General features: G+C 40.5%; 1 protein-coding gene, 1 long non-coding RNA gene and 2 pseudogenes across 5 annotated transcripts; 1 reads left to right on the top strand and 3 right to left on the bottom strand.

The window, feature by feature from the left end:
• Positions 1-7,851: 7,851 nt before the first annotated feature.
• LOC307267454 (receptor activity-modifying protein 3) lies at positions 7,852-43,018 on the bottom strand (the record flags this gene model as incomplete). Of its 2 annotated transcripts, none has more annotated exons than XM_080049778.1 (4): positions 7,852-8,162; positions 16,265-16,430; positions 16,728-16,757; positions 42,914-43,018. In XM_080049778.1, the coding sequence occupies 4 exons, from the start codon at positions 42,963-42,965 to the stop codon at positions 7,907-7,909; spliced, it is 504 nt and encodes a 167-aa protein (XP_079905904.1). In that variant the 3' UTR covers positions 7,852-7,906. The 2 variants fall into 2 exon arrangements, with proteins under 2 accessions (XP_079905904.1, XP_079905905.1); XM_080049779.1 differs by having other exon boundaries at positions 16,265-16,424; positions 42,914-42,965.
• A 2,288-nt stretch (positions 43,019-45,306) lies between these two features.
• LOC307267861 lies at positions 45,307-60,058 on the top strand. The gene is made up of 5 exons (XR_013845419.1): positions 45,307-45,414; positions 49,862-49,977; positions 50,078-50,258; positions 53,225-53,270; positions 54,078-60,058. It is a non-coding gene; the product is annotated as an uncharacterized lncRNA (long non-coding RNA).
• A 2,332-nt stretch (positions 60,059-62,390) lies between these two features.
• Positions 62,391-73,104, bottom strand: LOC307267659 (myosin-7-like; annotated as a pseudogene). The gene is made up of 36 exons: positions 72,901-73,104; positions 72,621-72,764; positions 72,368-72,524; positions 72,249-72,276; positions 72,045-72,150; positions 71,846-71,938; positions 71,591-71,654; positions 71,401-71,499; positions 71,216-71,319; positions 70,971-71,109; positions 70,722-70,840; positions 70,473-70,622; positions 70,178-70,348; positions 69,763-70,072; positions 69,598-69,668; positions 69,311-69,516; positions 69,086-69,209; positions 68,403-68,539; positions 68,065-68,320; positions 67,738-67,980; positions 67,482-67,658; positions 67,248-67,393; positions 66,993-67,083; positions 66,507-66,896; positions 65,732-65,858; positions 65,293-65,411; positions 65,019-65,215; positions 64,663-64,846; positions 64,411-64,576; positions 64,191-64,315; positions 63,751-64,059; positions 63,454-63,657; positions 63,064-63,360; positions 62,845-62,949; positions 62,652-62,747; positions 62,391-62,551 (listed from the first exon to the last, which is right to left on the bottom strand). The product of its transcript is annotated as a myosin-7-like (transcript).
• Positions 73,105-91,794: 18,690 nt separating this feature from the next.
• Positions 91,795-106,937, bottom strand: LOC307267658 (myosin-7-like; annotated as a pseudogene). Its single transcript has 37 exons — positions 106,734-106,937; positions 106,352-106,495; positions 106,097-106,253; positions 105,977-106,004; positions 105,780-105,885; positions 105,582-105,674; positions 105,332-105,395; positions 105,142-105,240; positions 104,956-105,059; positions 104,717-104,855; positions 104,466-104,584; positions 104,174-104,323; positions 103,898-104,068; positions 103,488-103,797; positions 103,326-103,396; positions 103,039-103,244; positions 102,815-102,938; positions 102,601-102,737; positions 99,469-99,724; positions 99,145-99,387; positions 98,889-99,065; positions 98,655-98,800; positions 98,400-98,490; positions 97,914-98,303; positions 97,079-97,205; positions 96,797-96,915; positions 96,524-96,720; positions 96,187-96,370; positions 95,935-96,100; positions 95,720-95,844; positions 93,776-94,084; positions 93,483-93,686; positions 92,596-92,892; positions 92,377-92,481; positions 92,195-92,290; positions 91,940-92,096; positions 91,795-91,849 (listed from the first exon to the last, which is right to left on the bottom strand). The product of its transcript is annotated as a myosin-7-like (transcript).
• Positions 106,938-125,667: the final 18,730 nt, after the last annotated feature.

The following is a 125,667-nucleotide window of genomic DNA, read 5'->3' as shown; positions in this document are numbered from 1 at the left end:
TTACATAAGTATTTTAATGTAAACTATTTAGTTGGGGTCGGATTTTTGGCTCATGAGTTGCTATTTTCCTACCTCTGGTCTACATCCCCAATCCAATATTATACAGATGTATAAAACATGTCCGACAAGGAAACATGTCCGACTCTTTCTGGTTCCTGCCATTAAAGCATGTGTTTGTTTGAAAATACAATAATTTAGTTACTACCTTACAATGCTAGCAATAAATAACAATAATAAAATGCCAGAAGTTGACATCAACCTTTCTAAACCAAGTCACAGTGCATTTTGCCTTTCACCCGTCACAACAGTGCAACTCTACATGGAAGCATCACAAACTCGCACTTCCTGCACTGCTTTTGGTCAAAACTACTGGGTCAACCCACTTCCCTGTATTCTTCTGTCAACTCTGGGAAAAGGCTTTAATATCCTTCCTGCCTCCAAGACGATGGTAATGGAGGTGTTGTGAAAAGCCATCCTTGAGGGCAACTCTGCTGCGATGCGTCCCCCCCCACCGCAGACTGAACTATTGTCTCTACTGTTTGTGTCTCTTGACCCTGTTGTTTTGCCTCTCAGAAGAAACAAAAACTCTTGTGTCGTTTCCTGGACAGTTTCAGATGGAATAAATACTGCCTGATATCTTGCCATTTGTTTGTTTAGGTGGAGTCCGTAATGATACTGTGATTGTTTTGTGTTCATTGAGTTGGACTTTTCGGTATCAGCAGATGGCAATGTCAACATCATTGACAATAACCCACTGACAGGGATGACTGCATTGTTTGACTCTGAGTTTATTTACATGATGCAATGATAAGATGTGAAACTGCATGGCTTTCTTTGCATTGTTTCGAAGGTTTACACTGACACGTGTGAAAACTTTCGGGGATTCATCTGTCCAGCTGTTTGTGTAGGCCGAGATAATATTGTTGTCTGAATGGGCTCACTATCCTGTTTGCCTGAGTAAACTCTCCCAAGACCTCAGTGTTATGAGATATGACAATAGTTAACTCTGTTAACAATAGTTAACTCTGTTTCTGTTTAAAAAGTCTCAAGCTTAAGCTTTCAAAACATTTTGACAGTCGTTCTTAAAGCTTGGATGATGACATGAACACTGTTCACAAGTTGGCTGGCAAATATGATCATTCCTAGGCTATAGGGGGCTTATTTGTTTATCAACAAGGCGGATGCGCGCGCTGCATAGCTGCAGAAAGAAAAATTGTTTGGCTGGTTTCCATGGTTACCCGTTGGTTATATTGCAGTTGCGGTGTTTCTTTATAGATCCATGGTGTTAAATAGCGATGTTGTCAGCTTACTAAAACAGTTTATCAGCGAGTGATAACATTGGTTATGCGAAAACATTAACACTATTGAACGGGAAACGTCTTAATGACCCATATGCGTTGTGGGCAGTTGAGTGTTTGTTCTTGTAATCTTTTTTTATATGCAGATGACTCTGCGCTGGTAGTTTCTCACAAAGATAAGCATTTTATTGAAAGAACACTTTCTGCAGAACTTGTAACTGTTAGCAGGTGGATGTCTGACAACAAGTTATCACTTCACATGGGGAAAACTGAGTCCATATTGTTTGGATCAAAAATTAAACTGAAAAAAGTCTCGGATTTTAAGGTTTTAGCTGGAGTTTCTGAAATTACATCCAAGGAATCAGTCAGTTACCTTGGCTGTGTTTTAGATAGTAACTTATCTGGTGTAGGTCAGGCTCAAAAGGCAATCACCAAAATAAATCACAGAATCCGTTTTTTGTCCAGAATTTCAAAGTTTCTGGATCAAAGAACAACGTTAATTTTAGCAGGAGCTTTAATTCAGCCTTATTATGACTATGCGTGTGGCTCATGGTACAGTGGCGTCACGGTGCATTTGAAACATAGGCTTCAGACCTCGCAGAATAAGTTGGTTAGGCTTATTTTTGACCTCCCCATGAGAACTCATCTGGAATCTTCCCACTTTGAGAGGTTGGGTTGGTTGAAAGTTGTTGATCGGGTATCTCAGATTAAACTGTGTTTGGTACATAAGAATTTAAATGGGGATGTTCCCAAATATTTTAGAAACTATTTTAATTGTGTAAGTGAAGTTCACACACATGCCACTAGGGATAGCACCACTGATTTTTTACCACCAAGGGTGAGGACCAACATGGGAAAGGATTAATTTTTTTATACGGGTGCTGCACTGTGGAACAGGTTACCGGGAGCTCTCAAGGTGGTCGGGAGTTTGGGCAATTTTAAAAAGGCCCTAAAAAAATGGCTTAGGCATAATTAGGCTTGCCCTAGTGGGGGTCATTGTTGTGTGTGTGATTTTTATGTATGTGTATATTTTGTGTATGTTTTGTGTACAGGGACCACAATGGAAATAAGCCTTTGGGCTTTTTTGTGTCTATCCCTGGCTATTTTATGTATTTTAATGTGTGACAGAGTGCTGTTCATGTTTTTATATCAAAATGGTCAAAGAAAATCATTCATTCATTCATTATATATTGTATGTTTTTTAAATGGACCTTGAGTCTAATAATAAAGTTGATGATGATTCAGTGGATAAATGATGAGAAGAAATGGCCCGACGACTTCAGTGGCCGGTCTTTTTTTTGCAGATGCTGTTGGAGAGTGACAGTGTGCAGTGAGAAAGACCGGCAGAAAGATAGACAGAGAGAGGCAGAGATGCCTTTATTTCATAATTTAGCTTTTTGATTTAAAAGTGATCATAACTAGCCTATAGTGATCATCTGTTATCATGTTGTCCTGCTGTCGGGGCCGTTGGGCTCACGAGCCCGAAACTTATGGTGGAACAGTTAAACTTATTTTTTTATTTAAAAACCAAACCATAAAACAACATAGGCTATATAAAACAAATTAGTATTTAGGCTAAATTAAACTTGTTGTTGTAGGCCTAAATGTTTTGGGAGTTCTTCATCCACGGCTTATTTCAGACTGTGTGGAGTGGACATAGTGGTTTGTGTATGTGGGGTGGTTGCTATGGCGCTGCTGCAGCCTTCAGTCGCCCTTCGTAGCGAAAATTAAAGTGAAAATTAATGACAGCCGGCTGCCACTAACATTCATGGAGGTTTTGGTGCGCGCACAGGGTTATCTAAGACTTCTGCAAATGACAAGCTTTCTTTTCTGTTCTTTTTCCGCGTAGTCCCAGACTCACACACGGAAGACTAGTGAAGGTCGCACAGCTGAGCTAGGAAGTGCTAGGTTCCGGTTTCTGCTTCAAAATAAAAGTCAGAATTGACTGGACGTTTAGCCGTTTTGCCAGTTAATTTCACGCTTGCAAGGCACAATGCAGAATGGATTGATCAGAAATAGAATGTGTCAGCAACTTTGGCTATCAGGTGTTCTGTCATGCAGTCAGTTCTGCAGAAATCAGTGAAAAATAGTGAATGTGCAAAGCAAGCGCAGTTCAAGCTTTGATTTGAGTTAATTTCTTATCTAAAATAATAGTAAAACATTCAGCAAGCAGATCCTCAAAAAATAAAATGAACATGCCTAATCAGGAATCAATGCAAGCCGGCAATGATTGGATTTCCTTTTGACAGTTATGGATGTTTAGTCATACAGTATACTACACTCAACAAAAATATAAACGCAACACTTTTGTTTTTGCTCCCAATTTTCATGAGATGGACTTAAAGATCTAAAATTCATTCCAGATACACAATATTACCATTTCTCTCAAACATTGTTCACAAATCTGTCTAAATGTGTGATAGTGAGCACTTCTGCTTTGCTGAGATAATCCATCCCACCTCACAGGTGTGCCACATCAAGATGCTGATCTGACATCATGATTAGTGCACAGGTGTGCCTTAGACTGTCCACAATAAAAGGCCACCCTGAAATGTGCAGTTTTGTCTCACAGCAAAATGCCACAGATGCCACAAGCATTGAGGGAGCGTGCAATTGGCATGCTGACAGCAGGAATGTCAACCAGATCTGTTGCTCGTGCATTGAATGTTCATTTCTCCACCATAAGGCGTTTCAGAGAATATGGCAGTACATCCAACCAGCCTCACAACCGCAGACCACGTGTAACCACACCAGCCCAGGACCTCCACATCCAGCAGGTTCACCTCCAAGATTGTCTGAGACCAGCCACTGAGACAGCTGCTGAAACAATTGGTTTGCATGATCAAAAAATTTCCGCACAAACTGTCAGAAACCGTCTCAGGGAAGCTCAACTGCATGCTCGTCGTCCTCATCGGGGTCTTGACCTGACTCCAGCTCGTCGCCGTAACAGACTTGAGTGGGCAAATGCTCACATTCGATGGCGTCTGGCACGTTGGAGAGGTGTTCTCTTCACGGATGAATCTCGGTTTACATTGTTCAGGGCAGATGGCAGACAGCGTGTGTGGCGTCGTGTGGGTGAGCGCTTTGCTGATGTCAATGTTGTGGATCGAGTGGCCCATGGTGGTGGTGGGGTTATGGTATGGGCAGGCATCTGTTATGGACGAAGAACGCAGGTGCATTTTATTGATGGCATTTTGAATGCACAGAGATACCGTGATGAGATCCTGAGGCCCATTGTTGTGCCATACATCCATGAACATCATCTCACGTTTCAGCAAGATAATGCACGGCCCCATGTTGCAAGGATCTGTAGACAATTCTTGGAAGCTGAAAATGTCCCAGTTCTTGCATGGCCAGCATACTCACCGGACATGTCACCCATTGAGCATGTTTGGGATGTGCTTGACCGGCATATACGACAACGTGCACCACTTCCCACTAATATCCAGCAACTTCGCACAGCCATTGAAGAAGAGTGGACCAACATTCCACAGGCCACAATTGACAATCTGATAAACTCTATGCGAAGAAGATGTGTTGCACTGCATGAGGCAAATGGTGGTCACACCAGATACTGACTGGTTCTGAGTCCCCAGACCCCCAATAAAGCAAAACAATGCACATTTCAGAGTGGCCTTTTATTGTGGACAGTCTAAGGCACACCTGTGCACTAATCATGATGTCAGATCAGCATCTTGATGTGGCACACCTGTGAGGTGGGATGGATTATCTCAGCAAAGCAGAAGTGCTCACTATCACACATTTAGACAGATTTGTGAACAATGTTTGAGAGAAATGGTAATATTGTGTATCTGGAATGAATTTTAGATCTTTAAGTCCATCTCATGAAAAATGGGAGCAAAAACAAAAGTGTTGCGTTTATATTTTTGTTGAGTGTATACACACATTTACCTCCCCTTACTTATGTCTCAAGTGACAGATGCCATAAATTCAAAAGAGGAATTAGATAAGTAGGCAGGCTTTATTAGCAAGCAGGGGCCGCTCAGTTGGGTGGAGCAGCTTGTGGTCGTCTCCGGACCAGACAAAACTCATCGAGGAAACACCTGTACCCTGTGATGAATCATGATACTAAAGCATGTGAGTGTTTGTTCTTAATAGCTTGACAGTTTCAAAACATGCATGATACCCCGCCTAACCCCTATGGGGTTTCAATGCTGATGCTATAAAATACAATAAAACTCTAGGCTGAAAGGAGTCTTTAGTATGACGCTTAAGGCTATTTCTTTGATATCTTGAGCTGTGTTGTAATTAAACTACTCATGTGGCCTTTACATGATTCCAGGTCCAAAGTTTCCCCGTACATAGGAAGTCAGACCCAATCCAGCACAGGAATTGCGGACCCGCAACAAACACTTAAAACTACTAAAAAGAGAGGTAATTACCCAATATATACACATTAAATGGCTATTGCAAAAATAATTCTGATCATGTATCGTGTCAAAAATGGACTTTGATTGTCTGAAAAACATAAGTGTCATAACAATGATAGTATTCATCAGTACCTAAACTATTCTAATAAATACTATTAAGGTGAATGATTATTTAATCAGTTTTCTCTTAAAGTAGATCAGCAGTGTCATGTTTAAGTGTGCCATGACACAATTCGAAAAAAAATCCAGCTTAATTCTTTATCATTGGGGATTTTGAGAAGGTGAGATTTCTTACATAGTGAATGATATATTAGGCGAAGGCAACAGACAACAGATTCCTCTTGTTTCGCAAACCATTCATGAACATCAATGCCGCGATATAGGCTAAAAAATGTACTTAGAAAAGTGTCTGTTTTTTGTGTTTTTGCTTTGTTTATGTAATGAAGGAGGGCAACCAGGTATTTTAAGAGAAATTTAATCAAGGTACTTTTGCTGAGGATTTTTAGTTTCCATGAACAAAAGTGTGTAGGTTTGAGCTGACAAACAAAGACTGATGCCTTTCACTTTGGAAGAAAATAAAAAAGCAGTGCTTTGTTTAGTTTGCCTCGTGGCTGGTGAGGACTGCGGTTCAAAGAACCAATGAAGTGCATACATTTAATGAAGCTTCTCCCCAAGGAAATTTGTTTCAAAGCATCAGTGTATTTTTCCCTAGTGTGAGTAACACTGGAGAGGCTATGCAGATACAGTAGACAGCACAGACAGAGAGCAGAAATGTACAGTATGCGGTCTCAAAGTAAGTTCATGTGTTTTTGTTTTTCCATTGAGAGCCCCGCTTTGTGAGTATTAACATTATTATATTCAACAGTATCTGATAAGTTACACTGTAGTAAAACAGTCCATTGAGGCTCAGATAATAAAGATAAAGATATTCAAGTCCCAAAATGTAAGAATCATAGTGTTGCCTTGTCTTTGGGTTGCACTCCAGTGCTGAAAGTCGATCCTGTAACTCAAAAAGATGACACAACTTGCAGAAAGTCCAAATTAGGCTTCTTTTTGTATCCAAGCCAGCATACATCATGTGTTAAATATTTAACAAATGGATCCTCTGGGAGTCCCACCTCCCACAAGTATAGAGTTCAGTCACTGCCTTGGATGCTTGGTGAAAACTTTGGCCTTCAGCAACGATACAGTGCTCTGACAAGAATATCGGAGGTCAACTATCCTAATCCATGAGCTTTAAAGAATGCAATAAGACTTGGTTAATTATTCCGTGGTCAAATAACCCAATTGGCATCGTCAAGCGGCCAAAACCTTCTGTGCTTTAACGGAACAGTCACCAATAAGGGAAATATGCTTATGTGCTTACTTTTCCTATAAAAAATATTGATGCTCAATAAAACCTACTATCAGCAGCTGATTTGGTTAGCTTAGCTTATCTTGGTAACAAGAAGTAACAGCTGGTATGGCTCTGTCCAAAGGCAACAAATCCACATGCAAGAACCTCTTAATCTTCTTTATTATCAATTTTATCTTGTTTATTAATCATAACAAACACCAAAGTGTAGAATGAAATGCTTTAGTTTTACATGGGGTTTTATGCCTTACTATTTCTTGGTCATGTGCAGTATCTTACTGGAATCTCATCTAATTTCCTGGTAATGTCACTAAATCCAGGATAAACTGCACTCAAATACTAGTCTTTAAGTGTTTTAACACTGGATATAATGCATTCAATAAGGAGCTGTGTGACTGCTCATATTTTTGTTTTGTTTTTGTTTTATTTTACCTTTGGACATAGCTAAACCAGCTGTTTGCTTGTTTCCAGTCTTTTGCTAAGCTAAGCTAATCAGCTGCTGGATCCTGCTACATAATTGTTATACAAGAAAGCAAATAAACGGATTTCTTAATGTATTTCTAGAATTAGCACATCAGAGCTAAAAAGATAGAAGGGCAACATCAGAAATGTGAAATTTTACACTTACTATATTACAAATACAAAACAAAATGCTACTTTGTATAACCAGGCACTACTTTCCTCTTTTTGACAGGACGTTGAGGTGGTTTGCGGCACCACTTTAGGGGTCATTTGAACAACTTATATAATCTCCGAAAAGCTCTTTGCACTCCTTTGTACAGTATTGTTTTGGTGAAGAGTTCAGGACCTTGAAGTCAGTCTTTCTCCTGCTCTTCCCCCTCCTCTTCCACCTTTCGCTTATCCTAAGCCAGGATATCACTCCTCTTGCTGCACCAGACCACCAGGGCAATCATGGCTAATGTGAGGAAAACAGGGATGAGGATAAGGATGGTTAGCGTGTCGTCCGGCGGGTCCATCCACACCACCTGATCTAGGGTGCAGTTGGAGAAAAAGTGCTTATGTATGCGGATGATGTAGCTCTCTACCAGCGGATTGGGCCAGTAGCAGTGGACGAAGTGAGACTTTGTCTCCGTGCAGAGGGTGAAGAGGTGGTACTCACTGGTGAGAAAATGAGAGGAAGAGAAGAAAAGGTTTAGAAGAAAATCACCGCTGACTTGTGTTTTAGCAGAGTAATTCCTACATCCATTTTAGCTTTGTTTTTAAGAACATGTACACAGATTATGTTAGGAAATTACGGAAGTTCACTATTGTAGTGAAGGTGGGAAATTAACAACATATAAACGACCAAATGTATTATACCCCATGTTCTCTAAAGGGCATGCAGCTATTTAAAACCCTACTATGGTTTAATTGTATTATTCAAAGCATTCAAGGTTTCGTTTAGTAATCCATTTTTGGGACTGGGAATATACCCCCTTTTACTCTACTTCAACAGGCATTCAGGCCCCATTCATGGAGCTTTACAGGCTTAAAACTCTGCTTTGAAGAGTCCATTCAGCCAGCCCTAATCCTTCTTTCTCCATCCTGATTTATCAAACCTCTAGGACAAGATTCCTTTCCCTTGACATCCAAGGTTTTAGTAGTGTCTTCAGATAACTGTCTGCAGATTTGTATCACAACAACAAGCAATGAGAGGGTTTAGGGAAACCTAGCTGTGTAAAAAACATACATTATTTTGGAAAATTACTCTCTGGCATAAAAGATATCATCACTGTGTAAAATTGCTGTATTTATTCAGCACCCTACTCATAGAAAAGAGCAGTTATTTCCAGAGAAGGCACAACATGCCATTGTTGCATAAGTTTTTTTTCTGAGAAAAGCTGTCATATCGTAACTCAGCATTAGTACAGTATATTATTAAACAAGCGTAAACTCATATATTCATGTGAAAAAACTATTTCACCACTATTTCAATTAATGTTGAACAGTACACAAACACTTACAGGTTATTTAAGGTAGGTTTTATATGGTCTTAGTTAATGGTAAGTAAAATGAGGATTTAAAAAAATAGAAGAACAGATCAAAAATGTGGTTTATGCCACTGCCAAGAACTTGAGAACATGGCAGCAGAGTGAATATTTGGGGGCTGAATATAAATGAAAAGGACAGAGAGAGAAAGAAAAAATGTGTGTATCAGAGCGTTCAGGAAGACGTGCTTGAAATGCAGCACACATGACTGTAGGGAATAGCGGACTTTTGAAGTTATTTCCCAGATCACTCACAGTAGCTTTTTTTTAACTGGAGCCATGCAAAATCATGAACTTAAACCGGTTCACAGTCAATATACAGACTGAAGGAAGAAATCGATATTGAAAAGATTATATAACTGTCTGTATGGACCACACAAACACAAACACATACACAACACATGAAAACGATACAGTATATGTGTTCATGCATACACAAACATACATGTATGAAGGTTTCTACGTACTGTATATGCAGATACTGATAGTTTTGTTTTAAAGCTGCTGTAAGCTTATCTTTTGTGCTAAAGTTCAGTATCTCATTTGAACATGTTATATACAAAGCTATATTTCCCTCCGAATATTATTCCATAACGCCCCCGGAAACAGCTCCCCATGACACCCACACTGATGCAACTGTTTGAGGGAGTGTTGCTCTGAAAGCCAAGACAACCCATCTCTTCTGTTTAATAGTCGGAGACCTTTATGAGAATTGCACACTCATAGCCATGTTTTAAAATCATAATCATTATTCAGATGCGAAATCTTACTGTGTGTTCAGACATCATTTTGATGGGGAATTTCAAAGGTGGTGCGAGTGCAAACAAAGTCAATGCAAAGGCAGGCAGGATGAAACATGAATTTGTTCGCAAACTGATTCAAAGACATGTCCATGCCAGTTTAACAACATATATAGGAGAAAAACAGCTAATGGCTCTAATTATCCAGTGCTATTCACCCAGTCAACTCCCAAATGAAGGAAAATGATTCAGAAACATGGCGGAAGAATGGAACTTATGTTTGTTGCATGCCTCGATTATCATCTTGGCTATCTGTGAGACATTTTTGTCAAGATTTCCAAATTTCCTCTTAAGTCATTTTCATGCAAAGAAATTAAATCATGCATACAAACAGGGAAATTAATTGAGTCATAGGCTAAGCCACACAAGGAAACACTCACTGACACAGTTTTTTGCTTCCTTGCTTATAGCCAATGCACAGTTGGTACTTTGGCTGGTTGGCAAATTAACACAAACTCCTGCGGTCTGTCTGAATGCACCTTTAAAAACTTAGCTTGGACTTTAATTTTGTGATGTATGTTTTGTTACCCATTCAGCTCTCTGCAGTGGAGATGAACTGATTTAAATGTACTTTCCCTCTGTGGCTGACTGGCAGTTTTTTGTCACAGTATTTTGCCTGCGTGTGGCCCCCATAATCCGCTTAAAATGAAGCTAGTTTATCTAAATTGTCACTTAGTTGTCATCTGTGGCAGTACGAAAAAGCTCTGATGACTTTAGAGCAGCATCTGGTTCATACATACTCTGCCGCCCGCATCATCACCAGAACCCCCTCCATTAATCACATCACTCCTGTCCTTCAGCAGCTTCACTGGCTCCCTGTCAAAACCCGCATTGATTTCAAGATTCTGCTCCTCACCTTCAAGGCCCTCCACAACCTCGCCCCTCCATACATCTGTGAACTTCTGCACACCAACACACCCACCCGCACTCTCCGGTCCTCCTCTTCCATTCAACTAACTGTACCACCCGCCTGCCTGGTCACCATGGGGTCCAGGGCATTCAGACGATCTGCCCCCCACCTCTGGAACACCCTCCCATCTGACATCCGTAACTCTGACACTCTCTCCACTTTTAAGTCCCGTCTAAAACACATATTTTTAAACTGACATATTCAATCTAGTTCATTGTCTCCCACCCATTTCACTCCACTTGTGTAAATTGTTTCAATGTATCTTGTTCTTATTTTTTTTATGATTGTTGATTTTGTTTTTTAAACACTGCCCTGTAAGGTGACCTTGAGTGCTATGAAAGGCGCCCTCAAATAAAATGAATTTTTATTATTATTATTATACAGTTCCTAACTGAAAATATTAAAAGGTCAACATAGACAAACGCCATTGCTCTTCTGTTCCTGTGTGATCAACAACAAGACTGGCTGCTCTTGGAGTTGTAAACCTCCCAGGGCAGAAATCAATGTTTTCAAGGGTTGATGAAGTGTGTAAATGCATATACAGAGTTACACACGCACAGAGTCTTAGTGGTCTGTCTTTATCCTTTATAGTGTGTTCCAACTAGCTGCCTCATTTCAAACAATAACAATCATGTTGCCCGTGTGTTTTTCCAGCAGCTATCACTGCGCGAAGCTTGGCTCATTTGTCAAATAGAGGAAGCTTTGCAGGGGCCACTGCTTGTTTAAACACGAAGCCCCTAACTCCCCCAGCCAGATCCTTCTCACCACTCTCTGGGTCTTCTTGTTCCTTTGCTCTGCTCTCTCTTTCCCTTTCTCTATCTCTCTTTTGCATACTTAGCGCGGCTGTACAGGCTCCCAAGTAAACGGCTACTGAGAAAGTCTGTGTATCCTCCAAAGTCATTTAAATGAAGTACACAAAAATAGCATAGATAAATAATTTGGCTTAAAAAAAATGTGGACTCATGCAGGCAGAGTTCCTGGAAATGCAGGTCATGCTGTGTTTCCCATAACATGTTGGCTATGAGTCAGCTTGTTTATGTTATTTCATCTCTTAATGACATTTGATGTGTCAGCCTTCAATGATGGATCATATTATGATTAAAGGTTGGTTCTTTAAAATCCCTTATCCGTTTTGAGTTAGTACGCATGAATACGTACATACAGAGTATGAACAAAATGTGAAAAAACAGAGACCGGACATTACACCACCCATCCTGCACTTCAGGTTGACCAAAACAGCACTTGAAAGGATCCAAAGAGACTTAACTATTTATAGGCATGATTGAGAGTCTTGTGTTATACTTCTCAAAGGGAACGTCAGACAGTAGGCTACACAACAACAATAGCACCCCTGTTCAGAAACACACAATAAAACCTTTGGCCGACTGTAAAGAATCATTCTGGGCCATTTTTATCTTGAAATAACTGTGAGTATATTCTATTAAGGGATAGAACTGAGAGGGATGGCTGAAATTAGGATGAGTACTTGCACCGTCCACCTGCGTGAAAATGTACTAATAAGCAGTGATGCCGGTAACGCGTTACTTAGTAACGCGTTACCGGCATCGGACCTCTTTTTTCAGTAACGAGTAATCTAACGCGTTACTATCTCCAAACCAGTAATCAGATTAAAGTTACTCATCAAAGTCACTGTGCGTTACTTTTTCTGTCATTTTCCTTAGTGAAACATTTTACATAAATGCACAAATGACTGCGATTGCGATTTAATGTAAATAAATGTGCGCGCATGTGTCTCTAAACGCTCCAACTGCTCCAACCGCTCCTCTCGTCTTTTTGGTAGCGCCCCTCGTCTCTGACATGCAGCGTGTGTGTTTGCCTGTGTGTGTGTGTGTGTGTCTGTGTGTGTGCAGTAGCATTACGGCCGAGTCTAAGCTGAACTGTGGTGCAAAAAACAAACGTTCCCCCCCCCATGAAATATAGCGTCTGCTATGGGGATATTTAGGATTCGGGTACGGTGACGTTGAAGAGATAGAAGTGTTTAAAACTTGGAAACTTATAGTCACGTGGCGACCGGTGGCCGCACACACCCAACACATCTATCAACACATGAGACATCGTAGAGAAAAGTCAAATTAATGCATGAGAGTGAAGGGCCAATCACGTTAAGTTTAAAGACACTGCTACTGTCTTTGCACTTTGGAGGAATGCATTTATTTTCATGGGGGGGAAAAGTTTTTTTTTTATTACATTTTTCAAACCATAATTTTTATTATTTTGAAAACAGTATGCCTATAGGCTACTAGCCTAAAAGCTTTATTTTATATATTGTCAATGATTCTTAATATGTGCATGTTTTAAATTGAGATATATGGGTTTCAAAACCTGTAAAGTAACGTTTAAAGTAACTTGTAATCTAACTTAGTTACTTTTAACATCAAGTAATCAGTAAAGTAACTAAATTACTATTTCAAGGAGTAACTAGTAATCAGTAATCAGATTACTTTTTCAAAGTAACTGTGGCAACACTGCTAATAAGTAATTAGTGTTTCTGGGAAAACATACTGTGTTTTAGCTTACTTGTTTGTCTCCATCAATCTGTTTTTAGAAATACCTGACTCTTTAGGGATAGCTTAAATATTAAATGTTTTTAAGCTATCAATGGATGACTGGTAACTATGTTCACCAGTTATACATTGATAGCTTAACAATATATACTATAGCAGTTGTAAATTTGGTAGCTTCTGGTTTTTATTTTATTTTGATTTAACATCTGCTTACATCTACATAAATATACAGCTGCACTTTGTTTTGTTATTTGCAATCCAATTCTTTGTTGTCAGTCTAGCATTCATGACATACATTGATAATACTTTTGATTTTTAAAGTTTCATTTGTTAACTGGCCTCCCAGATGTTTACCCTGGCCATTACACCTTATGTCAACCATCTGGCTTCATGTGCTTTGTGTTTGGTTAACGTGTGTAAAACTGTATTTACAAATACTGTGTTGCAGGGGGGCGAAAGCATGAATCTCTCACATATTTACCAGGAAATAAACAATGGGGAAAATTAAAACATAGATTATTCTTCCCAGAATTTTAAGAGTATTTCCCACAAATCTGTGACTCAGATGATTACTTTGACCTTGATTTTAATTTCCCATGTGTATGCTGTTGTAAAGGAAACTAGTCCATTGGCTCTCTCCCACCCCTTCTGGCTCTGCGACTAAAGGGAAAAACGTGAGGCCAAAGGTGAGGGGAAGGAATGAGGTGAAAAGCTGGACAAAGATAGATACAGATGGGTGGTCGGGGCTTACATGCTCCTTAAAAACAGCTCAGATTTCCGGAAGCAAACCTCCTACTGTTATCTAACCAGCTGCATGAGAAGGATTCAAGTCTTTCTATCAATCTAAGCGATCTTTTGAAAGTGACACCATTTAGGATTGACAACCCCTTAAGTGAAACTACAAATATAGAGCTTCCAGAGTACTTGAGAGAACACGAGTGTTACAGATAAGAGTTTAAAAATATGTGTGGCATTTCGGCCTCCAGATGTATTTTATCTTGCCCAGCTTTCAAATGGTTGTTGTGCAAAAAATTACAAATTTGCTCTGTAATAACTTGTAAAAACTGCTTCCAGGGTAGTTTCCTGACATCACATTTTCTATTCCATAATTTTCAAAATAAAGCTGCACCAGGCAACTAATGTAAGGAGATAATGTAATCCTGGACTGTGTCATATCCTTTGTGTACTCAGCACTTTATTTTTGCCCTAACAGGTTGGATCTATGGTCACTCTCTCACTTTCTCTGTTTGTGCTGAAATCTACTTCAGAGGAAGGAGGATGAGTATATATTGCTGCTGATAATCCATTCTGGGAATATAGAAAATGAAGTACTGATACATTCCTCAAAAACACAATTCCAACTGAACTGATACTGTGTGTCTGTGTTGTCTTAATGAAATCCTCTTCTACACAAGGATGATACAGTAATACACTTTCTTTTTATAGCACAAAAACAAGCTCACAAAGTGCTTCACAGACCTTTAAAAAACTGAAAAGACAGTGCAATTACAAATTAGAATAAGTGAATTGAAGTAGATATGTAGTGTATATATTTTTTTAAGAATTAATTTATATGATCATAAAACAAAGGAAAAACTAATTAAAAGTAATTTCATGAAAAATACTTTCCAAAAGAGTACACTGAGGTAGCTTGTCTGATTCCCAATGGAAGGTTGTTCTAAAAACATGGAGCCCTTGCGGCAGATGCCCTTCTACCCTCTGTGTCAAGCCTAGCCCTGGGGACCGAGAGCAACAGCTGGTCTTTAGATCTGAGAGAGATGAGAAGGTCACCAATGAAAGAAAGGGCAAGGTTGCTCAGTGATTTAAAAAGCACGCAGAAACATTTTGAAATACATTTTGAAAACCATGGGTAACCAGTGCAATGATATGAGAATGGGGGAAATGTTGAATGTGGTTGATTGATTTCTGGGGCCGTCCAACAAATAGTGGGTTACATTAATCAGGAGGCAGTAGACAACACCATGAATAATAACTTTTGCTTATGTAAATGGAAAAAACTATCTATTCTTGGCAATACTCCTAAATTGACTGAGAGTTGATATGTTGACATTGTTCAAATGAAAGATTAGTCTCAGATTTCTGTCCTCATGGGTGGATTGCAAACTCAAGTCTTACTGTGACGAATAAGAATAACTGTGTGCTTTGTGTCCAAAAACACCCCTTCATTTTCTGTTGCTGTTCAATATAGCTGAGTGAGGTACTGTAAATGATGTGAGGTTTAATGTATGGACAAATAAGATTTGTGTATGTTCAGCGTAAAAATGGGAAGTAATATTGGAATTGCGGATAACTTGAAACAGTGGTAACATAGATACAAAACGGCAGTGGGCCAAAAGTAGACCCTTGAAGAACGCCAAATGTGCGTAGCTAGAGGAAACATTCCCAACTGATACAGGGACGGTTCTGTCACAAGTAAGACTTAAATCAGTCTAGTCCCAATTGGGCCTACCCACTTTTCTAGTTGATCAAATAAGTATTAATATGTCATGATTAAATGTATCAAATGCAGCAGAGAGGTCTATCAACAACAAAACAGCCAGCATCTAAATAATTCTTAATATAATTTAAAACGTTCAGAAGTATTGTTGCTGTTTATGTTGAATTTGAAAATCAAAGTTGAAACTTTTCAAAGAGTGAGTGGTCATTCATAAAGAAGCATACCAGTTTGTGCAGTGCAAGGTGTTATTTTTATCACATGATCCAACAGTAAACTTGACAAAAAAAAGGCTGAAAAAAGTATGGCCAAATGCAATACAGACTTACATTTTCTCTGTTAAATCCCTCTTCTCAATTCCACCAAAACCTGGCCCGCTCCTTCGGATCATTTACATTTACAAAGCAGTTTAAACTTCACTTAGTTTAAAAGTGCAGTAATCCTTTGATTAATTTAGTTAAACGGTTAAAATACTGTGTTATTTGTAAATGTGTTTGTAGCTACATACAGTATATGATGCTGAACTCCTATATAAGGTCTTACCTGATGAAATGTGTGAGGTTACACCAGTAATGTGGATCTATTTGACCCATGTCTTTCTTAAAGTCCTCTCCACAGATCTCCACCTCCCATTGCAGACGGGACTCATTGCAGGGTCTCCTTGGCCGGGGGGAAGTTGGTTCTATATTCAAGCTGTCAGTGGCTGTAACTACAGAAAGAAAAAGACAGCATGTTTTATTGACTTCATGTATATTTGGAAATTTTTAGTTTTTATCATTATGGTCTCATAAGACTGTAACTAATATTTTTCCATAATGTCCATGGGGACTTTGACTTTACCCATTACATTTTGGAACATAAGAATGTCAGTTTCAATATATCTATTTTCTTATTTTTCTTTGCTGTACTCTGTTGCTATTGTTCTGCTGTAATGACTCAGTTTACCCCAAAGACTGATACAGATTCAACTTATGTTATAGATGGATGGATGGATGGATATGCTTACCTGACAACCCTGACATCATGAAGTTATTAACTGTGAAGAAACATAAAAGGAAGTCAATCAGAGTGAACCAACAGCTTAACAACTTGTTAAATATGTAAGCAAACTGTTAAATTATATTACTTAAAGAGGACCTATTATACTACTTTTCTGGTCTTAATTTCTTGTTTTACACTGCTATAGAGCAACCTAACACGAATCACATCACAAAAAACTATGTCGATTTTTGGGAAGCTCTTTCTCTTATTTTGGCGATCCAGCACGTCCTGTCAACACTTGAGTGTGTGTGCATCGGCCATCTCCGCTCCCTCCGCCTGTGCTTCGGCAATCTCCGCTACCCTCCCCCCCCTCCTGCAAACCCCACTCCGTTGTGATTGGTTACCTTCCTTCCGGAACACTTTCAGTGGCGGGAAGCGCGAGCATGGACCTATAAGGGCGCGAGGCAGACGCGAACAGGGAAGTGACAGCATTACCATACATGGAAACATCCGCGTGGTGACTTCACAAAGTTACATGCGACGTCACAAAGTTACGAAGGGTAGACCGCTTTGAACACGTGACTTCTCGACTGGCTAGAATAGTGTTTAGTGCTCGGCACAGACACCCCAGACGGTCAGCAGGGAATACGTCGAAATGCATGTAAGTCATTATTTGATAATTTAGTATGGTTAAGTATGACTATGAATCATCATAACAACGTTTATAGGTCATAAAAGTCAAAAAGCATCATAGGTCCTCTTTAAAATTTTCGGAAACAAAATATAGATCTCTGTGGGCTAATATTTCTGAGTAGATCTTATACAGGTTATACTTGTACACACCCATCATTTCCCATGTTCTATAGATGTCTTCCTATGGGTTAGTAAGCCACTACAATCAGCTTTTAGGCTAGGAGAGCATGTGCACACATATCTGATAGTTTTGATTGGTTAGTAGTGACACATCAGGGGAAGGCAAGATATTCACAGCTTTGTATACCATTTGTGTGAACTTTATCCTGACTAAACATGTAAAAAAAGAAAAAAAAAATATGTATACGTATATATACTATATATATATATATATATATATATATATATATATAGTGCATTGATTTATCCAAAGCTATCCCGAAAAAACTCTGCAAAAGTGCATCCATAATAAGAATAACCTGTTCTCTGATCCAAGAAGTCCTTGCACTCGGCAGCTAATTTTTACTGAGGTAGAGTGTCACGGATGACCATAGCTAAACAGATTGCTGCACAGGAAGGTGGATCTCCGTTTGAAGTGCCACGCTAACAAAGCGGTGAATCCGTTTGCAAAGATGCCCCGCAGTACAAACACAGTCACCAAGTCAGTGAGCTAATTACTTCCCTGTTTGGTCATGTAAGGAAGTTTTCAGGTTGAGTGTTTCAGATGTGGTTAGTTGTTTATCTTTTAAATCATCAATTTAATGTTTGAGTTGATGCTGGTCTGGTTTTATTTTACTATGATTTGGTATTTATATTGCTTCATCCGAAGACTTCTACAGATCCTGCAAAGGAATATGTGTCCTGTCAGAGTTAGATGAGAAAATTGATATCACTCTTTTGTCTGGGGGCTCAATATGAAGCCGCAGTTAGTTCAGCATGAACACTGGCAACAAGGGTCAACAGCTAGCCTAGCCTGCTCATTCGAAACAAACGAGTACCTCTTAAGCTTACTCATTAGTACTTTACAGCTTGTTCTTTTAATTAGTACAACCACTTATTTCTAGTCGACATGCTGGCTGTAGCATTACCCTAGAGAGAGAGTTTTTGTTTTCTCTTGCAAGAAAGAAAATTAGCATGAATTGCAAAATATCAAACTATTGCTTTGATATTTGCACAAAACTTGGCAAGAGTAGCCTCTCATTGTGAAGTTACAGTATTAGCATTAAACAATTCCATGTTGGCAAAGCCAGATTTTACCAATAGTTTGGTGCTGGTGTGAAATGTAGAGAGTTTAAAATTTCTAATGAATATTGCTAGTATTAGGGTATAAAGTTTTTTATTTTTTGAATTACCTTTTCAAAGCACGGAACCATTGTAATGTAACATTTCAAATAGGCTGAAGATTAGCTGCACTAAGATCACCTGAATAATAATTAATTATTGCCGCCTTTCAGGAACCAAGATGCTGCCATTTCCGGGTCAAAATAGTGTTGAAAGGACAAACAGAACCTTCCTATTTGGACGAATGTCACCAACCTAGAAGCACTTTTTTCTTGATGATCCAAAGTCTGCAATGTTCAGTGTTGCTGTATTTTACTTCTTGGTGTCGTCAGTTTCCATCACTACCTTATCTATTTCTCCTCCATCTTGGTGTCTGAATAGCCTTGGAAAGCCTTTGGAAAACTGAACTGAATGTGGCTTTCAACAAAAAATTATAAAAGCTAGCAAAACCTTTTCTTTCAAAAGATGACACATACTTCTCTGACAAGCTATTTCGGAACAAAGGGCCCTCTCAAGGTGACAGCCGAGTATTCCTTGGCTTTATGAGACCAGATCAAAAGACAGCTGAGGGCATAAGAATCCCCCAGGCTATAGAGAGAGGTCACAAAGTCAAATCCATACGCTCATCTTTTTCTGTAGTGTTATCCCAAGAAATTTAATCCACTTCCTGCCCTCTCTACAAAAGTGAACACGATAACTATAAAGACGGACTCCCAGACGGAAAATCATTTCTCAAGATTTGATAGATTCTCTGAGCAGTCACAGGAGGAAAATATGTCCTTTGTGTGTAATACCAATCTATATGTCAAGTGGAATATGTCAAATTACAGAGCAATCTAAAAATTGCACTCATCTGAAGTTCTCATCTCTGACTTTAGTTTAGTTTAGTTTAGTTTTTATTTGATTAGGACAGTGCATATTAATCAACATGTCAGCAGAGCATCAATGTAAATATGCCGGAGTTAGCATAAATGCTAATTCGCATCCGTAGTCCTAAGGAAAGTCATAATACAATACATCAATATACAGCTACATGAAACAATTTTACACAGTTAATTCACAACTAGCTAAAATACAGTTTTACACTGACACCCAATCAGTATAGGCGGTTAGAAAAGACAAAAGAAACAAAACAACATCAGGAAGAAAAGAAGAGAAAGTTATGCATGAGAACAGGTCTGGCTTGCTACTAACCACTCTTTGAGGGTCTTTTTAAAGGTGGTGTAGGTGGTACAGTCTCTGACTTGAGCTGGTAATTCATTCCAGGACTGTGTTCCTCTGATGGACAGGACCATTTGGCCAAATTTGGTTCTGCGCCGTTGTATTTCACAGTCACCTCTAGTTATTGCCCTGGTGTTTACTCTAGGGGATTTTTTCTTTATGTGGTTCTGTAGTGGTGGAGGGGCTACACCGTTTAAAACCTTATAAATTAAACAAACATCCAAAAACTGTTGAAAACTATCAAGGTCCATGATTTTATGCTTAGTAACAATTTTACAATAGTGGTAGGATATGGGTTTTTTGACTAGTATTTTAAGTGTTCTTTTGAATAGAGATTTGATTGGTTTAAGGGTGGTCTCAGATGTGTGTGACCATGTTGTATAACAGTACGAGATATGGGCAAAAATCATTGCATGCATATAAGTCTTTGCCGTCTCCATGGTCAGGAGACTTCAATACTTGGCTTGCAGCCCTCTGGTTCCCACAAGTCTCCGTTTGCATTTCATTTCTCCTGATAATAAGCCTCACACAGCCGAGTCCAGAACATAACATCTCATGTATAACATCCTACATAAATACATCTTGACTTGACATAAGCTCCTGTACGGCAGGAATCAACAAAACTCACATCTCCCACATGCACTCAATGATAACAAACCATGTATGGCAGGCAGAGCTTCAACAGCATTTTCAAAGACATTTTACACGAGTGGGTGCAATACACTTAAAATGCAACTGGTTCATGTGAGAACTGAACAATAGGTATGAAGATAATACCAATATATATATGCTTTAACATTTAACTGAGGCCATTTGCACATCACAAGGTTATTCTTTATTTAATTGTATTATATCCAGATACACTGGATGGCTTGGAAAAGGTTCTAAATTAGTTTCTCTATTGAAAGCTCAAATATTAACAATCACAGTGATGAAATAATATGATTTAATCTCACGTGATTTGCAGTACAGGTAAGTGCTTTACATAAACAGTGTCGTTACGAATTTAAATGGGTGCGGCAGTCATTGATTAAATATAAAAAAATATTAAGATGAATAGGTTGTTTTAATTTAACATTATTGTACAAAAAGCATTAAGTACGAAAGGCATAACCCGATCAACAATCACTTAAATGTGCCCTGATGTGGTATTTCGGCTTATATCTTCTACACATTTTGCACAAATGATTCCGTAATCTGAACATTAAAAAGTAACCCCATTAAAATAACTCTGTGCAGCAGTAATAGACACATGTACCTTGTGTCAGACGAGGCTTTCTTTTAAGCAGGCAAGTACAGTTCAGCTACATACTGGGTTCCTCTTTTTCTGACACCACTTTAACAATCTTGCACAAGTTCATACAGCTCTTATTCTTGTTTGAATTTGATTCTCATATCCTGTTGACAGATAGACACGGCACAGACTCTTTGTCGAAGTTATTAATAAACACAAACAGGACGGCAAAACTGATTAAAATAACCTATGACAACAATCTAACAGCAGGATTCCCTTCAGCATGAGCTCCACATAACAGTGAGGGGGAAGATTGAAACTAATTTCAGCTTTAAGAACTGAGGGAGCTCGGAGAGATTTGGCATCAGCAGTGTGTGAGCGTGTACATGTGATTTGTCTCAGATATTCTGTGATTTATGCCATGGTATAAATTATAGCTGCTTGCGGCATCTCTCATCCTGCTGTGTGACAGTGTGCCAAATGAATAGCACCCTGGATTAAGATAGCAGATATCATATCAGACAGGTGACTTCAACCAACTTTTTAAAGCAGCATTAGCTGATTTGTGTCTGGCCGCTTGGAAGCATTGGATCATGCTGTCAACACATCACAGAAATGATCACCTTTTGTTAGAAACCAATTTTGTGCACATTTACCATTAAACATCGAATATATAGTTTGGTGCTGGGCAGGTAGTGTACAATAAGTTTTTCAGAGATTTTGAAAATAAAAAAAAAATAGCTTATAGACGCTAAAATGCTTCTGAAAGCTGTGGGAAACTGCAGAGTCCTTAATGATTAATCACAATGAATATTCATATTGTAGTGGATAATTTGACCTTTTGTTCATAAAAAATATAAATAATAACAGCTTTAACTTTTCCATACACAATGAATATCAGTGAAGTATCTTTTTTTAATGTATAGAAAATTACAGAGCTCCTCGTACTTCCGCGTAGCAGAACAGAGGGGGGGGGGGGGGGGACAATCAAGAACCAATGGCTGTAAACAGCCTTTGCAGCAGCATCTCTTACCATGCCTCTGCAGAGAGGATAAAAAGCATCAATCCAATGTATTTGTGAATGGCCCTCACTATCACAGATACTTGCAGGCTGCCAGTTGGAGATATCGGCAATGTCTTTTCAATTTAGTTGGAGTGTCTATTAGCAGTAGCTGTATATGAAAGCCGTTTCTGAATTGCACGACCTGAGCTGTGAAAAACGTATAACTGAGGATGTGTTTTCTTAATGTGGTATCTTCTGTGGCAAAAGTGATACAATTGACTTTAATTAAACTGTTTACAAAAGTATATCGTTTTCTTATGAAGAACTGCATTTAATCTTGGACTTCTATAGACAACTTGTTAAATATCTCATCAGTCACAGAGGACTGGTGGTTTTGGTATTTGTTCATTGATTCAGAGCTCACTTTTTTCTCACCATTCATCAGGCTATCAGTTTCCCCTCCTGGGGCTGTGACTGCTGTTACTGTCTAATGTCTCACCCTGTCCCTTCCCTTTTCTCCAGCCACATTTCAAAGTCTTCTTCATTGCCATATTCCACACATCCACCAGTTGTACGTTCCTGTCTGTCTGTCAGTCTATCTACCTGTGCCTGCCTGTAAACCTATCCAGTTCAATTAACCCCTTACATCACCCTGATGCCTCGACCGTCTGCATTTGGGTCCTTCCATAGCTGCCATTCAGAGACAATTAATCAGGTTGCACAGCAGAGACAGGTCAGACTCACAGCTGTAGTAATGAAGCCTTTCCTGGCCTCTGTGGGCAGCGCTGGACATTGATCAAGCCCAGCTCTTCATGATACAATCCAATCAATTATGATTGTGAAAAGGGAAACTGATTGCACGTCAGCATCAAAGTTTTAGTACAAGTGGGGTATCATGCTGGCAAATTAACAGTTTAATACCTTCGTCAAAGAGCTTGTCTCTGGCTTTGAATAAAATTGTGGATTAGTCTGGCCTTGTCAAGAATTTTTAATTTGAAAATAACCAAGCAATAACCGACTCTTGAAAAGACAGGCAGAAAAAACAGATTGAATGAAAATGGTATAATTAAGTCTCATTTTGTTCCTTCCCAAATCTAACGGAAAGGAATGAGCCATACTGCAAGATATTAAGAAGATTCTCTGCATGTGGGGGTTTATTATGAGCAAAACACTAACAGGCTGCAATTATCAGCTTACTTCAAGATTCCATATGAAATACACAAAAAAACTCAATCCAATTCAGCAGGATGCTTGTACCTATTAGCAGTAATCGTTAATTACTTGTAGAGAACGGCTGAACAAACAATATTTTGCAACTATCAATTGGAACTCAACTAGAACTGTGGAGTCAACTGAAATATTGACTACATTAAAACAGTATTAAACTTGTGAATTTTGCAGGCCAAGCCGAGCTATTTTAAATTTGGAGAGAACTGAATGAAGTTGTAGTACTGTAGGTGTTACAAACTGATTGACAGTGTGCCAGTCTAGTATCGGCTCAGTTGGCACGCTGTCACACTGTCGTCTCCTGCCAGTTGGTTTGGCAGGATAAATATAGATAAGAGGAAATAGAAAATGAAAGGAAGTAGACAACTTGCCAACTTGTAGAGCTTGTTCAACAACGGCTACCTTACTTTAGGTCTGTCATCATCATCATCATCAGGCCAGGAATGTGATGTTGGCCAGTGCAGAGGAGGGATTATATTTTCAACAAAATCAAACTTCAAACAAAAATATGTAAAAGGGACATAATAAATCAGGTGTCCTTTTGTCTCTTCTCTTTCTGCTGCACCATATTTCCTGTACACCATCTTTATCCACAGATAGGCAAGGCAAGTTTATTTCTAAAGCACATTTCGGACACAAGGCCATTCAAGGTGCTTTACAGATGCAAAAACAAAATACATCAAGAATAGAGCACACATTTTAAAAAAAGCGAATGAGAAACATGAATATAAATAAAACATAAAATAATTAAAATATTTAAAAATAATAAAAACAAATAAAAATTTAAAACTAGAACTGCAAGCAGTTGTGAACGGGGGCCAAGCCTCCCACGCGACTCGGGATCGGGCGTCGTCGCCCGCGGCGCCGGCCCCTCGCTTCACGGAATCCGGGGATGTAAAGTTTTTGAATGTGCGATGTTCGGTGTGGGAGTTATAGCCCCAAACGCGTTTTCTTTGCTTTTAGTGGTTTTGGCGCCCCCTATGGATGACATTCGCAAAACTTTGTTAGATAGAAAGATGCAGCTCAATGTACCGAACAAGTGGATGTCAAGTTTTTGAATGTGCAATGTTTGGTTGGGGAGTTATAGCAAAATCAAATTGTGAACCTCTCCATTGTAAAGACACTTTTTTGAATTTTCCCATTTTCCCGCCTAAAGACTTAGAAAATGGCGAAAACAGGCAAAAAAAATTAAAAACTCTTTTTTTTAATAAGTCCGGCCCACATAGGAATTTCTTGCCCATATTTTTGCCATAGGCTCAAGTATGCCCCATCATAGTCTCCCTTCAGTTTCAAGAAAATCCACCTTTTTTTTTTTTTTAAGGAATGTTCGCGAATCTTTAAAGCGCTACCGTTTGGTCTTCCGATGGTCGTAGAAAAACTATTTGACCAAATCTTGCTCGTGGGAGTCGGTAGAGAATAATGCTTTTGGTTTCGTCCAAATCGGGCGAAAACTGTAGGAGGAGTATGTTTTGGTGACTGACACAGTTTTTGCGATGTAGCGAAAAATGTATATATACGCAAATGGGCGTGGCCTATCTCAAAAGATGCAGCTGACTTGTGGGCATATGTGGATATAAAGTTTTTGACTGTCGGACTTTCGGTGTGGGAGTTATAATCCCAAACGTGTTTTTCGGCTGTTGTAGCGCCACCTAGTGGCCGGCATGTCTGAATTTTTTTGTCTGCGTACCAGGCACGGACCTGGATAAGCCATGCAAGTGGCATGTCCCAACCCTTTACGGTTTGGGCTGCAGCACCAGTTCTACGAGTGGAAGAATAATAATAAGAAAGAATAATCCCTACAAGAACAATAGGGTTCCCTGCCCCGCAGGGCTTGGGAACCGCGTTGCTCTGCAAAACGCGGTCCCAGCCCTACTCGGGCTTGGCCCCCTAATTACAGGTTAAAACGGAAACAGTAAAGTCTTCAGACCTGATTTAAAAGAGCCGAGTGTTGAAGCGGACCTCAAGTCCCCTGGAAGTTTATTCCAGAGCTTGGGTGCATTAAAACTGAAGGCTGACTCTCCCTGTCTAGTCCTTACTCTGGGGACTGTCAGTAGCCCAGTGTCAGACGATCTGAGAGCTCTGGGGCCGGTTTCCCAAAGCCTTCGTAGAGCCTTCTTAACGCTACGTCATTCGTATCCCCTACGTAGAGTTCCTACTTAACATTTCACCTGTTTCCCGAAACGTTCTTTGCTACGAATCTCTTTCGTACGTCCTACGTTGGTAAGGTTGGTCTGGAGCGCCCGCAGAGCCTTCTTAGCTCTACCGTAGGGATGTTTCAGCTCTCATTTGTGTCATTTAACTAATAAATCTGACTGTATTTCATATCAAACGGACACAGCGATGACTGTATTAAATAACAAACTGTTAAAAACGATAACTGTATATAGCGTACATATCACATTTAAAGTAAAGCTATATATTTTAGCAGAATACCATTCACTCTGATTCACAAAGTGTTCAAACTATAAGTAGCCTACATAGTCATCTAACTGACTTGACAATCAGCATTAACTGATTGGATGCGATGTCCGTCAATATAAAAATAGGCTACTTTATACGTGATACACTACAGCCTACAGTCGGATCGTTTTTATCAGTTTGATATTTAATACAGTCATCGCTGTGTCCCTTTGATATGAAATACAGTCAGATGTATAAGTTTAATGACAAGTGAAGTCCCTGCGATCGCTGTGGCATCGCCAGAGATAGGCTTGGCTACTACAGACCCCCACATTTCCTTCCGTAAGCACCATGCGTAAAACGGACACGAGTGACATCCCTGTTGCGCATGGAACTGCCACAAGTCATTCATGAAGAAAATAATTGCTGGAAACAATCTTATTCTCCTCCGCTGTTTCTATATTTTTCTATAGCCTAGGCTATACCTTTTTTAAATCAGTAGGCCTATAGGCTATGGTAATACGTTCGACCAAGGTTAACACTAGAACCATCGCACTGTGTTCCACACACTGCGGAGCTGTCAGCTGAGCCGGCTCAGCTGACAGCTCCGCAGTGTGCGTCGGATTCTCCGCCTCAAAACATGTAAACGTGTGAAAAAATTTATGAATAATCAATTAAAGCTTACCTTAAAATAAGTGTGCCATGTTACTGTTTATTGTATTTAGGATTTTAGCTCATTTGGACGCTGTTTGGGCCGTCTGTTTTTATTGATATAGGCCATTGGCGATATTCTACTTTCAGTTTCCTTACTGACCCACCACGAAACGTGAGGAAGGATTTCTAGTAATCTTTTATTCGCAAAGACTTGTCATGCAGCTTCGCATGAAATAAGCAGGAAATGGAAAATCGAACTCTGAGCAATCGATTTCAGCAGTGTACGTACGACGTATGGAGTGTTTCTCCTAAGAGACCGTTCGGGAACCACGACTACAGAGGTAAACAACTTTGGTAAGTCATGACGTAGGAGTCTTCGTAGCTCGCTAAGAGATGACGTTATCGGGAAACTGGCCCCTGACTGGTTTGTATGATGAACCCAAGTCACTGAAAATCAGCTGACGTTTCCGCAAGCAGTGGAGAGAGAAAAAGGAAAAATAAAGGGGAGAGATGCATAAGAGGGTGAGGAAGAGAGGAGAAGGGGAGAGATATACAGTACTTTGGCTCCCTGAACATCAGATAACATAAATAGAAAATCAATAGTTAATTTGTGATGTTTACTTGTTAATATTTTTTAATGTCATATAATGTTACTTATATTTTGTTTTGTAAAAATGCATTTAATGCTTTGGTCAACATACAGTTATTTTTAGTTATGAAAGTCGATCATTGATCATGAGCCCTACTTACAGCTCTTTTAAATCTCATTAAAAACCCTGACCTCCCTCTTTGAGCTTAGTTCTTGTGGCTTTCAAGCCATCAGCCCTCCCGTGTTCACCATCTGCACAAACAAACAACAACTAAATTGAGCTGAATCAATGAAAACACAGCCCTTTGATGGAAAGATTTGTTTTGTTTGCGCAGTAGACAACATCTAACCGGTGCAGAAGAGACTAAAGGAATAGAATGCATACCTTATTTTACAGTAAAATATACATTTGATTTCTGTGAGGCGAAACATAGCAGATGTGTGAGTCTTGCAGAAATCAAAAGCTGATTTAAGAAAAGAGGCTTTTTTGGGCTTGGAATAAAGATTTTTAAGTGACACAGAAAAACATTACATCAAGTATCATCTTATTACCCTTTATGTCACTCCTTTCTCCTTTATTCTACCTGCCCTCAGATCCAGCGGAATTTACATCTCCTTCACCAATGACTGACGTTAACTCACTAAGGCCTGAGGCAGACGGTTCAATGAAAATGTTCCATCTCGTACTAAATAAAAAAGCCATTTAACCACAGCAAGCAGAGTTAAAGTGAATGTCAGGGCTGAGTAGTGTGATGGGGGCATAAATGGAGCAATGACAGAAGCCGGTCTACTAGCCATTGTAACCGTTGCTAAATTAGTTGAGACATTTAAATCAATACTTCAATCAAATTCAGAATGATGAACAAGTCAAATGAGTGTCTCCCAAATTATTTCTGACACAGGAGAGGTTGCTGCCTATCTTCTTCCCTCCTCTGTGAGCCTGTGTATTTTCTCTATGGATAAGACGGATGCCAACGTGTATACAGGGATTATCTAACATTTTTCTTAAGCAGCATATTCACCCAAAGACTGCTTTATACTCTGATTTTACTTATTAATGAGATGCAAATCAAAAGCAATTTATTAACATTTAGTTATTGGTTAAAAATTATGAGTTTTAAATAATCCTAGGCAACAGACTCAGAAATCCTTAGGCAGGAGCTGTAGCACTGTTTCACAGGCTTTCTCAGCAGTTTTTTTTTTTTTTTTTTTTAACCTTTATTTATACAGGTATATCCCATTGAGACCGAAGATGGCCGAGTTTGACCTTAGAGCAATAATAACTCTTTGACAGAAAGTGATAGGCTGTCAGTCATCCCTGTTATCAGCAGAGCTCCCTGGCAGGAACATGGATGACCTTGTAGCAGAGAACTACCATAAGAGGCCACTGCTGCCTCCTTATCTATACAACAACAAGGAGAGGATGTTGCTGTGATAGAAACACTGACCAGACCGGGTCACGTTAGGTCACAGAGCATCACTAAACACTGATGTGGGTTATGATAGCAGATCTCTGCTGGTACAGGGTTAAAAAGAGAGGAGACAAGATTATTCTTGTTATTGTGATAAAACGGTAGCTAAGTTTTTCTAAATCTGAGGAACTGGTCAGTGTTTCAAGTTTAACTAAGTTATTGTTATCGTCATCTTTATTAGTGTGAATGCTGGATTATAAATTGTTATCCTAAACTTTATTTTTCTTCTATTTCCTATCTTCTATTTTTTTCTATTTCCTCTTCCGTACGTTTTTTGGCTTTCAGTAACTCATTCAAATCTTCAGCTATTTTAACCATTCAAATATCAAAATGTCTAGCTCCTTGAGCTCTTTCTTGGACTTATTTCACTTTCAGACTCCGTTTAACATTTAAACAAGACATTGTGTTATAATCTGGTTACTTTTCTTCCTGAAATCTTTTATTCATTTTGAATTGTGATAATTTAAGTTGTATGCTCTTTTCAGCGTCTTTTTGACTTTATAATGGGTGTTGCATTCCTTAGAGTGTGTGATGTCACCCCCCTCTGGGTTTCCTGTCGTTCTGCTTCTTCAAAATATTTTCACTAAATCCTTTTATCTTCTACTACACCTTTAACTTCTCATACAAAATGTTAACACCAAAACATAATTTATAATTAAATGATTAAATGTAATGACACTGTTAAATAGTTTATATTCTCACTATTGGTATCCAAAGATTGCAGTGTCTTTATCCCCCAAAATAAATTTTATTCTGAGGGTTGAAAAGCCTCCAAGGCAGCAGTAAGTCTAGCAGGGGAGACAAAACTCTTTACTGGCTGAGACTTGAGAAAACTTTTGAGGGTTAAATCATTTTTTTAACAGTTTTTTGTAGTCATGAAGGATCCTGTTTCCTACTAAAGGTCAATCCTAATATTATAAATTGATTGGAGTATTTACATGCAGTAATATTCTTGAGGCAGCATTAATTCATTAGATTTCTTTATTTATAAATGCCACTTGGGGGCAGGGAACAATGCTTCAAACAAAACTGTGCCATATTATCAGCTAATTAGGTTGAGCATGTGATATAATAAATGAAATAAATATTCACTCTCCTTTTAGATCTCTTTTTGGTGTTCATGAGCCATGAGGAAAATGTCTGGCTTCCAGCTGCCAAATGCTCTAGTCTCATCTACTGTTTGGTGATTGGCAGGTAGCGTGCAGTGGGTTCATCTGTGCATTTTGCCTGCTGCTGCCTGAAATAATGCTGATTAGAGCACTGAGCAATGTGTTACAAGATGCTACAAAGCTAAAGTATCAAAATTAAAGTTATCAAAATGAGTCATATGTTCAAATGTAAACCCTATACATTATATTGTGGATATATGTTTTTTTTAATTGTGTCTATATTCTATATATTTTGGTTTGAGTCGTTGCTTAATTTTCTTCTGCAAACAGGTGCCTGAAAGGCTGCCAGAGAACTTTTGGGTCGGATGAGAAAATCATTGTTTGCTCTTTAACCTGCATGCATCTAATGCTGGGCTCACACTAGAGGATTTATAAGACTTTGAAAAAAATGAAAACTGACACCCTCTCACATCTAAAGACAATCAACTCACACCTTAAGACAATTTGTCATTAGTTATCTGAGTTTGTTGTCACAGACTTTATTTTGCAAATAAAGGGGTTGTCATATTGCAAGACTACTACTAGATTTCTTTTGAGATTAATATTATTTCCAATCCTGCTACCAGGGATTAAAAGGGATTTCATCCTAATAAAAAGTATTTTTTAGCAGGTAAAATGGACTGTTATCTTAGGTAAATGAAAACAACTATATGCCCTTATCGCGTAGACAAGGCTAAATGTCATGCCTAATCACGTTAAAAACTGCAAATGCAATTGTGATTATTTAATTAAAAAAAGTTAATTAAATTTTCCGAGCAGGGGACATCATGTAGTGTTTCCCCCATCAGGAAATGTCTCAGTTAAGGTGGTCGCAGCTCAGGGGGACAGGAGCTAGGCGCCGTCGCGAAAATGTTGGGGGTATTATGCTCAGAGATGCCAATACGCACTAAAGAAATAAACAACTGTTTATTTGAATACAAAACTACAACAGACACTGGCCTTACAGTTAAGCAATTTTGTTTGCTATGTGCAGGTAAAAATATTGTGCAAACATGCAGACAGTACAATTACAACTAGAAATCCCGCAGAGATTTGGAAAGTACGGGCCGCCCCCGCGCGAATCGGGGAAGGGAAAAAATCACGGCCGACCCCCGCGGTCCCAGAGGCTTTACCGTAGAGCGACGCGAGCCGCGCGCGTCCGACGAACGACGAGTCGATCGGAGTCGGGGGGAAAGGGGCGTGGCCCGGCAAACATCGCGTCGTTGAATGACGGTTTTCGCATTTGTGGCGCCCCCTGTGGGTTAACCTCGACGAGCTTAGAGGGACACGCCACCGCATGTCTTCCGCACGTATCCTGCGAGTTTCACGACGATAGGACCTACGGGCAACGAGTTATGGCCAATTTGTAATTAAGCCCCGCCCCTGCGTAAACGTTTTAGTCAATGGCGGCCATGTTTTCCAAGCTATCCTACTGATATTTTTCGGAGACGTGCTTCACAGTCCCCCGGGGCTTCGTGAGACATTTGGTGTCGATAGAGTAAAACGTGAAAAAGTTGTGGTTAAAACCCTGTTTTTCAGTTTATGCTAATTAGCCGAAAATATCTCCAGGTTGACTTTTATGGTCCAAGAGGCTTTTTTGTAGAGCACCCTATCATACAGCCGTGTGAGAAATTTCAAGTCAATCGGACTTACGGTGTGCGGGGCGTGGCCTCTCAAACTTTCTTCAGTCTGGGTTTAATTATAGCGCCCCCTAGCGGAAAATACAAAAAAATTCTGAGAGGCTATATTGTAGAGCACCATGAGCTGTACATGTGTAATCAATTTCAAGTCAATCGGAGTCGGGTGACTTTTGTGGCGCCCCCTATGGGTTAATCGCGATAAGCTTCGAGGGACACGCTACCACATGACTTCCGCACATACCCAGCAAGTTTGATGATGATAGGACCTACGGTTAAGGAGTTATGGCCAATTTGTGGATAGGCCCCGCCCCTGTGGCGCCCCCTATGGGTAAATCGCGATAAGCTTTGAAGGACATGCTACCACATGACTTCTGCACATACCCAGCAAGTTTCATGATGATAGGACCTATGGTTAAGGAGTTATGGCCAACGTGTTATTAAGCCCCACCCATTTGTGGCGCCCCCTATGGGTTGATCTCGATAAGCTTCGATGAACATGCAACCACATGACTTCTGCACATACCCAGCAAGTTTGATGATGATAGGACCTACGGTTAAGGAGTTATGGCCAACGTGTTATTAAGCCCCGCCCATTTGTGGCGCCCCCTTTGGGTTAATCTCGATATGCTTTGATGGACATGCTACCACATGACTTCTGCACATACCCAGCAAGTTTCATGATGATAGGACCTACGGTTAAGGAGTTATGGCCAACGTGTTATTATGCCCCGCCCCTGCGTAAACGTTTTGGTCAATGGCGGCCATGTTTTTCAAGTTGTACTACTAATCTTTTACGGGTATGTTTATTGTAGTCCCCCGGGGCTTCACGAGAAATTTGGTGTTGATACAGTCAAATTGCAGACAGTTGTGGATAACACGCTGTTTTTCAGTTTATGCTAATTAGCGGGAAATATTTCCAGAAGACTTTTTATGGTCCCAGAGGCTTTTTTGTAGAGCACCCTAGCATACACCTGTGTGAGAAATTTCAAGTCAATCGGAGTTACGGTGTGCGGGGCGTGGCCTCTCAAAGTTCTTTCAGTCGGGACTTCATAACAGCGCCCCCTAGCGGAAATTCAAAAAACTGTATAATAGCACACCCCGTGGGGTGGGGACGCACGTTGTGTGAAATTTTGGCATGTCTGCGTGTAACGGTGTAGGAGGAGAAGCAGCTAGAAATTTGAGGGAGAATAAGAAGTCAGAAGAATAAGTATGGTGGAGAGTAATAATTACGGGCTCCTAGTAAACTAGCCCGTACTTAATTAAAGAAAACTTATACTGTTTTGGTGCAATAATATGCAGACACACTAAATACAGATCATTGACCATACACAAATGACACTTTTTAAAGTTCCTTTTTGGATGGGGGGCTGTTGTGCGATTATTGTGGACTAATGGCCTACTGTGATGCGATAGCCTATAATTCATTGTTGGTTAAACTCATAATTAGCCTACTTGCTTGATTTCTTTTTAAATAAAGAGGTTATTGGTCGTTTTGGAACATGTACTTCCCAATTTAAAACATAAAAATACAGCAGCATTGAAAATTCAGAAAATAAATCTTGTAGGCCTACACTAGCATGCTGTTTTACAAATAACTCAATAGTTTAAATAATAAATACAATGTGTTTTCCCCTTAAAATTACTAAATGCCTTTCTCCAAAGGTCAAAGACAGTAAGAGTGTGGCACTTCTTTAAACTTACTGAAACATGCCTGGGCCATCACTCTCATGCATTCATCAGACTGTTCTCTGTGCTGTCTGAGCTGATAGAAAGGTTGTGTTGCCACGGTGATGTGGAGTCTTAAACGGTCCTAGTTTTGAGCAGCACTTCTTTCTGTTCAATGTCCCTGAATCCTAAATATCCCCATAGCACAGCGCTGCGTTTATTTTCGCCACCAGTTAAATGTCAGCTTGCTCCTGTAGGTTTACTCTGCCGCGTGCATGCCGTAGTCACGCGCAGCGCGCGCAGAGCCGCCGAGGCACACGCACATACACACACACACACACAGAGCAGCTGATTTGAGAAACATGTGCAAATGTATTTAGACCTCAAGTTCTCTGGGAGTCTGTTCCAGAGATTTGGTGCATAAAAACTAAACGCTGCTTCTCCTTGTTTAGTCCTAACTCTGGGGACTCAGTAAGTAGACCTGTCCCAGACGACCTAAGGGCTCTGGACGGCTCATAACGTATCAGCAGATTGGTAATATATTTTGGCCCTAGACCATTTAGGGCTTTATAAACTAACATTAATATTTTGAAATCAATTCTTTGAGTGACAGGAAGCCAGTGTAAAGACCTCATAACTGGGGTGATGTGATCCAATTTTTTGGTCCTGGTGAGTACTCGAGCAGCAGCGTTCTGAATTAGCTGAAGCTGTCTGATAGATTTTTTTTGGAAGCCCTGCAAGGACACTGTTACAGTAGTCAAGTCTACTAAAGATAAATGCATGGACAAGTTTTTCTAAATCTTGCTGAGACATAAGACCTTTAATTCTTGATATGTTTTTAAGGTGGTAATAGGCTGATTTATTAATTGATTTAATGTGTTTTTTGAAATTCAAGCCTGAGTCTATGACAACACCAAGATTTCTGGCTTGGTGTGTGGTTTCTAGCATAACAGATTTAAGCTCTACACTTTTAATTGTTCATCTTTGGCACCAAAGACAATTACTTCAGTTTTGTCGTTGTTTAATTGAAGAAAATGTTGGCACATCCAATCATTGATTTGTTCAATGCACTTACTTAGTGATTGAATTGGACTATAGTCACCTGGTGATATGGTTATGTAAATTTTTGTGTTGTCTGCATAATTGTGGTAGCATAATTTGTTCTTATTCATAATCTGAGCTAGTGGGAGCATGTAGATGTTAAACAGAAGAGGCCCAAGAATGGAACCTTGGGGAACCCCACATTCAATATTTGTTCGCTCGGATGTGAAATTGCCTATTGACACATAGTATTCTCTGTCCTTTAAGTAGGATTCAAACCAGCTTAGCGCAGTTCCAGAAAGTCCAACCCAGTTTGCAAGGCGATCTAGTAATATGTTGTGGTCAACTGTGTCGAAAGCAGCACTGAGATCAAGTAAAACTAAGACAGAACTTTTGCCACTGTCTGTGTTTAAGTGGATGTCATTGAGGACCTTAACCAGAGCAGTCTCAGTGCTGTGGTGTTGTCGAAAACCTGACTGGAAGACATCAAAGCAGTTATTCATTGCTAAGTAGTTATTTAGCTGTTGATAAACAACTTTTTCAATGATTTTGCTTAGAAATGGAAGGTTAGATATGGGCCTATAATTGTTCATGAGTGATGTATCTAAATTGTTCTTTTTTAGGAGTGGCTTGATGACTGCCGTTTTCAGGGCCTGTGGGAATACACCGGTGCGAAGGGACATGTTTACAATTTGTAGAACATCTGAGGCCATACAGCTAAAAACGGTTTTAAAGAAGCCTGTGGGCACAATGTCAAGGCAACAGTTCAGGTGTTGTATAATGTCCTCCAGGTTTTTGTGGTTGATCAGATAAAATTCTGTCATTTTATTTGCATTGATTTTAAGTGGGCACAGGGAAAACACATATGTTGAACTTGGTATTGATGCGGTGACCGCTTGTCTAATTTTGTGAATTTTGTCTGTGAAAGGCCGCCTTAGCCATAAAGCGCTTGGGGAAACACTGCCCTGTAATTTTTTTGCCGGGTTTATTTGCTGATCCCGTCCCCCAATAACTCTAACTCCTAACCCTAAATGTGACAGTAAAGTGTTAAGCTTGCTCAGTTGTCATCCTGGCTCTTCATCCAAGTCTGCCAGGTAAAAGTGTCTGAAAAAAGTGCCTCACAGGCGGACACAGGTTGCGACTTATGCCGCTCAATTACGTCATGTTTGGTGCTGGAGAGAGCACAACCATTGGTTGTTGACAGTGTTCACATAATTTAATTTCCCTATTTGCTTCAGCCAACCCTCAGGACTCACGATAATATCAAACCTAATTGATATTGTCGGAACGTCAAGACAGGAAGAAAACTGACTGAAATCGGGTCGGATGACCACCTCACACCAAACGACTGAGATAACGGGCGCGCGCCACAACCCCAGCAAGATTCTCATGTTTTCAGTTTTCAGTCTAACTGTCAAATCGGGGGAAAAGTCGTGTAGTGTGAGCCCATCATAACAGTCAGCCAAACAACTGGTCTGAATTAAAATCTTAATTTACAAATTGTGGGTGGTATGAAGGCAAGCAGTGATGTTTTTTCAGCACTACGGAGCGAACACAATCTGTCTTCTTTGAAAAAAATTTAAACATATGTTTACTAGCCCACATATCCAATGGATATATATGTTATCTGTCAATGAATGAAAGGACTGCTGCTAAGACAGACAGAAAGTTAAAGCTGCTTTTCAGTGAACCATGGCTACCATCTGTCTGCTGCTGCTGCTGCTCCTCTGAAGCTTCACTCTCCCTGAAAAGCCTCAGATGTTTATCACAATTGTGAAAATGCCCACAGCCAAACGGACCTGCCAATGTTCTCGGCTTGTTTATTTCACTCAGACAAAAGCAATCACTTCCCTATAAAAAACAAGTCTGCCTGATTCACAGAGAGGAAAGGCCACAGTGATTGACTGCCAGGTGATTATTATTCAACTACCAGCTGAAGTGTCAAGTCAGGCAGACAGAATATAATTCAGAAACCCTGTGAAGGAGAAAAGGCCATTCTGGAGTTGGAAAAAGTACAAAGGATGGGGAGCAGAAAGTTCCGATAAAGGCAAAATATATCATTCTCACAGTTCAGTGGATGTTTCCACTGATTCTCTTTTAATCCAAAACTGGCGTTGCATGCATAAAATATAACAACAATGAAAAACAGTATCGCGTCTTTGCTTGCAGCACAAGATAAACCTCGGAAGACTTTCCCTCTTCTCAGAATTAAGAGGAGTCAATTATGGCGGGGGGATCTAGGGGTCAAGGAGGAAGGAGAGGAAGAGCAGACTGGAGAATGACATAGATGTGAAGACAGAGGGGAACTTGGGTCCTTGGCAAACAAAAGCAGGAAGAGGGGGAGGAGTGGAGGTGGGCTACTGGATGACCATGACGGAGATAGACAGAAATAAAATGGCAGAGAAGAAAAAATCAATGACAAGGGACTTTCCGGAGAGGGAAGCTCTCTTTTTAAACCTATTACAGTGTTTGTATGGATGGATGGATAGCTACAACAGCTCAGGTAGCGGAGCAGGTCGACTTGTGATTGCAGGGCTGTTGTGCCACACCATGTCAATGTTGAATGTGATGCTCTGTAAAGGACTTTTGGGAAAAAGGCTCTATATAAATGCAGTCCATTTACCATGTGGAGAGGAAAATTACAGCCAAGCTTCAGCAGAATAAGCCCCCGTGGAACAAATTCATCAGCTATCATGGCTTGTTTGCAGGAATGGTGGAGCTGCTGCACTGAGCATTTCTCATGAACATTTTGTCTGTCAAGGAGCGTCAAAACAAAATAATCATTTGAATGTTTTTCAGTATGTGTTATTTTTATAAAAAGTGTATTCATATGAGCTCTAGCAGTTGCGTTGTTACATCGATGTGCAGTGCAGGCTGTTGGTGAGTGATAAGGAGCACATATGCGATTATTTCTTACACTGTGAATTGGCAGAATCAGCACTTATGAATTCCCTATCGCTCTTTGTCAGCAAAGACAATAAACTGGAAAAACTGCATTAGAGAGAGGCAACATTGCTCAGGCTTTCCACAGTATTCTCCCATGCATTTCAATTGTTTAATTCTGAAACGTAAAAGCCAAAACTGGCCTGTAGCCACTCTACATTATCCGCCTCTGACAAACCACAATAAGGTCTTGCATCCAACAGCTAACATTTGCGGTTTGGTATAACATCAAGGCAAGCATTCATGTTCTTCTATATGTCGGCTTTTCATGAAAAGCAAAATGCTTTAGACAGGAGTTTCAGTTGCATGGCTAGTAGCTACACAGAAAAAAAAGACAAAGCTGTAAATTTACAGCACCAATTGAATTGGGTCACTTTCTGTTGTGTTGAAACACAGAAGCAGTAAACAGTGTACCCCCTTGAGTGATGCAGTCCCCCACAAATAAACATGTCAACTTGCTCGAGCCATTGATTATGGTCCTTGGCACAGTGTGTGTGATAAAAGCAAGAGGACAGCAGAGGATTGCATTATTACTCTGACTTTGGCCAACTTTTTGTATGGCCTTCACTTTGGGACGTGAAGGCCATACAAATGGTCAGCCACAAGGAGGTGGAGACCACTGAAGTATGATATAATGTGTGTGTTAACAGGGATGGTAAAATCCTGTCACAACTTCCCACATCAGTCAGTTTAATAAAGAAAATGCAGTGGTCGTTTCGGCGGTGAGATGTATCGTCCTCCCTCTTTATGTCAAAATCCATCCAGTATCTTATCAGACATGAATTACAAGAAAAACAGCCAATCAAATAAAGACCAATACACCTAAAAAAAACATATTGCATCAAAGGGACAGAGCAAAATAGGCTTTATTTCTGTTGATGGTGTGATCACACGTGCCAAAGACCTTTGCCCTAGAGGCAGTCAGGACAGTGCCAACAAGCTATTCATCATCCTGTCAGAGACGAAAAGTGTAACAAGAGAAAAGACAAATAGCGAGACAGACAGCCAGAAAGACAGGGATAGTTTGGGATGCAGAGAGACACTGACAGTCAAGAACAAAAAAATCAACACTGTGTCAGACACTGTGAGGACAGACATGAGTGTTGTAAGGTCATTAATTAATCTAAGACCTTCACTGACATCGTTGTTATGGTCCAATGCCAGGGAGAACTGCAGCAACACTGAAAGTGCCCTTTTGTTGAAGAGCCTTTGCTCTCCTTTGGTTTGTCGCTCATCTGGTTATAATCAAGTTATGTACCGTCTGAGTAGAGCAAACTGGTGCTTCATAAACATTAGCTGTAAATGAAAAATATACACCACGCTAGCATGTACCAGACCAGTGTGTCGACTGAACACAGCTAGAGCAAACTGATATTTACCAAAATCTCTTTAAGACAGTCATAAGTGCATGGACTATAAATGTAATATGCTCTCAGGTATCGACCAACAACTAAATCAAACAGGGCGCAGTGGATTACTGCCTAACAGGTTGGTAAACCGTGTTGAGCAATTTCCTAATTCGGTTCATCTCATGGCTTTGCATTAATTCATCACGTTGCTGTCATTAAAATGAATTTCACAGGCAGATTACTTTTCGGCAACGCGACCAAATGTATTTGTCTTCTGGGAATAAAAATGTCTTTGATCATTCAGTGTGGCCCTCTCATGTCATAATTTCAGTCCATCATCTTTCATTCATTTCAATTATCAGTTGTCATGGTTGAGTTACACATTTGTCTCAATGTGCAGTGTAAAGTTCTCAGCACCATTCTAGTCTTTAATTGAAAATCTGACTGACTTTTGGAGAAAGAAAAAAATGTCAGTCAGATGAGATCTATACTGTGTTAAAAAGGGACAGTAAACAACCATCCAATTCTGCCCTCTTGCTGCCTCTTTGAGAAGCCAGTACCAGTGTATGATGTGTCCTGCAAACAAGACCACATAAGTGTTTGGTTTGCGCTCCTGCTGCTTCCCCAGCCTATTGATGTATTTTATTTGCAGCATTTTGTATTATTGCAGCCATCTGCTGTGTAGATGAATAGCATTTACAGTTTGAATTGACTGCATGGTTTTTATTGTTCTGTAGATTGAGTTTCTTATTTGTACGGTTTATTGTAGGGCAAATAAAAAAGGATTAATATAAATTAATTTGCTGATCAATATACCGTGTGATCTATTGATAATATGGTCTCTAAAATGACACAAAGTGGAAAATGTCTATCACAGTGTCTCAGAGCCCAAGCCTTAAACCGGTTTGTATAAACAGCCCAAAGCCAGTTTACTATATAGGACACTAAAAAAGCAAATCTTAATTTGTGAGAAGCTGACACCAATGTGTATTTGGCATTTTTGATGATGAAAAAGTAACTTACATGATGAATCCATCAAGATAATTCATTTAAAATCACCTACTTGATTAATTTCTTAATCTTTAGTTCCATAAATACATTTAAAATCAGAATTCAGATTATTTGTGTATTCCTTGTAGCCCTTTATAAATTGTACTTGTTCTTCAAATATGTGTACCATATTTTCCGCACAATAAGGCGCACCGGATTATAAAGCGCACCTTTAGTGAATGACCTATTTTAGAACTGTTTTCATATAGGGCGCACCGGATTATAAGGCGCATAGAATAGAAGATACTGCAGTCAAACGTTTGACTGGGGTTGCATTATGCATCCACTAGATGGAAAGGGAATGTCAACAAAACAGCCTAAGAGGATAGCAGCCGAACTGCCCAGCTAGCTCGGCTGCTAACCCCATGAGCCTGTCAAGCGCTGCCTGGGTAACGCGGGCTCGACTGCTCTGTCAGCGGGGATATATGATCCTCTGCCCATGGTGGAAACACCGACAGGTCTGTTACCGATGGGTTCCAGTGTCCGAAATGAACTTTGATTATCACACAAGCGAGAAAAGCAGTCGGGCGGAAATAGTGTGAGGGCTAGGAACTAGGAAGCGCTTAGTGTTTCTGCTTCAAAATAAAAGGTTACTGACTACAGTAGCCGTGATGCTGCAAGCGGTGCGGCTTTGTAGTTTACCAGTCGTACTGAAACATTTTATCATTATTAAATTGTTTTTATTGGTTTTTTCATACTGAAACATTTTGACAGAGCGCCTTGAGCGCCATGTAAAACCAGTATGGATCAACCAATTTACCAATTGATCCATATATAAGGCGCTCTGGATTATAAGGCACACTGTCGTTTTTTGAGAAAATTAAAGGCTTTTAAGTGCGCCTTATAGTGCGGAAAATACGGTAATGTAGAGTTTAGATGACAGGAGATCTGATCTGAAGCCCACTGCAGTTACGAACACCTTAGACAATGAGTTAAGAGGGGTAAAGCGCATCTGCAATCTGTTGACCATATGGTGCTCTGTCAGAAACACACTCTGTTACTTGGAGTCAGCAAAACCTCAGCAATGGACTTCGAAATAAGCAGGATGAGCTAAGGACACAAAGTGCAAGCCCCTTCTGGTGCATAAATCTTTAACAGGCAAATGAAAGATTAATAATTCTCTTAATATGCTTGCACTGAAGTTGAGCTATGGTGAAAGCTCAAATGTACCAATGCAACATGTCTGTGAATCAGCAACAGTTTGCCGGTACACCTAGGTTTTAACTCTAAATGTTATGTCTAATTGGCAGCATCGGGTGATGTGGATATATGTGGTAAGCCTATCATGGCAGAATAAATTGATTGCAATCACTTCAAATGATCTGAACATGCCAAGAATGTAAAGTTGAATCAATTAGTCCAATATCACAAATTTGCCACAAGGGGTTTTAAAATCGGTACAGCATACGACAACCTCTATCATAAGAGTTTGGACTCAGGGGGTGCTCGTGGTATAGTGGTTAGAGCAACCCCCAATAGATGCTCAGTCCTCAGAAGCAGCAGACCACGGGTTCAAATCCAGCCCGTGGTCATTCTCTGCATGTCATTCCCCTCTAATATAATAGCTGTATTGTAAACATATATGAAGAATGTGATGTATTTAAAATCTAGCCAACTAGGGCAGTGCATTATAGGGACTATTTACATCAGTTGATTTATTTACAGCAGCAGGACCATGTTAGCGGCATTGACACAAAAGTATGTGTGTCCATTGTTATGAAGGAACATGTCGTCCTGTGCAACAATGTGGCTCACGGATTTGTTACCTGAACATCAATAGGGCTCAGTGGCACAGAGAGATAATCTACATCATGGCTTTGGATACACACATTCTGTGCTGGATTTGGTCTTTTTACAGGATGGCGTGTAATAAGAAAAATACAAAAATCTAAATCTGGAACTACTGATCACATTGGTAAACGAAGTTTCGCTTTGGCAAGGAAATAATTTGGCAAAAGAACCTTTTCTGACTGAAAGTAGCGTCTCACATTTTTTTCCCTTCACAAATCATTTGCCTCGATTACCAAACTTGCAAGCATTTAATTCCTAGAATGTGCAGGTGATTAACATCACAGTGACAGTGCATAACAACATCCATGTGTAAATAATCAGCCCAGCTACATCTCTGCAACGTCTGCACAGGTCCATAATTAGCAACAAAAATATTATTTTTTTCTTCACATGGCAGTACATAAGAATCCCGGGGCACTTTCCGTGGCTGTGAGAGTGTATGAATAGCTGTTTACTGGGGTAGGCAGATGTCCAGCAGTCAATGGGAATTGCACTTTTTGTTTTGTTTTGCAACGCAGATGAAGATCTTATAATGTCCTCCCTGCTGCATCCACCACACTGGCCCAATGGTGGTCTTGATGGGAAACTTTCAGTCTCGACAAAGAGCTACCACGCGGATGTATTCGCAACATTATATTCTCATGGGTCTCATGGCTTTGATAGCAGCAGCTGCAGTGAAGTCACAGTTTTCAGACAATCTTCACCTATTGTTTTATATTGGGCTAGAATCATCACTAGAGACTGACTGAGCATAAAACATGCCTTAAGTCAGAGATGGAACATCTAAACCAGTGTTCTATCCGTGCTGTAGAGCTACAGGTGTTGTGTGGAAATCCAGGAGAGTCCAGGCAGAGATTTTTGGTTGGACACGTCACGAACCACATCCTCCTGTTGATTATACGAATAAATCCTCTAAAGGGCAAAGAGGTTTCCCAAATATTTTTGGATCAATGCTTTTATCATGTACCCACCTTTAGGTTTATCCCAGAGGTGATGGGTAGATAGCAACAATCCTCTCAGATAAAAGTCTGAGTTAATAGTCTTTCGGACTACAGATCTTGAAATCAAAGTCATTTATCACCTGGCCCCATGAATCAATATTCTAACTCTTCTTCATCCCTGAGTCAGAGTATACTGCTTCTACTGTGGCAGTTACAGGGCCGCCGATTATCTCAAATTCACAATTTGACTCATCTCACTCGCTCTACAAATCAACGTGGAGCAATACATTACCCTGACCACCCAAATCACCAGGGAGTGAAACTAGTGTGCATGATTCCACCTTGCATCACTTGAAACATAATTTCATACATGATTTCCTTCTTGTTGCACCAGCTAACGAGCCAGATCCAGAAATTCCCACTGGCCACGATATAGGTCAGGTCTGTCCACTGGGGCGTGATGCCAATGCCACAGCACTGCACTGTATATACCCCATTCCATGCATGGGTTATGAGGTGTGAGTGATGTCCCTGATACTTCTTATCAATCCCAATTAAGTGCACTATGCAGTCTGACAGGCAGTGCTGAGGGACACATCATGTGCTATGGATAAATGACGTGCAATTTGCAGCTGTAAATCTACAGTAATACAGGATGACATTGTTTACAGTTGTATTACATATTTGACTATGGTGTAAAAGTGGACACAGACTGCAGGGCTTTCCTTTGGTGCCATAGCCTAATAACACACTATGTATGGCTGCTAGAGTGATGGAGTTGCCATGTGGTGGGATGGTGTAAAATGTGTTCTTGAAAAAAATGAAAGAAAGAAGGACACTTCTAAAACGAATCAATATAGCCTACTCACCCAAAATTCCAACAACAAAAAGTTTCAGCACCGCAAACTCATTTGTATCCATCACAGCTGCGAGAATCCAGTCGGACTTTGAATGAAAGCTCAGTTGCAGCTCCGTTTAAGTGAAAATTTGAAGCGAACCATTGTCCAAAGTATCCCGAACGCGCGAGCAGTCCGAGGGCAGTCTTTCACGAGTCGAAAAAAAATTGTATTTATTTTTTGATGGCAAAAGAAAAAAACACGAGAGGGAAATGAAAGCGTGATTCCTGACTGTGTCCCCTATGATGTTCGCGGCCACTTCTTCTCTGTAAGGAGTCAGAGCTAAGGAGCGCTCACGCTGGCCTGCATCTTCCTCAGTGGGAGGCGGGGGGAGAGCTCCTCCATCGCACGCGCACAAGGTTACATGGAGGCTGCTCAATAACTGCGCACACTGAACCCCCTCTCATTCTCATTAGGCTACGATCAGGAGACATTTAAATGTGAGATTTGAAAAATAAATAAAAACTATAGCTGGATGGTAGCCATGCAGTAGCCAAAATCAGATAACGTTTATTTGATTTCCCTTTTCTTATCAGATAGCCTAGGTTCTATAACATATATATCATTCGAATATATATATATATATATATATATATATATGTATGCATAGGTTACACAACTAAAATCTTATGTAAGTTTGTAATTTATACTGTAATTAAATAGCCTAATAGGCTACGTCATAGTTATGTATTTAGGTTAATGTAAATGAATCTGCCAAGCTGCATCGCTGAATCCATGATTTTTCTCTAAAGCAACACTGACCTCTTCTGGTTATCTCTTAAAGTGCAACACAAACTGAGAGTGACTGCGTATCATTGAAGCCTTCAGAGGCACATCATTGCAACAGCTCAGATAGTTAGGCTAAATACATTATGAACAAAACATTTCATAAATAATCCAAGTCCAGGCCCTCAAGGTTGGCTACAAAAATATATATCATCCTTTATAGGCAGGATACATAAATGAAAGACGTTTGTATATTACTCTCTCTATACCCTCCATCAACTGTATTCCTTTCCATGAGCACAGGGGGTTTGAAGTATAGCCTACCAGAATCTCCCCTGCCACTTCTTTCATTCACAAAAGGTTCATAACATTTTAAAATGTGTGTCTTACAATTACTTTATGCATTTAGAAAAAAATTCCAACACTAATACAATACTTTGTCTTGCAGTTAATAATACTGAGGAGCATGTATTAGCATCTACAAGGAGATTGTTTTATTTCGCCAGTCCAAATGTAATAGCTCTTTGAAGGTTTTATGGGTTGACTGCATAAAGGCCTATTACAGATGTGCATGTATTTTATGTTTAACAGCTGGATCATTGTCTATGTGATTACATGGTGTTTTCACTATGATTTAAAGGTGCTACGAGGAACAGTTAAATATTTCTGAAACAGTCTAATATTTCCGCTGATCATGAATTACAGCAAACAAGACCATCAGTGCAAAGAACACTATATTTGTATAGTTTTTCTTAATGCCTTTGTCATGGGTACACTCACCCAGGAACTACAGCTGGCGTAGTAAAAACACTACCACTTTTGTACAAAGTGAGTGCAAGAATTAACACAAACTGAAAGATCCTCGGAGCACCTTTAAGCACTAACAAGGCTTTCTGGATATTCCATTGTTCCAACATTGTGCTTAGAGGCACACAGGACAAAGGCCATGCCATCAATTCCATGCACAACTGATCATGGGGTTGAGGAGATGAGTTCCCTTGTAACTGATTTAAAATGGTTAGGACTTTGTCTGAAAAGAATAAGAAATGTTGGGCAAAAATATCCATCTCCTTATAGGGAGCAGATCGGAGACAACAAATGTAGGCCTATAGGCTATATTCTTAGCACATTACAGAATCATACTGCATATCCTACAACAACCCTACAAATATATTTTCATGTAGGCTACTAGGCTATCTATTGTAGCTTTTTTTTATATATATATTCTTGACTTTGCTGAGCTTGCTTTTCATTTCTCAATTTCTATTGCATCATTATACCAAGGCAAATTCAATGTCGGCGTACAAACTTAAGCAGTAATCTTATTCTGATCAACATCACAACACTGAATGTGTGCTGTCCAGTAGCCTACAGACTTATAGTGTCCTGTGAGGAATTGGCCGAGAGGTGGACTTTTCTGGACGGGAACGCGGCCTGCTCTAATTTACATTGTCACACTATCTGACAGCAGGTGTTGAACTTTGACCTCCTCGTGACACTGGCGTGAACAAGTAGCCTAGTCCTAGTAGGGCCCCCCCCGGCTTGTTCACCAGTCGGCTTGATGAGAATTCCACTCTACATTTTTAAGATGCATTGTCTTGTCACTGTGAATGCGTGAGGGCTTACAGAACCGGTTAAAATAGGATGTCAACAAGTGACGCAGGAGAGTTGGGGATCGGAATCGGAGGAGGAGAGACAGCTACGCCTCTGCATGGGACAGCACGAACAACGCGGACTAAAACGGCAAGGTACGTTGAAAGTTATCTAAATGGGATTTTATCAACGAGTTTGTTATGATGTGTAGGCTACTTGTTGTGCTTGTTGTCGACCTCTGTAATGTTGCCACACACTTTGTATCACTCCGTTGGCTCGCAAAGGGATTTTTCGACTCGGCGCGAGCGGGTCTCTTGAAGGGACAAGCAACCCGAGCCGAAACGCCTGTTCAAATGTGTATGTTTAATGTTTGGAACAGGTCTATGGAAATATACGTCCCGCAAATGCAAACGGAAATGTTTCGCGGTGTATATTACCTGGTTTTAGTGAATTCGGCACTAAGCATTTTCAGTAATTAAACATTTTACACTTGTTTTATTGCTCGACACTGCTCACCATGCTCTGTTTGACAGCTGGAGGAAGTGGGAAAAAAACGCCAAGAAAGTCTGATTTTTCTATTTTATTAAAATGGGTTATGTAGCCTACGCTTTTTTGTATAGCCTAAATGTAGGCTTAAATGATTAACTTTTCGTATTAAACTTGTGTTCGCCTTGGTTTTGGTTAGCGCGAGGTGCCAAGGTTTTGAAAAGGCTAGGTTTGTTGCGTACAACTCCTAAAATGTGACGCATCTGGCCCATGATCTGGCGGTTCAATGTAGTTAAATATCCGAGCAGATTCTAAACGTAGGTTTCGGACCGAGTGCTCTATTCTGTCTGACTTAAATCTGTAGGCCTATAGTCTACCAAACGTGCATACCTGAGTCTACATTTATGTGGTTGCCAGCATACATTGTCTCTTAAAGGAGGAGTAAGCGTTTTTGGAGAAGTTTGTTGTCAAAATCACCATATCAGGGAATATCTCCTCATGATCCGCTACCATAGCCTACTGTGCCTGCCCTGAAAAAAATTGAGACAGCCTGCTCTGTAAACCGAAATGTAAACAAACCAACACTTCCCGTTTACAGAGCCTAGGCTGTAACAGTGCACACATAGCAAGGACTGGGAGCAGATGGTGAATAAAAATTCACCTGTTTTGACAGACTGATTTTGTCAAAAGCCTTCTCCAGAATCGCTGACACCACCTTTAACTAACGCTGGAACCATCGGCATCATGGTTGATGTATTTCAGAACAGATGCAGTGGCTTAGCAGGCGAGCTCGTATGCACATCCAGACCTGTAGTTTAACCACCAAGGAAAGGCTAAATAATGCTGCTGTCTGTGCATGTCCGGAGCTCTGCCACTGTTCATTATTTGCACATCCTCCTGCTAATACCCTCTGAAACCTATCTATTGTATGCGAAAGGGTAACATCGGTCCTGGAAGTCGGGCAGACAGAGGGTGTGGCAGCAAACAGAGCAAGTCTGACTTTGTCCTGTCTCCTCATTAAGTTACAAAGTCATTAACTTTTATTTGGATGAGTCTTAAAAAGCAGTTGAGGGTGTAAATCACTTGCAGTAGTTGGAACATTACATTTGTTTGCCAGTGTTGAGTACACACCCACACTTTGGCTCAAGCTGGTTCCCTTTCGTTATGTAAGTGTTAGCTGGCACACACAACGCTCACACCCACACCGAGGCTGACCTCAATTGAAGATCTCACAAATATGACAGTTAGTCATCAGCTCATAAACCATCAAAACAAACTGAGGGATATTTCACGCAATGCATGGCTGCATCGTTGTTCGCAGGTTGTTCATGTTTCTTTAGCACAGGATTAGAGGTGACTAATACCCAAGATTTGCTGTTGAAATAACTCCTAAAAACATTAAATGATATCCAGACTAAATATTTCACCCTGATACATTTGGAAAAAGTAGTTCTGTAAAGAACTAACAATTATTGTCTCTTCATCAATTCATGTACATTTTTTTATAAGGAATAGCCTATATGCTTCACTGACTCAAAACATCATCATCAATAGAGTTTGGATAAATGGTTGTAACATCCATCTTCTGCCACGCTTGTATGAACGCAAACTTGACCAAACCCGCATGAAAAAAGACCAAGTTTACACATTGTCAAAAGCAGGATCAATATGAATTTACTCCTGCAGCCGCAGATCCATCACACAAACCATATTTCCCCTGAATGCTATTAGGGCTGCAACTCTTGGTTTGTCAATCTTGAGAGAAATAATCAAATCTGAAATAAACTATTTCCATAATCGATTAAGAAATGCACCTCGTTTTCGAAAAATTATGAAGGCAATGAGATTTTCTATAGACCAACCAAGCCATTACAACAAAACAGTTGAACTAGTTACTGAACGACAAAATCACTTTCAACCAGCAAACAAAGGACATTCAAAAAAAGAAGCCATCAGAGACGGTCTGCCATCCCCCTACTGTTGTATCAGAGTATTGGCCAGCCCGTCTTGCTCTACTGTTCCACCTGTGTCTTCAATATGCTTTTCTGTCACAAACCGGTTCAAACTCACGCACGTAACCAACATTAGTGCCATATTAAATCGGTCTACCCACACCCACACAATTGCATAGGACAATACCCACCCAACTGCCATATTACCATTATGCCCTCTGGATGCAGGTTCAGGTCACACTGACCTGCAGGGGAACTCGCTTTGGCAAAAGCCCGGTGCCTGCAGCCATTGCAGCCCTAAACAAAATGCACAGATAAAGATATAACACAGCAGATCAATATTGTCTTTGTTATGTTTTAACTTCTGTTATTTCCCCATTATAAGTGTGCTGTCTATTATTCCTAAGCTTGATTTTTTTTTTTAAATTGTCATTATAGCGTGATATCTGCATCGTATCTTCAGCTCCAAAAATCAATATTTTGAAAAAAAAAAAAATCAACAGCCTCCGCTCCTGAAAATGTTGCAGTACGACTAGTTGCCTAGAACGCCGGGTTTTGAATATGAATTAAAGTTTTTAATTGTTTTGACTCGGTTCCTTTGCTGGATTATCAATTTAATGTGATGTGATGTACTATGTCCACCCAGATCGTGCACAGTAACTTGTATTTAAGCTCTGTTTTTTACATTTTCAATCTTCAACTTTTTAGATAGTGACCCAAGTCCTTGCCAATACCCAGCCCTACTGTTTTTCCATGAAAAAAAGTCGGAAAATAAAGATATATCTATATTAATGGACACAAACCCATCTAAAGGGCTATGGAGGTAATGTTCAGAACCACTGGACCAATGGGTTATTGAAATAATCCTTGTCATGTGACTTCAGTCATTCTGTAACTGCTGTATCAACTGTCCAAACATGGTTACCTACAGGTTCATAAGCACGGATATTGTTGTGTTGTGCTACAATTGCTTCTGTTGCCTCAGGGATAGGGAGTATTAAAACATTCAGTACCAACCACTTGTAGGGTGTGTTGGCTTTGGCATTGAAGTAGCTGTTGATAGCATGAAGATTTACCTCCCTTTTCGTTTTTCTCTCTCGTGTCATGACATGTCAGGCTTTCAAAGTAGCCGAACAAAGATTAAGCTATTAATCATTTTCCCCTAAAGGCAAGGTGGATAGGTAAAGCAAATCTATGAAGAAAAAATCCAAACACTTCACTTTGCCTTCACATGAGCACCACATCTTACATAAAGACTGTGGATCAATTTCCATTAACTTAGGCTATATTATCTGACAAAAACAAGGAAAATGATTCTAAAATGTTCTGTGTCAGATAGTTGCTGTCATTTGTTGTGTTTAATGAGCAAAGATTGCTGTGACAGGTACATTCATATTCAGATAACTGACTTATCTTTATGTGGGTGTCGTCATCGTGAGCCGGGTTACTGCAGAAAATGCATGTTGTGTGAGTGAGTGGGCGTTTAAGCACTATGCTCTCGCTTGAAAGAGAAAGTGTGGAGTGAGCTGAGTCGAGAATGGTTACATAAGCAGGGCTTGTCAGTCCAGCACCGTGGAGCTGATAAGATGAGGGAAGCAAGCCTGTTGGATTTTCCTCCCTAAGAAAATGTAGCACTACTGAATATACAGTATCTTTACAGATTAGACGTCACAACAAGAGAAAAGATTAAGAGTTGAGTCGTAATACATATGAAACAAATACCTATTAGACATTTTTCATTTTTTTCTGACGCTTTATAGAACAAATTATTGATTAGGAAAATAGTCAGCTTTGTTTAGTAATACAATTCTAAGCTAAAGCTGTACTTCGAGCCACACATTTGATTTCAGATCAGAAAAGGCTGCTTGTGTTCATGTCCTCAGATATTGTTACTTTGGGGGATAGAATTAAGGCAAAATTATGACCTGGTCTCGTAGGATACACGTTTCTAGTGTAATTGTGCTATCAACAGGTGAAATCATTTGCTTAGCTGTAAATCAAAAAGCCTAACAAAACGCCTATAAATTCCCTTCAGAAACGTAATGCCCCAGCTGCATCATGTTGGGCTGTACACTATATGGGCTGGTACCTGCAAATAGTATGCATCATATTTATAATGCAGAAGCACAAATGATGTATGGCCTTTTTTGTGTTTTTTCTTTAGAGAACAGGATGAGACATTCAGCTTCGAAACCTTCAAACAGGAGAATCATGGTGATGAAACCTCAATGGGACAGCAGTCTCCCCCATCAGCCATCAGACAGGACAGATCACACAAAGGTGACTTGCGCACACACACACACACACATCATCATCATCATGATCATCGGAACTTACAGCAGTGACCACAACATTATTAACTATTCTGAATTTATTACAGCACTGATATTAAGAGCAGACGGAGTGAAAGAGCCTTCTGATTTTGGTGATTCAAAGGTCCAGCCCCCGAAGCCTATTGAACCCAAATTCACCTCCTGCCTCTTCTTAAAGCTTAACAGAATTTCAGGTCTTGATAAGTCAGAGCTAAGACTCGAGAGGAATTTAGCCCCCTTTCTACACAGGTAAGCAACGAATGGATTACATGCACTCTATCATTAATTACCCGTATAATAAATGAAATTCATAGCTGCCCTAGATCACAGACTCATTATAAAATGTTATTCATTAAATAGTGTCCTTGTCCATTGTCCCAAGGATTCGCAGTACAGCAGAACAAGTACTGTCTTCTCCTGTTTTGTTCTTGTCAGTCCTTTCCCAGGTTTGACCAGTTGTGTCTCCTGAGGTGTCCATCTGTAAATCATTGCTGACCTGATTTTTTAAATTTACACCAGGTATATATAACGAGTAGTGGCATTCCCTTTAAGTCCCCAGCAAAGGGCGTTTTGTCTTTCTGTCTTATCATAATTGGAAAGATGTACAAGTCACACGCCCCAGGACCTAAGGTCTGGAATAGTTACGCCTGGCACAAACACGTCATCTAAAACATTTAGTTAAACAATAACTCAACCGCTGAACCCTGTCTGCATACCTTAGCCTGTGACCCAATACAGTATTTGAAAGGGTTTGCCCCTTCAAGGAAGTGCACCTGATATGTGACCCCTGAGAGTAGGTCGGGCTGATTATTTGCATGACAGTACTTCCTCAGGTCAGCATTGCAAGAGAATAGGGCCATTTTTGGTTATTGCCTTGGTTCTGAGAGAGGTATTTGACTTGTTGTGTAGATATAATCAGACATGACAACAAGGGTGATGAAAAAATGCTGTGCTGCACATTTTCCCAAGTGTGTGTGTGTGTGTGTGTGTGTGTGTGTGTGTGTGTGTGTGTGTGTGTGTGTGTGTGTGTGTGTGTGTGTGTGTGTGTGTGTGTGTGTGTGTGTGTGTGTGTGTGTGTGTGTGTGTGTGTGTGTGTGTGTGTGTGTGTGTGTGTGTGTGTGTGTGTGTGTGTGTGTGTGTGTGTGCGTGCATGCTCTGTACAGTACAGTGTACAGATATGTGTGCTATCATATAGGGATGGGAATCGAGAACCGGTTCTTGTTCAGAACCAGTGCCTAGTGAACCAATTCCTTGGAATCGTTAACATGCCTGCTTAACGGTTCTGCTTAACGGTTCCGCTCGTTGCAAATGCGTCATGACTTAACACACACACGCTGCTTTGTTTTGCTTCAGAACGCAGCAAACATGGCGTAGAGGCAGAAGCGCTCTGAAGTGTGGTTGTAATTCAAGCGAAAAGGCTACTTGCAACAATTGTAAAGTTTCCATTTCGTCAAACGACACGCACACAAGCACAAGCATGCGCGCAGACGGCGATCCTGACGGTTAAACGTTTAAACGTCCGCTGTCTTACAAGTCGGCACCAGAATTGCCCATCACTTGGATTTGAACATGAAATGTATGAGAATTAATTGTGTAGGCCTAGGTGTGGGCTGATAAAAGAGGGAGATACATAAAAAGGCGAGATAGCAAGATAGCAGCATAAAGCATAGCAAAAACGATTTATTGACCGCTGCCTTAAAGGTGCAGTGTGTAATATGACATCATCAAGAAAGTTCTAGAAAGTTCTAGAATGCAACGCTCCCTGGGTAACCCCACCCCTTTTGAATAATAACAGAAGCTACAGTGGCCTTCAAGGACAAGAACAATTCTAAATTTTAAACGATGCACCTGATGACATTCCAACTATGACAAGTTCAAGATGGCGGCACTAGGCCTTGGTCCAAAATATGCAGAAATATGGACATATATGAGACCCTTGCTAAGGGGGAAAAAAAATGTTTTTTAAAAATGTTCAGCTATTATGCACTAAATTAAATGTACTTATGGATATTATAATTACTTTCTACAAAATCTGCTAGGAAATAAAACCCCAAATTCTACACACTGCAGGTTTAACTGCTGTTTACTCTCGGTCATCAGCTGTTATTGCTGCAATAACAGCTGATGAACGAGAGTTAGCTCAAAAGTCTTGTTTGCATTATTTTTATTTGTGAGTTGAATTTTGTTTCAAGTGCAAATGAGCACTGTTAATATTCCAAAAGGCACAAGCTCTTCCTTGACTGTTTTTAGTTTGTGTTTTTTGTTTTTAGGGGACATAATGGCATTTGGGCTTAAAAGCCCAAAACATTTTTTTTTTGTCTGGATGTGGAAATGTGGACAATTTCCTAATCCTAAAGTACTCTTGATAATCTTTCAAGGCACACACTAGACACACTTCTGATCAGATATTAAAGATAGTTAATACAAACAAACTAATTTGTACTTATTCTCTCACCCAATGAGAATCGATAAGAGAATCGATAAGAGAATCGATAAGGAATCGGATCGATAAGCAGAATCGGAACCGGAATCGTTAAATTCTTATCAATTCCCATTCCTACTATCATAACATACTTGAAAATACCTTGAGTTCATTAGGTGTGAGTATGAGAAAACTGTTTAGTAAATTGAGAGTTAGAGGCAAGGGGAATGCTAACCATCCTGTTGATCAGCATTGCTGTGGCAAATAGTAGTAGTAGTTTGATCCCTCAAATGTCTGACTCAAAAACATTACAGTACAACACAGAAAGACATGGTGTGTCCATATGAAGTGTGAAAACAGAAATTACATTTAAACCATTCAAGATTTATTGTTGAGATGTTTCATTAGCTTCATTGTTAAAGTTTTCATTATCTGAGCAACAAAACAGTGTATTTAATATTCTTAGCTGGTTGATTGTAACAACCTTTTAATCCCCTATCTCACTATTATTCATATCATTATCGATCATTATTGAATTGGTCTCAAAAAGTGTCCAATACTGAAAGTGTTTGTTTTTCAAAGTAGTTTCAGTAGCTACCAAGTGCGCCATTTAACTGATATAATACTGACATGAGAGCAATATTAAATAACTTCTCTCATTGTGCATATGTCAGGTTACTGGAACATTAGAACATTATGTGTTTGATGATTAATTTACAATTAAGTGGCTGATATAATCCTAACTTGCATGTGTATTGTTTTTTTATATCTCCTGTCTCACCCTTTCTGCCAGTTTAAATGAAATACAGAGGGCTACAACTGACAACAGCAGGAATCTGGTAAGTATTAGCTATGAACTTAATAATAATTATTATAATGTTGTAAGACTGCTGTAACCATTACAATGTACAGAAGCATACCATCTAAAAAGAAATATATAAATTGCACCATTCATTCCCAGTCCAAGATATTCCCTCCAATCATTGCTTACTTTTCCTAATTCAAGGCAAATGGTTCAAAGCCACTGAAAATCTTACTTGCTTGCGTGCGTGTGTGACAAAGCTTCTGTTCCCATGGTGTAACTACGTGCGTGTGCGTGCCAAAGCTTTTGTTCCCATGGTCTAGCAGCTAGTGTGCATTCTTGGGTGTGTGTGCGTGTGCAAGTGCCTTGCTTGTGTCCTTGGAAATCTCTCATGTCTTTGGAAATAACCTGTTTGTCCAGACCTGAATCTCTTATATAGCTGCCCCATGGGAACAGAAGCTTTAGCAAAGCCCTGGCCTCCTCCAGCACATCATTTGCAATTCAGATAACAGCCGTTGCATACTTGCTGCAAATGCCAGGAAGTGTTTTACTTTAGTGTGCAAGTAATTTGCATTAATAATATATAATGAGATCAAGTTGACGCATTAAAAGAGTTAGTCTTTAAACGATACAGCTTGACATACAGTATCTAATCTTCGGTTAGACAACACAAATTGAGTGTTGGACATTGTGTTGAAATGTCAATTATTAGATAGGAAATTATATTTTCATATTGAAAAATATATCATTTAAAAATACTAATTTGTAATGGAGATTTCAGATCTTAATACAATAAAATAAATTACAGTACAACACCTGGTCACTAATTTTTCTTCTCTTACAGATTAATGGACAAACATCGACACCAGACACCTCTATAAAAAAAGTCAGTTACTCTCCATTATCTGAAAGGATACAATTACCAGTGAAGAAGAAAGAAGACATTATTGCTGTTGATTGCAATGAACTGGAGACTAATAGAGAATTTCGTTTAACTCACAGTTTCTCAGTTGGGGACTCTGGACCACATGAGAGTTGTGGCTTGAATATACTTCAATGTGGGTCAAAACCAAAGACGTTCACTAAATTGGTTGAGTTGGAAGACAATCTTACAAAGCTTGTTGCAGAAACTGATCTTGGGGAACTATCAACCCCTACAACAAACATGTTGTCTTCTAGTGTAGTAACAGTTCTTGCCCCTCACTGGAGTGGCCGACTAAGACGGAACAAAAGATTTGAGGGAACAGGAAGTTTGGAAGCCCAGGGGAATGTTCAAGATGGGACAAACACGTCGGCAAACCTTGCACATGAACGCTGTCAGGAGACCCCTGATAGGTTGTTGACAGATGGATCTCAAGCCCAATTAAGGGCACCATTTCTGACTACCAAGGGTAATACAATGTGCTGGACAACTAAATATGGTCCTGGAAGCTTGGACTATGTGTCAAGGAGGGAAATGAATCACACTGGCTCCTTGGATGCAACCTCTGGAAGAATGGACAATAGAAAAATAGATGCAAGTCCTTCAAGCACTGTAGCCACTACTGAATCCCCTCTGTCTCCCCTCTCCCTTAACCCAAATGAACAAAGGAGGATTAGACAAACTAGTCATCTAGGAGGATTATCATCTTCAAGCACAAAACCAACAACAAGCAGTCTACTTCTGTCTTTAAGAAGATTGAACTCCAATGGGAGGAATCCCGCCTCCAACCTATCTGAGATAAACCCTTCACCTCTGAGCAATTCACCAAGTGATCAAGATGTGAAATTATCCCCAACACCCCTTCCTCAAACCTTTCACAATAATAATTTGCGAGACGGGTCAAAGCCCCTCCTTTCTCCAATATCCAGTTCTTATCTGACAACCGAAACTGGACCTATCCTTTCCCTGTCATCCTCCACTAGTAGAGAAAGGACCCAATTTGAAAAACACTTCTTCCCAACTTCACCCATAAACAAAGATGCAGAAAACTCATCCTTTATCCATCAACCTCAAATAATACATAGGGCCCAGTCCAGGCTTTTATGTTCCAAACAGGCTTTTCTAAGTAGAGGACCTTTAGAGAAGCAGGAAGACTGCAGGTGTTCAGACAAAATTACAAAATTATTCTCAGAGCACTCTGTCTGTTCTCCAAAACATTCCCCGTCTGATCCCTCTGCCGGCCATCACCCTAGAAGGACAACCCTGACATCCACCTCCTGGTGGAAACAAGTTACCCAGGAAGGCAGTTCCCCTCTAATTCCCAATGACACAACAAACATAAAAGACAAGCTAAACACACCCTTAGTTTCACCCTGTAATGATAATACTGGCTTGGCATCACCAAGTCTGACTTACAACGAAGTATTAAGTTGCCAAACCCCCAATAACATAACGGAGCCAATTTGCAAAGGTAGCATGAATCTTGTTATGAAGACACAGGGAGGAACTTACAACCTCAAAGAAAGAAATGCTCAGGGTTCACCTGGCCATGAATCTGACAGATTTGTGCAACAGCAATATGGCTCCAATTTAAACAGCACAGAACTACAAAAGCCTCAGAGTTTGCCTGATGTTGTATCAGGTTCTAAAATAAGCAGAGCGTCACCGCAAACAACACTGAGTCATGCTAAAGATTTCAGCAGGGACAATCTAAATAAAAGTTCATTTACAATAAATGTAACTGAATCACCACCTACTTTGCTAAGTCCCAAGAGCCCACAAACACCCACTGAGAGCAGCTGCAAATACAATACTCACCACTGTACATCCCAAACCAACAGCAACCCTGCATTTCCACACAACAAGGACCCTCAGAAGTGTACTAAGCCATCTCTTTCTCTTACTACCCCCAACATTCTTAATAGTCAAGCTCTTACCTGTAAAGCTGCTTCTGGTCGTTCCATAACAACAATCACTAAAACTAGTTCCTCCTTTCACTCTTATCCAGTTTCTTCACAGACCAATGCTTTATCTTACACTAGATCTTCTTCCCCGACATCCAAATTCATTCCTAAAAATAACTGCATTCCTGTATCTACTTCATCCACCTCCTCTTCCTCTACCACTGGCAGCCATCTAACTCCTCTTGTCACTCCTGCCCTTCCATCTTCTCCCACCACTGTGACCGTTGCCTCTCTCTTAACCCCCCCTGCTACACCTAACATTATCAGCCCTAACCACTCTGACACCTCCATCGCTAACGAAGCGGCATTCTCAAGCATCAAAGACCCCAAAAAACTGAGCTCCTGTGTAGAGAGAAAGAAAGCTAGGAAAGTAACATGGGAAGACTCTCTGGATCAGCAGCATTCTGAGCCCATCACATTAGAGAAGTCAGAGCCATCTCAAGTCCCAACGAGCCCATCTGCCCCCAGGTCCTCACAAACAAGTAATGCTCCATCCATCTTTACTTTTCTAAGGTCAAGCAGTCCAACTACAAATAAATATCCTCTTTGTTCCCCTACCACTATTGCCCCCCGCATACAAGTGGTGAAAGGAGGGGAGTATCGATCCCCATCATCTGACTCTACTGATTTATTATCCACAGAGCCAGAGACAACCAAGCAAATACCTAGTGACACAATATTAGACAAAGGAAGAGGAGATGAAACCACACCTAGACATGAGAGGACACTCTCAGTTGAGTCTAGCACAGATCAGTGCCATTCTTCTGCTCCTCTCTCCCTCCCTCCTGAAATTTCAAGTCGATATAAGCTTCGATATAGCTCCCCACCTTACTCCACTCTCATGTCTACGAGGTCAACACAGGTAGAAACTAAACCTATAACACCTAAATCACAACTCTTCCAACAACCATTAAATGTTACCCCGCACATTTCCATACAAACTGTCAAAGATGCAGCCATGACCTTACCCATGTACAAACCCTCTTTTCCACCTATCAGTATACCCCAACCCCTATCTTTGCCTTTTCATAACAAAACTGTCCTCCAAGAAAGTTCAAAGTGTGGGGTTTCAGAAACTAACCAAGTCAACAATAATAACGGCCAGAAGAGCAAAGATTGCCAGAATGGCCAGATATTACTTGTCAACAACAAAGTTCATGTAAGCTCACAGCCACTGCAGGGTGGTAAAATACTGAACTTACCCTCAAAATGTGTAACTGAGACACTGGTTTATAGCATTAAGTCTAAAGTAAATACAGTTACAGCTGACTCAAAGAACACTACACCTAAACCTTTGAAACATACTGCAGACACAATGGTTGTTGTGGAGACCAAGTTAGGTCAACGGCCACACACAGTGCAGATAAATGAAACCACAGATGAACTACATCTGCATTTAGATCAGCACTCCAGTGGTTGCAGCTCAACAGATAGTCAGCCCTCTAATGATGAAAGCTGTAACAGAAGAATGAAGGAGAATATTCCAGGCCAAAGCAGATTTCTTTCTGTGGAGAGCAACACTGGACAAAGCCCGAAGAGAAAAAGATTTGCACTGAAGAAAGGTGTTGGTACACCAAGCTCCAGTTTATCAAGGTCGGAGTCAGAAAGAGCTAACAAAACTAATAACAAAGTGGACCAGGTCATTAACAGACTGAAACAAACATTCAGTACTAGACGTTCAGATGATGATATATTGTTTCCATGGAAATGGAAGCGAGCTTCCCAGCCACCTTCTGTAAGTGGATCAAGTGATATCAGCAATCTCATTGAGTTAACTGTTGAGAGTACCAAAACATTGGAGGAGCCAAAACAGGAGAAAGAGATGGTGCCTAAGGACAAGCGAGAAGGAACAAAGAGAACAAATATATGTACCCAAAACAGATACACTCTCATACCATCCTCACCTCCTAAGAGCACAGTGGCAGGAGATAAGTTTCATATTTGTTCTAAAAAATCAACTCCAAAAAGTGACCAAGATGAGCAAAATGCTTGTGTACAACACATGTCTGAATCTGAAAACCAACTTCATTTGACAACCCACAGACCAACAACGAACCAGTTTGTCTTTTGCAAAAGCAACAGTGCAGATTTTAAACCCCCAACCCATGTCCACTCTTCTAGAGATCTCAGTCCTGGTAGGAGCCCTAACCTCTCTCCTGCTTATCCCGCTCAGGTCAGTAAGTCACCATCCAGCCCCAGGAGCCCCTTCTCGCCGTTTGCCTCTCTTTCCCCTCTCTCCCCATTTCCGTCACTGGATGCTACAGATGACAGTGTCTTCTACAGCCCAAAGGTACAGCGTCGTAGAGAATCCCTCTCACCACACGAGCCAGGAGAGGGAATCAGCCTAGGTGGTTCAAGGAGAAGTCGGGCATCTACTGGTCCTCCAACCGTAGGTCCAGGACAGGACAAGGAATGCTTGTCATCCTCTTGTGCGGACTTGAAATATGGCATTGAGCCTGGGAGGACATTTTCTGTTAGTTCAGTACTGTCAAGTCGACCCTCGGGGACTGGTCGCATCTCGACTGGATCCAGGTTTTTGAGTATGAGTGATCTTTCTAAATCTGCCTCGACTTGTGGAAGTACTCGCAAGGACTTGGATCAGTGGACTGTTACTCCTGATTGGACCACAGAATATGATTGCCAGACTAGTAAAGACTGTATAATGTCATGTTCCCCCAGTGATCTGGGTAAAATTAGATCAAAATCTCTTCCTCGATCACTTACTAGGCGCTTGGCAAATTCGAGCTCAGGAATTTTCGCTTCTCCACATGTATCTACCACACCTTCATTGCCTTCCCAACATTGGAGCCCTGTAATGAACACTTGTGACTTTGCATGGGATACAGAGGGTCCCCCGACCCCTCCTCCAACACCCCCCCTCTCTCCAGTGTCCAGGCGCATGTCCAATCCTCCTAGCCTTTCGTCCCCTACCCTTCCAAGTTCATCCGGATTAAAACAGCAAGTCGAAAGCCAGTGCTCCAGAGGACATTTGCCCTCCAGAGGTTATAGATCCAGTCTTAGCACCTTTGAGGAGTCTTCAGACAGCAGCTCAGACACAACAACAGATGATGAATATTACTTAGAAACAGGTGAAGTTGAAGAAAAAGAGACAGAATTGTGAATGCAGAAAGATTGCCTTAACTCCTTCCTTCTGTCAAGTAAATAGTCCTGAACTTTCCTAGACAAAGGAAAAGGTCATATAAAACAGCTATGCAACAAAAAGATGGGAAGGCTAAAACATTTATGTAAACCGTCCTCCTCCTGTATCCTATTTTTTTGGTTTAACCCCTGAATGTCAAAAATGAGATCAATAGGGACAGTTGGTTGCCTGCATGAGTTGCTTTTCAAAAGTTGTGGTTGCTGCTATGTCAAAAGGCATTAAATGAGCTAACGTGATTTTATCTAAATTATGCTTAAAGCTTATTATGTAGGTATGTTGTTTGAGTATGTTTTGAAATTACTTACTGTAGTTCCGCAATATAGGAATATCACGTTTAACCATTAACATTTAAAGTTACGGAAATTGCTTGACATGAGTAATGGGATTTAAATCTATGTAGATTGAATGATCAAACTGTGTATGGTTAGGTTTATGACATAAGGCTCTTCTTTTTGCATTTCATACTGCTATCTAACAATAGTGCTGAGGTAATGTGGATTAATGGGTTATCATGATATTGTATTGTCTGTATTCTTCTGTGTGAAGATTGAAATGTCTAAATGTTGTTAGGATAAGGCAGATACCATTTTCCTGACACCTTTTTTGTAAACAAGGGCTGCTTTGAAAAGTGTATATTTTGGGATCAAATTTACTGTATGTTCTAATTAACATTTGTTGTCCAACCTTATAAAGTCTTCTCTACAGTGCTTGCTTTTATTTGCACAGTGGCCATCTAAAGTCATAATGTATATACTTTATAAAGAACAGTCATTTTTCAAGTGCTCTTTGTTTTTGCGATTTATCTTTTATGTTTAACGTGTTTCTATTTAACAAGTTTCGTACACTCTTGGTGCTGCATGAAGCCAACTTATCCAGACTTAACCAGTATGTTTCTCATGCTTTCATCGCGTTTTACATAATATTAACATGCCATTCCAAGCGAAAATGTATGCTGAGTATTGGCATCTCAAACAGAAGATATGCTGCCCGAGGCTACATTCCAGTTTCCAGGGAGTTTTTCAATTACCATAATAATCAGTGCTTTGCTGGGTGCTATCAACTTTATATAGTTATAGGCGGGGTTGCTCAACAGTTTCACATTGTTCAAGAGGGTTTTCCCCTTTTGTTCTAAACTGTAGCAACACATAAACTTATGGTGACGGTTTGATAAAACCTGGGTGGATTGAAATATAAAATTGTTACTGCATATGTATGTTTGAAGTGTGCTTTGTGTTCTCTACATGATTTTTACCAGAGATGCATTCACACTGTGTCAATACAATCTGCTTTGTATCGTTAGCCATGATGTCATATGGGAAAGGCATGGCTGCTTCACATCATGTGTCATAGTCTTCAGAGCCGTGTTTTTGACTTTTTTTTCCATCTCATGTCGTCATAACACAAGTGCAACATGGGTTGAACTACAATGATGCAACATTTCCTCCAGCCTGTAGCCTCATTCAGAGTTCTGGATGGTCAGAGGAAACACTCGTTAATAGCATCAATAAGCTTATTCTATTTTAGGAATGTATTGGCCTTGTATGCTAAGGGGAAGGTAAAGCCCACAGAAATGTTTTTTGTGTTACATACAACAAAGTTTAACAAATAATTTTTTTTATTTATGGTTTGAAAATAAACAACCTAAACTAAAGTAATGCAGACTTGCACACAATAATTAGTATTTTACCTAAAAATAGGAACCATTTTTCAAGAAGCCTTTTTTCGCAGGAATACTTTATTACAAAAAGTAAGATTTAGTTTGCATGTGTGACTTCCTCCCAGCCATATTTCACTTTAATTGGCTGTCTAATTACATTATAATACTTAGTAATGTAAATTACTGTGTAATTACATTGTAATGCTTGGTGAAATCCCTGAACCGAATCCTTCAAGTTTTACATTTGTAAGAAATTAAGAAATCTATTTATTACAGAAATATTTTTGTTCCTCTGAAAAGTTTAATTTTATCCTGTTGACGCATATATACTACAACACTGGATGCATGCTACTCCATCTTAATAAAATATTTAAAAAATATAAACTCATGACTTCATGATTGAATAATAGTTACATTTAAGAATTTATGAATATTTCAAGTGTGTGCTTTTAGGAAAGGGCAACTGCTGGAGCGCTCGTGGTGTAGTGGTTAGAGTGTCCCCCTAGGAGCGCAGACCGAGTTCAAATCCGACCCGTAGTCTTTTCTCTGCATGCCCTCCCCTCTTTGCCCCATTTCAACTCTGTTTCTCTAATAAAGCGAAAAAATTATCTTGAAGAAAAAGAAAGGGCAACTGTTTAATGTAAGTAACATGTAATAACCATAAATCACATAGATAATATTAAGTAAGGGCCATGTAGTATAAACTGGACATCTTTGACCATCTGGTGGTGGCTAAGTGTAGTTCACCTCAACTTCTTTATAATATGTGTCAGCCTCGTTTAAATAGTGACATGTGTAAGTCGTGCAAATTATAACACATTTAATTCTATGTTTACAGTAGAGCACTACTTTTAACTGATATATTCCACACACCTGGGATGACGAGATGATGTTTGGGTCTCCATTTGATTTTTTCTGACTCGAAACTTTCATGTAGTGTTAACCAACTCATACAGTGTATTAAGTCTGATCAGTGCTCTCAAACACCTGCAGCTGTTTAAGGCTTACATTTTTTTTGTGCTCGTACTCCAAACCAAGTAGCAAAGGTTCGAACTCTCCTGCTCCTCATGTCAAAACATGAGAAGCAACTCAGCTTTTATTTTGTGGTTTGGATTAATTTGGCCGGAGGTGCAACATGATTTTTTTATTACCACCTCAAAAGCCTGTACTTTTCCATTTTGTCTCTGTAATATGAAGGTTAATCATCATATTTTTTTTTAAATACAGGAAACAAAAACAAGTGGTGCATTCAAAACGCATTTATTCATAATTCACTCATGTTGCATGGAGAATAGAGATCTAAAACCCTAAAATTAAACTTCATCCTTAAGAATCCCCTCGAAGGCTTCACTCTTCATTTTGGGATTTCTGTGTAAAGACAAAATGTTTGATCAGATTTTCTTTATTCCTGACAAACCATTACAATTACTCACTGTGACGTTACTAACTAAAAGTTACATTATTCTGAATGATTCCTGACCTTTGCACCAGAGTCACGGCTCTTTGCTCTCATCTTGTTGACCTGAGACTCTGCGATGTCGGCCCTCTCCTCTGCTTCCTCATGCTCATGCTGTAACTTCCGCAATTTGCCCAGATTTGCATTGGACTGTTCCTCCTGATTTTCAAGATTAGGAAAATGGGAAATTTAAAAAGTACAAGTATAACACAGCGCTGACTCAAAAAGGCAAATTCACCACAGTTAAATAAATACTTACAGCTTCCTCAGCATTTCGCTTGTAGGATTTCACTTTCAATTGCAGCTTATCTGTCAGGTCCTGCAGACGGCTCAGATTCTTTTTGTCCTCCTCCGTCTGTTAAATTGGTTCATATTGCTTGTCAAAGCCTTACTTGTAATCTTTTGGTAATCTTTTGGTATGATGAATGTTTATCAGTCACTGCAGTATATACCTGGTAAGTGAGCTCTTTGATGCGCCTCTCGTACTTGCGGATACCTTTCACTGCGTCACTGCCTTTCTTTTGCTCCATATCCACTTCATTTTCCAATTCTCTCACCTGTTAAAGAACAGTTACAGGATTGTTGTAACTTTTAGCTTTAACTTTTAGAGCCAGAGAATGTATTGTCCACTAGTGCTATATGGCAAAACAGTGGAAGTTACAAATACTCACCCTAGACTCCAGCTTCTGGATCTGCTTCTTGCCACCTTTCATGGCTATTTGCTCAGCTTCATCCAGGCGGTGCTGCAGGTCTTTGATGGTTTGTTCCATGTTTTTCTTCATACGCTCCAGGTGAGCGCTGGTGTCCTGCTCCTTCTTCAGCTCCTCTGCCATCATGGCAGCATCAGTGATGGCCTTCTTTGCCTTCTCCTCAGCGTTTCTGCACTCCTGCACTGCCTCCTCCATCTCATTCTGAAGCTGGACTGTGTCTCCCTCAAGCTTTTTCTTCTGGTTCAACAGGCTTGTGTTCTGCACAGAATCAAAGGTTTACGATGAATATTTTTAGTGTATTTAGTATGCAACCTGGATATACTGAGATTATGATATAATAATTTGACATACCTGAGAGTGCAGCAGCTGAACTCTCTCACTGACATCCAGCAGTTCCTGCTCTGCCAGTTTACGACCTCTCTCAGTCTGTTCCACCAGAGACCTCAGCTCATCAAGTTCAGCCTGCAGCAGGTTGTTGCGCCTTTCCACAATTGCAATGTTCTCCTTCAGATCCTCGCTGACACGAAGAGCATCATCCAGCTGTAACTGGGAATCCTGTTTAAAGAAGGATTTTTGTAAATGTAATTCAAATCTGTTTTTATTTTAATGGTAAAAAGCAATTCAATGAATCTCAAGCCTCTATAATACCTTCAGATGAGAATGGAGCCCCTTTAGCTGCTTCTGAGCCTCTGCTGCCTGCCTGTTGGCCTGGCTCAGCTGGATCTCCATCTCATTGAGATCTCCCTCCATCTTCTTTTTCACCCTGAGAGCCTCGTTTCTGCTGCGAGTCTCAGCCTCTAGGGAGCTCTGCAGAGTGTCAACCACTCTCTGGTTGTTACGCTTGGCCTGCTCCATCTCCTCATCTTTCTCAGCAAGCTTACGCTCGATGTCAGCCTTCACCTGGTTGAACTCAAGCTGAGCTCGGAGGATCTTACCCTCCTCATGCTCTAGAGAACCCTGTTAAAAACAGAACATATCTGTCTGTCATTCAAAGCATAAATGGTAAAATACCTTTAAACACTGTAAATAAAGGTTATTCTACCACAATGATGCATATAGAAAAAGAGATGTATTCAACATTTGTTAACCTCAGCTTCCTCTAGAGCAGTTTGTATCTCAGCCTTCTCCTGCTCCAGCTGTTTACGGATCTTCTCCAGCTCATGGATGCTCTTTCCACCTTCACCAAGTTGCTCAGTCAGGTCAGAGATTTCATCTGTCACCAAAATAACATTACATACAGATTAGCACCATAATGGAACCATAAGAATGACTGAATCCACAGAAAACCTGATTTATTTTTCCCCAGACCTTGAAGATTCTTGTTTTCTCGTTTCATGGTCTCGAGATGATCCATTGATTCTTCATAAGAGTTCTTCAGTTTGAAGAGTTCAGTGCTGAGAGAACGAGCGTCTTTCTGGGCACTTTCCAGCTCACTCTGGGACTCCTCATACTTCTGCTTCCACTCAGCCAGGACCTAGTTAAAATGTGATCAGTGTAATATTTATTATTGATTGATTGATTCACAATTCCCTCAACTGCTGTGTTTCTTTCTCCCATTACCTTGTCAAAGTTTCTTTGTTTTTTGTCAAGAGCTGCAGCAGCAGCATTTGATCTCTCCACATCCACCATGAGATCTTCAATCTCACCCTGAAGCCTGTGTTTGGTTTTCTCCAGGGAGGCACACTTAGCGTTAGAGGCTTCAACAGCTTCTTCTGCATCCTGTAAGCGTTGAGCTAGCTTTTTCCTAAAGGTAAAGATGAACTTATCAAATATTTACCTTACAGACAAAATGGGACTATCATGGTACAATTTAGGAACTGGTTCAAGCAGGTCTTGCCCTCAGTGGTGATATAAATGCTTAAAGGTTTAGTGAATGGGCAATCATCTTTTGTTCAATAATGTTAATCAATCCTTACTTTGCTTCTTCAAGCTCCTCTGTCCTTTGGATGGCATCAGTTTCATACTTGGTTCTCCACTGAGCCACCTCAGAGTTTGCCTTGGACATGCCACGCTGGAGCTCAGCTTTGGCTTCCTGCTCCTCCTCATATTGCTCCCTCAACAAATCACAGTCATGGCGAGCAGACTGCACTGCATGGGCAAGTGCATTCTTGGCCTTTGGGAAAGAAACATGAGGTCAAGTCACTTTGCCAATGAACATAAGGCTCTGTATTTTCATTCTTAAAGAAATACCTTGACTTCTTCCTCAAGTTGTCTTTTGAGGTCTTCAATCTGCTGAGTGTTGGACTGCTTCCCTCTGGTCAGTTGAGAGACCAAGGAATCTTTCTCCTCTAGCTGCCTGGAAAATTCACCTGTAATAAAACATAAAAAATGGTTTGTAACTCCCCACTTTTTAACTGCAGTTGGTGTTTGTTTACATTTTGGCATGCCGCATGGATTATTAGAAATGTAAGCAAATACAATCTTTCTTTAAAAAAACATTATGCTATAGTAACATCTGAGTGAGCATGGACTCCTGGGTTGTGTTGCTTAAAGGTATCTATGAGTAACACTAACAAAAGTTGCGTGTGTGTGTGTGTGTGTGTGTGTGTGTGTGTGTGTGTGTGTGTGTGTGTGTGTGTGTGTGTGTGTGTGTGTGTGTGTGTGTGTGTGTGTGTGTGGAACCAATTACCATTTTCAGTTTGAAGCTTTGCTTTTTGCATGGTGAAGTCATTGATGATACGCTGGCCTTCCTCCGACTTCGTCTTGTATTCAGTCATTTGATCCTCCATAGTGCGACACATTTTCTCCAGATTGGTCTGTGTTAAATCATTTTAATCAAATTAAGAATTTAGTGAAATACACTTTAGACTACACATTAGTCTTCCAGCAGAGCATGTAATACAGATTCAAATAACTTTCATATCTGTTTGTAATCTATGGAGCTACAGTCAGATGACAAGCTTTGCTTAATGTAAAGACTGGAAGTATTAGCTTAAAACGGCTAGCATGGCTCAAGTTAAAGCTAGTGTACTGGCATATCTACAGCCTTCTAATTAAAATATACCTTGTTTGTTGAACCTTTAAACAAACACATTTCTAAGAATAAAAGTCAGGGGTTTAACAGAAGGTAATGTGTTCTAATAATTTCTGACCAAGAAGCCGTTGGACAATGACTTCCTGTATTCTTTTCATCTTTGACTGGTTGCCAGAACTAGCATGCTATCAATTTTCTCAGCCAACACTGAGCAAGAAAGAGATTAATATTATTTCACAAAATGTCAAAGTGTTTTTATTTAAGTATCTGTTTGGGCAAAAATGTTTGCTTAGCTTAGCACAAAAATACTGGAAGCATACCCGCACCAGATTGTTAGCAATGAAATACACATAGACCTAAAGCCTATTGCACACATGTCAAACTATTCCTTTAAGATGTGTTCAATGAAGACTAACTTTGTTTGTCTTACTTTAACTTTGACTATCTGCTCCATGTTGGACACCACATCATCCAGCTCCAGTCTGAGCTCGCTCTTTTCTTTCTCTAGCTTCTGTTTGACTCTCTGCAGGTTGTCAATCTGCTCTCCCAGGTCAGAAACGCTGTCTGCATTCTTCTTTCTGAGTGTAGCAGCAGTGGCTTCATGCTGCAGAGTGGCCTCTTCAAGGTCTCTGCGCATCTTCTGAAACTCAGCCTCTCTCTTCTTGTTCATCTCGATCTGGGCAGCAGTGGCCCCTCCGGCCTCCTCCAGCCTCTCACTGATCTCCTCCAGCTCTCTAGCCAGGTCAGCCCTTTGTTTTTCCACCTTGGCTCGGGCAGCGCGCTCTGCTTCCAGCTCTTCTTCCAACTCTTCAATTCGGGCCTGAAATGTACAATTCCCATTGAGAATGCTGAATAATGAACAATGTATTTAATCATTTCCATTAGCAACATAAAGGCTGTGTTTATGTCAGCTGACCTGTAACTCTTTTAGTTTTTTCTGCAGTTGGCCAGAGAGTGCTTGTTCATCCTCAATCTTGCTTTGAAGTTGGCTGACCTCAAAGTCCTTCCTGTTGAGAGCAGTATATTTTAGGAAGTTGTTCCCACTTTTCTTACCTTTGATTTGGAAACCATATCATCAGACAGGCTCATCAAGTTAGCAGAATTTAGTAAACCTCAGATAATGTTCAGTTAGATATTGTTTTTTAATTCTTGTTTTTTACGGGAAACTTACTTCTTCAGCCTCTCTTCAAGTTGCTGCTTGTCATTCTCCAGGTCCATAAGGCTTTCCTGACTCAGCTTGAGATCTCCTTCCAGCTTTCTCTTTGCTCTCTCAAGATCCATCCTTACCTTTTTCTCTTGTTCTAGAGAACCTTCAAGCTATTTCAAAGCATAGAAAACAGATTTAATAAATAATCCCTTGGTTAATGATTAATCCTCTGATGCATGTTTATAAATTTGTACTCACATCATCAACTTGCTGCTCCAACTTGGCTTTGGCCTTTGTCAGAGTGTTGACTTTGTCCTCCTCACTCTGGAGGTCGTCCAGTGTTTGCTGGTGAGCCTCCTGGAGAGCTTTCTTCTCTTTAGTCAGCTTAGCAATGATTTCATCCAAAGCTGCCATTTCTTCAGTCAGGTTTTTAACCTAAATTACTTTGTAGTTAGTACAACACTTCTGATAGAACATTATGTTCTTTAGACAGTAATCAAAATGACTTTGTTACCTTATTCTCAGTAGCATGCTTCTCCTTTTCTACTTTAGCCAGTGTCAGCTCCAGATCATCAATGTCCTTCTTGAGTTCTGAACACTCGTCTTCCAGCTTCCTCTTTTTGGAAGTCAGTTCTGCATTCATCTCCTCCTCATCTTCCAGTCTCTCTGTCAGCTCTTTGGATTTGGCTTCAAGCTGGATCTTGCTCTTGATCAGACCCTCACAGCGCTCCTCCGCATCTGTAAGATTGTCTTGTTCCTAGACAATGGATTTAAGAAATTCTGTTATTGAAAACACTTTTCATTATTTTAAATGTTCAGCAAACTTAATAACTGATCTTACAGATTGGACTTGGAGCTGCAGGTCGTTCTTCTCTTGGACAAGGCTGACCATTTTTTCCTCCAGTTCTTTCCTGCGGGCCTCAGTTTTAGCGTAAGCCTCTTTGAGCTTTAGGAACTCCTCCTTCATGTTTGCCATTTCCTTCTCACTCTCAGCGGATTTCAGCAGAGGCTTTATCTTGAAGTACATCTTCATCCAGGGCCAATTCTTGACACCCATGAAGGCACGTACGTTCCACTGGATCACCACTAAAGCATCCCTGCAGAAAACATAAGTAAGCCTGAAATCATTTTTCTGTTCTTTGTCTTTTTTACAGTAAATGATAAAAGTAATACACCGACCTGCGCTCAACAATTTTCTGGAACTCAAGCCTGGCGAGAAGTCCTCTGGCTCTTGCTTGAATTCCAGTGATGATGAGAGCGAGGCGATCATCTCTCATTTCCTCAAGAGCACCCAGCAGACCAGCTTTGAAGAACACCTTGAAAGGTTAAAAAAAACATTAAAGCTGTAGTACCCAACTTCCGTCGCCCCCATAAGAGATTCTGAGTAATTACAATAACGTATGCGCAACTAGATAAAGTAAGCCTTCGGTGATCGCGCACATATTTTATTCCTTCTGCTGTATGTTCAGGTTCTTTCTTACCAGTAGAATTAAAAACTGAAACATTTCTAGGGGTGCTTCTTGGGATTTCCAGCAATGCCTTTACCTGTTACAGCAGTCCTCTCCGTCTCCAAAATGGAACATTGTTGTTGTCCTTTCGCTGTCGAGATGTAAAATGCATCCCTTCCTGTGCAGCTTAGCCCCTGCGCGCCAATGTCGCCGGCGACAACAGTTTGTAAACATTGACATACTGAGAAATACAGAGAGAGTTTTGTAGAGCTGATAGGCTTAATCAGCTATGTGTCAACTCATTTGGCAATAACTTGAATGAAACGGACATTCAATTATTTGAAATAGTTATGCACTATAGCTTTGATCGAATTGCCTTTAAAGGATTTTTTTAAACTTAAATTAGTGTATTACTTTTGTGTGTCCCAGTTTGTACTGTTCATGATCGATATCTAGAGAGCCCAGTAGTTTTTCTGCTCCTTTCTTGTTGTCAATGAACTGTCCCTCAGGGATAGCAGCTGGATTCAGGATACGGTATCTGAAATAAGGACAAATATAATAGAACCATAAGAGCATTTTGACCATGGTGGTATATTGTAAATGTAGTGAGTATGTGTCTTACTTTTGCATTTACAGTACCTTTGTTTTAAGTCTCCATACTGGATCCTGTTGGGGAATCCCTTCCTGCAGATCCTGATGCCTTCCAGCACACCGTTACAGCGCAGCTGGTGCATGACCAGAGGATTTTCCATCGCCCCGGGAGTCTTGGTCTCATTGGGGATTAAGCAGCGTACAAAGTGGGGGTGAGTTGACCTGAGGTTGGTCATCAGTTTGTTCAAGTTCTCCTGTTGATGAACACAATCCAATTTTAACAGGTTGTATTTACCAAAACAAGGGGATATACCAAACCTTAAGACATATCTTACCCTGTGCAGTGCAGACACAGTCTGGAAAGAGGAACCTTTTTTCTTTGCTCCCTTCCCTCCCTTGGCGGCATCTGTGTGGAAGTTAGACATGTATTGTATTCTTGTAATTTTCACCTTTGTTGACCATTAAAGGACAAATAATAATTGCAGTCAAAGATCCCTTACCTGAATCTGCGCCAGCATACCCAGCAAACAGAACAGGCAGTAACTTCATTGTGGACTTCTGGAAGAGTCCAACCACGGTCTCATTCAATGGGTCCTTGTTCTTCACCAGCCAATTACCGATGTTATAATCAACAGTACCAGCATAGTGAACCAGGGAGAAATGAGCCTCTGGTCTTCCCTTGATTATTCTGGGTTTCTGGAAGTTGTTACTTTTACCCAAATGGTTGTCATATAGTTTGGATTTAAATGTTGCGTCACTGGCTTTGGGGAACATGCACTCCTCTTCAAGGATGGACATGATGCCCATGGGCTGAAAAAGGCAATACATTAGAATTAATTGAATGTAAACATTTACAGAAACAAAGCAAATCTTAATTTCTTACATAAATAATTAAAACAAAAGCTCTGAACCAACCTTCTCAATGAGTTCAATGCAGGCTGCCAAGTCCATGCCAAAGTCAATGAAGACCCAAACAATGCCCTCCTTCTTGTACTCTTCTTGTTCCAGCACAAACATGTGGTGATTGAAGAACTGCTGCAGCTTCTCATTAGTATAGTTGATGCACAGCTGCTCAAAGGTGTTGAACTACATTTGACAAAATGTTTGTGAGAGAAGATCATATTTTTCTTATATCAGCTTTCTTTCATATGCGATTACAGTCAACATGTCATGTCAAATGCACCATGCTCATATATTGTCCGGCACATACATCAAAGATTTCAAATCCAGCAATGTCCAGAACACCAATGAAGTACTGGCGAGGTTGCTTGGTCTCCAGAGTTAAGTTGATTTTCACCACCATCCACAGGAACATTTTCTCGTACACCGACTTGGACAGTGCACCAATAGAGTAATACACCTAGATAATTGCATAAAATCAATTACATTAAAATTTAAACTCCCTTCATTTCTCAAAACCCCAATAAATTGCAGTGGCGTGCCTCCCTTTTTAACTTACTTGCTGCTCACTTTGACCTTTGGTGACCCACTCGTTGCCCACTTTCACTCTTGGGTGACAGAGGCCCTTGATGAGGTCAGCAGAGTTCAAGCCCATCAGATATGCAACTTTGTCTGTATCTGTAATTCAATTTTGTATAGGAAAAGCATTTAGTACATGATTTGTGTCACAAAGGCACACATCGGTCGAAGTTATGCTCTTGTTGGAACGGAATAATAGTAAACTGTTATCGTTCTGACTATCCTTTACCCTCTGTGCCGTCAGCCTCTGCTTGCTCTTCCCTCGCTTTCTGTTTGAACTTCATGTTTCCATAATGCATGATGGCACCAGTCAGCTTGTAAATACCATTCTTCTCCTCTTGGGTGAAGCCCAGGACATCAAAAGCTTCCTTCAACAAAATATAGTGTACATCACAAATATAGATTAAATTCAAGGCAATGTGGTAGTTAACCTGTGGTTTTGATAAATACAGGACTGAACTGAATATTTCTTACATCAGTTGCCATTAGCTCATCAGAATCATCAATTGATGTGACAGAGATCTCTCCTTGAGAGATGAAGGTGTAGTCATAGGGGTTGGCGGTGATTAGCAGCATTTCTGTCAAAGAATAAAAGTTTCATTCTGCGTGTCTGTGACGCTTCTTTAGGGTACAATTAGTCTGTCTCATCCAGTACTCACCCAGTAGTTCTGGTTTCTTTTGGGACAGAATCTGGTAGAAGATGTGGTAGTCTCTTTCAGCTTTAAGCTGAAAAGTGACCCGAGATTTCTCTAGCAGATCTGATAGAAAATGACAATGAGAAGTTATAGTCTACATTCTCCCAGGGTACTGTGCTGTAGAATAAAGATGTTCATGTCACACTCTACTTACATGTTTCAATGTCAGCAGAAGATAACTTTCCACTGACGCCAAAATGGATTCGAATGAATTTACCCTGGTAGAAGAAAGAAAAGGGAACATTTTGTTAATCCATTAAAAAAAAACTAATTTGAAACTCAATTGCGAGCTGTTTAGATAAAAGATACATCAGTGGCTTGGGTGAAAGTTTGCAGGTGCAGTGCGCTGTTTTGCACAATAACAAAAACACAGAGTGCATCTAATAAAATGAGTCATAATGGAACTCACAAATCTTGAGGAGTTGTCATTTCTGATGGTTTTGGCATTCCCAAAAGCCTCCAGAGCAGGGTTGCACTGGATGATTTGATCCTCCAGGGTGCCCTGTAAATTTATTGGTTGCAAAATTGAGGACACTAAAGTCCAAACCTACTTTTTGCTGTACAGCATATATCATAATGAAATCTTAATGAAACTGCTTTAAACCAACTTTTTTCTCCTGAGCAGCATCCTTCTTGCCACCAGCAGCTGCAATGCTGGCAAAGTACTGGATGACTCTCTTGGTGTTCACAGTCTTTCCTGCACCAGATTCTCCGCTGAGAATGAAAACAAACGTGAACTGAACATGTTTTGCAAACAAAATAAAAACTGCTCTTCATGTTGGAATCAGACATGTCTTATATGAAATACTTACGTGATAAGGACAGACTGGTTTTCTCTGTCTGCAGGAGTTAAACAATTTTCAAAGTGAGGACATTTTCTTTAAATGTTTGGATGGTGTCAGAGATTACATGTACAAAGAGCTAAACAGACCTGACAGCATGTACTGGTAGGCGTTGTCAGAAATGGAGTAGATGTGAGGAGGAGCTTCAGTCCTCTTCTTTCCTCTGTAGGCGTTGACCACATACTGATCGTACACTGGCAGCCACTTGTAGGGGTTGACAGTCACACAGAACAGCCCTGAGTAGGTCTGTAGACAGAGATACATGAAACAGGTTTAATTCTTATTGGACTAGACAGAAGATTTCATGCAGGAAAGGGTTTTTAGATTAGCATTTTTACTCACGTAGATCATCCATGCTGCGTAGCGCTCTTTGAGGTTAAACAGCACAGCAGGTTCATGGAGGAAGGTGAACATAGCCATGTCCTCAATTTTATCGAACTTTGGCGGGTTCTGAGGGTGGACATCCTCATCCTTCACAGTTACGGTCTAAAATAGAACACATTATGACTGTATTATTGTGCTGTATATTGGAACTCAGTTGAATATACAGCACTACTCTTTTTACTACCGTCTACCGTCCCATTAAAACAATTGGATGGTAGACATTGTGTTTGCACTATACCTTCCCATATTCAGTTTCAACAGTGGCTGTGACTCCATCTCTGGCGGTGACTTTGCCTTTAACGTACTCCACCTCAGGGTCAGCCACGAAACACTCCCTCTTTATGTCGAATGCGCGAGTCGAGGCCTCCAGACGCTCCATATCTGATTTTCTCAGAAAGGATGCGGCAACCCCAAACTCGGCCATTAGAGCATCACAAGACATCTTGGAAGCTGTGAACCAAACCCATGGTTTGAAAGCATTTGGGTTACGCTGGAGTAACAATAAGGCTTATGATTTCATGCATTTCTATAAATACAGAAAATCCTTCGCATTATCAAATAAATGATGTAAGTTGTAAAAAGAAAACTTGGAAGATAGTAATTCAAGTTCTATACGAACTATGAACCACATTTTTAATGCAAATATACTAGCTGTCTTAAATACTTTATTTATTTTATCTTAAAGCTTGATGACAGGCATCTACAGATAATTAATGGCAGTTTCAGACCTGTTTCCTTTTCCTCTCCCCTTTGAAAGATTTGGTGTGGTGGGTGCCTAGATAGAAAAAGCAAAAAAGCAACATTGTATTATCAGTTTGATGTGATATAGTTAATTCATGTATAAAAGGCCTACACACCTACCTGAAAGTGCTGTGTTCCCAGCCCTACTCCTGCTCTTACTCCTTCTGAACCCTTCTTTTTATACATCCAGGAGGCAGAACTTCAAATCCCAACCAACCTATAAGTGAAGAGAAAGAAAACAATGGTCTGTATTAGGAGATAAAGATGTGGACAACAATAACTCTCATCTAACAATTGGCCAGTTCATTTTCAAACACATGAGCTGGTCATAGATCAGCATCTATTTTAATTGTGTCTTTCAAGTGACTGAAAAGTCAGTAAACTTTCAGTTAAAAGAAAGAAAAAAAATGTAAGCTGATATATAAATGTGTTATTTCATCATGTCATCTATTATAGTCTGTTCCTCAAGGTTTAAAGTTTGTATTGATAATACTAATAATAGAATTATTTTTCTCATATATGAAGTTTTTAAATTAAGATCACTACAGCTGTTGGTCTGTCACTACAACACACACTGTTTGGGTATCTTCAGACAATACTATTGTCTGTCTTCTATTATACTGGGGCACAAAGATAAACTTGTGAATCTTTTACCTTTTCTCCTGGTCCATTTTTTAATCTCAGCTGACCTTCCTCAATCTATAATAAAAGTCTGTGTAAAAACAGCTGCCTACTTTCAAAGGCTGCAATATCCATACTGTAATGTATTCAATGGGCTTAACAAACACATATCACCTCCTCCATGTGCACATAATTAATAACAAAGTTAACAGGGGAGATCCTTAAGTCATGTGTTTATTGAGTGGACCACCTGAATAACTCTTCAAGAAGCTCACAAGCCCCTTTGACTCTTAACAACTTCACACATGGGGTTTCACCATGACCTTGAGGGTCACGACAAGTTGTTGTCTGCACCCAGTGTAGCAATCCTCAGCCCATCAAAGGCAATGTTGAGGCTGTCATTCCCAGCTGTCTTGTGCACTCCTGCAGTCAACACTTATGATGTGCGTCATGAACCTTCCTATGCAGCAGGGACACCGGTCTGTTGAATTAGTTAGTACATCAGAAGTACTTATGATACTACACTAAGCAGCTTATTAGCTTACCATGGCACCAAGACTAGAAACATAGAGAAACAGTTTATATGGATTAAACAAAAATATATACTGTAACTAGTCATTTGCTGATTTTTAGAGTTGCTGGTGGGAATATTTTGTTACCTTTGGATAGAGCCAGATAAACTGTTTGCAGTCATAATGCTATGTTAAGCTAACTATCTTCTGGCTGTAGCTTCATATTTATCAAACCGACATGAGAGTGCCCTTCCTGGATCGTAGCCAAGAGTTTCAGTTATTCCCCAGAGCTATGTCTTCAGGAGCTTCATGCTCCCAGTAGGGTCTGCTAAATTGAACAGGTCAGTGGTGATAATCCAGACTGAACATGATTAAAAAAAACCTTATGATGGTGAACAATTAAAACAACTTAACCATGCCTGGAACAGGCTCACCACGATCCACTCCTCGAGTGGAGTTCGCACCTGGTGGCTGGTAACCCCTATAACACGTATTGGCTCAGCCCAAACAAGCTACGTATTACCACAGTGTGGGCCTACCACCTGCAAGAAGCAGGTTAAGGTGTGATGACCCACAGGCCAGGCAATGGAATGTAGCTTTTGGTACGTGGAATGTCCCTTCTCTAGGGGGGAATGAGCTTGAACTTGTCTTTGCAGACACGCCTCTGCAACATGACATGGGCATCAGGCACAGTGCATTTTGAATGGCAGACCGGGATGGTGGTCCCAATTTTTTTCAAAGGGGGCTGGAGGGTTTGCCCCAATTATCAGGGACTTGCAATGCACAATCTCCCAGAGAAAAGTCTATGCAAAGGTGTTTCGGAAGAAAGGAGGTTTTCGTCCGATGGCGTAGACATGCAGACCAACTTTTTGCCTAACCTGTCTACATGTGTTATGGGGATTTGGATAAGGCATATGACTGTGTCCCCTGAGGTCTTCTGTGGGAGGTGCTGAAGGAGTATATGGGGTTCCGAGGCCTCTTCTCCAGGAGTATAGCTGCTTCTCCTCCACATTGGGAATACTCAATTGAGTTGGTGTGGGCATCTGGTAAAGAGGGCTTCAGGTCGCCTCCCCTTGGGAGTGTACCAGCCAGGCACATCCAAATTGAGTTACCCTTTCCCAATGGAAAGGGTAACTAGTCTGCCCTTCTGGCCCTGTTGCCACCGCAACCCTGACCCTGGATCATCAGTATAAGAAAAGAGATTAACATGAGTGTTGAATGAATCTTCTTATCCAATGCTCTGGAAGAAGGCGAAAAAAATTGTATTTAACAAAATATAGGAGCAGGAACTTGGGTAGCAGGAACTAGTTCCCAGAACTTCGAAGCTTTGCAGGAACTATGCGTCTTTCCACCGCAGGTTGCATGCTCGCAGTTTTTCAACCGCAATGTTCAAATCTCTGCTTAGCGAGCTTCTCAGGTCAGGTCAGGGTAAACTTTATTGTCCTGTTAAGGAAATTTGTCTTGGGCATTTCCTGGTTTGAATTGAATCCATTTGCAATCGTTTGGGATGTATAAAAAGTGAACAGCAACAGCCCAACATGAGTGTCCTCCGTACTATCGCTGTAAGGAATTATAATTTATATAATTATCTTTTGATTTGTTAAGTATTAATCATTTATATAACTAACCTTTTGATAAACATAAGTAATCATTTCTTCAGCTTTATATAAACTGCAACAATATGAACAGAGAGAATTTTTGCACCAAATAGGGCGTGTGACATAAATTTGGCCTTGTGTAAAAATTAAACAATGTTAACACATAAGGCCAATTGTAGTAGCTATTTCTCACAAGAGATGGTCAGATGAAACATGACCATCTCATGATGCTGGCTACAACTAAAGTAGCAGATAATAGCACCTTTCTCTCTGCATAAAACAGGGCGAAGTCTCTTCCTATTGGACCAAAAACATGAGCCCACCTCATGCAGGACCTGGGAACCAAGAACAACTTTGGATTCTTCTGCAACAAATATTGACCAATCAGATAATTGCATATTTCCTATAATAACTTTGTATAATGATAAGATAGCCATTCTTGTCTGGGTAGTTTTACTGAACAGACAGGAATCCATGTACTGTACATGCATAACCCTGCTAATTCAATCATTTTTAAATAAATCAACAGCTTTGAAATACAAGCTTGAAAAAGACAACTTTTCTTGTTTTTCCTTCAAGATTAAAGAACAAGTTTTTTTCTAACATCTCCCGGGCCACTATTCATGCATCTGATGCACTTGTGTTTGCATTTTTTTCCTCTTCTTTTTCGGCGAACGTGTTACCATTATTGCAGCCGTTTGTACAGTCTATGGATCAGCCGCACAGCGCGCTCGGCAGCGATACAACACTTATTTTTCATTTAAATTTTTTACTGTTTGATGGCTGTCGTTCTCCGCTAAAATATACAGAGAAATAATCTGTCCGGTGCCCGTGTTAACAGACCATAGCAGCCACACAGCGCACTTCGCCAGTGCCACTATTCATCTCACCAGTCTCGGTTGCGTGTCTCTGCTAAAATAGATAGAGAAATAATCTGTTGCATAAACTCCCCGGGATTTCAGGCCCAGGAACTAAAGGTATGTGGCAAAAGAGTTCCTGGAACTCATAGTTCCTGGTAGTTTCGGATAGTCTCTTGTAAGTTACCAAACCTTATGGAACTATGGTACTAATTTGCTGCATATCCATTTAATACATTGTAAACAAAACAAACTGATACTGCTGAGGTACCAGGATTACACTTTTAATATATATTTTTATTTCATGACAACTTGTGGAAATTCCTTGAAGTGTAATAAATCAACGCTCGTAACGTTTTAACTACCATTAAAAAAATAAAAACTAGAGTCACGTTCTCTGCATCTAGTCTTCTCCAATTTACCGAAGTCGGTAAAAAGGTGTCTTGAAAACAACCCCCTGTTTACTGAAGGGGTTCATGACACATTGTTTAGTTCCTTTTGTCCTTCGGCAAAGCACATGATATCACAGAGCCAATTCCAGTTTAAAAAAAGGTTCAAAGCAATGATTTTCAAAAGGTACAGGGATGAGGGTGAGAAGTAAGAAGGAAATTATAAATAAATAAATAATAATAATATTAATAATATATATATATATATATATATATATATATATATATATATATATATATATATATATATATATATATATATATATATATATATATTAGAGGTGGGCATAGATTAATTTTTTAATCTAGATTAATCTAGATTAATTTTGGAATTAATCTAGATTAAAATGGCTCATTTGAATTCATTCATAATATGTGTGTGCTCCTAAATAATGACTCAAAGTAAGTCTTTGAGAACGTGTTTCTCAAGCCAGGTGGCTTTCATTTCGTCATCGGAACGAGTGTCTAATTATTGCGAACAAATAATATTCTAACAATTTAATCAGATATAAGGCTAAAAATCACAACATTGCACTGTTTTTTGTGCTTAAAAAAAACGAAAAAACTAATTTGTTGGGTAGGCTATAGGCTATAACAGAAAATAAAGCCATTACTTTTGTGCTTCAAGTGAAACATTAAATATAATTTTTACATAAATAATAAAGTCCTTATAAACTTTTCAAGAAGCTGGACTAGAGTGAATATTGGACAGGCTTTATAGGTCCATGGCTTTTACCTGTGGGACAGCGCTTCACCTAACAGCTGGCTGCAACACCAACCTACAGTCTATTGTGCGACGGAGAGCTAGTTATCATTAGCATCAGCGTTAGCCGACATCACGGCAACAGCTGAATAATGTAACACATTACACAAGTTACACTACATGAAAACAACGGGCTGTAGACGCTAGAGTTATAATTTCGTGTAGGAAACATTGTTGAGACTGGAATTTCGTACCACAGCGGCCGTTCCATAATACAGCACTCCCTTTAGCAATGGCTGAATATAAGACCTCCCTCTGCTGTGTATCTGCGGGAGCGAGTGGCATTAATAACTTAAAAACAGTAAACGTTTAACATGATTACGGGCGTTTAGATGCTTTAATCATATGCCGAATTTATAAACAGACCATATTATTAACAATAAATTAAGTTATGTACATGTCAGAGTTACGTACATGGATACATTCATAAGTAAACATTGAATAGACAGATTTGTGAAGGGGGTTTGGCGCTGAGTGTTACATTAGCGATCCTGCAGCCAGGTGGTGTGTGTCGTGGGCAAGTGATGGAGAGAGAGAGCGGCGGGTGTGTGAGAGAAGCTTCGCTCCTGCAATAAAGGCTCCTCAAGTGTCAACAACGGCCCCCGGCTATTATTACCCGACCAGAGAACACACGGAAGGGGGTTCACCCTGACGGCGAACAGCCATCGGCCCTGGAGGGAACCATCTCCCCTGAGCCGAACAGGAGGTGGAATAAGAGATTAACGGCGATATTTTTTTTATCGCCGATAAGAGTTTTGCGTTAACGCAGCACGTTAACGCCGATAACGGCCCACCACTAATATATATATATATATATATATATATATATATATATATATATATATATATATATATATATATATGGGTTGTATTGATACATATGGATATATATACTGATTGTATAGATATGTATGTAGATATGGATATATTGATTGTATATAAATATAGATATGTGCATTGTATAAATATATAACATATAAAAATCATATCATATTAAGTTGTATGTATGGATAGATCGTAAATGTCAAATATAGTATCGCCAATTGTATAGATAGATTGTATAGAGATCATATGGATTACAAGAAGCGAATATAATAAATATATATATTTTTGTTACTATGGAAAAGGGGTAGGATTAAATAAGTGTATACTTCTTCCTGCTCCTTTTCAGGCATATCATATCAATATATGTAATTTGTTTTCTTTTTTTTTCTTTTTCTGAAGTCATTTAAACATAAATTTTGTTTATTGTATTTTTATGCTTTTCATTTAGTTTTGTATTGTTTTTGATATGTCTGAAATAAAATAAAAAATTCAAATTCAAATTCAAGTTTGTTTGGCACAGGGACGCCTTTGCAAAAGCAAAATTAAACATTAGACCTACACTCTCACACTCACTGGCTCCGTTTCTTGCTCCCCCCTCCCCGAACATACTCGATAGGAAACTACTGTTGAAAAACAAAACTCCTCTCTGGAGACACATTGGTGGTCTGCTGTTTATAGAGTAGGGACCTGGCCAGTCCACCACTCAATATATTGGCACTAACTGCTAATACATGTTGTAACTTCACACTCCGTCTGGTTGGGCATTGGTCCTTGAGGACAAAGATAACCCTTTGAAATGTTTTATGAGTCCTACTCAGCTTAAGTAAACATGTTATTGTGTGTTATCTCAGCAGTGACTTTGACATTGTGTGTTTCTATTAAATTGAGCAACAACAACAAAAGATCTTAGCGCAAAATCAAGTTGACACAGTAAAGCAAAAGCAAAGGCAAACAGGCTAGTTGTGGGCTAAGGTATATTCTGTTTCATCTGGTGGCTATCATATGAGGTCAGATTATTTGTCGCAAGGAAAGGGTCCAGATATATCTATAATAGTTCATTATTCAGGGGGTGGGGTGTCTTGGCAAACGAGATCCTCCAAGACCTTTGTACTGATCAACAGAAGCATTATCCAGACATGAATCTCCATTCTGGCCATGCCTTCATTTAGCCTTAAGGGTTAGTCAAACTTCCTGACTCTAAGATCAGCTGTCATGTATTTTGCCACTGTTGATTAAGGTGTTGCTCTTTGGCTGAGATACTCATCTAAAATGAATCTAAAGCCTTCTTTTGAAAATGTAGGCTAACATTATTATATTCCCCCACAACATGCAATTGTCTTTTTAGTAACTTCTGGTTGACTACTGACAGTGATAGAGAAAAATGTTAGAGCAAATATCATGTGACTGAAAACCAAATATTTGGAGCATTTTTGGGAAGTGAGGAAATTCTTTGAATTCACAAGTGGCTACAGACAACACAAGGGTCAGCCCAGCTATTTCTGCACTATGCGACGTGTAAAGCCACCTACAAAGTGATAATGTGTCTCAGACATAGTTTAAGATGATATTTCCTCCTCCAAGAGATCTGCATTGCATAACAAGACCTGTTCAACACTTGACGCTCCACACTTCAGGACCTAACCTTGGGTTGTCAAATAAACCTTCATATACTGTAGCTTTCCCTGTCTGCAGTCCCGCTCGCAGCTGTCCTGTGATCAGTTGGCCTCTGATATCGTCTTGTTCTCCTGTCACTCTTTGTGTCAGCTACTTGATATGTCTTTTTGTCACATGTTAGCAACCACACTTTGTAACCTAAGATAGATTTAATGATAAAGAAGAAGGCTTGTGCTGCTGCTCTCTGTCAACCGTGGGTTACTAAAGGTGGAAAAAAAGGGGGGGGGAAATGCTTGAGGGGAAATGCTTGCACTGCTAGATAAATAGCCATGTTACCAGTTGGTGTTTTGTTTTTTGTTTCAGCTCAGCTTTCACTGCTTCACACCTTCTGTGTATAGAGCCGCTCTAACCTTGAAGGCATTGTTCTGCTACCATAGGAGACACAGGGCCATCGGAATAAATAAAGCAAGTAGGCTAATAATAACCATTAATGCATTATAGGCTATCACATCACACTCCTGTAAGCCTGGCCAGTGACCAACTTGACTAAGATATTTTCTGGGGGAAACACTGCTACAAGTAATGATTTGGTCATTCATCAAATGAAATATTGTGGAGTTGTCTGGCTCAGAGACCGCCTTTCAGGGGGCCCATCAGGACTTTTTGTATAGGGGTCCAGAATTTGGTGCTACGCCCCTGGGTGGACATACCAGTCTGTGTGGATATTCTGAGGATCAAATATACTGTGTGTTCTAATTAACATTTGTTGTCCAACATTATGAAGTGCTCTATACAGTGCAGACAATTTAAAGTCTTAATATATATATTTTTTAAAGGAGTGTAATTATTCCAACAAGTGCTCTTTGTTTTTTGGATTCATCTTTGTGTTAAACGTGTTTCTTCTTAACAAGTTTGGTACACTCTTGCTGCTGCATGAGGTCAAATTATCCAGCCTTAACCAGCATGTTTCTCATGGTTTCATCGTTAATTACCATAATAAACAGTGCTTTGCTGGGTGCTGATAAAAAACATTTCCTTATCTCATTGAGTAACTGTAGGCTAATAATAATTTTTTCTTGTCCAAAACTATATTTTACAAGATAACATTTGAAAACATTACGTTATAATTAAACTTTGCCCAATACTAATGTTTACTGAATAGAAGATGAATGCATCTTCATGTTACCTCCGCTAACATCTGTTATTTAGACAAGAAGTCAGGTGGAGTAGGCCTAGACGGAAATCTAATAAGGCACAACACGGGACTGCAAGGTGCGCACGTCAGGTTGACATTTTTAAATGCTTTATTGGTAACACTTTACAATAAGGGTACATTAATTAACTGTTAGTTAATGCTTAGTAAACACATAATCAACATTAAATCATCATTAACTAACCGTTGATAAATTCTTAGGCAATGCTTAACAAGCATTAACTAACTGTTATGTTTAATTAATGTAAAACTAAGCATTACTTAACCAAGCATAGTTAATGCCTAACCAACCATAAACTAACCATGAATAAGCAAAAGTAGTTAGTTAATGTTTAATAAGCATTAACTAACCGTTAAAAGCATTGACTAAATATTAATTAACAGTTAATTAATGTACCCTTATTGTAAAGTGTTACCGCTTTATTTGTGTGTTTTTTTAAGGCACACTGTGTAACTTTTTAAGTAATTTATTAGCTAAAACAAATATCCTCATTCATAAATATGTCCTCATTGGTGTAAAATCACTTCTGCCAATAATCTGAATTATCCTCCAGAGCAAAGAATGTCTTATATTTATATTATATTATGTTCATTGAGGAGGCATCCACGTTCTTCCGGTCTATGAACGGCCGAGAGGGACATAAAGGCTACTAGCAGGCGAACGCATTCTCGCTCAGAGCCAGTGTTGCCAACTTAGCGATTATGTCTCTATATTTAGTAACTTTTCAGACCCCTCTAGCACTCGGCTGGAGAACAAAGCTGAGCTGACAACTGCGCATTCTTACAGTAAAGGCCTACTTGACCGGTTGGAATATGAAGGTGTATTGAACTCGGCCTTAGCCTGAGAAAAGACAGAAAGAGTGTTTTATGGTCTCACTGTCTAACCCTACATTTTCCTTACTGTGACATCACAGTAAGGGCTAAGATTAACAGGACAGCTGGGCCAAGGGAAGACTAAGGGAAGACTGAGGGAAGAAAAACCTCAATCATTATATTGTAATGATAGAACGCTGGTTCCGTATGGGTGAAGTATTCCTTTAACATTCTTTTTTTTTTGGGGGGGGGGATATATTTGTTCTTATTAGATAGGTTGGAGGGACAGAGTTGAAGTGGGGCAAATAGGGGAAGACATGCAGAGAGCTGACCCGGGCGGGATTCGAACCCAGGTCTGCTATGGGGCCTGGGCCCGGGGAGCAACGCTCTGACCACTGCGCCACTATGGCATTCTTAGCTCTTTATTTTCACATTTCGCGTTAGGCGTCAGAGTTATTAAAGGACGAGATCAGCTAATAAGGCCTTTTAAATACTGGCTCTTCCCCATGCTCACCTCTGGATAACCCCCACTCGGCTTTAGGCTACAGCGCCAACAGCATAAGTCATGTGTGTGCAATGTTCGCTAAGACACAACTTATTCGAAAAGTGTGTTTCCATCTACCATCTTTTTCGCATAAGTCAAAAACCACCTAAAGCGAGCGTAAAAACTGTTTTGTGAATTAGAGGATTATTATACGAATTTTGGCGTCACCGTTTACTGATTTGATACTTCAAAAATGTAATAAAAGCAGGGGGATGGAAACGCAGCTACTGACAGGCTAAACGAGGAGACTGATTATTTGTAGAGGAAATATTAAGGAGTTGGCACGAATAGAGCTGTTAAGCGGAAGTCCCTTACTTCCGGGACATGGGACCTCTCGGCTCGAAAAATTACAACGGTAGTCAATGGAAAGAAATGTATTATTTTCTGGTCCCAGTCATGAAATGCCTTCGATTACACATATGTTTTGTATGGATTTAGATCAGTGGTTCTCAAAGTAGCTAGCTGCTGATAGCCATGGAACTATCTGACTAGTTGACTGCTGATAGCCCACCCTGTTTATTTCCAATGTGTCATAATAGTTAACACTGCTGCTGCATCATGAGTAGTGAGTCCTACAAAAAAACACTCCAAAAGGTGATACGTTTTCAATGTGTAGAAAGTTTTGAACAATAAAGTAGAATAAATATTTGAATGCAATACAGAATGCCTCAGTGCCTTGATTTATATTCCATTAGATGTGTGTCAATGGGAGCGAGTTGTCTTTTCCTTAACATTTCCACCATAAATAAATACAGAAGACACAAATTACTGCATAAAAATTAACCAAAATGCACAAAATGAAGTGTTCGAACCTCAAATTTTTCTGGGGGACAACCCCCAGACCCCCGCTTTTAATGTGTGTTCCCCAATGTTGAAATGAGACCTAGCCCTTCATTTATTACTTTAAATGTGTTAATTACACAGTATTGGATGCTGACCAATACATGTAAACTGTAAAGACGCAAAGACGCTGGCCATTGAAATTATTTCAGTTTTATAATTTTTTTTCCTTCAGCGGCCCTCGGTCCAATGTTGGGTTCCTAAATTGGCCCTCAGCTATCAAAAGTTTGAGAACCCCTGATTTAGATGGTATTTTTTCGTGCAAAGAATGGAACAATTTAGCGAGTAGAAGCTGGATACGGTCAGGTTTTGTGCAGAGCGCTTTTGTGGACTTCAGCTCTTCGCTGCTCTTGATGCTTGTGATATACATCACCACCACTCGCACCCGCTTAGCTCCGAAACATGGCTGTGTCAATAATGCACTTTACTGCCTTCTTTCAAGGACGAGACAAAAGACTTCAGCGTGGCGAAAACCACTACAAAAGTGGACATGTGGAGAGTTTCAATTTCTCGAGTGGGGAGATTGTCGGCATTGTCCACGTCAGCCATTAGCATTAGCACTGTCAGTCGAGAAGTGGAGGGAATGTGTATTGAGGTGACGTCACAGGGGCGACAAGACTTGTAGTTGTTCTCGTTAAATTTTTTCAAAAGCCGTTAGACGAATAATCAAACAACATACCGTCAAACTCTTCACATGAAAAATTATCATTTAGACACATACAAAACATATATGTAATCCAGGGCATTTAATGACTGGGACCAGAAAATAGTAGATTACTTTCCATAGACTCCCATTAATTTTTTTTCAGCCGATAGGTCCCATGCTCTTTATAGGTCCATGGTCCCATGCCCCGTAATTCCGCCACTTCCGCTTAACAGCTCTATATCATTAAACTTTGTGTTTAACGTGTAGTAGTGACTTTTACAAGTAAAGTGCTCCACCGGGAGGAAATGACTTCACTTTAGTGCCGTGTTGATGGACGCTGTTTGCTGCCTCCAGAGGAGGAATTCCACCGCAGGACCTGCATTGCCCACCGGAGTTTATCTTGCCTGCTATCCTTCCACCGTGAGCTGAGCTGTTTCATCTTGCCTACCATCGTTTCACCGCCGTACCAGTTGCAGAGCGGGATTTTCTGTTTCTACTCGCCTGCCATCGTTTCACCTCCGGAGCAGCGCTGACGCTGCCAGCTTTTCATCTTGCCCGCCCTTGTTTCGACGTCATCCCAGCTTGTTGATTTCGGCCGAGCTGGTGGATACGTGAGTAAAGTGTTTGCTTTCCGACAGAGTGTGCACCAACTTATTGGCCCCAACTTTTAGAAACCTCAACTTCACATTTAAAAAGGTTGAACTGGTTAACAAAAACATTGTGTTTCTTTGAATGTGAAGTGTGTTTAACTACACTCAACAAAAATATAAACGCAACACTTTTGTTTTTGCTCCTATTTTTCATGAGATGGACTTAAAGATCTAAAATTCATTCCAGATACACAATTGTACCATTTCTCTCAAACATTGTTCACAAATCTGTCTAAATGTGTGATAGTGAGCACTTCTGCTTTGCTGAGATAATCCATCCCACCTCACAGGTGTGCCACATCAAGATGCTGATCTGACATCATGATTAGTGCACAGGTGTGCCTTAGACTGTCCACAATAAAAGGCCACCCTGAAATGTGCAGTTTTGTCGCACAGCAAAATGACACAGATGCCACAAGCATTACACTATTTACATGTACAGTAGACTGGACTGGCCCACTTGAATAGGGTGAGGGGGGGGGGGGCTTGACATGGACCTAATCAACACTATTGAAGTGAATGATTCAAACTGCATCGCTACATTCAAGTTCAATAACAAGCTTAAGTGAAAATCACTAGTTCCTATCAAAGACATAAATGGAGTTAACAGTGAAAAAGAAAAGAAAAGGCGGTGCAGAACAATAAGAGAGAAAAAGAAGGCTGGTGCAGCTAAATATGCAAAGCTAAAGCAGATGATTTTGTCCGCCAAACCCAGTAATAGCAGTAATAAAGAAGCTAATTAAGTAGTCCAACTACTATTATTACTGATTACTGATCCAGTGTGAGAGTAAAGTGAAGATTCAATAAAAGACAAGCTAATGTTCCAGGTGATGCTAAAAGTCCAGCTAGGACAACCAGGGTGCCAGAGAAAAGTGCACTGATGGCATGTCTTCTTAGCCTACAACTTAAAGAAGGGCACTGCCACACTATACAGTCGAGACTGATTGCGGACACCCGGTTTGAACTAGTTGCCGTTTTTTTAGAGGGAACCGATCAGACCTTTCTCAGCTTTTAGCCTAAGCCTACCTGTGTGTGTGTGTGTGTGTGTGTGTGTGTGTGTGTGTGTGTGTGTGTGTGTGTGTGTGTGTGTGTGTGTGTGTGTGTGTGTGTGTGTGCGATCGTGTCTGTGAACGAGTCAGAGAGATGCAATTATCATCATCATTAATTAGACATGCCTTTAAGAGCGACTTCTGCAGTCTTGCTTGATTTGAGTGCTTATTGAATTAATAATATATATTAACTTTATTTAGGCTAAAGGGGATTTTTTCAGTAGCCTATAATCAAAGCCTGGTGATCCTGATCGAGTAGCCTAATAATCTGCATTTGAGTGTATTTAAATGTATCCAAAATATAGCCCATGTGAGCATATCCCTTTCCATTGTATTCTAAGATGGTGCTATGGTGGTTCCTTTGAAAGTTTATGACTCTTGTCAGGGACTGAATTGCTAGAGTGTGTGTATATTATTTAATTATTAAAGTCTGTAAATGCGCAGCCGCATGCTTGTTCCATAATCTCACGTGTGCCTAATAATTGCGATTAGAAAGCAAGTCAGTGAAATTGGGCAGATCAAGGACCACATGCCAGGGCCGAATGTTTTTCCCAGTCCACCCCTTTTTACATTTGACTTTATCCCAGCCTTATTTCACTTTAATTGGATGTCCCAGCCTTATTTCACTTTATTTGTCTTCTTTACATTATAATACCTATTAATGTAAATAACATTGTAATGCAGAACCAAATACTTCAAGTATTCACATGTAACAAATTAAGAAATCTATTTATTATTACAGTGTAGTGAATGTGTACATGTGTTCAATCATTGAGACTTTATTCTAAGGTGATTTACTTCTATCTGACCCTACAGCACCAAATGGTGTCAAAACCCCCACAAATTCCTCCGCCTGGCTTCGTTTGTGGATTCACACCTTTCGGCACAGTGGGGTGCCTTGCCAGCCCAGCCCTTCCTCTTCTGCCATTGGTCAAGAATGATCTTCTTGCATTTGAAATAGCTAGTGAGCTGGCCACACCGGTCTCTTCTCTACCAGCCACCATCCGCAGTGGTGGTGCTCTCTCTCTCTAAGGGCGCACTCACACTAGTGCCGTTTGCCTGTTCCGTGCTCAGCACGATTCCCCCCCCCCCCCACCCCCCCCCTCACCCCGCTGGCTCGTGGCCTGGGCACACTTGCACCTTGCCTACGTCACCGTGCGCATTTAGGATTTGGAGCTTAAACTACTTGTAGGCTATACGACTGTTTGTGAATATTTTCATCCGGCCAAATTTGCATCAAATATTCCACTTCCACATTAGAGCAACGAAAATCCTTAAGCTATTGTTTTTTTTTAAATGTAGCCTTACACGCTGTTTATTATTAATATAATGGCCCGTCATCAGACCATATGTATCCGGATGGTTTTGTACACATCGATCGCTCCATCAAATCCAAGTCAGAACTTTTTGTATGGGCAGAGATCGTTTTTTTAAGTGTCTTTATAAAGTTTCTTGTTAAACCTTAGTGTAGGCTACTGTTTCCTTATCACCGGGCCGCGGAGTCCCGTTGTGTGTTGTTTTGTGTTCGTCTCCACCGCCATGCGTAAAGGCAGTATTATGACAGCTGACGGGAGGAAAAAGAAAAAAATCATCTGACGAACGTGAGTAAACACGAAAACCTTTTTGCTTTGCTTTCTGCGCTCACCTATTTAGCTCTCTCCCTCTTTTATTAGCCCACACCTAGGCCTACACACACTTTAATTCTCACACATTTTATGTAGCTACAAGTCCAAGTGGTGGGCAATTCTGGTGCCGACTAGTAAGGCAGCGGGCGTTAAAAGACTATGCGCATCCTTAATAAATTCACGAACTCCGCCTGTGCGCCTGCTTGTGCGCTTGCTTGTGCGCGTGTCATCTCATTAGCATCTGTACTTTGGCCACGGCACACCTCTCCCAGGTGTGCCGTGGCCAAGGGGCTGTTCCGTGCTGGAATACGGATGGCGTGGTCACACTAGCCAAACGTTCTAGACTTTAGTATGCTAATGAGCTTTGGCACGGGGCCGCGGCACTAGTGTGAGTGCCCCCTAACTCCTGGACCCAGGCAAATGGAAGAAGAATTACCAAGCTAAGAGCTACAACCGTAGTCCAGACACTACAAAGCCAGTTAGCTCGCCCTCCTACTAAAGAACCAAAAGGACCAGTTCTTCCAAACTGCATCACGACCGACCCTGCAAAGCAGTTACCCCTTTTTCATGCCAAAGGACCAGAACCTGCAATGAACGCTGTGTACACACGTCTGGTATCGTATGAACCACTGGGCAGTAAAGCTTAGCTTAGCAAGAACACATAGCTGAGAAGACTGTTAACTTGGAAATGTACTGTATATTTACTAATTTGAACTGTTAATTGTTGTTTTGTAATTCGGTTTACATACTTTGATATCACATTGAACTTATTGGTAAGACACACACACATTTATGTTGATTTGAATTGCCTTTAATAGTAAACTTTGGCCAAGGTTTCTCTTGTCTCTCTCCCCTCTCTTTCCCACCACCACAAGGAAGGTGTGAAAGTTAGATTTTAAATGTGTTGATTTTATTACTTTCTGTAGATAAATTATGTGTGCTTTAATTGTGTTGGTTTCTTTAATATTGCATAAGAATGAACATTGCCATCCTCTTCCATTTAGAACTCTCCTTGCTTAATATATTGCGCAATATGTGCTTTATTAAATATAATCCCATAGATAATAATACTGTATTTAGCAGTGGGTCAAACACATATAAACTGGATTTTATCTAGTTTCTTTGTCTTATCTCTTCCCTTTTCTCCTGTTGTAGAGAAATACATTTTTGGGAGTGGAGCTCTTTGACCATCTGGTGGTGGCTGAGTGAAGTTTACCTCAACTGCTTTATACAATATGTGTCGTAGTGACATTTATAAGTCATGCACATTATAACACATTTAATTAAATTTTTTCAGTAAGAGTACTAATTTTAACTGACATTCAACACCTGGGATGGCAGGATGATGTTTGGGTATTTTTCGACACGTTCATGTAGTGTTAACCAACTCATACAGTGTATTACAGTTTTTCACAAATGTTTAAACAATTTATTTGGAACATCAGACACAATGTGCACAATCTGAAACTAATTTACCAACTGCTTAACCAATTCTGCTGAACTCCAAACACATTTCCTGCCTTAGACTCATATTCTCATTCGAAAACACACATTTTTCACAACAGTACACACAATTCTCTATATCTTGTAGCCTGGAAATCCAGACCCTGATATCTTGAACGATAGAGGATCTGGCCACGATCAATAGTAATTTCCAACTCAAGGGGCGGCTCCTACGCGTGCATTTCAAATGCCACTGCACACAGTTGGATAGCACTACAACCAATCAGAGCGATGCACAAGGTGACGTAAGCCCCGTTCGTTTAGCGAACAGCTGTTAAACTGTTAAATTAAACTTTGCCGTGGTCGGTCGGCAAAACAGAACATTCCACTTACTTGCTAATTAAATATTTGAGTGCCGTCTTCCAAATCGTAAAGGGTCGAGGCCAAAGCAGTCTCAAACTCACACAACATATCCGCAGCCATCTTTGATGTTTACTATCACGGCTTCGACGTCTCATGCACGTCACTGTCGTCATCCGGTTACGTCCTCCCCAGAGCACCATATAAAGGGCTCTGGCGCGCCCATATTAGATAGAACCAATTGAAACGTGAGCCCAGATTTCTGGTCTTTTTGAAAAAGCTTCAACGGAGAGTTTCCAGACCAACAGGCGCAGCAAATTTAATTTGCCAGCACCTAGTGGCAGGTCTGGGAATGCCAGGCTATATATCTTGCACACTCTTTCTGAATTCTCTCTCATGGTATTCACACAGAACACACTGCCAATCAAATTTCTAAATTCAAAAGGCTTTTGTGCAGTTAGCTATAGAAGGGTCAGAGATGAGCTCCTGTTTGCTGTGATTTACAGTAGACTGCAGATTTTGGTACAAATACAGTTTTTGCCGAATACTGTAAACACTAAAAGTGACTGCTATGACCACAACCTCTAACTTTTGTATCTATGCCCTAAAACCAAAGCACCAACCCTACAAACACGATGCTTTGCACTGTGTTTGAAATTCTCCAACACACTTCTTGAAAAAAAATTCAACTAATTGAATACCAATCAGTCTAAACCTTAGCACTACAAATAGACCCCAGATGTGCTCAGCTCCTTTCTGAAACAGTAAGAGTCAGGGAAAGAGGAGGAGAGAGAGTGACAGGAGTACGAGGACAAATAAGGCAACAGACGGAGACACATACAACAGGAACACTAGTGGACTATGTTAGATCATGGCCTATCAATGAGGGAGCCTGTACAGAGAGTGCAGCCCAGCCTGAGTCGCTCCATAATTAGGAGATTTAGACTGGATATCAGGTGATCATTTCCCTGTTGCTTCTCAAAGGATGACATGGAGTGTGATGTTGATGAGGCGATGTGGCCAGACACAAACAGGAGGCGGTATCCATAAAAGGATTCATAATCCAACCACCCAATTCCTTACAACGCTGTTTTTTTTTACCATTGTTCCCTAATTTTACTGTAATTGTTTCTTAGTTTATGATGACACACTGAATTGCTTGAACTGCAGTCCTACCTATTCATTGTGTTTGTTTGAAATGGCAAAATAAACTATTCTGCAACATGTGTGTTAGCATTTGGCAAAAACCGTAAAGTATTTGTTGTTACTATAGGTGAAAGTGTATGAACATGCAAAGGCATAATTCTACTGATAAAGCATTCATATAGTGGTTTGCATTTATACTACAGTGTTTTCCATTCTGCACACCAGTGTTCAATGAGTGCTAGAAATGTCTAGTCATATGATGTGTGTGTTTGTCATTTGAAAAGAAAACACCATTTAGTGAAGAGTTAACATTGTTTTGAGGGTAAAGTGTGCTTTTGCAAGAGAAGTGAAGGATTTTGTGTTTGAGTTTTGAGATTTGTGTTTATGGTTTTGAAAAAGTAAGGTAGTCTATCAGGAAATGTGAAAAGCAATTGTGAAAAACTGTAAGTCTAATCAGTGCTCTCAAACACCTGCAGCTGTTTAAGGCTTACACTTCATTTGTTGGTGCTCATACTCAGCTGTGCTGCCTTTCAAAACCAAGGAACAACGGTTGGAACTCTTCTGCTCCTCTCATGTCAAACATGTAAACCAACTCATCTTATATTCTGTGGTTTAGATACAGTTGGGAGGTGCAACATGATTGTTTCATTACCACCTTTAGAGTGCAAGCTTGAACTTTTTATGTCTTTGTACTATGAAGATTCATGTTTTGTTTTTGTTGTTTTCCAAATACAGGAAACATAAACAAAGTGTTGCATTTGAAACTCATTTATTCATAATTCACTCATGTTGCATGGAGAATAGAGAATCTAAAACCCTACAGTTAAACTTTATCCTTAAGAATCCCGTCAAAGGCTTCACTCTTCATTTTGGGATTTCTGTGTGAAGACAAAATGTTTAATTAGATTTTCTCTATTTTCTGAAAAACCATTACAATAACTCACGTGACGTTACTAACTAAAAGTTACATTATTCTGAATGATTCCTGACCTTTGCACCAGAGTCACGGCTCTTTGCTCTCATCTTGTTGACCTGAGACTCTGCGATGTCGGCCCTCTCCTCTGCCTCCTCAAACTCATGCTGTAACTTGCGCAACTTGCCCAGATTTGCATTGGACTGTTCCTCCTGATTTTCAAGATTTGAAAAAGGGAAATCATATAGTAAAGCTCTAAAACAGCGCTGACTGAAAATGGCAAATTTACAACAGTTCGATAAATACTTACAGCTTCCTCAGCATTTCGCTTGTAGGATTTCACTTTCAATTGCAGCTTATCTGTCAGGTCCTGCAGACGGCTCAGATTCTTTTTGTCCTCCTCCGTCTGTTAAATTGATTCATATTGCTTGTCAAAGCCTTACTTGTAATCTTTTGGTATGATGAATGTTTATCAGTCACTGCAGTATATACCTGGTAAGTGAGCTCTTTGATGCGCCTCTCGTACTTGCGGATACCTTTCACTGCGTCACTGCCTTTCTTTTGCTCCATATCCACTTCATTTTCCAATTCTCTCACCTGTTAAAGAACAGTTACAGGAGTGTTATAACTTTTAGCTTTAAATGTTAGAACCAGAGAATGTATTGTCCACTAGCTCTATATGGCAAAACAGTGGAAGTTACAAATACTCACCCTAGACTCCAGCTTCTGGATCTGCTTCTTGCCACCTTTCATGGCTATTTGCTCAGCTTCATCCAGGCGGTGCTGCAGGTCTTTGATGGTTTGTTCCATGTTTTTCTTCATACGCTCCAGGTGAGCGCTGGTGTCCTGCTCCTTCTTCAGCTCCTCTGCCATCATGGCAGCATCAGTGATGGCCTTCTTCGCCTTCTCCTCAGCGTTTCTGCACTCCTGCACTGCCTCCTCCATCTCATTCTGAAGCTGGACTGTGTCTCCCTCCAGCTTTTTCTTCTGGTTCAACAGGCTTGTGTTCTGCACAGAATCAAAGGTTCACGATAAATATTTTTAGTGAACTCAGTATGCAACGTGGATATAATGAAATGATGATATATAGGGCTGTGACAATATGTGTATCGAACCGAGAATCGCGATACACAGAGCCAAGATCCCCCATCGCGGTGAGAGAAGGCAAGATCGCGTTTTGTTTTTTTGATTAATTTTTTTTTTTTAGGCTTAAGTTTTGGATAAAAGGTTTAGTGAAGGAAGCTGTAGCTGTTAAGTGTTTATTTGTTTTCTAACTTGATTTTTGGTTCACAGCACAGTTCAATATTGTTTATTTTTCAACAGTATTATTGTGTGATAGAGAAGAGAGAAATGTTATATCTTTGGTTAATTATTTATTCTTGCTGCTTATATTGTTCTTTGTGTTTAAATATGTTAAGGTTATTTATTAATACATGTTACATTAAGTTAAATGCTATTACAAATGTTATTTTAATAAAATGCTTTTCAAATTTAAAAAATCGTTGTATGTATCGAATCGTGGGTCAAAAATTGTGATACAAATGGAATCTTGAATTTTTGTATCGTTACAGCTCTATTGATATACTAATTTGACAAACCTGAGAGTGCAGCAGCTGAACTCTCTCACTGACATCCAGCAGTTCCTGCTCTGCCAGTTTACGACCTCTCTCAGTTTGTTCCACCAGAGACCTCAGCTCATCAAGTTCAGCCTGCAGCAGGTTGTTGCGCCTTTCCACAATTGCAATGTTCTCCTTCAGATCCTCGCTGACACGAAGAGCATCATCCAGCTGCAACTGGGAATCCTGTTTAAAGAAGAATTTGTGTAATTGTAATTCAAATCTATTATTTTTTTCAATGTTGAAACGCAATGAATCTCAAGCCTCTATGGTACCTTCAGATGAGAATGGAGCCCCTTTAGCTGCTTCTGAGCCTCTGCTGCCTGCCTGTTGGCCTGGCTCAGCTGGATCTCCATCTCATTGAGATCTCCCTCCATCTTCTTTTTCACCCTGAGAGCCTCGTTTCTGCTGCGAGTTTCAGACTCCAGGGAGCTCTGCAGAGTGTCAACCACTCTCTGGTTGTTACGCTTGGCCTGCTCCATCTCCTCATCTTTCTCAGCAAGCTTACGGTCGATGTCAGCCTTCACCTGGTTGAACTCAAGCTGAGCTCGGAGGATCTTACCCTCCTCGTGCTCGAGAGAACCCTGTTGAAAAACCATAAATAAAGATGTTTCTTTTAAAGTGGCTACGAGGAACATAGGCGGCTGGCGGCCCCTTTGGACAATAGCGGTAGTATTTTTACGACACCAGCTGTCGGAAAGCTTTTTCTAGCGTGTGCAAGCCGGCACAAGTGTCAAATGATTAGGACGCAATAGCCTGTAGTGCATGTCCGTGTTGAAAGTGTGAGGGCACAGAATCTTTTCGGCTCTGTGAGAGTGGTTAGTGACACTGCATCAACAAATGCCAGTCAGTGCCACACACACCTGATTGCAATGAGTTGATGCAGCAGTGTCACTAACCACTCTCCTGGAGCTGAAAGATTCTGTGCCCTCTCAGAAAGCGAATGAACGAGAGACGGCAGTATGGATCACGATGAGGTAATGTGTTTATGTTGTTGTAAATAATGACTATTTCAGATGAATAATGGTTATCTCTGTAGCCTGGCTCCGCCCGCCCAAATACTTCCGCCCCAAATTTAATTTTCCCTTCAGTAGTCAGTCTGGGGATGGGTCGTATTAGTGGGATTTTCCTCTAACAAATCGGAGTGTCCAATCAGCGAACAGAGGAAGTGGCTGAGAACGATGACGTCGAAGTCGCGCTCCAGTTTCAGTTGAATGCTGCGTTCCTTTATACTCGGAAATTTCCGACTTGGTAGTTCCGAATTCCGACCTATCTGTGTTCCAGTGCATCTGCTCGGGAAAATATGAACGCCTACAACCTTTCTCTTCCAAATAACTAAACGTTAGGCTCTAGCAAGTTACCGTTGCCAGGTACCGCTAGATCCATAGACTACAATATCTAGTGAAGTAGGACATTTCCGAGTTCTCTGTACAACTGGAACGCACCGTCAGAAGCCGACCAAACGTTATGCGATTGGTTGGCTGATCCAGAGTGGCACTGAGCAGATCCAATAGTTTTAAACTTCAACAGACACCCGCCTCCAAGTGAGTGAACGTTTGCCAATTACAGCAGTTCCAGACCTTCTGTACAAATGAAATGAAGTACGATGGTCTGCTAGCACCAGGCTAGGTCATCTGATGATGATGAAGCAAAGTACCATTCATTCACTTAGGAATAAACACTGCAGGACTAGTTCACTTCCGTTGTTGTTTACACGTTGCTTGGCAACGCCCTCCACCCGCCCGTCTATCACTCTCCCTTTTAGCTTGATTGAATTTTCTTTGATGGTTCTGCCCCGTTATCAGCCATTATGACGACAAATAACTGTCTCACAAAAGGCCTCCCTTCCCTTGGAAGGGCTACTCAAATCGCGTTGCTGCGCTACACTGAAATCTGCGACCAATACGAATATGTGACCATAGAGCCTGAATGCGCAAGCCAAAAATCAGACTGGGTATGCGACCAGACCATTAATAAAAACTATATAAAAACTGCTTTCTTGCACTGATGGTCTCGTTTGCTGTTAAAGGTCATTTATAATTATCAAAGGAAACATGAGGCTGTTTTAAAGATATTTAAAAGTTCCTCGTAGCTGCTTTAAAGCCATGAGGGTATATACCATTTAGAACACTGTAAATGAATAGGTTTGGGGTTAGGGTTATCATCATTCTACCACAATGATGCATAAAGAAAAGGAGATGTATTCAGAATTTGTTAACCTCAGCTTCCTCTAGCGCAGTTTGTATCTCAGCCTTCTCCTGCTCCAGCTGTTTACGGATCTTCTCCAGCTCATGGATGCTCTTTCCTCCTTCACCAAGTTGCTCAGTCAGGTCAGAAATTTCATCTGTCACCAAAATAACATTAAATAAAGATTAGCACCATAATGGAAGCATAATAATGATCCACAGGAAACCTGCTTTCATTTTCCCCAGACCTTGAAGATTCTTGTTTTCTCGTTTCATGGTCTCGAGATGATCCATAGATTCTTCATAAGAGTTCTTCAGTTTGAAGAGTTCAGTGCTGAGAGAACGAGCGTCTTTCTGGGCACTTTCCAGCTCACTCTGGGACTCCTCATACTTTTGCTTCCACTCAGCCAGGACCTAGTTAAAATGTGATCAGTGTTAGATTTATTATTGATTAATTAATTCACAATTCCCTCAACTGCTGTTTTTCTTTCTCCCATTACCTTGTCAAAGTTTCTTTGTTTCTTGTCAAGAGCTGCAGCAGCAGCATTCGATCTTTCCACATCCACCATGAGATCTTCAATCTCACCCTGAAGCCTGTGTTTGGTTTTCTCCAGGGAGGCACACTTAGCGTTAGAGGCTTCAACAGCTTCTTCTGCGTCCTGTAAGCGTTGAGCTAGCTTTTTCCTAAAAGTAAAGATGAACATATCAAATACTTACCTTACAGATAAAATTGGACTATCATGGTAAAGTTCAGGAACTGGTTCAAACTGGGTCTATTAATGCTTAAAGGTTTAGTTGGGCAATCCTTTAGTGTCCTACAATTTACTGCATCCTTACTTTGCTTCTTCCAGCTCCTCCGTCCTTTGGATAGCATCAGTTTCATACTTGGTTCTCCACTGAGCCACCTCAGAGTTTGCCTTGGACATGCCACGCTGGAGCTCAGCTTTGGCTTCCTGCTCCTCCTCATATTGCTCCCTCAATAAATCACAGTCATGGCGAGAAGACTGCACTGCATGGGCAAGTGCATTCTTGGCCTTTGGGAAAGAAACATGAGGTCAAGTTACTTTGCCAATGAAAATAAGGCTCTATTTTTAATTCTTAAAGAAATACCTTGACTTCTTCCTCAAGTTGTCTTTTGAGGTCTTCAATCTGCTGAGTGTTGGACTGCTTCCCTCTGGTCAGTTGAGAGACCAAGGAATCTTTCTCCTCTAGCTGCCTGGCAAGTTCACCTGTAAAACAAATGGTTTGTAACTCCCCACTTCAAACTGCAGTTGGTGTTTGGTTACATTTCGGTATACTGCATGGATTATTACAAACGTAAGCAACTATACTCATATCTCTCTTTTGTGAGTGAGTGAGTGTGTGTGTGTGTGTGTGTGTGGAACCAATTACCATTTTCAGTTTGAAGCTTTGCTTTTTGCATGGTGAAGTCATTGATGACACGCTGGCCTTCCTCAGACTTTGTCTTGTATTCAGTCATTTGATCCTCCATAGTGCGGCACATTTTCTCCAAATTGGTCTGTGTTAAATTATTTTTCCATATTAAAACATAAGTCATATAATGCATTCTACCCAAGCATTATTTTCTGTAAATTATTATCTCTTAATGACAATTAAACATTTTGTGAATTACACTTTAGACTACACATTAGTCTTCCTGAAGAGAGTCACAGATTGAAATAAAATTCATATCTGTTTGTAATCTATGGAGCTACAGCCAGAGGACAAGCCTTTATGTTAAGACTGGAAGTATTAGCTTATAACGGCTAGCATGGCTCTGTTAAAAGTTCAAGCTTGTGTACTGGCATATCTACAGCTTCCTAATGTATTATACCTTGTTTGTTGAACATTTAAACAAACACATTTCTAAGAATAAAAGTCAGGGGTTTAACGGGAGGTTATATGTTATAATCCTTTCTGACCAAGAAGTAGTTGGACAATGACTTCAGGTATTCTTTTCATCTTTGTGTGGTTGCCAGAACTAGCATGCTATAAATGTTCTCATCCAACAGTCAGCAAGAAATAGAATAATTGTATTTCACAAAATGTCAAAGTGTTGGATGGAAAAAAATTAAGCAAGAAGTTTGCTTAGCTTAGCACAATAATACTGGAAACATACCTGCACCAGATTGTTAGCAATCACAAAAACATAGACCTATAGCCCATTGTGCATGTCAAACTATTCCTCTGAGATGTGTTCAATGAAGACTAACTTTGTTTGTCTTACTTTAACTTTGACTATCTGCTCCATGTTGGACACCACATCATCCAGCTCCAGTCTGAGCTCGCTCTTTTCTTTCTCTAGCTTCTGTTTGACTCTCTGCAGGTTGTCAATCTGCTCTCCCAGGTCAGAAACGCTGTCTGCATTCTTCTTTCTGAGTGTAGCAGCAGTGGCTTCATGCTGCAGAGTGGCCTCTTCAAGGTCTCTGCGCATCTTCTGAAACTCAGCCTCTCTCTTCTTGTTCATCTCGATCTGGGCAGCAGTGGCCCCTCCGGCCTCCTCCAGCCTCTCACTGATCTCCTCCAGCTCTCTAGCCAGGTCAGCCCTTTGTTTTTCCACCTTGGCTCGGGCAGCGCGCTCTGCTTCCAGCTCTTCTTCCAACTCTTCAATTCGGGCCTGAAATGTACAATTCCCATTGAGAATGCTAAATAATGAACAATGTATTTAATCATTTCCATTAGCAACATAAAGGCTGTGTTTATGTCAGCTTACCTGTAACTCTTTTAGTTTTTTCTGCAGTTGGCCAGAGAGTGCTTGTTCATCCTCAATCTTGCTTTGAAGTTGGTTGACCTCAAAGTCCTTCCTGTTGAGAGCAGTATATTTTAGCAAGTTGTTCCCACTTTTCTTTCCTTTGATTGGGAAACCATATCATCAGACAGGCTCATCAAGTTAGCAGAATTTAGTAAACCTCAGATAATGTTCAGTTAGATATTGTTTTTTAATTCTTGTTTTTCACGGGAAACTTACTTCTTCAGCCTCTCTTCAAGTTGCTGCTTGTCATTCTCCAGGTCCATAAGGCTTTCCTGACTCAACTTCAGATCTCCTTCCAGCTTTCTCTTTGCTCTCTCAAGATCCATCCTTACCTTTTTCTCTTGTTCTAGAGAACCTTCAAGCTATTTCAAAGCATACAAAAACAGATTTAATAAATAATCCCTTGGTTATTGATTAATCCTCGGATGCAGTTTATAAATTTGTACTCACATCATCAACTTGCTGCTCCAACTTGGCTTTGGCCTTCGTCAGAGTGTTGACTTTGTCCTCCTCACTCTGGAGGTCGTCCAGTGTTTGCTGGTGAGCCTCCTGAAGAGCTTTCTTCTCTTTAGTCAGCTTAGCAATGATTTCATCCAAAGCTGCCATTTCTTCAGTCAGGTTTTTAACCTAAATGACTTTGTAGTTAGTACAACACTTCTGATAGAACATTATGTTCTTTAGACAGTATTCAAAATGACTTTGTTACCTTATTCTCAGTTGCATGCTTCTCCTTCTCCACTTTAGCCAGTGTCAGCTCCAGATCATCAATGTCCTTCTTGAGTTCTGAACACTCGTCTTCCAGCTTCCTCTTTTTGGAAGTCAGCTCTGCATTCATCTCCTCTTCATCTTCCAGTCTCTCTGTCAGCTCTTTGGATTTGGCTTCAAGCTGGATCTTGCTCTTGATCAGACCCTCACAGCGCTCCTCGGCATCTGTAAGATTGTCTTGTTCCTAGAAATATTCAAGAAATATTGTTATTGAAAACACTTTTCATTATTTAAAATTTTCGGAAAACTGAATAACTGGTCTTACAGATTGGACTGAGAGCTGCAGGTCGTTCTTCTCTTGGACAAGGCTGACCATTTTTTCCTCCAGTTCTTTCCTGCGGGCCTCAGATTTAGCGTAAGCCTCTTTGAGCTTTAGGAACTCCTCCTTCATGTTTGCCATCTCCTTCTCACTCTCAGCGGATTTCAGCAGAGGTTTTATCTTGAAGTACATCTTCATCCAGGGCCAATTCTTGACACCCATGAAGGCACGTACGTTCCACTGGATCACCACTAAAGCATCCCTGCAGAAAACATAAGTAAGCCTGAATTTGTTTTTCTGTACTTTCTCTTATTTACAGTTAAGGCGAGACACGGCAGGCAAAAACATAGTTTTTTATGCGCTGGTCAATTTTGAGATGTGTCTTTTTAGCTTCATACTAGTATAAATAAAAGGTCATAAATATAAGTTTTTAGGCTTTTATTTTACTAAACCTTGTCTGCTTGCGTCTGTATTTTGCTCCTAAGTTCGCCAAAAGTGAGCATTCTAGCGTAACATACAGCACTGTGGACGCTGTCTGAACCATAATAACCATGGTACTGTTGGAAAGCTCTGAATCTCAAGCACAACGTTATCGGATCCAAATGTGGTAATTTCCTTTGAATCAGTAACCAATCATGAAAGGGATTCAATGCTATGAACGCGACCTCATTGGCTAATGCACATTTCTGACGATGTGATTCGCTAAAAGGCATCACCAGGGTTTTTCCTGCATTCAAAAAATTTTGGCGCCCGCCAAATTAATTTTAGCGCCCGCCAAAGGAAAATCCTCAGCGCCAAAGTGTTTTTTTTTTTTTATATATATATATAGATAAATAAATAAAAATCTACTTAAAACGGCTCTAAATGTGTTTCCATTTCCGCGCCATTCCAGTCATATTACTTGCAATCTCAGTTGTAAAAAAAATCAGGTCGGGGATAATCGTTATTAAACTATCATTGTTCCGCTCGCCGGGGCATGCAGGCTTATAAATGCAGCGCACCCTTTCAGCCGTGAGCTCCGCTCGGCCCCTCCCTTACCTGAGTTTAGCTATCGGCTCGTCCAGAGTAGGAGGGAGATGTTGCGCATTGCCGGGTGTTTTGAAAAACTTCTAGATGACGAGAATAAAGGTAAAACTAATTGTGTTGTCTGAAAACACTTCAGACTCACAACAGACTAAAATAATGTGCAAGATTTGTCACACGCGAGTAACGTGACATACGCGACCGAGAGAGAGAGACAGAGAGAGAGAAAGAAAAGTGAAAAGTGCTGCACCTCTAAACATCCCGACCAATTTGTTTATTCACTTTAAGTCGAATCATAGTGGTCTATGACCAAGCAATCAATGAATAAAAACACAGGAAGTTTAAAGCTCCTTGACTCCTGCCACCACAACTGTCAACACTACAATGCAACTGCCTATCCAGCCAGCTCCATGACATAAATAAATCATGCCCTTACATTCAATGCTATCAAAAGACGTGCCCTATCAACACCATTTACAACTGGTTATTTTTATTTTGACATATTTTTTTTAAATTATTAAAAATATGTTTCACTTATTTAGCCTATTTCTATTCTCCCTGTTTTCAGTTCAATTAGGCCTTTGTTTAAAGTCCAAAGTCATGGTGTTATTAGAAAAAAACCTTGTTAAAAGTAAAATAAATGCATAATGTTCTTAAATCAATGATTAACTGTCTTTAATAATCGTGATAACACAATGTGATTACTCAAAATAATCATGATTATGATTTTTTCATAATCGAGCAGCCCTACCTTCTTCCATGGTTTAGATCAATTAGAAACAATTAAAGTATTAGGCCTAAATAGGTAGGCCTAGTCATTATTAGTATTTTGACTTCACATATAGGTTGTTTATTGTGATTTCATAAGCGTCAGTGAGCTCCATGGTAACGCAGTAATTGACAGGCTGACTGAAATGCTCTTGAGCTGGACAGAAACTCCCCTCTCCCAACCCAACACCCCTCTTAAAATACACAAACCGTTTGCCTTTACTGTCGCGACCCCAAAAAAAGTCGGTCGCGTACTGACCCCCCAAAGGCCCATTCTGAGCCAGGAAAAACCCTGATCACGTGACATGCTCTAGGCTAGCCGCGGGTTGATAGAAAATCGCAAAATAAAATGGGAAAAAACGCAGAAAATATGCCAAACCAAGAAAAAAAATACTTAATCAATTGGGTACAGACATTACATGATCACCATTTAAAGGGGAGAAGTGTTAAAGACATATAAATGACGCCGATCAAGTCAGAGATACACAGACTGTCAGCGCATCAGAGGGGGAGATGGTGGGGAGAGAGACTGTCTGGCTGACTGCGGAACAGGTTGACAGTGGCTAAAAATTAATGAATCACGTTTAAATTAGCGTGTGGATGTAAATGTTTTCTATTCTATGGTTTATATATGTTAAGCAGTGGTATGCCTATATGGCATTGAGGGGTGTAGGGCCTAATTCAATAAATTACTGTAGCTATAATCAGTGAAAAATAGTAGAATTCACGTTTTTATCTTCAACGGTTGTTTTCTCAAAATGAGCTTTTTCCAATACTCTTAACAAAATATCTCAACTTCTAGACCACTGACATCAACCAAACTTCTCATAATCATTCATAGCACTATTTTAAAGGTTTTAGCACAAGGATGTGTTAATATATTATTTAATTAATATTTAAGCAATAGCACACGAGAGGGAGCATGTTGTCGCTCTATATCAGCACTGCTGTGATTCGGTCTGATTTATGATACATTGATTTTCCTCCTAAAAACATGCCGAAAATGCATTTCTAAGACATGTACATAGTATTTTTTTATTTATTAAATGAAAAATGGCTGTATCCAAAATCTGTTGTGTAAAAACTTTAGAAACTAATATGTGGTTAAAATAAAATAGAGATTTTAACTCTGGCTTTATTCAACATCTAGATATTTTGTTATTTTGAAAAAAGCACAATTGGTTGAATATTTCCATAATAAGATTAAAGAAAAACATGTAATACAAAGAACAATTGTGTTAATGTCAGTAATCAACTGGAAAAGTTTCATGATGATATCTATAAGTTAAAAAAAAATCCCTATTCACCTGGGGTGTCTCGCCTTAATTATAAAAGTGATACACCGACCTGCGCTCAACAATTTTCTGGAACTCAATCCTGGCAAGAAGTCCTCTGGCTCTTGCTTGAATTCCAGTGATGATGAGAGCGAGGCGGTCATCTCTCATCTCCTCAAGAGCACCCAGCAGACCAGCTTTGAAGAACACCTTGCAAAGATACAAGAAACATCAATCTGATTGCCTTTTAAATAAAACAAAAATTTAAAACGTAATTACCGGATTACCTTTGTGTGTCCAAGTTTGTACTGTTCATGATCAATATCCAGACCGCCTAGCAGTTTTTCTGCTCCTTTCTTATTGTCAATGAACTGTCCCTCAGGGATGGCATTTGGGTTCAGGATACGGTATCTGAAATAAAGTCGAATATAAGAAAACCAGAGGAACATTTTGACCATGGTGTCATTGTAGATGTAGTGAGATATGTTTCTAACTTTTGCATCTACAGTACCTTTGTTTGAAGTCTCCATACTGGATCCTGTTGGGGAATCCTTTCCTGCAGATCCTGATGCCTTCCAGCACTCCGTTACAGCGCAGCTGGTGCATGACTAGAGGATTTTCCATTGCCCCGGGAGTCTTGGTCTCATTGGGGATTAAGCAGCGTACAAAGTGGGGGTGAGTTGACCTGAGGTTGGTCATCAGTTTGTTCAAGTTCTCCTGTTGATGAACACAATACAATTTTAACAGGTTGTATTCACCAAAACAAGGGAATATACCAAACCTTAAGACATATTTTACCCTGTGCAGTGCAGACACAGTCTGGAAAGAAGAACCTTTTTTCTTTGCTCCCTTCCCTCCCTTGGGTTGCTCTGTGCGGAAGTGAGACATTTATTGTATTCTTGTCATTTTCACCTTTGTTCACCATTAAAGGACAAATATTAATAGCAGAAAATCCCTTACCTGAATCTGCGCCAGCATACCCAGCAAACAGAACAGGCAGTAACTTCATAGTGGACTTCTGGAAGAGTCCAACCACGGTCTCATTCAATGGGTCCTTGTTCTTCACCAGCCAGTTACCGATGTTATAATCAACAATACCAGCATAGTGAACCAGGGAGAAATGAGCCTCTGGTCTTCCCTTGATAATTCTGGGTTTCTGGAAGTTGTTACTTTTACCCAGATGGTTGTCATATAGTTTGGATTTAAATGTTGCGTCACTGGCTTTAGGGAACATGCACTCCTCTTCAAGGATGGACATGATGCCCATGGGCTGAAAAAGGCAATAAATTAGAATTAATTGAATATAAACATTTAAAGCAAATCTTAATTTTTTACATGATTACTTTTAACAAATTTAACTCAAAACCAACCTTCTCAATGAGTTCAATGCAGGCTGCCAAGTCCATGCCAAAGTCAATGAAGACCCAAACAATGCCCTCCTTCTTGTACTCTTCTTGTTCCAGCACAAACATGTGATGATTGAAGAACTGTTGCAGCTTCTCATTAGTATAGTTGATGCACAGCTGCTCAAAGGTGTTGAACTACATTTGACAAAATGTTTGAGAGAAGATCATATTTTTCTTACATCAGCTTATGCGCATATAGTATGTCAAATGCAGCATGCTCATATAATGTCCGGCACATACATCAAAGATTTCAAAGCCAGCAATGTCCAGAACACCAATGAAGTACTGGCGAGGTTGTTTGGTCTCCAGAGTTAAGTTGATTTTCACCACCATCCAGTTGAACATTTTCTCGTACACCGACTTGGACAGTGCACCAATAGAGTAGTTCACCTATTTTTATAAATTGAATCAAATAATAAATCATGTCAGAATTATATTAGGCCTATGTTATAATAGTCATAATCTTCTATTGTTTAGTCAACTACATTCATCAATGCTCATCCAGAAAACCAACCTTTGTATCGACACTCACCTGCTGCACACTTTGACCTTTGGTGACCCACTCGTTGCCCACTTTCACTCTTGGGTGACAGAGGCCCTTGATGAGGTCAGCAGAGTTCAAGCCCATCAGATATGCAACTTTGTCTGTATCTGTAATTCAATGTTGTATAGGAAAAGCATTTATTACATACAGTAATGTGTGTCACAAAGGCACATATCGGTCAAAATTATGCTGTTGGAAGGGAATAATAGTAAACTGTTATCGTTCTGAAGATCCTTTACCCTCTGTGCCATCAGCCTCTGCTTGCTCTTCCCTCTGTTTCTGTTTGAATTTCATGTTTCCATAATGCATGATGGACCCAGTCAGCTTGTAAATGCCATTCTTCTCCTCTTGGCTGAAGCCCAGGACATCAAAAGCTTCCTTCAGCAAAATATAGTCACAAATATAGATTAAATTCTAGGTATTGTTGTAGGTAACCTGTGGTTTTGATAAATACATCACTGAACTTAATATGTCTTACATCAGTTGCCATTAGCTCATCAGAATCATCAATTGATGTGACAGAGATCTCTCCTTGAGAGATGAAGGCATAGTCATAGGGGTTGGCGGTGATTAGCAGCATTTCTGTCAAAGAAAAAAAAGTTTCATTCTGTGTGTCTGTGACGCTTCTTTAGGGTAAAATTTGTCTGAATCATCCAGTACTCACCCAGTAGTTCTGGTTTCTTTTGGGACAGAATCTGGTAGAAAATGTGGTAGTCTCTTTCAGCTTTAAGCTGAAAAGTGACCCGAGATTTCTCTAGCAGATCTGATAGAAAATGGCAATGAGATTTTATAGTCTACATTCTCCCAGGGTACTGTGCTGTAGAATAGAGATGTTCATGTAACACTCTACTTACATGTTTCAATGTCAGCAGAAGATAACTTTCCACTGACGCCAAAATGGATTCGAATGAATTTACCCTGGTAGAAGAAAGAAAAAGGAACATTTTGTTAATTAAAAGAAACTAATTTGAAACTCAATTGTGAGCTGTTTAGATTGAAGATACAAAAGTGGCTTGGGTGAAAGTTTGCAGGTTCAGTGCGCTGTTTTGCACTATAACAGAAACAAGGATTGCTTCTAAAAAAATGTGTCATAATGGAACTCACAAATCTTGAGGAGTTGTCATTTCTGATGGTTTTGGCGTTCCCAAAAGCCTCCAGAGCAGGGTTGCACTGGATGATTTGATCCTCCAGGGTGCCCTGTGGAGTTATTGGATGCAAAACTTAGGACACTAAAGTCCGAACCTAATTTTTGATGTACAGCTATTTCATAATAAACTCTTAATGAAACTACTTTAAACCTACTTTTTTCTCCGAAGCAGCATCCTTCTTGCCACCAGCAGCTGCAATGCTGGCAAAGTACTGGATGACTCTCTTGGTGTTCACAGTCTTTCCTGCACCAGATTCTCCGCTGAGAATAAAAACAAACGTGAACTGAACATGTTTTGCAAACAACATAAAAACTGCTCTTCATGTTGGAATGTCTTATATGAAATACTTACGTGATAAGGACAGACTGGTTTTCTCTGTCTGCAGGATTTAAGCAATGTTCAAAGTGAGGACATTTTTCTTTAAATGTTTGGATGGTGTCAGAGATTACATGTACAGAGAGCTAAACAGACCTGACAGCATGTACTGGTAGGCGTTGTCAGAAATGGAGTAGATGTGAGGAGGAGCTTCAGTCCTCTTCTTTCCTCTGTAGGCATTGACCACAGACTGATCGTACACTGGCAGCCACTTGTAGGGGTTGACAGTCACACAGAACAGCCCTGAGTAGGTCTGTGGACAAAGATACATAAAAACAGGTTAAATTCTTATTGGACTAGAAAGAAGATTTCATGCAGGAGAGGGTTTTTAGATTTGCATTTTTTACTCACGTAGATCATCCATGCTGCGTAACGCTCTTTGAGGTTAAACAGCACAGCAGGCTCATGGAGGAAGGTGAACATAGCCATGTCCTCAATTTTATCGAACTTTGGCGGGTTCTGAGGGTGGACATCCTCTTCCTTCACAGTTATGGTCTACAATAGAACACATTATGACTGTATTATTGTGCCATATATTGTAACTAAGTTCATTATACAGCACTACTCTTTTTACTACCTTCTACCGTCCCATTAAAACAATTGGACGGTAGGGGGCACCCTTAGCTCAGTTGGTAGGGCGTCCCCCCCATGGGCTCTCTGCCCCATTTCAACTCTGTCTCTACACTATCAATAAAGCATAAAAATGCCAAAAAAAAATATCTTCAAACTATACCTTTCCATGTTCAGTGTCAACGGTGGCTGTGACTCCATCTCTGACGCTGACTCTGCCTTTAACGTACTCCACCTCAGGGTCAGGCACAAAACACTCCCTCTTTATGTCGAATGCGCGAGTCGTGGCCTCCAGACGCTCCTTATCTGACTTTCTCAGAAAGGATGCGGCAGCCCCAAACTCCGCCATTAGAGCGTCACAGGACATTTTGGAAGCTGTGAACCAAGGCCATGGTTTGAAAGCATTTGGTTTACGCTGGAGTCCCACTTGAATAACTTATATTAATATTTTTTTAAGGCTTATGATTAAATTAATTTCTATACAGAAAAACCCTGTGCATTATCAATTCAATTATGTATGTAGTAAAAAGAAAACTTGGAAGTTAGTAGTTAAAGTTATATATGAACTATGAAAAAACTTTTATAATACAAATATACCGGCTGTCTTTGTTTATTTATTTTAAAGCTTGATGACAATTAATAAAAGATTAAAAGACAGATTATTAATGTCAGGTTCAGAGGCTATTGACAGATCAAGTACTGTTGTTTTGAATCCATTCATTTTCATATCTTTATTTTTTTTGGAAAACCAATAGCATAGAGCTTTTTTACCTGTTTCCTTTTCCTCTCCCCCTTAGTAGATTTGGTGTCTAGACCGAGAAAGCAAAACTGTAACATTGTATTATCAGTTTGATATGATCTAGTTAATTCATGTATAAAATGCCTATTTACTTACCTGAAAGTGCTGTGTTCCCAGCCCTACTCCTGCTCTTACTCCTTCTGAACCCCTCTTTTTATACATCCAGGAGGCAGAACTTCAAACCCCAACCAACCTATAAGTGAAGAGAAAGAAAACTATGTTCTGTATTAGGAGATAAAGATGTGGACAACAATAACTCTCATCTAACAATTGGCCAGTTCATTTTCAAACACATGAGCAGGTCATAGATCTATTTTAATGTTGTCCTTCAAGTGACTGAAAAGTCAGTAAACTTTAATTTAAAATATAGAAAATAAATGTAAGCTGATATATAAATGTGTTATTTATTTCATCATGTCATCTACTCTAGCCTGTTCCTCAAGGTAAAAACAAGTTTTTATTGCTAATATTAATAAGATATATAAAGTTTTTAACTTAAGATCACTACAGTTGTTGGTCTGTCACTAAAACATGCACTGTTTGGGTATCTTCAGACAATACTATTGTCTATCTTCTATTATGCTGGGGGACTATTATGCTCTGACCTTTTCTCTTGGTCCATTTTTGACTCCTTCAGCTGACCTTCCTCCATCTTTAATAAAAGACTGCATAACAACAGCTGCATACTTTCAAAGGTTTCAACATCCATACTGTAATGTGTTCATTGGGTCTTAACAAACACATATCACCTCCTCCATATGCACATAATTAATAACAAAGTGCCAAATACTTGTAATTTCATTTTTTTCATTTAACTTGTATTTATCCTCGAGAGACCAATTGAGGGGTGACCCTCATTTTCAATGGTGTCGAGTTCAAACAAATTCCATGGAAAAACAACAATGCATACACAATATTCAACGCAAATACATCAAATACACAACAACAGGTGAAGAGAAGAAAAAAACAAAAAACAAAAAAACAATTGAAACATTTACATAGTGGTGAAGAGTGGCAGCAATTAAAATGAAATTAAATGGGTGAAAGTACAATATAGCCTAATTAAAACAGTTACAGGTAGAGTTTGGCAGATTTAAGATAGTTTGTTTAAATTGATTAAAGGATATGAAGGTATTTAGTTTAATTTGTTGCTGTAAGTTGTTCCAGGAGTCGGGGGCACTGAAGCTAAAAGCTGTCTTTCCCAGCTCAGACCGGGCTTGTGGGACATAAAGCATGAGCATGTCAGTGGAGCGGGTCTGATAAAGCCCATCTGAAATTTGCAAAATTTCTGTTAAATAACGAGGAAGCTTCCCGGTCAAGGCTTTGTAAATAAAAATATGCCAATGTGCATCACGTCTCTCTTTAAGGGAGGTAATAAGCATCAAGTTAACAGGGGGAAGTCGTGTTTATTGAGTAGACCACCTGAAGACCTCCTCAAGAAGCTCACAAGACCTTTTGACTCTAACAACTTCCCACAAGGTGTTTCACCATGACCTTGAGGGTCTTGACAAGTTGGTGTCTGCACCCAGTGTAGCAATCCTCATTCCATCGAAGGCAATGTTGAAGCTGTCATTCCCAGCTGTCTTGTGTACTCCTGCAGTTAACACTTATGATGTGCGTCATGAACCTTCCTATGCAGCAGGGACACCGGTCTGTTGAACAAGTTGGTACTGAGACAGATAGGCAGCAGGTAGTTAAGAGTCATATTCTGGGTTATTGTTGTATTGCTATTGGAGTTGTGTGGTTTTTTAATTAGATGATATTTGCTTTGTTTAAAAGTATGGTGTAGATAAGAGGTCAATTTTTTTTTAATTAATTAATTGAGAATATGGTTAGAGGGGCTCTGCATAAATGTTATATATGGGAGATCTGTTTGCTTGTTAGATGTGTAGTACACTGATTAAAATCCTGTGCAAACAGTATGATGTCTATTACCTATTACTTGGCTAAATGTTTTTTAAAGTTATTCTTATTTTACTTCCAAGAGGTTTTATTATTATTATTATTATTATTATTATTATTATTATTATTATTATTCACAAAAAGTCTTTGTTTAAATTGTGTTCAAGAGTTTCAAGGAATAGTCGAGCAATTTTGAACTTTTGGTCTTTTTTCTCTATTGCGATAGTTATAGATATAGATAGATAGAGATAGTTGGAAAAATCTATCCCACTCTCACGACACAAGTCTCAAGACTAGAAACATAGAGAAACAGCTTGTATGGATTTAAAAAAATATATATAACTTGTCATTTGTTGATTTTTAGAGTTGTTGGTGGGAATATTAAATTAAATTTGGATAGAGCCAGATTAGTCATAATGATATGTTAAGCTAACTATCTTCTGGCTGTAGCTTTATGTTTATCATAAGAGACATAAGAGTGCCCTTCCTGGATCGTGGACTTGTCGTGGAAGAAGAGCTTTTGGAAGAGTTTCAGTGATTCCCAGGAGCTATGTCTTTTTTAAGTGTAATATATCAAAGCTCAGTTTTACGAGGTTGTTGTCAAATAACATGCGGTACTGTGTATATGAAAATGTAAATCTACTATGTCATTGCATCACTTCTGGTCGTATTCTAATGTCATGTTTTAGTGGTTTAAATACTACCAAAAAAATAAATACTAGAGTTTGTTATATCTACGACAGTCACGTTCTCTGCATCTATTTTTTTTAGATTCACTGAAGTCAGTCAAAAGGTTTCCAACTCGGTGTTTAAAAAACAAACCCCTGTGTACTGAAGGGGTTCATTACACATGGTTTACTTCCTTTTGTCCTTTAGCAAAGCACATATCACAGAGCCAATTCAAGTGCCTTTGGCACATGGACACACATTGCAAAAGCAAAAAATTAATTATATCAAACTTAGACACACTAACTGGCTCCAGTTCTCGCTCTCCCCTCCGTGAACATACTCAAAACAAAGCCATTATAAAACAACACTCCTCTCTGGAGACACTGCGGTGGTGTGCTGTTCGTTTCCATTTTGAAACAGTTTCTGATTAAAATGTATTTTGAAAACATCAAACTTTGTTATTTTGAAAGGATAGAACAACGAAAGTTAACTTTGACACAGTTGCAGAATATGTATAGTAGGGAGTAGGGACCTGGCCAGTCTACCACTTAATATATTGGCACTAACTGCTAATTAGGGGGCCAAGCCCGAGTAGGGCTGGGACCGCGTTTTGCAGAGCAACGCGGTTCCCAAGCCCTGCGGGGCAGGGAACCCTATTGATCTTGTAGGGATTATTATTATTAGGGGGCCAAGCCCGAGTAGGGCTGGGACCGCGTTTTGCAGAGCAACGCGGTTCCCAAGCCCTGCGGGGCAGGGAACCCTATTGTTCTTGTAGGGATTATTCTTTCTTATTATTATTCTTCCACTCGTAGAACTGGTGCTGCAGCCCAAACCGTAAAGGGTTGGGACATGCCACTTGCATGGCTTATCCAGGTCCGTGCCTGGTACGCAGACAAAAAAATTCAGACATGCCGGCCACTAGGTGGCGCTACAACAGCCGAAAAACACGTTTGGGGCTATAACTCCCACACCGAAAGTCCGACAGTCAAAAACTTTATATCCACATATGCCCACAAGTCAGCTGCATCTTTTGAGATAGGCCACGCCCATTTGCGTATATATAAATTTTTCGCTACATCGCAAAAACTGTGTCAGTCACCAAAACATACTCCTCCTACAGTTTTCGCCCGATTTGGACGAAACCAAAAGCATTATTCTCTACCGACTCCCACGAGCAAGATTTGGTCAAATAGTTTTTCTACGACCATCGGAAGACCAAACGGTAGCGCTTTAAAGATTCGCGAACATTCCTTAAAAAAAAAAAAAAGGTGGATTTTCTTGAAACTGAAGGGAGACTATCATGGGGCATACTTGAGCCTATGGCAAAAATATGGGCAAGAAATTCCTATGTGGGCCGGACTTATTAAAAAAAAGAGTTTTTAATTTTTTTTGCCTGTTTTCGCCATTTTCTAAGTCTTTAGGCGGGAAAATGGGAAAATTCAAAAAAGTGTCTTTACAATGGAGAGGTTCACAATTTCATTTTGCTCATAACTCCCCAACCAAACATTGCACATTCAAAAACTTGACATCCACTTGTTTGGTACATTGAGCTGCATCTTTCTATCTAACAAAGTTTTGCGAATGTCATCCATAGGGGGCGCCAAAACCACTAAAAGCAAAGAAAACGCGTTTGGGGCTATAACTCCCACACCGAACATCGCACATTCAAAAACTTTACATCCCCGGATTCCGTGAAGCGAGGGGCCGGCGCCGCGGACGACGACGCCCAATCCCGAGTCGCGTGGGAGGCTTGGCCCCCGTTCACAACTGCTTGCAGTTCTAGTTCTTCTTATTATTCTTCTCCACATAAAAGTGGTGCTGCAGCCCAAACCGTAAAGGGTTGGGACATGCCACTTGCAGGGCTCATCCAAGTCCGTACCCCGTACGCAGACAAAAAAATTCAAACATCCCGGCCACTAGGTGGCGCTACAACAAAGGAAAAGGCGTTTTGGGCTATAACTTCCGCACCGAAAGTCCGACAGTCAAAAACTTTATATCCACAGATGCCCACAAGTCAGTTGCATCTTTTGAGATAGGCCACGCCCATTTGCGTATATATACATTTTTCGCTACATCGCAAAAACTGTGTCAGTCACCAAAACATACACCTCCTACAGTTTTCACCCGATTTGGACGAAACCAAAAGCATTATGCTCTACCAACTCCCACGAGCAAAAGTTGGTCAAATAATTTCTCTACGACCATCGGAAGACTAAACGGTAGCGCTTTAAAGATTTGCGAAAATCCGTTAAAAAAAAAAAAAAAAGGGATTTTCTTGAAACTCAAGGGAGACTATCATGGGGCATACCTGAGTCTATGGCAAAAATATGGGCAAGAAATTCCTTTCTGGGCGGGACTTATTAAAAAAAAGAGTTTTTCAATTTTTTTGCCTGTTTTCGCCATTTCCTAAGTCTTTCGGCGGGAAAATGGGAAAATTCAAAAAACTGTCTTTACAATGGAGAGGTTCACAATTTAATTTTGCTCATAACTCCCCAACCGAACATCGCACATTCAAAAACTTGACATCCACTTGTTTGGTACATTGAGCTGCATCTTTCTATCTAACGTAGTTTTGCAAATGTCATCCATAGGGGGCGCCAAAACCACAAAAAGCAAAGGAAACGCGTTTGGGGCTATAACTTCCACACCGAACATCCCACATTCAAAATCTTTACTTCCCCGGATTCCGTGAAGCGAGGGGCCGGCGACGCGGACGCGGACGACGACGCCCGATCCCGAGTCGCGTGGGAGGCTTGGCCCCCGTTCACAACTGCTTGCAGTTCTAGTTAGGGGGCCAAGCCCGAGTAGGGCTGGGACCGCGTTTTGCAGAGCAACGCGGTTCCCAAGCCCTGCGGGGCAGGGAACCCTATTGTTCTTGTAGGGATTATTATTCTTTTTATTTTTCCTTACGTAAAAGTGGTGCTGCAGCCCAAACCATAAAGGGTTGGGACATGCCACTTGCATGGCTGATCCAGGTCCGTGCCTGGTACGCAGACGAAAAAATTCAGACATCCCAGCCACTAGGTGGCGCTACAACAAAGGAAAAGGCGTTTTGGGCTATAACTTCCGCACCGAAAGTCTGACAGTCAAAAACATTATATCCACAGATGCCCACAAGTCAGCTGCATCTTTTGAGATAGGCCACGCCCATTTGCGTATATATACATTTTTTGCTACATCGCAAAAACTGTGTCAGTCACCGAAACATACTCCTCCTACAGTTTTCGCCCGATTCGGACGAAACCAAAAGCATTATGCCCTCCTAACTCCCACGAGCAAGAGTTGGTCAATTAGTTTTTCTACGACCATCGGAAGACCAAACGGTAGCGCTTTCAAAATTTGCGAAAATCTGTAAAAAAAAAAAAAAAGAGGGATTTTCTTGAAACTCAAGGGAGACTATCATGGGGCATACTTGAGTCTATCAAAAAAATATGGGCAAGAAATTCCTATTTGGGCCGGACTTATTAAAAAAAAGAATTTTTCAATTTTTTTGCCTGTTTTCGCCATTTCCTAAGTCTTTCGGCGGGAAAATGGGAAAATTCAAATAAGTGTCTTTACAATGGAGAGGTTGACAATTTGATTTTGCTATAACTCCCCAACCGAACATCGCACATTCAAAAACTTGACATCCACTTGTTTGGTACATTAAGCTGCATATTTCTATCTAACGTTGTTTTGCGAATGTCATCCATAGGGGGCGCCAAAACCACAAAAAGCAAAGAAAACTCGTTTGGGGCTATAACTTCCACACCGAACATCCCACAGTCAAAAACTTTATATCCACAGATGCCCACAAGTCAGCTGCATCTTTTCAAATAGGCCACGCCCATTTGCCTATGGCATTTTTTTTCCCTACATCGCAAAAACTGTGTCAGTCACCAAAACACACTCCTCCTACAGTTTTTGCCCGATTTGGACGAAACCAAAAGCATTATGCTCTACCAGCTCCCACGAGCAAAAGTAGTTTAAAGAATTTTTCTACGACCATCGGAAGACCAAACGGTAGCGCTTTAAAGATTTGCACATTAGCTACCTTGTACCAAACTGCTCCTAAATCCATAACGATTCATCCTATTAACACCAAACTTCACACATGTGTTTGTCCTATGGTTCTCAGGTTGGTTCTACTTTTTCCTTAAATTGCTCCAAAAGGAGGCGCCAAAAACACACTTGAGCATCTTTCTCTGCGATTTTTTTGCGTTTTGGTCTATAACTCCCAAACCAAACATCCCACATTCAAAAACTTTACGTCCCCGGATTCCGTAAAGCGAGGGGCCAGCGCCGCGGACGACGACGCCCGATCCCGAGTCGCGTGGGAGGCTTGGCCCCCGTTCACAACTGCTTGCAGTTCTAGTTCTTATTCTTATTCTTCCATGCGTAAAAGTGGTGCTGCAGCCCAAACCGTAAAGGGTTGGGACATGCCACTTGCATGGCTTATCCAGGTCCATGGTACGTACGCAGAGGAAAAAATTCAGACATCCCGGCCACTAGGTGGCGCTACAACAAAGGAAAAGGCGTTTTGGGCTATAACTTCCGCACCGAAAGTCCGACAGTCAAAAACTTTATATCCACTGATGCACACAAGTTAGATGCATCTTTTGAGATAGGCCACGCCCATTTGCGTATATATAGATTTTTCGCTATATCGCAAAAACTGTGTCAGTCACCAAAACATACTCCTCCTACAGTTTTTGCCCGATTTATACGAAACCAAAAACATTATGCTCTACCAACTCCCACGAGCAAAAGTTGGTCAAATAATTCTTCTACGACCATCGGAAGACCAAACGGTAGCGCTTTAAAGATTTGCGAAAATCCGTTAAAAAAAAAAAAAAGAGGGATTTTCTTGAAACTCAAGGGAGACTATCATGGGGCATATCTGAGCCTATGGCCAAAATATGGGCAAGAAATTCCTTCGTGGGCCGGACTTATTAAAAAAAAGAGTTTTTCAATTTCTTTGCCTGTTTTCGCCATTTCCTAAGTCTTTCGGCGGGAAAATGGGAAAATTCAAAAAAGTGTCTTTACAATGGAGAGGATGACAATTTGATTTTGCTATAACTCCCCAACCGAACATCGCACATTCAAAAACTTCACATCCACTTGTTTGGTACATTGAGCTGCATCTTTCTATCTAACGTAGTTTTGCGAATGTCATCCATAGGGGGCGCCAAAACCACAAAAAGCAAAGGAAACGCGTTTGGGGCTATAACTCCCACACCGAACATCCCACAGTCAAACACTTAATATCCACAGATGCCCACAAGTCAGCTGCATCTTTCTACATAACACAGTTTTGCGAATGTCATCCATAGGGGGCACCAAAACCGCAAAAAGCAAAGAAAACGCATTTGGGGCTATAACTCCCACACAGAACATCCCACAGTCAAAAACTTTACATCCCCGGATTCCGTGAAGCGAGGGGCCGGCGCCGCGGATGACGACGCCCGATCCCGAGTCGCGTGGGAGGCTTGGCCCCCGTTCACAACTGCTTGCAGTTCTAGTTAGGGGGCCAAGCCCGAGTAGGGCTGGGACCGCGTTTTGCAGAGCAACGCGGTTCCCAAGCCCTGCGGGGCAGGGAACCCTATTGTTCTTGCTGGGACTTTTATTATTCTTTATTCTTCCATGCGTAAAAGTGGTGCTGCAGCCCAAACCGTAAAGGGTTTGGACATGCCACTTGCATGGCTTATCCAGGTCCATGGTACGTACGCAGACAAAAAAATTCAGACATGCCGGCCACTAGGTGGCGCTATAACAGCAGAAAAACGCATTAGGGGCTATAACTCCCGCACCGAAAGTCCGACAGTCAAAAACTTTATATCCACAGATGCCCACAAGTCAGTTGCATCTTTTGAGATAGGCCACGCCCATTTGCGTATATATACATTTTTCGCCACATCGCAAAAACTGTGTCGGTCACCAAAACATACTCCTCCTACAGTTTTCGCCCGATTTGGACGAAACCAAAAGCATTATGCTCTACCGACTCCCACGAGCAAAAGTTGGTCAAATAATTTTTCTACGACCATCGGAAGACCAAACGGTAGCGCTTTAAAGATTTGCGAAAATCCGTAAAAAAAAAAAAAAAGAGGGATTTTCTTGAAACTCAAGGGAGACTATCATGGGGCATACCTGAGCCTATGGCAAAAATATGGGAAAGAAATTTTTATGTGGGCCGGACTTATTAAAAAAAAGAGTTTTTAATTTTTTTTGCCTGTTTTCGCCTTTTTCTAAGTCTTTAGGCGGGAAAATGGGAAAATTCAAAAAAGTGTCTTTACAATGGAGAGGTTGACAATTTCATTTTGCTATAACTCCCCAACCGAACATCGCACATTCAAAAACTTGACATCCACTTGTTCGGTACATTGAGCAACATCTTTCTATCAAACACAGTTTTGCAAATGTCATCCATAGGGGGCGCCAAAACCACAAAAAGCAAAGAAAACGCGTTTGGGGCTATAACTTCCACACCAAACATCCCACAGTCAAACACTTAATATCCACAGATGCCCACAAGTCAGTTGCATCTTTCTACATAACACAGTTTTGCGAATGTCATCCATAGGAGGCACCAAAACCGCAAAAAGCAAAGAAAACGCGTTTGGGGCTATAACTCCCACGCCGAACATCCCACATTCAAAAACTTTACATCCCCGGATTCCGTGAAGCGAGGGGCCGGCGCTGCGGACGACGACGCCCGATCCCGAGTCGCGTGGGAGGCTTGGCCCCCGTTCACAACTGCTTGCAGTTCTAGTTATTATTATTATTCCTATTCCTTACGTACAAGTGGTGCTGCAGCCCAAACCGTAAAGGGTTGGGACATGCCACTTGCATCACTAGTTCAGACCCCCGGTCTCTCAGCATACAAAAAAATTCAGACATGCCGGCCACTAGGTGGCGCTACAACAAAGGAAAAGGCGTTTTGGGCTATAACTTCCGCACCGAAAGGCCGACAGTCAAAACCTTTATATCCACAGATGCCCACAAGTCAGCTGCATCTTTTGAGATAGGCCACGCCCATTTGCGATAGGATAGATATTTTTCTACGTCGCAAAAACTGTGTCAGTCACCAAAACATACTCCTCCTACAGTTTTCGCCCGATTTGGACGAAACCAAAAGCATTACGCTCTCCTGACTCCCACGAGCAAAAGTGGGTCAAATAGTTTTTCTACGACCATCGGAAGACCAAACAGTAGCGCTTGAAAGATTCGCGAAAATTCCTTAAAAAAAAAAAAAAAGGGGATTTTCTTGAAACTGAAGGGAGACTATCATGGGGCATACCTGAGCCTATGGAAAAAATATGGGCTAGAAATTTCTATGTGGGCCGGACTTATTAAAAAAAAGAGTTTTTCAATTTTTTTGCCTGTTTTCGCCATTTTCTAAGTCTTTAGGCGGGAAAATGGGAAAATTCAAAAAAGTGTCTTTACAATGGAGAGGATGACAATTTGATTTTGCTATAACTCCCCAACCGAACATCGCACATTCAAAAACTTGACATCCACTTGTTTGGTACATTGAGCTGCATCTTTCTATCTAACGTAGTTTTGCGAATGTCATCCATAGGGGGCGCCAAAACTACAAAAAGCAAAGAAAACGCGTTTGGGGCTATAACTCCCACACCGAACATCGCACATTAAAAAACTTTACATCTCCGGATTCCGTGAAGCGAGGGGCCGGCGCCGCGGACGACAACGCCCGATCCCGAGTCGCGTGGGAGGCTTGGCCCCCGTTCACAACTGCTTGCAGTTCTAGTTATTATTCTTCCACCTGTAAAAGTGGTGCTGCAGCCCAAACCGTAAAGGGTTGGGACATGCCACTTGCATGACTAGATCCAGGTCCGTGCCTGGTACGCAGACAAAAAAATTCAGACATGCCGGCCACTAGGTGGCGCTACAAAAAAAGGAAAACGTGTATAACTTCCACACCGAAAGTCCGACAGTCAAAAACTTTATATCCACAGATGCCCACAAGTCAGCTGCATCTTTTCAGATAGGCCACGCCCATTTCCGTATATATACATTTTTCGCTACGTCGCAAAAACTGTGTCAGTCACCAAAACATACTCCTCCTACAGTTTTTCCCCGATTTGGACGAAACCAAAAGCATTATGCTCTACCGACTCCCACGAGCAAAAGTTGGTCAAATAATTTTTCTACAACCATCGGAAGACCAAACGCTAGCGCTTTAAAGATTCGATTTTTCGATATGGATCATTTCTTCTTCTTTTTATTTAAAATGGTGCTGCAGCCCAAACCGTAAAAGGCTGGGACATGCCACTTGCATGATTAGATCCAGGTCCGTGCCTGGTACACAGACGAAAAAATTCAGACATCCCGGCCACTAGGTGGCGCTACAACAATGGAAAACGCGTTTGAGGCTATAACTCCCACACAGAACGTCCGACAGTCAAAACCTTTATATCCACAGATGCCCACAAGTCAGCTGCATCTTTTGAGATAGGCCACGCCCATTTGCGATAGGATACTTTTTTTGCTACGTTGCAAAAACTGTGTCAGTCACCAAAACATACTCCTCCTACAGTTTTCGCCCGATTTGGAAGAAACCAAAAGCATTATGCTCTAATGACTCCCACGAGCAAAAGTTGGTCAAATAATTTTTCTACGACCATCGGAAGACCAAACGGTAGCGCTTTAAAGATTCGCCGATTAGCTTCCTTGTAATACCTTGTACGTAAGTGATCATAAATCCAAAACTATACATCGTATCAAGACAATATTTTAGAAATATGGTCGTACTGTCCTAATGAACATCCTCAAAAAAAATTGGAAAATTTCGCCAAAAGGGGGCGCCAAAAACACAAAAAGTATACATCTCCTTATCCACTTGAGCATCTTTCACTGCAATTTTTTTGCCTTTTGGTCTATAACTCCCAAACCGAACATCCCACATTCTAAAACTTGACATCCACTTGTTCGGTACATTGAGCTGCATCTTTCCATCTAACATAGTTTTGCGGATGTCATCCATAGGGGGCGCCAAAACCACAAAAAGCTAAGAAAATGCGTGTGGGGCTATAACTCCCACACCAAACATCACACATTCAAAAACTTGACATCCACTTGTTCGATACATTGAGCTGCATCTTTCTATATAACACAGTTTTGCGAATGTCATCCATAGGGGGCACCAAAACCACAAAAAGCAAAGAAAACGCGTTTGGGGCTATAACTCCCACACCGAACATCGCACATTCAAAAACTTTACATCCCCGGATTCCGTGAAGCGAGGGGCCGGCGCCGCGGACGACGACGCCCGATCCCGAGTCGCGTGGGAGGCTTGGCCCCCGTTCACAACTGCTTGCAGTTCTAGTTATTATTCCTATTCCTTACGTAAAAGTGGTGCTGCAGCCCAAACCGTAAAGGGTTGGGACATGCCACTTGCATCACTAGTTCAGACCCCCGGTCTCTCAGCATACAAAAAAATTCAGACATGCCGGCCACTAGGTGGCGCTACAACAAAGGAAAAGGCGTTTTGGGCTATAACTTCCGCACCGAAAGTCCGACAGTCAAAAACTTCACATCCACAGATGCCCACAAGTCAGCTGCATCTTTTGAGATAGGCCACGCCCATTTGCGATAGGATAAATTTTTTGCTACATCGCAAAACCTGTGTCAGTCACCAAAACATACTCCTCCTACAGTTTTCGCCCGATTTGGACGAAACCAAAAGCATTATGCTCTACTGACTCCCACGAGCAAAAGTTGGTCAAATAATTGTTCAACAACCATCGGAAGACCAAACAGTAGCGCTTTAAAGATTCGCGCAAATCCGTAAAAAAAAAAAAAAAAAAGGGATTTTCCTGAAACTCAAGGGAGACTATCATGGGGCATACCTGAGCCTATGGCAAAAATATGGGCAAGAAATTCCTATGTGGGCCGGACTTGTTAAAAAAAAGAGTTTTTCTAATTTTTTGCCTGTTTTCGCCATTTTCTAAGTCTTTAGGCGGGAAAATGGGAAAATTCAAAAAAGTGTCTTTACAATGGAGAGGTTGACAATTTGATTTTGCTATAACTCCCCAACCGAACATCGCACATTCAAAAACTTGACATCCACTTGTTTGGTACATTGAGCTGCTTCTTTCTATCTAACGTAGTTTTGCGAATGTCATCCATAGGGGGCGCCAAAACCACAAAAAGCAAAGAAAACGCGTTTGGGGCTATAACTCATACACCGAAAGTCTGACAGTCAAAAACTTTATATCCACAGATGCCCACAAGTCAGCTGCATGTTTTCAGATAGGCCACGCCCATTTGCGTATGGGATTTCTTTCTGCTAGATCGCAAAAACTGTGTCAGTCACCAAAACACAGTCCTCCTACAGTTTTTGCCCGATTTGGACGAAACCAAAAGCATTATGCTCTAACGACTCCCACGAGCAAAAGTTGTATAAATAATTGTTCTACGACCATCGGAAGACCAAACGGTAGCGCTTTAAAGATTTGCACATTAGCTACCTTGTACCAAACTGCTCCTAAATCCAAAACGATTCATCCTATTAACACCAAACTTCACACATGTGTTTGTCCTATGGTTCTCAGGTTGGTCCTACTTTTTTCTTAATTTGCTCCAAAAGGGGGCGCCAAAAACACACTTGAGCATCTTTCTCTGCCATTTTTTTGCCTTTCGGTCTATAACTCCCAAACCAAACATCCCACATTCAAAAACTTTACATCCCCGGATTCCGTGAAGCGAAGGGCCGGCGCCGCGGACGAGGACGCCCGATCCCGAGTCGCGTGGGAGGCTTGGCCCCCGTTCACAACTGCTTGCAGTTCTAGTTAATGTTGTGACTTCACACGCCATCTTGTTGGGCAAAATATCAGAGCAAATATCATGTGAACACCAAATATTTGGAGCCTTTTTGGGATGTTATAAAATGATTTGACTTCACAAGTGGCTACAGTCAACATTACGGTCAGCCCAGCTATTTCTGCACCATGCAACGTGTAAAGCCGCCTACAAAGTGATAATTAGTCTCGGACATAGTATGAGATGACATTTCCTCCTCCAAGACCTCTGCATTGCATAACAAGACCTTTTCAACACTTCAACTCCACACTTGAGTACCTAACCTTGGGTTGTCTTATTAGCCTTATATATCTTTCCCTGTCTGCAGTCCCGCTCGCAGCTGTCGGGTGATGAGTTGGCCTCTGATTGTTTTGTTCTGCTGTCACTCTTTGTGTCAGCTACTTAATATTTCTTTCCCCACATGTTAGCAACTACACTTTGTAACCTAAGATAGATATAATGATTAAGAAGAATGCTTTTGCTGCTGCTTTCTGTCAGCCTTGGGTTACCAAATATGGAAAATATAACATTTTTGTTTTTTCTTATTCTTATTTCATGTGCAACAGCAGTACTGTTTTTACAACTATAAACTATTTTACAACAATCTGTATTTGATTTATTTATTTTCAAACAAAGTAATGTCCATTCAAAATATCACCTATTTAGCTTAGGATAGGCTGTTTTGAGCACCTTACAAGTAGCCTACTTTCAAGCAGTTTCCACTGCCACCTGTGAATTCAGACACCTCTGGTCCATTGATTGTGATCCACTTAAAGGTAACATATTGTGCACTTTGCTGTCAATTTTATATGGTCTAAGTAGTCCCTAATACTTATTTTTTTAGATGTTTGCTGAAAAACCCATTCAGATCATTTATTGTAGCAAGCCTCTATACCCTGATTGTCCTCTGGTCTCAGGATGACCTATATTTGTGCGATCTGGCTGGCCCCTCCCACCTCTCTGCCGGGCTTTCTTTATATGGCCATGGGGCTCTCCCACCATCTCTGCCGTGCTCTCGCGATACTAGAGAGACACTACGTGAGTCGTGACTGCGAGTGTTTACTCGGAGGCTCCGGGCCGGAGCTAAGCTAAGAGAACAGTTTGACATGACCTGACATGATTAAAACCAGTGAAAACAGTAGCTTCAAAGTTTGATTTCTAAAAACGAGTCATTTTCAGACTGCTGTGGGGAGTATAAACAGCGTGTTATGAGCAAAACTTGTTGCTACAACAGAAGCTACATGGGCGCTAACGCTAAAAATAAGACTCAGACGATAAAATAAACTAAAAGTACCACACAAATCAGTGAAAAAAATATATTCAAAATTGACTTCCACACTATTAAGTTACAATCCTTTGTCCTGGTAAAAACGAGGCATTTCCAGACTGGTGTGGGTAATAGAATTATGTTTTTATGAGCAAAAGCTGAATGCTTGTCCCAAAGCTAAATAGCTATACACCAGTCAGGCAAAAATACCAATAAAAACATCAGTTTCACTGTTTGCAAAAACCCACAAGTAGCTTCCTATCCGTTGTGTTATTAAAAACGAGGCATAGACTGCTGTGGTTAAGATAAATTAGTTGAGTATGAGCAAAAGCATTCTGTGTTGGTGTATGTAACTTCAGGCTGTAGGCTATGGGCATCTTGTCGCTTAGTGGGGAAAGCAACATGGCTGTCGCTCAGAAAAATTTTCAGAGGATCTCATGGGATCTCGGGCACGGGATCTCGGGGCCGTGGACCAATAAGAAATGGGGGGGTGGGGTTATCATAGACTACTGCACGGTGGAAATTTCTGGTTACTAATGTGGGGGGGATGCATCGGAAGCATGGACATATAAAGAAAATATGGGGATGTGGCTGTGCAGTTTATGACGTCATAAACCTCGAGAATTCTGACTGGAGTATATTGGGGTGGAGGGGTGGGGGTTTCAGAAAGGGGGAGAGTGAGAAAAGGAGAGATTGTTATTTTTTTGATATTTTGGCAGTCTCTAGGCACACCGTGGCCCCATGGATATGTTAGAACACGTTTAAAAAGTGCATTTAGCATAATATGTGACCTTTAAGATGTCTAGCAGCAGATCTAACGTTAGCATCCGCGCCTCGTGCACTTGAATTAGTTAAATAACATAAGTGTTTAATTTTTTTAATAAAATAGCACCTGATTTATATGAAAAGAGAGATGAATCACCTCTTGTTATTTCTGGCAAAAATCGCAAATCGTTTAACCCTTAAACAGGCAACAGTGGAAAATGAGCTTCTAAAAATATTTTCATGTTATCACTCATCTCTTCAAGACCAAAGAAAAATATTTCCACATACATTTTTTTTATACTTTGTATATTTTGGGTTTTACGAGTTGTATCTCCCAGGATACGTTGCCCTATTAAGGTATAAAAAAAGCCGAAATGGTAAAAATATAAATTTTTAATTTGATGAACAGAAATGATAAATTGTTGTTTATCTTGTCCATTTAAATTACAAATACTACTTTTTAAGTACATTTTATTCAGTTTCATCAAATTGGATCAGCCACGTCCAGATGGGCAGGCTTGAGACGGTCCATAGTGACCCGCTGTAGCTTATCCCCCATGTCCACCACAAAGTTCTTGGTCCCCGCCTCCAGGACACAGAAGGGCCCATCATAGGGGAGTCTTCAGGGGGACCTGAGTGAAGGGGCTGGAGTTGCCCAGGGCAAAAGTCCAATGTGACGCGCCCATCCACAGAACCGCAGCGTCCTGAAGGAACTTTCCTGGGACCACCAGTGGCTGTCTGTAAACCAATTCAGCAGATGAAAACTGCAGGCCCTCCTTAGGGGCAGAGAGCCAAACAAGCCAACAACCACAGGAGGCAGTCAACCCAGTTGCGACCCTTTAGCCATGCAGCTCGGATGTGAACTGTGGGCCTCTGTACAAGGTGAGGTCAGCCGGCATACCAAAACGGGCTACCTATGACCTGAGGAACGCCCAGTCCACCTCAGCGAATGCAGAGGAATGGCTTCCGGCTACCTGGTGGTGCTGTCCACCAAGGTGAGGAGGTCAGTTAACCTACGGGAGGAAGGCAGGGGGCCCAGCAGGTCCTTTTTGACCTGGTCGAAATGCCTCTCGGGGACCAGAATCGGCGCCAAGGGGGCTTTGGTATCATGTGTACCTTGAACACGCTGACAGGCCAAACTGAAGCTAGCCCAGGTCTTTACATCACTCCTGAGGCGGGGCCAGACAAATGTAACACCCACCAGCTTAGTATACGGCTTGTGGTCCACGAAGGCAGTGAAATGGAGGCCGTCCAACAGGAACGTAGGGACTTTATGGTGCCGTGTGCATGAACCTGGCACGGTGTCCTACTTGTGTACCAGTTTAATGGCTCCCTTTGTGGAAAGCAGTGCCCAAGGAAAGCAATGGATGACAGGCCAAACTGTAGCAGGATTGACTATTAGTCACTGCACCCTGATCCTTTCAAACAGCTGCCACAGGTGCGTCAGAGGCTCCTCTGAAGCCGATGCAGGCATGATGCTACACTGTGCGCCTACAACGACCAGCAGCCACCAGCTGGAAATTATATATTTAATTAACAGCAGCTTACTTTCCCTGCCAGTGGCTTTGGCCATCCCTGGGCAGTTAAGTTTGTGTTTTGTGCCTGGAAGGCACTCCCCGCCCCCAACGGTTAGGGATAGGGCCTTCCAGGCAGCACATGCCCTAAGTATACATAAATATAGAAAGATCATTTTAAAAGTGAAATACAGTAATAATGTTGTAATGGGCACAACTGTTCATGATAATATATGGTTCTGCAGTCATTATCAACATGCTTTCAAGTTTTAAATGAAATTCAGAATAATGAACATTGACCAAATTTCTACCCCCTAAGCAGGCAACGTATCTCTGGGGATACATACATTTCAAATTCTGCTAAAAAACCCACAAACACAGATGGATTTTTTTTTTCTTCATCAGCATGTTAAGACAAATGTCCTAATTCAATCTATGAATTTAGATTGTTATTTTAACAAAAATAAGTATGACTAATATATGATTACTTACACCCTGGGAAGCTGGCGCTTCACCACTGGCGTCCATGTTGATTTCTGATCAGGCTGACTAAACAATGAAAGATAACTTGAACCAAATCATGTCACCTAGATGCTAATAACAGACAAGTCTTTTGATAAATGCTAACTAGATTAGTGAAAACCTTCCAGCAAGCCCCCTACAGGATGTTAAAGAGTATGTATCTCCCAGTGCACGTTGCCTGTTTTAGGGTTAAACAAAAACGATTTGCGATGCACTTCTAACTGTTGGAGGGGCGGACCGCCCCGCCCAAGACAATGGTAGGGAAAACAGTCAGTGCGTTTACATGCAGACTCATAATCGGGTAACTAAACGAATAAGACTTCAACAGGACTTTTAAACTGCATGTAAACACCTTTATCCGATCTACTTCGCACACAAATCGGCACGATAATGGACAGGAGATGTCGGATAAGAACACCTAGATAAGTCGTTCGTTGTCGGCATTCTCTCTGCATGTATACAGGGATCGGACATGGCATTTCGGACTTCTCGTTCTGTGCTTGTGGCTGCATCTTGATTCAGGGATTGCAGCCTACGTAGGCGTCATAGCGGCGCGCAAAGGCTGTCCCGTTTGCAAGGCTCCTTGCAAGGCTCCTCATATGCGGCCGAGAAATGCAGCCTTCATTTCACGGTTTTTAAGGCTGCATCAGATGTATCCTTCGCGGCCCAACATATCCCAAGATTCATTGCGTTTTTTTCAGAGATGGCATACAATAAAATAAAAAATAACAAAACAGCAACGTGTTGCTCCATCTTCTTAACTTTTATCTTCCTTTCTTTTTTTCTTGTACTTTTTTTTCTTTTCGTCTGGTAGGCAACTTCTTTTTCTTTTTTCCTCCATTGACAGGGCTGTCTC

This window comes from Ammodytes marinus, assembly GCF_949987685.1.
Source record: "Ammodytes marinus genome assembly, chromosome: 21".
NCBI lineage: Eukaryota > Metazoa > Chordata > Actinopteri > Uranoscopiformes > Ammodytidae > Ammodytes > Ammodytes marinus.
This window is presented reverse-complemented; position numbering and strand designations above follow the sequence as displayed.